Below are 144179 nucleotides of genomic sequence, written 5' to 3'. Positions count from 1 at the left end.
TTTAGGGAATTTATTTAATTATAGTGTAGTGTTAGGTGTAATTGTAACTTAGGTTAGGTTTTATTTTACAGGTATATTTGTATTTATTTTAACTAGGAAGTTATTAAATAGTTAATAACTATTTAATAACTATTCTACCTAGTTAAAATAAATACAAAGTTGCCTGTAAAATAAAAATAAACCCTAAGCTAGCTACAATGTAACTATTAGTTATATTGTAGCTATCTTAGGGTTTATATTACAGGTAAGTATTTAGTTTTAAATAGGAATAATTTATTTAATGATAGTAATATTTATTTAGATTTATTTAAACTATATTTAATTTGGGGGTGTTAGGGTTAGGGTTAGACTTAGGTTTAGGGGTTAATAAATTTAATATAGTGGCGGCGACGTTGGGGACAGCAGATTAGGGGTTAATAAATGTAGGTAGGTACGGCGGTGTGGGGGGGCAGATTAGGGGTTAATAAGTATAATATAGGTGGCGGCGGTGTGGGGGGCAGATTAGGGGTTAATAAATTTAATGTAGGTGGCGGCGGTGTGGGGGGGCAGATTAGGGGTTAATAAATTTAATGTAGGTGGCGGCGCTGTAGGGGGGAGCAGATTAGGCGTTAATAAATTTAATGTAGGTGGCGGCGGTGTAGGGGGGCAGAATAGGGGTTAATAAGTATAATGTAGGTGGTGATGGGCTCCAGGAGTGGCGGTTTAGGGGTTAAACACTTTATTTAGTTGCGGTGGGGTCCGGGAGCGGCGGTATAGGGGGTAAACAGTATAGTATAGTGTGGGTGTTTAGTGACAGGGTACCAATAAAGCTGTAAAAAAGCCGAAGAGCAGCGAGATCGATGACTGTTATTTAACAACAGTACACTGCTCATCGCACCCTACTTGGTGCGCAGCTTTTTGACAGCTTTTTTGATAATTTTGGAGAACGTATTCAGGTCCACGGCAGCGATGTTAGGCGAACGTATTGGTGCCGTCGAATGTAAGTAAGTTGACGGCTTGATAAATAGATGCCATTGTGTCTATTTAGCAGCCACAAGCACTTAATTTTCCTACAAGGTAAAGCGCGATGTCACCATGGCAATATTTTCAAGACTAATGGGATTTAAGGAAGTGCTCCAATTTATATATTTTTGTATCATGCAATTAATAAAATGTGTTATAAATTCTCATTGACTGTTAATACTGATGATTATTGTATTTTTGATGAAAATTAAATTTGCGCTGAATAATGGTTGACATGTGTTTTGTTAATAAAAAATTGTGTATGGTTGAAAAGTATTGCGCAGTTAGAATTACAAATAAATTGTATAACATTATGCATATGTCAGATACCTATTTTGGTTGTTATGAAACAAGACTGACCATATACTTTATGAGTGAAGACAACAAAAGACAAATGTTGCTTATGGTTTATAAAACTACAAAATAAAAACTACAGACGATTACCAAATACATCAAAAATCAGGGGGAAAATTATGCTTAAAGGGACATAATACTCATATGCTAAATCACTTGAAACTGATGCAGTATAACTGTAAAAAGCTGACATGAAAATATCACCTGAGCATCTCTATGTAAAAAAGGAAGATATTTTACATCACAACTTCCTCAGCTCAAATCTCATTAGATTTGACTTAACTCTCATGAGATTTCATAGTAATAAACTTCCTTAAACTGAATAGGGAAATAACATGAGAGTGCACGTAAGCTCACTCCCTTGCCTGTCCCGGGACAAACATACTGATTTGCTGCTTAAAGTCCTTTGCAATGGGGTTTGAATACTTAGGACATTTTGAGGTAAAATATCTTTCTTTTTTACATAGAGATGTTCAGGTGATATTTTCTAGTCAGCTTTTTACAGCTATGCTGCATTACTTTCAAGTGTTTAAACATTTGGGTATCATGGCCCTTTAATTAAAGGGATATGAAACCCAAACATTTTCTTTTGTGATTCAGATAGAGCATACCATTTTAAAAAAGTTTCCAATTTACTTCTATTATCAAATTTGCTTAGCTCCCATGATATTCTGTGTTGAAGAGATACCTAGGTAGGCATCTAGAGCACAACATGGCAGGAAATAGTGCTGCCACCTAGTGCTCCTGGAAATGTATAACTTTCTTGCTAAACTACTGCCATATAGTGCTCCAGAAATGGGCCATCTCCTAAGCATATGTCCCTGCTTTTTAATAGAAGATTCCAAGAGTTTAAAAAATGATAATAGAAGTAAATTAGAAAATTGTTTAAAATTGCATGCTCTATCTGAATCATGAAAGAAACATTTTGGGTTTCATATCCCTTTAAATCATGAACACTATCACTATTGTGACTGTCTTGAGATATCCTTATATCCAATGATTCTAGCAGAGGCCTAGTTTATGTTAACGGTAAGGCCTAACGGTAGGGTTGCCACCTCAGCCATGTTTTCCTGGACACTTATGAGTTATACATGCTGCAGGGTGTGCAGGGAGGAACATGTATTGTGTTTCTGGACAGCACTATTCATATTCCTCCCTGCACACCCTGCAGCATGTGTAACTTATAAGTGTTCTGTATTTTAAGGGACAAGTGGCAACCCTACCTAACGGAGTAAGTATGGCATATTGCAGAAATGAATGGACACAACATTTTTGCCTTGGTTTTGGTAGCGGTTGAACTCGCAACACTCCCTTTGGACTCCTAAGTAAACACTGTCCTGTAAATGTTCCAAATTATAATACATCTGTGTCTTTATTTGTTTCTGTTTATAATAATGGGACATTTTAATGAGAACAACTTAACGTACAATGTAGTATAGTCTTTTAAAGAAGCTGCAGTGTATATTCTAACCCTAACCCTATTTAAAAAAAAAAAAAGGATATATCTTGCAATTTGAAAAAATTCATAACTCTATGATAATGTTTAAATATTTAAAGTAATTCAATTCAGTGTAATAGTACTAAATAAAAAATTATAGTAGGCTGTGTGCAATTATTCTACACGTCCCTTTAAACCCATAAGAATCCGTCCCAAGGAGTGGCCTGGGTATTTACATAGAGGTCACCTCTTTGTGCTATAGAGCAAATGTAAAAACTCCATTCAAGATTAGCATGTTTATTACATAGACGTATTTGTGTGCGCGCAATGTGAATATGTTTGGAACCTATTTGTTTGTTCACGCGCTCGAAAGAAATCTCTATAAATGTGTTGACATTTTTTATCATATGCATTAAGTTATTTCTGCATTTTATTGATGTTAATTTTTTTTAAAATTCACATCCACAATATATCAAATTATTCTAAAGTATTCCCAACGTAATTGCTGTCTAAACAGTTGTTTGTTTACAAACTACATAACTTCACCATCTTTAACACATAGGGGTAGATTTATTAAGCACCACCACCGTTTCTGGCTTGTCTGAAACGTAAGTTAAGATGCAGCGATCATAAGATCAGGATGTTTGACACCCCCTGCTAGCGGCCAATTGGCCGGCCGTTGAGCAGTGGGCGGCATTGCACAAGCATTTTAATAGAAATGCTTGTGCAATGATAAATGCCGACAGTGTAGGCATTTAGCGATGTCGAGCGGACATGATACACTACAGCGAATCATGTCTGCTCCACCCTTAGTAAATTTACCCCATAATCATAATGTGCGCACACGTTTATGTAGTAGTCTCCCAACCTGTTGTTTGCTCAGTGTGCTAGTTTCAGTAGCAGTCTTTATATTGCACAAGAGTCCCCAAGATTGAAATGATTTGCCCTTTTTGTGTGTGTGCTTGTGGTTTAATTTCTCTTAATAATTGCAATCCACTTTTCCTTTGTTTTCTTTTTTTCCCCCCGACAAGCTTTATTGTGAAAAATGTAAAAGTACAGAGGCAAAGTTAGAAATACAACGTATCCTGAAAAATTCTTGCAAAGATCCTCCATTTGCCCTGCATTATCGTGCAGCTTTAGTCTGAGAAAGTCTGAAGTATTTTCATCCAGCTTCAAATAGATAGCTTTAAAAGTCTTTGAGCTTGTGCTAGTACATTTTGTATGTCATGTACTATTGGTATAATGTACATAGCCATAAAAAGATAACTGGTTAAAGTCGTGATATGATCCTTAGGAGAGGATGCAGGGGGAGAGGGGGGATTTAAAAGGGAGGGCAAAAGCAGAAAATGAAACCAACATTGTTAGCGGTTTCTAGGCCAAACAGCTCTTTTGTTTTCTTTCTTCATTCGTCGTTAGTCCGTCGTGGAAGGTGGATGTTCCGCATCGGCGGTCTGAAGATGGAGCCGGAAGAAAGAAGATAGAAGATGCCGCTTGGAGGAAGACATCGCTCGGATGGAGGACCTCTTCTTTGCCGCTTGGATCAAGACTTCGCCCGGATGGAGGACCACATCGCCCGGATTGGATGAAGAATTCGGCTCGGCTGGGTGAAGACGACTCAAGGTAGGATGATCTTCAGGGGGTTAGCGTTAGGTTTTTTAAGGGGGGATTGGGTGGGTTTTGTGGGGGTATGTGGGTGGTGGGTTTTAATGTTGGGGGGGTTGTATTTTTTTTTTCAGGTAAAAGAGCTGATTACTTTGGGGCAATGCCCCGCAAAAAGCCATTTTAAGGGCTGGAAAAGAGCTGGTTACTTGGTAATTTAAAATAGGGTATGGCATTTTTTTATTTTGGGGGGCTTTATTATTTTATTAGGGGGCTTAGATTATGTGTAATTAGTTTAAACTTATTGTAATTCTTTTTTATTTTCTGTAATTTAGTGTTTTTTTTTTTTTGTACTATAGTTTAGTTTATTTAATTTAATTTTAGGTAATTGTAGGTAATTGATTTAATTTATTTAATGATAGTGTAGTGTTAGGTTTAATTGTAACTTAGGTTAGGATTTATTTTACAGGTAATTTTGTAATTATTTTAACTAGGTAGCTATTACATAGTTATTAACTATTTAATAGCTACTGTACCTAGTTAAAATAAATACAAACTTGCCTGTAAAATAAAAATAAAACCTAAGCTAGATACAATGTAATTATTAGTTATATTGTAGCTAGCTTAGGGTTTATTTTATAGGTAAGTATTTAGTTTTAAATAGGAATAATTTAGTTAATAATAGTAAGTTTTATTTAGATTTATTAAAATAATATTTAAGTTAGGGGGGTGTTAGTGTTAGACTTGGGTTTAGGGGTTAATAAGTTTAATATAGGTGGCGGCGGGGTCCGGGAGCAGCGGTTTAGGGGTTAATGAGTTTAATGTAGATTGCGGCAGTGTAGTGGGGGGCAGGATAGGGGTTAATAAGTTTAATATAGGTGGCGGTGGGCTCCGGGTGTGGCGGTTTAGGGGTTAAACAATTTATTTAGTTGCAGCGGGGTCCGGGATCCACAGGATAGGGGTTAATAACTTGAATATAGGTGGGGGCGGTGTAGTGGAGGGCAGGATAGGGATTAATAGGTATGATGTAGGTGGCGGCGGGGTCCGGGAGCGGCGGTTTAGGGGTTAATACATTTATTATAGTTGCGGCGGGGTCCAGGAGCGGCGGTTTAGGGGGTAATAACTTTATTTAGTTGTGGGGGGCTCCGGGAGCGGCGGTTTAGGTGGTAAAACAGTGTAGTTTAGTGTGGGTGCTTAGTGACAGGCTATCCAAAAAGCTGCGAAGAAGCCGATGAGCAGCGAGATCGATGACTGTCAGTTAACAACAGTCCGCTGCTCATCGCTCCGTACTTGGTGTGTGGCTTCTTGACAGCTTTTTTGATAACTTTGGCGAACGTATTCAGGTCCGCAGCGGCGATGGTAGGCGAGCGTATTGGGCCGGCGAATGCAGCTAAGTAGACGGCTTCATACATAGAGGTCAGAGTGTCTCCAATTCCGACAGTGATTGACATTTGCGTGCGCGCATGAATATGATGTCTATCACATTGCGGCCGCACTGTGTACTTTTAACTTTTTTTTAGATGTTGAATGTATCAAAACAAAAATGTTAGTTTATAAGATGTCCATTAAGCAATACTATAGTTAACCATTGAAAGCTTGACCCTCTTTATGTTGTACGTAAGACCATAGGTTGCACTTATAATTGTCCCCTCTTCCCTGTTTCAAATGACAATTCTGAGCTACCCATGTTTCAGGGTGTGCATATAGTAATATGCATTGCGGCTCAGCAAAGTACATGTATATGAGGCTGAAGATCCATATTCCTGTTCACCTCTGCACACCCCGCAGCATGTATAAGTAATAAGTGTCTATAAAAACACGGCTGAGGTTTCAACCCTAGGCGCACTCCAGCGATCATTGTAAACTGTGCTAAAGATGTAAATCCAATTAAAGTGACAATTGTCCTTTCTTGTGATAACCCTATAGTTACATTTTTTTAAATGCATATGCACATGCTAGATGTGTAAATATGCAGTTGTTGTAAGTGGTTTTCCAGCACATTAATGGTTGTTACCATTTTAATTATTTAGTCTGTTTTAATTGACAAAAATGTGTTCGTATCCCTTTAATTAATGACGTTACAGCCAAAGCAGACCTTTGAGTGTGTAAGTAGTGTATCCCACACAACAATTTTTCTACTTTCAACTTGTAATCCCCCCCCAAAACACCATGCACAAGGTTCGCGGTTAAAAAAACTAAATGTACCGGTTTGCATAAATTCATCTTTTAAACTCCAACTGTAATCTAGCCCAAAATGAGCAAATAATATATATTGCAGTGTTAAACAGTGCTAAATCGATTAAAAATGTTTTCAAATAGATAATGCTGATATAAGAGACTAATAATAATAGCAAGATGCTAATCAAACTACAGCTATTTAAAGGGACATAAAACCCACATTTTTTCATTCATGATTCAGATAGAGCATGCAATTGTAAACAACTTTCAAATTTACTTCTATTATCTAATTTGCTTCATTCTCTTGATATTCTTTGCTGAAAAGCATATCTAGATAGGGACAGTAGCTACTGATTGGGTGCTGCCCATTGATGCCTCATGTGATTGGCTCACACATATGCATAGCTATTTCTTCAACAAAGGCTATCTAAAGAATAAAGCAAATTAGATAATAGAAGAAAATTGGAATGATGTTTAAAATTGTATTCTCTATCTGAATCATGAAAGGAAAATTTGGGGTTTAGTGTCCCTTTAAGGTACCCCATAAACTTCAAAAGTATAATGCCACATCCCATTCAATCACACTCAAACCTATCATATAAGTCTAATTATTCAAAATAATTTAAAACATCAGATTCAGAGTTTAATCCCACTGGGATCTGTGTTGCCATTTTAAAAATAAAAAAAATCCTTGCTGAGATAAAACGTTTTGTTTATCTCTACCTCTGTTAGGTGTTATAATAGCCTCAATAGCACACTACCTAAAGAGTTCACAAGTTGTAACATATTTCCAGAGAATTACCAGCCAATTGTGAACATTTCTTCTACTCTTTAGATAATCATAAGCTTTTCTGTGCTTATTTCCACACCAATAGGTCCCATTAATGGTTAAAAAATAATCAGTATTAGGGTAATTTAATGGGCCTGGTAGTTAACTCGGTGAAACCAAATTACCCAGCATAAGATTTTTTTTTTGAGCATACAAAATGGCATCCTCCATTCACTCAGTTTTTTGTTTTTGATTTTTGTTTTTGATTCAAGTTTCCAATCACAAAACAATAGAGGACAGTAACGTATATTTTTCATATATGTTACATATGTTTCATTTTGCATATATGTTACAATCAGTTGGTGTTTTCTTTTATATATATATATATATATATATATAATAAACATGATACATTTTCATTTTTCAAGATAAACCATACTCAATAGATATTTCAAGGGGTATATTCCTGGACCGCAAAACTATTTCTAACAAAATAATGATCAAAATGGCACGTTACACATTTGTTTTGTGTGCAGATCTTTTGCAATGCGTTGCTTAATTACTTCTATACATCATGCATTTATAATTAATGTCCTTTTAAGGTAGCCCATTGTAATCGGTAAGACTGACGCATGGATTTCAATAGATACACAAAATTTAATTGCTAATGACATTGAAGGACTACATTTGAATGGAAAGGTATCACTTTTATAAAGAAAAATTAAGTAAATTGTTGCTTAAATACCTGTATCATTTTGTCAGGAACATTCTTTTCATGCCCATGATAAATGCCAATTTTATAGCAATGTAATCTGAAGTCTCTTTTGACTTTTTTTTCAGAACTGAAAAATATAAATACTGAATAATAAAACTCACAAGTGGAAAGAATTAAATTATCAGCATTAAGGGCACTTTTCTGCAAGCATGTAGAAGATAATGTCCTTTAATTATGGGAAATTAGTATAAACACAGACATTATACTGAATTAGAACTGATTGCATATGCCCTTTTTATATTATCAAAGGGATATGAAAAACACATTTTTCTTTCATGATTAAAATAGAGCATACATCATGTTGTAACAAACAGGAAACCACTTTCCTGTCCGAGCATGCGTCTTTTCAGTGTCAATTGGAGTGCTTTTGTTTAAGAATGAAAAAGCTGGAATCAATGGTCAAGAGGCCCAGCTCACCACAAGCCTTAACTAGAGCACTGGACGTAAATACAATGTTCAAAAAAGGCCAGAGGTATGAGAGCAACAAGACTAAATTTAGCAACTTAAAGGGAGAGTATACACCAATTTTCATTTAACTGCATGTAACAGACACTAATATAAAGAATAGTATACACAGATACTGATATAAAAATCTAGTATAAAACCTTTTAAAAACGAGAAGCTCTCAATTTAGCATTGTTGATGAAGTTAGGCTGGGACACCCACTGAAAGGGGCTGAGAGGAAATGGAGGTAAGAGTGTGAGGAGGATATTGTGTGAGGAGGAATAGGAAGTGGCTAAATGTGAGGTAGAGGGGGAATAAAAAGGTGACCAGGAAATTATGTAAGAGAGAGTGGGTTTAGAATGTGGAGATAATATATATAATTACATTTATTGCAGATTATATAATATATATAAAAAAATCCTCTGACTGTAGGGTAATGTCCCTAATAATTCTATTCAAAATGTCATACGCAATGTCAATGATAATGTCATTAACAATGTCATGTTTGATGTAATCAGGGATGCTAGTAATGATTTCATGGAAAGCTCCCCAGGGAGGAGTGAGGGTAGTTTAAGTTAGGAATTTCCATTATGTGAGGGATTTATCTTGCCCATGCTATGCAACATGAAGATGTTAGCACAACCTAGACAATCACTTGAGTTATAATAATAACTGTGGACTTCAGGGCAAAAATAGAAACACCATACTCTGGACTTGTAATATGAGGGCAAAAATATAAACGCTATTGATTGCACTTCAGCGATATTAAATCCCAAAAGAGCTAAACATTTTGTGTTCCACTTCTAATCTAGGTTTATGTGTTTAACATTAATATCAACAACCATAGTAATATTGTGTCATTAAAAACAGAAAATGTAAAATCATGTGTATATAAATGTCTGTTCGAGACTTTCAGTGGGCGGCTCACCAAGATGGCCACTACTTCATACGGCTCCGTTAATTACTTCTGCTCATAAGAGAACTGTGTCCAAATCTTAAGCCATCCAGAACTCCCTTGGCAACAAATGTGCCCGGGAAACTCCCAGGATCAGGACGTTCCAACTCCTGGCTACCGAGAAGGCATAAAATCAAATTAAGCCCTTAGGCTTTCCTGACGTGTGTAGGTGAACATGTTACTCAGCCCTGCAAAATAGACACGGTTGCAATTTCAAGTAACAGATGTATCTTAAAGGGGTAGGGTCCTTTTTAAACAAGATGGCACACATTACTTCATCCCTCATCGAGGTCTTTACACCACTGTTTGGCTTGCTAACAGCAGCTATAGGAGAACTTCTACAGGAAGCGCAAGTGCTTCATACAATTGACCATTCTGGAATTCCATCTGACAGCCCGATAGAGCCTCGAAAGATCTCACCAATTAAGCTGCACAGGGATGGGGCTTACCCAGTATTGGCCATTTTGGATCCCGGTATGGCAGCACCAAGGATATATGCTCTACTATAGTCCTAACACAGCCACGCTGCTAGGTCATACTAGAAGCATGGACAGATGGCGAAGTGAATGTCTCGCACAGGATGAAATGCTCTAAAAGCGGTTTTGAGGAGGCTGACAGTGCCTTAAGAATCTTAACACGCAGTATTAATATAGAATCCTATGGCGCCACAAGCTCTAACACAGATTCTCCTAGACCTTATGTCTTTATCCTCAGCAGTTCACTATGCCTCAGCACTACAGTCAGACAACACTTAAGACATGATGTCAGGATTAAGGGGCAGACTGGAATTCCTGAAAGCTGGAGTGGGATGAGGATATACAGCAAGGGGAAAACTATCCCAGATTAGCATACCACTTCTTGGACAGCGCAGCACTTTCAACCTTAGTTTACACGTAAATAGGTTGGACGATTTGTAATATTGATTTTGTTTGCTTGTTCTTGAACATTTCCCATGAGAGATTCCATCAAACTGTTATCCTGTGCATTTAGCCCTTGAATACCTGCGACCAGCGTTGATTTTGGAAGGTATAGTGTCTCAATATTCAAATGTTTGGTATCTCCGCACTTATGGAAATCCGCAACTATAACCTATATTTTCTATATATACATATTACCATATCTCTTTGGGGACTAGTAAGATATTACCTTTAACTGACATATGTTTGAAAAATACCATGTCCATGCAAATCTAGGTTGAAAGCCTCACCTCTTATAGGATCCCGTTTTGAGTTCACAGGTATATTCCGTATGTCTTGATATTTTAAATAGCCCTGACATTTTAAATAGCCTATATTTCACCTCATTCCTTCTAATTTACTCTTATAGAAATCTGACTTGAATTGGTTGCCACGTATGTCTTGATGTCTCAGGCGTATATGTTTTCAACTTTGTTCTGTTTTATTTGGTTTGTCCCATTTAGTTTGTAATTGGAGAATTTATTTTTTTAAGATTTTGTTTTGTGAGTACACTACTTACTTCTCTGAAGCAATAGTAATTAGTAAAGTGTCTATAGGCATACATTATTAGCTTTTAGATATTTACAGCCCTATTCACTCTGAGATAGATACAGCGCTAACGCTTCCTTTTAATTACTTTCGCATGTGTGTATTTCTAATACTTGTAATCCACCCTTTGGTTTATCACATGACACATGTATGGGAAAACCCTTGCATTATAATATTTCTAAGATTTAGCTAAGTATTCCAAGATATAATCCTATATGTGCACATGACAGACCCTACCCCTTTAAGATACATCTGTTACTTGAAATTGCAACCGTGTCTATTTTGCAGGGCTGAATAACATGTTCACCTACACAAATCATTTATATCTAGCTGAGAATTATTTGTCCTATTAAAATAGCTACTCATGTATTTTTGGAACTATTTGGGACTTGTTTTGCCTAGTTTTGTTTAGTTTATATGTTTACTTTGGTTTAGTTAAAAAATGAGAGGGTTCTAGCAACAGACAGTGAGAAAACCTTGGTTGATATGTGCAATAAACATATTTTATATCTGTATTGAATGTATTATCTTATTTCATAACTCAATTTCGTATATAACTGTGTCGCAAACAAACAACGTTCATAATGCTATACTTTTTAAATGACTGTCTCCTATTTTCATATGTTGTGTAACACGTGTTTTTCTGACAATGTCTACTTTATTAAGTGCAACCTTGAATAATACCTAACTATCTATATGTAATTGTTTGCATGTTGTATGCCAGAGCTCTCTTCAATAAAAAGAATAAAAAATTAAAATATAAAAATGTCTGTTTCTGAATTCTGCACAAAGGGGATCTGCTAAATCTACCAAACAGGCTCTCAAAGGTTATGTCACTTGACTACAACAAAACATACACATCTTGCTAATAATATTGTATTTTTTAATGCTTTAAAATATTTATTTTGCATTCAGATATTTTAAATGTATTGCCTAGTTTTTGCCCTATGTATTTTTCTTTCTATCTGTCTTTTATGCATGTAAAATTACTTTTAAGGGGAGAGGCTACAATGCCAGAGTTTTGATTTGATTATATTTTATATATCAATAATATACATTTTGAGAGCTTGTGTTGGGCACAAATGCGGCTCTACGGGCGCACCGTCACAATTTGGGCTTTGGTTAACACTGCTTCTGAAAAGCAGGGGTTAACCATAGCACAAACCTAAAAAGTGTCACAAAACACATCATACTGTAAATACAATGTAAAGTAATACTCATATTAACACTGTATAATACAAACATTTTTAATAATATTGCACAGAGAAGTTACAAGGGGTCAAAGTATGAAGATGTCAGGTTAGAAAAAAAAAGGTCTGAAAATGCTTTTACATAGGGATAAATTGGATCAACTTTATTAAAGGGACATTAAATAGTATATATAAAAAAAACTCTGCAATATTTATTTTGTCCCCTTTTCCTGCAATTTCCAAATGGTACAGAACACTGTTTTATTCCACATAGCCACTCTAGTGACCTATTTATATTTATTTTTAATTGGGCACAGCAAAAAAGGTAGCTTAAGTTAGAACATGGCAGTTTCCAACTTATTTTTTTAATATTTAAACATCTAATGAAACTTTAAAAAATAAATCAACATGATATTCTAAGACTAATCTTTTCTTTGAATGCATCATTCTATCTAGCATTTATTTAATGTCCCTTTAACATATACATTTATGTATTTTATATGTGTATATAAGTATATTCATATAAACATAAATATTCGTATACATATACAGTATATTATTGGGTTGTTGCGATCGAGGTTACGCGAGCTGTGGCTGTAAGGCTGTATGGCTGTCAGCGTGAAAATGAGGCTACATTCAATTTTATGGGGCAAAAAATAATCTGCAATCATGCTGTTGAGCGCGAGGATGCGATCAATCACAAGACAACAATAATTGTTCTCTCAACCTGTAATCTCACTCTCAGTAGCATGCATGGAAATAACACAAATATGCACTCAATTCTTAATCTAGCTTAAAGGGACAGTCAAGTAAAAAAAAAACTTTCATAAATTAAATAGGGCATGTCATTTTAAACAACTTTCCAATTTACTTTTAGTACCGATTTTGCTTTGTTCTCTTGTATTGTTAGTTGAAATCTAAACCTAGGAAGTTCATATGGTAATTTCTTAGACCTTGAAGGCCACCTCTAATCTGAAAGCATTTTGACAGTTTTTCACCACTAGAGGACGTTAGTTCATGTGTTTCATATAGATAACATTGAGCTCAGGCCCGTGAAACTCCTACGACTGATTGGCTAAAAATGCAAGTCTGTCAAAAGAACTGAAATAAGGGGGCAGTTTGCAGAGGCTTAGATACAAGGTAATTACAGAGGTAAAAACATAATTTATGTAAGAACTTACCTGATAAATTCATTTCTTTCATATTAGCAAGAGTCCATGAGCTAGTGGCGTATGGGATATACATTCCTACCAGGAGGGGCAAAGTTTCCCAAACCTCAAAATGCCTACAAATACACCCCTCACCACACCCACAAATCAGTTTAACGAATAGCCAAGAAGTGGGGTGATAAGAAAAAAGTGCGAAAGCATCAAAAATAAGGAATTGGAATAGTTGTGCTTTATACAAAAAAAAACATAATCACCACAAAAAAGGGTGGGTCTCATGGACTCTTGCTAATATGAAAGAAATGAATTTATCAGGTAAGTTCTTACATAAATTATGTTTTCTTTCATGTAATTAGCAAGAGTCCATGAGCTAGGGACGTATTGGATAATAAATACTCAAGATGTGGAACTTCCACGCAAGAGTCACTAGAGAGGGAGGGATAAAATAAAGACAGCCAATTCCGCTGAAAAATAATCCACACCCCAAAACAAAGTTTAAATCTTATAATGAAAAAAACTGAAATTATAAGCAGAAGAATCAAACTGAAACAGCTGCCTGAAGTACTTTTCTACCAAAAACTGCTTCAGAAGAAGAAAATGCATCAAAATGGTAGAATTTAGTAAAAGTATGCAAAGAAGACCAAGTTGCTGCTTTGCAAATCTGATCAACCGAAGCTTCATTCCTAAACGCCCAGGAAGTAGAAACTGACCTAGTAGAATGAGCTGTAATCCTTTGAGGCGGAGTTCTACCAGACTCAACATAAGCATGATGAATCAAAGACTTTAACCAAGACGCCAAAGAAATGGCAGAGGCCTTCTGACCTTTCCTAGAACCAGAAAAGATAACAAATAGACTAGAAGTCTTTCGGAAATCTTTAGTAGCTTCAACATAATATTTCAAAGCTCTTACCACATCCAAAGAATGTAACAATCTTTCCTTAGAATTCTTAGGATTAGGACACAATGAAGGAACCACAATCTCTCTACTAATGTTGTTAGAATTCACAACCTTAGGTAAAAATTTAAATGAAGTCCGCAACACTGCCTTATCCTGATAAAAATCAGAAAAGGAGATTCACAAGAAAGAGCAGATAACTCAGAAACTCTTCTAGCAGAAGAGATGGCCAAAAGAAACAAAACTTTCCAAGAAAGTAATTTAATATCCAGAGAATGCATAGGCTCAAACGGAGGAGCTTGAAGAGCCCCCAGAACCAAATTTAAACTCCAAGGAGGAGAAATTGACTTAATGACAGGTTTGATACGAACCAAAGCTTGTACAAAACAATGAATATCAGGAAGATTAGCAATCTTTCTGTGAAACAGCACAGAAAGAGCAGAAATTTGTCCTTTCAAGGAACTTGCAGACAAACCTTTATCCAGACCATCCTGAAGAAACTGTAAAATTTACCCCAGGACACTCATCTACATGTAGTAGAAAGCCAAACCAGTACTGAAACGAGAATCAGTAGAGGTAATGGTATATAAATAAGAGTATATCGTCGATCTGAAAAGGGAGGTAAGAGATGAATCTCTACGACCGATAACAGAGAACCTATGAAATAGACCCCGTAGAAGGAGACCATTGAATTCAAATAGGCAATACTCTCCTCACATCCCTCTGACATTCACTGCACACTGAGAGGAAAACCGGGCTCCAGCTTGCTGCGAAGCGCATATCAAAGTAGAATCTAGCACAAACTTACTTCACCACCTCCACGGGAGGCAAAGTTTGTAAAACTGATTTGTGGGTGTGGTGAGGGGTGTATTTGTAGGCATTTTGAGGTTTGGGAAACTTTGCCCCTCCTGGTAGGAATGTATATCCCATACGTCACTAGCTCATGGACTCTTGCTAATTACATGAAAGAAAGTGTATTATTATATCTGTGTTGGTCATGCAAAAAAAAAGCGTAATAAAGGGATTATCTACCTTTTTAAACAACAAAAATGCTGTTGTTGACTGTCCCTTTAAATAGTTTTGGCTAGTACTTTTTCCACATACTTACTTTATTAACCACTTTCTATAGGGGTTGCTCTTTTCATAGCACTGTCTCACCGCTATTTTCGGAAGCCAGCAGGAGGGAGGGAGGGTGTAATAGCAAGACCCGTGCTATTATAAACAAACATTCCCTTAATGACCAGCGATGTACAGGGTACATCACAGAATAACTAAAATCATGTTATTCTACTATAAAATACCACGGGAAACAATTATACTATTTATGCAATTTAATTTAGTCCCCTGAATAAATATTACATATGTTTAAACATTTGTTATGTTTCTAGATTTCAATAAAAATCTGCAGAATTGTCTTGCGGACATGTTTGCATTAAAGAGACATTCCAGCAAAAATTGGAATCCACATGGATGAATTTAAGTTTTGAATAGAAACATTTTTGTAATATACATGTATTAGCAAAAATGCTTCTAATAAAAGCTATAGTTGTTTTAAATGTGTATTTAAGTATGCACCGTGCACTAGCATTTTAAACACAGCACTTGATCAGAGAACCTAAGCTTGTACATCTGGTAATGACTCAATTTGTTAATTGCTGACATGATACAAGCCCCACTGGTGCTCTGAGCAGCTGCAATATTTTAAATGCTTGTGGACTGAGAATATCTAGCTATGTTTCACATGCTCGTGCAGAGAAAAATATTAACACTAAAACGGTGATAACTTTTGCTAGAAGCATTTTTGCCAATACATGTATATTGCAAATATGTTTCAATTTGAAGATGTAATTCATCTGTGTGCATTTACATTTTGACTGTAATGTCCCTTTAAGGTAAAGAATTAATAAAGAGAAGCTGCTATATAGGTAAGTATATAGAGATGCAAGAATGTAAGCTCACAAGTCCACCTGTCCTGTTAATCACTTTTATATAAAGATGGTTTACAGCTTACAGTGACTCAAGGGCAGGGCCATGTCATGAAGGCCTCATGACTTTAACATCAGGGGTTACATTTTTCTTTGCTTTTCTACTATTTACAACTCTGTATCAGAAATATCTAATAGAATCATACCATTGACTTTAGTATTTGCACCTGGTGCAACAGTCTATGAGGACTTTGGGTAAAGTTACAGGCTTCTGTTATTTCTCCATTTTATTTTAACCCTTTGAGTGCTAAGCACTTTCCCACCTGGGTACTAAGATTTTTTAATGTTATTTTTATAATTTTATTTTTTGAACAATTTTTTTTAACTTTTTTTAAAAAAAAATTCAGACCCCCAAGACTTACACTGTTGGAAAGGTTAGGCGATTACCTTTCCAATGGTCTTGGGGGTCTGTAGCTGCTTAGATGCCTGAGATACAGGCTTCTAAGCAGCATGCCCCCTGCTCCTATACTTAACATTGTTAAGTATAAATAAAGTTGCACGGTGACGTCATCACGTTATTGTGCGTGATGTCACCACGCAAAACGGGAAGCCCCGGCGATGCCTGTCACTCTAAAGGCACAATCACCGGGGGAGGAGTGGGTGGGAGCCCCCAGATCTCCCTCAAGGTGGGAGAGTGCTAGTGACAGCTCTGAGCCATCATTAGCACCAGAGTGGGAAACTCTGTGATGGCTCAGAGCCGTCATTAGCACTCAAAGGGTTAAAAACTGTTAGCTTGTATGTAAATTGTTTGTTAACTGTTTTTTTTATATCACTGCACTGTGACTCATTTTTTGCTCATAATAAATGTTCCTTTATTAGGTTTTGCCTTTGTCTAATATTTGAACCACATTACTGAAATAGACTGGTAATATTAATACTGTATTTTTCTTTAGGTTAATTTTTGCTTAATTGTATTCTGGGAGTTTAATTTGTTAGTCTGAGTTTTCCTTAAGATTTTCTATATAATAAATCTTAAGTGGTGGCAGCTGAAATATAGTTTAGTGATTAGTTAAAGGGGAGTTTGGGCATTTTGTATAGGTCTTGAACAGACTATAAAGTGTTTGTTAAACCTTGAACCCACTGAACTAAGTTACAGTGGCCGATTTACCAATGTTTGGAGAACATAATACACTGTAGCATATCATGTCTGCCTGACATCGCTGAATGCCGACAGCATAACGCTATCGGCATTTAACATCTGGTTAACTGCTTGTGCAATGCTGCCACCTGCAGATTCATGGCCAATTGGCCGCTAGCAGGGGGTGTCAATCAACCCGATGTTATAGAATCAGGCGGATTGATGTCTGCAGCCTCAGAGGCAGCGGACCAGTTTAAGAGCAGCGGTCTTAAGACCTCTGCTTCATAACTCTTGTTACCGGCGGGCCTGAAGGCTTGCGCAGAAACAGGGGCATCAGGGGCCATTCGGCCCTTGATAAATCAGCCCCACAGGTTTGACTGGAGTGGCTAGACTGTGACAAATTGGTTAAGGGGGAAAGAGTCTGTTCACCCTTTTTGTGCCAAACACATGACTGGTGAAGGTTTGGTTGATCCTGGTCATCCCAGGCCCTCTACTCCTAAGGATGTAAATGTCTTCTGATTATTGTACTCTATAACTGTATACTTAATGTTACAGTGCTGCATTACATGTTCTTATTTATGAACAATCAATTTAAAGAGCTGCACAAAATGCCTTGTGGGGATTTTCTAAGCGTTTTCAAAACTGAGGCTATTCAAAAACTAAATTATCACAAACCCCTTTCCCTTGTGCAAACTCCCCCAATACCTTCCATGGGAACAATTTAAATAGGATATTCCAATGTACTTGTCTTATTACAACAGTCTTACTCTACTGAAAACACATGTTGGTTTTATTTGTGGGACATATCTTGGTTATTCACACTGTTTTTTTCCCAGTTGTAAAGTTTTTGTGCCTACTCAGGTCAAACAATTGGGGCTAGTAGTGGAATGTAATCAATAGCGGATGGTGCGTTATCTTTTACACAGCTTCGCACAAAGAATAAACCACAATCTAGTATTTCTAGTGGATGGTTAAATATTTTAACCTAAGATTCTTAATGCGGGCAAAACTTTTTTTTAGCACACCCTATCCCTTTAATGGATAATGCAGGGAGGATTATTAGCACATTCATTGCGCTCACGGGGAGTTGTATTACGCCAGAGCACAATCCAAAATTCTGATGTAAAATTTAGCACTTTTTGACACCTGAAGAAATCCATTATTGCTAATAATATAGCACAGAACTTCATCAAGTACACACCATCGGTTTGGCGACTTAATACGAGTAATGAGTAACATGAGTGCAAAACTAGAAGTTCAATTGATTGCGCTCGAGTGATGTTAAAGCACAATATTTTAGGCTCCACTTGAAATCTAGACCTTAATAATCTGATTGTGGCTATTTGCTCTTTTGCATGTCATTTTAAACAACTTTCCAATTTACTTTTATCATAAAATTTGCTTTGTTCTCTTGATATTCTTTGTTGAAAGCTAAATGTAGATAGGCTCATATTCTAATGTCTAAGCCCTTTAAGGCCACTTCTTATCTCAGTGCATTTTGACAGGTTTACAGCTAGACAGTGCTAGTTCATGTGTGCCATATAGATAACATTGTGCTCACTCCCATAGAGTTACCTAGGAGTCAGCACTAATTGGCTAAAATGCATTTCTATCAAAATAACTTAAATAAGGGGGCAGTCTGCAGAGGCTTAGATACAAGGTAATCACAGAGGTAAAAAGTATATTAAAGGACCATGAAAACTGACATTTCAACAACTTATAAAATGTTTAATTATTGCAAGTGAAACATTATTGCAATATACATTCTTTATGTATTTTGCTGCGTTTTGTGCTTGTTTCACTTTCTTTTAGGAAGGTTTGGGTTAATACTTTTAGACAACTTATGCAAGCTTTTGTTTACTTCCCCCTCCCCCTAAGATTCTCAGCAGTCACATGTTTGTAAAAGGTGGATTATCTGTTTTACCTCTGCAATCATGATAGGAGACACATTCTTTGCAATAGTAACTAAATTGAATCAGTGCTAAACCACCTTAAGGGCAGAGATAAAAGCAGACTTCCCCAGTCTCTATCAACTGCACATGCGCAAGCAGAGTTCATGCTATGCGGCCGATTTATCAAGCTCATTATGGCGCTTGATCCCCCTGTTTCCGCGCAAGTCTTCATGCTCACCTGAAACACAAGTTATGAAGCAGCGGTGTAAAGGCCGCTGCTCCATAACATGTCTGTCTGCTCTGAGGCCACGGACAGAAATCAACCCGATCGAATACGATCGGGTTGATTGACACTCCCTGCTAGCGGCCGATTGGCCCCGAATCTGCAGGGGCGGCATTGCACCAGCAGTTCACAAGAACTGCTGGTGCAAGGATATATGCCAACAGCATATGCTGTCGGCATTTATCAATGTGCAGCGGACATGAAACGCTACATTGTATCATGTCCGCTTGCACTATGATAAATCTACCCCTATATCTGAACATTAGTTTGTGATTGGCTAGCAATGATTCTTTTGTTCTGGGGGACAGGGAGATCAGTGAAATGAATAAACATAAAACAATATACTCATTTGACAAAATAAAGTTGCAATTTTCATTGCAAAATTATTCTCAGATATGAATTATGAAATATGAATCATGTACTTTACAATTTGTGTTTAGTGGCCCTTTAATATACCAGTGTTGGTTATGCAAAACTGGGGAATGGGTAATAAAGAGATTATCTATCTTTTTAAACAATAACAATTTAGGAGTAGATTGTCCCTTTAATCTTTTATTTTTTTGGCATTTGTACTTTTTAAATGTTTTCATTATTAGCAGCAAGGTGACATTTCTCTGCAGTCCCTCATTTGAGTACTTTTTCTTTGAATATAGGAGATATGAAGAGTATATTCTTCTGAATGAGTTTTATAACATGCAGCTTGTTGGTAACATTTCAGAGGGGCTGTTTTTTAAAGTATCAGGACACAAACGGTCCTGATACCGATTATGAGTTTTGCATTAGGAGCTATGTGGTGCTAACGAGCAGTTTATTCTCATTGCTCACTTACCTGCAGCGCTGGTATTACGGGTTTTCAGAAACCCGGCGTTAAAAGGCAAGAAGTGAGCGTAGAGCAAAATTTAGCTCCATATCTCACTCCAATAGCAGCGCTGCTTATGTGAGCGGTGAGCTGGTTATAAGTGCTTGTGCACGATTTCCCCATAGACATCAATGGGGAGAGCCAGCTGAGAAGGCTAACACCTGCAAAAAAGCAGCGGAAAACTCAGTAACGCAGCCCCATTAATTCCTATGGGGAAACACATTTTATGTTTACACCTAACACCCTAACATGAACCCAGAGTCTAAACACCCCTAATCTTACACTTATTAACCTCTAATTTGCCACCCCTGACATCGCCGACACCTACATTATACTTATTAACCCCTAATCTGCCACTCCGGACACCACCGCTACCTACATTATACTTATTAACCCCTATTCTGCTGTCCCCAACATCTCTGACACAAACATTATTTTTTATTAACCCCTAATCTGCCGCCCCCAATGTCGCCGCAACCTACCTATGCTTATTAACCCCTAATCTGCCGCCCCCAACGTCGCTGCTACTATATTAAATTTATTAACCCCTAAACCTAACCCTAACACCCCCTAACTTAAATATAATTTAAATAAATCTAAATAAAATTTCTATCATTAACTAAATTATTCCTATTTAAAACTAAATACTTACCTATAAAATAAACCCTAAGCTAGCTACAATATAAGTAATAGTTACATTGTAGCTAGCTTAGGGTTTATTTTATATTTTACAGACAAGTTTGTATTTATTTTAACTAGGTAGAATAGTTACTAAATAGTTATTAACTATTTAATAACTACCTAGCTAAAATAAATACAAATTTACCTGTAAAATAAAACCTAACCTAAGTTACAACACCTAACCTTACACTATAATTAAATAAATTCCCTACATTAAATACAATTAAATAAATTAAATTAGCTAAATCACAAAAAACAAACAAACACTAAATTACAGAAAATAAAAAACAAATGACAGATCTTTAAACTAATTATACCTAATCTAATAGCCCTATCAAAATAAAAAAGCCCCCCCAAAATAAAAAAAACCCTAGCCTAAACTAAACTACCAATAGCCCTTAAAAGGGCCTTTTGCGGGCATTGCCCCAAAGAAATCAGCTCTTTTACCTGTAAAAAAAAATACAAACACCCCCCTCAACAGTAAAACCCACCACTCACACAACCAACCCCCCAAATAAAATACTAACTAAAAAAACCTAAGCTCCCCATTGCCCTGAAAAGGGCATTTGGATGGGCATTGCCCTTTTAAAGGGCATTTAGCTCTATTTCGGCCCAAAGTCCCTAATCTAAAAAGTAAACCCACCCAATACACCCTTAATAAAATCCTAACACTAACCCCCGAAGATTCACTTACCGGGAGAAGTCTTCATCCAAATGGCAAGATGTCCTCAACGAAGCCAGCAGAAGTGGTCCTCCAGACGGGCAGAAGTGGTCCTCCTGACGGGCAGAAGTCTTCATCCAGACGGCATCTTCTATATTCATCCTTCCGGCGCAGAGCGGTTCCATCTTCAAGACATCCGACGTGGAGCATCCTCTTCTTCCGACGGCTTCTTCGTAATGAATATCACTTTAAGTGACGTCATCCAAGATGGTGTCCCTTAGATTCCGATTGGCTGATAGAATTCTATAAGACTTCTGCCCGTCTGGAGGACCACTTCTGCCCGTCTGGAGGACCACTTCTGCCAGCTTCGTTGAGGACATCTTGCCGCTTGGATGAAGACTTCTCCAGGTAAGTGAATCTTCGGGGGTTAGTGTTAGGATTTTTTTAAGGGTGCATTGGGTGGGTTTATTTTTTAGATTACGGACTTTGGGCCGCAATAGAGCTAAATGCCCTTTTAAGGGCAATGCCCTACCAAATGCCTTTTTCAGGGCAATGGGGAGCTTAGGTTTTTTTAGTTAGTACTTTATTTGGGGGGTTGGTTGTGTGGGTGGTTGGTTTTACTGTTGGGGCGGGTGTTTGTATTTTTTTTTACAGGTAAAAGAGTTGATTTCTTTGGGGCAATGCCTTGCAAAAGGCCCTTTTAAGGTCTATTGGTAGTTTAGTTTAGGCTAGGGTTTTTTTTTATTTTGGTTTTTTTTTTTATTTTGATAGGGCTATTAAATTAGGTGCAATTAGTTTAAAGATCTGTAATTTGTTTTTTATTTTCTGTAATTTAATGTGTTTTTTTTTGTGATTTAGCTAATTTAATTTAATTTATTTAATTGTATTTAATGTAGGGAATTTATTTAATTATAGTGGAAGGTTAGGTGTTATTGTAACTTAGGTTAGGTTTTATTTTACAGGTAAATGTAAATTTATTTTAGCTAGGTAGTTATTAAATAGTTAATAACTATTTAATAACTAGTCTACCTAGTTAAAATAAATACAAACTTGCCTGTAAAATAAAAATAAACCCTAAGCTAGATATAATGTAACTGTTAGTTATATTGTAGCAAGCTTAGGGTTTATTTTCTAGGTAAGTATTTAGTTTTAAATAGGAATCATGTAGTTAATAATAGGAATTTTATTTAGATTTATTTAAATTATATTTAAGTTAGGGGGTGTTAGGATTAGGGTTTAATAAATTTAATATAGTGGCGGCGACGTTGGGGACGACAGATTAGGGGTTAATAAATATAATGTAGGTTGCGGCGATGTCCGGAGCTGAAGATTAGGGGTTAATAAGTATAATGTAGGTGGCGGCGTTGTTAGGGGCGGCAGATTAGGGGTTAATATTATTTAACTAGTGTTTGTGAGGCGGGAGTGCGGCGGTTTAGGGGTTAATATGTTTATTATAGTGGCGGCGATGTCCGGAGCGGCAGATTAGGGGTTAACATTTTTATTATAGTGTTTGCGATGCGGGAGGGCCTCGGTTTAGGGGTTAATAGGTAGTTTATGGGTGTTAGTGTACTTTTTAGCACTTTAGTTATGAGTTTTATGCTACGGCGTTGTAGCTACTGTAACTACTGACTTTAAAATGCATTAGGAATCTTGACGGGTTTAGGGTGTACTGCTCACTTTTTGACCTCCTAGGACAGACTCGTAATACCAGCGCTATGGAAAGTCCCATAGAAAAAAGACTTTACAAAGTTTATGTAAGTCAGTTTGCGGTAAGGCCAAAAAAGTGTGCAGTGCCACTAAGCCTGCAAGACTCGTAATAGCAGCGGTAGTGAAAAAGCAGCATTAGGACCTGTTAACGCTGCTTTTTCAGCTTACTGCAAAACTCATAATCTAGCCGTTAATTTTTCCACCAAAAATATTTTTTGTCATAATTGACATGCTTTTTCATATCTATCTATCTATCTATCTATCTATCTATCTATCTATCTATCTATCTTTCTTTCTATCTATCTCTATCTATTTCTCTCTTTCTATCTATCTCTATATTTCTCTTTATCTATCATCTATCTATCTCTATATCTATCTATCTATCTATCTATCTATTTATTTATCTATCTATCTTTCTATGTATCTGACTATCAAATTAAAGTTAGGGTGATTGAAAATAGAAGATCAAGAAAGAATCCATCCAAGGTGGATATGCAAACAAGCATTTAATGATTACAGTCAAATTTGATTTATATTCCACTGCAATTTGTCACTTTCTTACCTTACTGAATATTCATCATCTTGTTTTTCTTTCATCACAGTCTATTACATGTAAAATTTAAAAAAACCCTCAACATCGTTTTATTTTATCAGCTTTAACTTAATACAAAAAATCTTTAAAAAACCTATATATATACAGTGTGCGTGTGTTTGTGTATTAAAAAAACAAATATGTACTACACGTGTTTATTAGGATTTCTCAAAAAGTTGCATTAAAAGAGGTTGATAGATTTTTAACCAGTCTGATCTACACTTCTTAATATTCCTATTCTAAATTTATTACTACTTTGAGACCTTTTGCAATATATAAAATAACATCTGTTTTGCTCTGCATGATGTATATTCTCAGCTTCACAATATAGAAAAACGTGCACATTTGCGGCTGAATTGTAAAGTTAGGTTTGCTACATTAAACACATACATTAAAGTGAATTCTCTTTTACAATAAATATATTATACATCAGTTAAAGATCATTCAGCTCTGCACGCTAAGAGCATTTCTTTCATACAGCCAAGGGCAAGTGATTTAAATAACACTGAAATTCCATAGTGGTTGCATGACTGAGTCTGTTCTGTATCACTTGAATGCCTCTAAAATGTATGAAGAAACATAAAGGGCAAACAAATAATACTGGGATTGTGACTTTGTGTTTTTTTTTAATTTGAATTGTTATTTTTTTTATTTTAATTTGAATTATTATTTGTTTGACAATGACAACTTTAAAGGTGGATATACCATGAAAGTGATATTTGAAAAGCACAACAATGCAGTTAAAATAAAATTAGAAGCCTTTTATATGCTTACTAGTCCTAAAGCACCTGTACATGGTCCAATTTTTTTAAGTACCACAGTCCTACCCCTTGCTCTCTCTCTCTCCCCCTATTTTGCACTCTCTCTCCCCCCTCTTTTGCTCTCTTTCCCTCTCCCCTCTTTTGCTCTCTCTCTCCCCCCTCTTTTGCTCTCTCTCCCCCCACTTTTTGTCTCTCCCCCCCACATTTGTTCTCTCTCTCCCCCCTCATTTGCTCTCTCTCTCTCTCCCCCCCCCTCTTTTGCTCTCTCTCCCCCCCTCTTTTGCTCTCCCCCCCTCTCTTTTGTGTTCTCTCTCCCTCTCTTTTGCTCTCACTCCCCCCCTCTTTTGCTCTCTCTCCCCCCACTTTTTTTCTCTCCCCCCCCACATTTGCTCTCTCTCCCCCCCTCTTTTGCTCTCTCTCCCCCCCTCTTTTGCTCTCTCTCCCCCCCTCTTTTGCTCTCCCCCCCTCTCATTTGTGTTCTCTCTCCCTCTCTTTTGTGCTCTCTCTCCCCCTCTCTTTTGTGCTTTCTCTCCCTCTATTTTGCTCTCTCTCTCTTCCCCCTCTCTTTTGCTCTCTCTCCCCCCACTTTTTTTCTCTCCCCCCCTCTTTTGCTCTCCCCCCCTCTCTTTTGTGTTCTCTCTCCCTCTCTTTTGTGCTCTCTCTCCCCCTCTCTTTTGTGCTTTCTCTCCCTCTATTTTGCTCTCTCTCTCTTCCCCCTCTCTTTTGCTCTCTCTCTCCCTCTCACTTTTGCTCTCTCTCTCCCCCTCTTTTTTTGCTCTCTCTCCCCATCTCTTTTGCTGTATCTATCTTCCCCCCTCTCTTTTGCGCTCTCTCTCCCCCCTCTCTTTTGCTCTCTCTTCCTTCTCTCTTTTTCTCTCTCCCTCTCTATTGCTCTCTCTTTTGCTCTCTCATCTTTGCTTTCTCTCTTTGCCCCTTCTCTTTTGCTCTCCCTCTCTCCCCCTCTCTTTTGCGCTCTCCCTCCTCTCTTTTGCTCTCTCTTTTGCTCTCTCTCACCCTCTTTTACTCTCTCCCTCTCTTTTGCTCTCTCTCTCCCCCTCTCTTTTGCTCTCTCTCCCCCTCTCTTTTGCTCTCTCTCCCCCCCTCTCTTTTGCTCTCTCTCCCCCCTCTCTTTTGCTCTCTCTCCCCCCTCTCTTTTGCTCTCTCTCCCCCCTCTCTTTTGCTCTCTCTCCCCCCTCTCTTTTGCTCTCTCTCCCCCCTCTCTTTTGCTCTCTCTCCCCCCTCTCTTTTGCTCTCTCTCCCCTCTCTCTTCTGCTCTTCCTCTTCCCCCTCTCTTTTGATCTCTCTCTCCTCTCTTTTGCTCTCTCTTTCTCCCTCTCTTTTGCTCTCTCTTTCTCCCTCTCTTTTGCTCTCTCTCTCCCCCTCTCTTTTGCTCTCTCTCCCCCTCTCTTTTGCTCTCTCCCCCCTCTCTTTTGCTCTCTCTCTCCCTCCTCTCTTTTGCTCTCTCTGTCCCCCTCTCTTTTGCTCTCTCTCTCCCTCCTTGTTTGCTCTCTCTCTCCCTCCTCTCTTTTGCTCTCTCTCCCCCCTCTCTTTTGCTCTCTCTCTCCCCTCTCTTTTGCTCTCTCTCTCCTCTCTTTTGCTCTCTCCCCCCTCTCTTTTGCTCTCTCTCTCCCTCCTCTCTTTTGCTCTCTCTGTCCCCCTCTCTTTTGCTCTCTCTCTCCCTCCTTGTTTGCTCTCTCTCTTTCTTTCTCCCCTCTCTTTTGCTCTCTCCCCTCTTTTGCTCTCTCTCCCCTCTCTTTTGCTATTTCTTCCCTCTTTTGCTCTCTCTCCCCTCTCTTTTGCTATTTCTTCCCTCTATTTTGCTCTGTCCCATCTCTTTTGCTCTCTCCCCCCGCTCTTTTGCTCTGTCTCTCTAGCATGCACGTGACTGCCCCCACCACGCCCAATCCCACCCACATTACACCTGGTCCCATCCCCCACGCCCTGCCATGTCCGCTCATGCCCGGTTCACGCCCACTCCCGCCCACTAGTATGTTGAGAGCTGATTTCATTTTTGATGAAGTCGATTTTGTTGTTGAAGTAGCTGGCAAAATCTTGGGCCGAGAGAAAAGTTGTGGTGGGAGGTGGGTGTGGGCGGAGAAGAGTATTGAATGTGGAGAACAGACGTTTTGGGTTTGAAGAAAGAGTAGAGATAAGCGTAGAGAAGTAATGTTTCTTATATAGATTAAGGGCAGAATAGTAAGAGTTCAAGATGAACTTATAGTGAAGAAAGTCATCAGAACTCCGAGATTTCCTCCAGTGTTGCTCAGCAGTACAGGAACATCTGCGTAGATACCGTGTCAGAGGAGAATGCCAGGGCTGAGGATGAGTGTATGTTTTCCGAGCTATGGTAGATGGGGCCAGGTTATCAAGGACCAATGTAAGGGTGGAGTTATAGTGGCAGATGGATTCATAAGGACAGGAAAAGGAGGGTATGGAAGAGAAAAGAGGTTCGAGAGAGCTAGTGAGCTGTTGCTGATCTAATGACTTGATTCTTCTGTGAAGTTTAGTGTGAGGGGTAGAAGGAGGGAGAGTACAAGTGAGGAGGTGGTGGTCAGAAAGAGGAAAAGGTGAGTTTGTGAAGTTTGAGATAGTGCATCGATAACTGACAATCAGATCAATTGAGTGACCATCTTTGTGAGTGGGAGAGTTAGTCCATTGTGACAGGCCGAAAGAGGAAGTGAGTTGCAGAAGTTGTTTTGCAGAGGGATTATCAACAGGGAGGTTGAAGTCACCGAGGGCAGGGGAATCCAAAGAAGTAAGGTAGCCAGGCGGCAAAGTGATCTAGAAATTGAGTTCCAGAGAGGGGACAGAATAAGTGAATCATGTGTGTTTTGTGTTTTGAATGAAGAAAATGTGAGGGAAGAGAAGGGATGTATTTGTGGAAAGGTGCAATGAGAGCAAAGTAAAATACCAACACCACCTCCTGGTCTATTGTCAGACCTAGGAGTGTGGCTGAAGTGGATGAAGGAGAGAGCCAGGTTTCTGTGAGAGCCAGAAGATTGAGAGGGTGGGAGATAAAGAGGTCATGGATAGAAGTGAGTTTGTTGCAAACAGAGCGAGAGCTCCATAGTGACCAAGTGAAGGAGGTGGTGGCTTTAGATGCAAGAGGAATAAGATTAAGGTTACAAGAGTTTTGTTTTTGAAGTCTATTAAAGGGCACACATGGATGTGCAGGGCAGGGAAGTTGTGGGGGACAAGGATTAGGGGAGATGTCGCCAGCAGCTAGTATGAGCAAGAGGGAGAGTGACATGAGATGAGATGCGGATTTGCAGTAGTGAGACTGTTTTTGTGATGAGTTGCAAGGGGGAGAGAGAATCTTTAGGAATGTGTGAAGTTCATGAATACAAAAGTAAGGTGAGGTTAACAGAGATGGGCTAATGAGCAGTGCAGGTGGTGAGGGGTAAGGAGTAATTGAGTAAAGTAGTTTGTTGAACAGACAAAAGGTGGCAAAAAGGGATATTAAGATATTGTACATTTTTTACAAAATAGACAGTGTATAAAACAACTCAGTATAAAAACAGCACTTTACTTATCCCTTGTCCAATCCTTGTTTAATTCTAGTATAATTCGTTGTGCCTCACTTATAAATGTTCACTTAAGAGATGTGAACAGATGATGTTACACTATTGCTATCTAACGTACATTGCTAGCCCCAGCATTGCTTTCCCCACAGCAGTGTTAAATTTATAGGCCAGAGCATTCAGCTGATTGCAATAAATTAGGTAATGACATGATCAAAGACAGTCAAAAAGCCAATTGGGAAAATTTGATTCAGAGTGAGATAAGTTAAAAATAACAGACAATAGAATTTGGGGGAGGCTGTGGTTAAACCATTAGTAAAATTATAAATTTAGGAATTAAAACAATTATTTGCAAGGTTTGAACATCACATAGATAAAGGCAAGATATCAGCAGGGTAAATACATAATTAATTATACAGACAAATGCAAAAAGAGAGGCTTGCAATACAGATGACACAAAAAAACAGGGAAATTGGCAGGATTTGAATGCAGGGATCAATTCCCATACCAAAGAGAGACTTGTAGTACACATTAAAATTTCATAGGGGCCTATCTATCAAGCTGTCAACCTAAAATATGCCAGAATTCCGCATCGTTATTGTTGCGAGATTGATCCGACCTAGTTATCAAAGCCTACAGACCGGCAAATGTTGAAATTCGTGACGTAACATATGAACCAGCGATCTCAATCCGACGCAGATCGATGCTTACGTCATTACAGATGTTCCGAATACACATTCGGCTCTATCTGACACTTTTTCCCATTTATCAAACTTTTAACAGGTACGTTCGCGTCTTTTTTGACCCAGTGTACCTGGTTTTCAATCTGCCACCCTGGAGGCCGCAGGTGCCATAGAAATCAATGAGAGTCTGAAAGTAGCGAAAGCTTATGTTTGATGCTGCAAGACAAAGAAATATAACCCATTGATTTTTATGGTAGAAAACAAGTAACATTTACACCTAACACCCTAGCATAAACCCCAAATCTAAACACCCCTAATCTGCCACCCCGACATTGCTGCAAACCTAAATAAAATGTATTAACCCCTATTCCTCCACTCCCTGACACCGCCGCCACTAAATAAACGTATTAACCCCTAAACCTCTGGCCTCCCACATCACTACCACTAACTAACCTATAAACCCCTAAACCGCCAGCCCCCCACATAGCCAAAAACTAAATTAAGCTATTAACCCCTAAACCTAACAACCCCCTAACTTTAAATTAAAATTACAACATCCCTATCTTCTTGCCGCCTGGATGAGGACTTCTCCGGCTGGATCGATCCTTCAAGCGGGATTTTAAGAACTGTAAGTGGATCGACGGGGGTTAGTGTTGGGTTTTTTAAGGGGTTTTTGGGTCGGTTTTATTTTCAGATTAGGGTCTGGGCATGTATGAGAGCTAAATGCCCTGTTGGGGGGGTGTTTGTATTTTTTTTACAGGTAAAAGAGCTGATATCTTTGAAGCAATGCCCCACAAAAGGCCCTTTTAAGGGCCATTGGTAGTTTTTTGTAGGCTATGTTTTTTTTATTTTGGGGGGGGGCTTTTCTATTTTGATAGGGCAATTAGATTAGGTGTAATTCTTTTTTATTTTTGCTAATTAGTTTTTTATTTTTCGTAATTTAGTTGTTTTTTTTTGTAACTTAGTGTTTGTTTTTTTCCTGTTATTTAGTACTTTTAATAATGTTTAATTGTATATTTAAATAATTTGAATAGGGTTAGGTTTCTTTAATATGTAATTTAGTTTATTTAATTGGCAGTTTAATTTAATTGTAGTATAATAGTTAGGGTAGGTTAATAGTTTAAAATAGTTTATTTTAATTCTACAGGTAAGCTTTAATTTATATTAAGATAGGGATGTTGCATTTTAATTTAAAGTTAGGGGGTTGTTAAGTTTAGAGGTTAATAGCTTAATTTAGTTTTTGGTGATGTGGGGGCTGACGGTTTAGGGGTTAATAGGTTTAGTTAGTAGTAGTGATGTGGGAGGCTAGAGGTTTAGGGGTTAATACGTTTATTTAGTGGCATTGGTGTTGGGGAGCGGCAGGCTAGGGGTTAATAACTTTATTTAGGTTGCGATGATGTCGGGGAGCGGCGGGATAGGGCTTAATAACTTTATTTAGGTTACAGCGATGTCGGGGGGCAGTGGGATAGGGGTTAAACATTTTAGTATAGTTGCAACGTTTAGTGACAAGGTATAAATAAAGTTGGGTGACTGCTAGTTAACAACAGTCCGATGATCATCGCCCCGTACTTGGTGTGCATCTTTTTGCTGGCTTTTTTCATAAATAAGGAGAGCGTATTTGAGATGTTAGGCGATGATAGGCGAGCGTATTGATGCCAGTGAATGCAACATAGTTGACAGCTTGATACATATCCCCCATAGGGTCAGATTACAATTGGAGCGCAAACATTTGCGTGCAAGCGATATCGGGTTTTTGCAATCATTTGTGCCCAAGTTAAATGGCACTGGTATTAAAAGTTGATAGTAAATGTTATCGCTTAAGCACAATTCATGTTAATGCTTGTTGGGTTAGCACGACCTCAGAGCTGTGGTTAACTGTTTCACAAAACACATAAAAAATTACACTCTTAATAACATCATCTAATAACATTCACCTAGATTTCGAGTTTTGCGTTAACAGGGGTGCAGTGCTAACGAGCAGTTTAAGTTCACCACTCACTTACAGACAAAGCTGGTATTACGGGTTTTAAGAAACCCGGCGTTAAGCGCAAAAAAGTGAGCGAAGAGCAAAATTTAGCTCCATATCTCACCTCAATACCAGTGCTGCTTAAGTTAGCGGTGAGCTGGTAAAACGTGCTTGTGCACGATTTCCCCATAGGAATCAATGGGGGAGAGCCGGATGAAAAAAAAATACCTGCAAGAGAGCAGCGTAAAGCTCCAAACGCAGCCCCATTGATTCCTATGGGGAAATACATTTTATGTCTACACCTAACACCCTAACATGAACCCCGAGACTAAACACCCCTAATATTACACTTATTAACCTCTAATCTGCCACCCCAACATCGCCGACACCTGCATTTTATTTATTAACCCCTAATCTGCCGCTCCAGACACCGCCGCCACCTACAATATAGTTATATGAACCCCTAATCTGCTGCCCCCAACATCGCCGAACCCTACATTATACTTATGAACCCCTAATCTGCTGCCCCCAACATCGCCGAACCCTACATTATATTTATTAACCCCTAATCTGCCGTGTCCAATGTCGCTGCAACCTAACTACATTTATTAACCCCTAATCTGCCGTCCACAACGTCACCACCATTATAATAAAGTTATTAACCCGTAAACCTAAGTCTAACCCTAACCCTAACCCCCCCTAACTTAAATATAATTACAATAAATATAAATAAAATAACTACAATTACCTAAATAATTCCTATTTAAAACTAAATACTTACCTATAAAATAAACCCTAAGATAGCTACAATATAACTAATAGTTACATTGTAGCTATCTTAGGGTTTATTTTTATTTTACAGGCAACTTTGTATTTATTTTAACTAGGTACAACAGTTATTAAATAGTTATTAACTATTTAATAACTACCTAGTTAAAATAAAGACAAATTTACCTGTAAAATAAAACCTAACCTAAGTTACACTAACGCCTAACACTACACTATAATTAAATAAATTAACTAAATTAAATATAATTAATTACAATTAAATAAAATTATCTAAAGTACGAAAAAAATAAACACTAAATTACAGAAAATAATAAAATAATTACAAGATTTTTAAACTAATTACACCTACTCTAATCCCCCTAACAAAATAAAAAAGCCCCCCAAAATAAAAAAGCCCTACCCTACACTAAATTACAAATAGCCCTTAAAAGGGCCTTTTGCGGGGCATTGTCCCAAAGTAATCAGCTCTTTTAACTGTAAAAAAAAAGTACAAATCCCCCCAACATTAAAACCCACCACCCACACAACCAACCCTACTCTAAAACCCACCCAATCCCCCCTTAAAAAAACCTAACACTAACCCCTTGAAGATCACCCTACCGGGCAGAAGTGGTCCTCCAGATGGGCAGAAGTCTTCATCCAGACGGCATCTTCTATCTTCATCCATCCAGCGTGGAGCGGGTCCATCTTCAAGACATCCGATGCAAAGCATCCTCTTCATCCGACGACTGAATGAAGGTTCCTTTAAGTGATGTCATCCAAGATGGCATCCCTTCAATTCCGATTGGCTGATAGAATTCTATCAGCCAATCGGAATTAAGGTAGAAAAAATCCTATTGGCTGATGCAATCAGCCAATAGGATTGAGCTCACATTCTATTGGCTGATTGGATTGCCAGATAGAAGATGCTGTCTGGATGAATATAGAAGATGCCGTCTGGATGAAGACTTCTGCCCGTTTGGAGGACCTCTTCTGCTCGGCTTGGATGAAGACTTCTGCCTGTCTGGAGGACCACTTCTGCCCGGTTGAGTGAAGACGTCTCACTGTAGGGTGGTCTTCAAGGGGTAAGTGTTAGGTTTTTTTAAGGGGGGATTTGTTTTTTTTTAGAGTAGGGTTGGTTGTGTGGGTGGTGGGTTTTAATGTTGGGGGGTATTTGTACTTTTTTTTTTACAGGTAAAAGAGCTGATTACTTTGGGGCAATGCCCCACAAAAGGCCCTTTTAAGGGCTATTTGTAATTTAGTTTAGGGTAGGGCTTTTTTAATTTTGGGGGACTTTTTTATTTTGTTAGGGGGATTAGAGTAGGTGTAATTAATTTAAAAATCTTGTAATTATTTTATTATTTTCTGCAATTTAGTTTTTTTTCCGTACTTTAGATAATTTTATTTAATTGTAATTAATTGTATTTGATTTAGTTAATTTATTTAATTATAGTGTAGTGTTAGGTGTAATTGTAATTTAGGTTAGGTTTTATTTTACAGGTAAATTTGTCTTTATTTTAACTAGGTAGTTATTAAATAGTTAATAACTATTTAATAACTATTGTACCTAGTTAAAATAAATACAAAGTTGCCTGTAAAATAAAAATAAACCCTAAGCTAGATACAATGTAACTATTAGTTATATTGTAGCTAGCTTAGGGTTTATTTTATAGGTAAGTATTTAGTTAAATAGGAATTATTTAGGTAATTGTAGTAATTTTATTTAGATTTATTGTAATTATATTTAAGTTAGGGGGGGTTAGGGTTAGGGTTAGACTTAGGTTTAGGGGTTAATAACTTTATTATAGTGGTGGTGACGTTGTGGACGGCAGATTAGGGGTTAATAAATGTAGTTAGGTTTTAGCGACATTGGGGACGGCAGATTAGGGGTTAATAAATATAATGTAGGGTTCGGCGATGTTGGGGGCAGCAGATTAGGGGTTAATAAGTGTAATATTAGGGGTGTTTAGTCTCGGGGTTCATGTTAGGGTGTTAGGTGTAGACATAAAATGTATTTCCCCATAGGAATCAATGGGGCTGCGTTTGGAGCTTTACGCTGCTCTCTTGCAGGTGTTTTTTTTTCATCCGGCACTCCCCCATTGTAATTTTATTTAGATTTATTGTAATTATATTTAAGTTAGGGTGGGTTAGGGTTAGACTTAGGTTTAGGGGTTAATACATTTAATATAGTGGCGGCAACATTGGGGGCGGCAGATTAGGGGTTAATAAATGTAGGTAGGTGTCGGCAATGTTAGGGCCGGCAGCTTAGGGGTTAATAATATTTAACTAGTGTTTGCGATGCGGGAGTGCGGCGGTTTAGGGGTTAATATGTTTATTATAGTGGCGGCGATGTCTGGTTCGGCAGATTAGGGGTTAAAATATTTATTTTAGTGTTTGCGATGTGGGGGGGCCTCGGTTTAGGGGTTAATAGGTAGTTTATGGGTGTTAGTGTACTTTTTAGCACTTTAGTTAAGAGTTTTATGCTACGGCTTGTAGTGTAAAACTCTTAACTACTGACTTTAAAATGCGGTACCAGGCTTGACAGGAGAGGGTCTACCACTCACTTTTGGTCAGACTCGTAATACCGGCGCTATGCAAGTCACATTGAAAATATAGGATACGCAATTGACGTAAGTGGATTTGCGGTATTTCCGAGTCTGGCCAAAAAAGTGAGCGGTGAGCCTGTCATTTCAAGACTCGTAATACCAGCGGGCATTAAAAAGCAGCGCTGGGACCGGCCAATGCTGTTTTTTTAAGCCTAACGCACAACTCGTAATCTAGCCGATTATTTATAAAAAATATTACACACCAAAGTTATATGAGCTCAAAGATATGAGGTCTGGTGTTAGAAAATAAAAAGCAGACAAAGGGCTTTAACATTGAGATACATACAGTACATATATATGTTTAAATATTTATATGTACAAATATATATATATAAATATATATATATATTTATATATGTGTACATATGTATTTATCTATTTATATATGTGTACATATGTATTTATCTATTTATATATGTGTACATATGTATTTATCTATTTATATATGTGTACATATGTATTTATCTATTTATATATGTGTACATATGTATTTATCTATTTATATATGTGTATATTTATTGACATATATTCACATATAAACACCTAAATATATAAGTGCATTGGAGCCCTATGCAGTTTAGTAGATGAAAACATGTCAAAGCATATTTATGCAATATTCATATTTAAGAGTGTTATATTGTGTATTTACTGTAAATATTTCACATACCAATAGTTCTGTACATAGCAGAACATGTTCTATGTTTTTCTAAATAGATATTCCTCTCTATATATATGTATATATATCTATACCTATATATAATAATCTATATGTATATATAAATGTAATTGCTCAGAAGATTTGGACTATAAGCTTCAAAGTGAAGAACTTACAAAGAGACTACACAAGAGAGTGTATGGAAAACACACTATAAGGAAGGCAAAGGAAGAGGTTGACAAACTAGACAGAAAAGCTTTACTTAAAGATAGACCAAAAACATCAACATCTAAGTATGATCAGGAAAGAGATTGTGTAGCATTTGTAACACAGTATTCATCGGACTATAAAGACATATGTAAAGTGATTAAAAAACATCTACCCATGTTAAGTGCAGACGAGGGATTAATAGAGGTGGCCAAAAAGGGCTGTAGATTTTCCTACAGGAAAGGGGTCACACTTGGATATATCCTCTTACCTAGTGACTTTCCACATGACTCATCAACCTCCTCTTGGCTCACCTCAAAAGAAATGGCCCATGTATTCCTTGTAGCTTTATCCAAAAAGGAGAAACATTCAAGTCATTTACCACTGATAAGGAATATCAGATTGAGAGTTGTGTAAATTGTAGATCCAAATATGTAATTTACATGGCTTGGTGCACCTGTTCTGGCAAACAGTATATAGGATGCACCTCCAGGGAAAGAATCCGACAGCATCTTTCAGACATAAAAAGATCAGACGCAAAATCTGAACTAGCCAAACATTTTATTGAAGCAAAGGACAGTTCTAGTGGGACCTTTAAATGGATGGTAGTAGAAAAACTCAGAAAACCTAAAAGAGGAGGTGATTTTTGGATTTTTTCATTTGCCACTAGAATCCCTAATGGATATAATTCTGTTTATAATATCATTAATTTCTGGGAATAGGACCATTGATTGTAGATATCTCATCCTCTTTTTTTTTTTTTATCTGAATTTTTCTAATGAACTACTGGGGAATGTACATTAGTGAATCTTAAATATACACCATAGCCGGTTTCACACCATATGCCTAGCAAGGATGTATTCATTTATTTATTTATTTTCTAAGCTATAATCTGAGGAGACAAGCATTAAATTTAAATTTAAGTGTAATGCACATTTAGATACCAAAACAGAAGCAACATATCTGTAATAGTATTATTATATGGTCAAGATGAGCTTTCTATAATTTGATTTATAGTAAATAAACGGCCAAAAACATTATTTGATATTTGTGAGCCATTGAACAAGGTGGAATAAGGTGCAATATATTATGTTGATGTTATGATTCATTAAAATATAACTTTTTTATGCAATACTAGGTTTCAAACAACTTAATGATAAGGCACCAGTACTAGAGATAATGGCGATAAAAAACTAGTAAAGGGTTAAGCATTTTCCCCATTGAGCAATTACAGCTTAGGGTATATATTTTAATGTGATTGTTATTTCAATTAAGTCTATGATTAAGGCCACACGCCGAAACATGTTAGACCATTTTTCACTGAGCTATTTTTCTTTTTAAGCTGTATTATTAAAACTTTGGATTTTTAAACAGAAGATTTGTGCCCGCTTCCTTCACTTCACTGTATTTTACCTTTTTCCCTAACATTGTTTGGCACCTTCCAATCCGGTGAGGATCCAGTAATCACATCTATCATTGGAGGTGCAGCACATACACTGAAAAGCAATTGGCCAGCATTGACGTATCACGTCTTCCACAGTCTTTCATAGTCAATGGCAGACAAGCAGCAAGGAGCAAAGTCGGCTGAGATGCTACAGAGGGAGGAAATACCCCATTTCCCTGAGAGGACAAGGACGTAACATTCCAGATCATAAGGCTCCTCCCGTCGCCTAGTGAGCTGCACTGTATGTGGCAGACCGGGTGAAGGAAATCCAGGAGCTGTATGTCAAACAGAAGTAAGTTTTATCCCTTGTCCCAGGGATTAAGGCTGAAGTCTAATATAGCCGTTCTCCATGGGTTGTTAACCACTGCTTGAGCTGGGTGAGACATCTACTGCTGCATCACATAGATTACAGGTTGTATGAGCACGGGCTTACTGGGGACTTTTTCTCGCTTCAAGTACATTTAATGGTAACAGGGAATAGGGAAACCTGTATCCCCAAGTGACTTGTCTGGTGCTCCTCAGATATCTGTTTTATGACGGCCAAACTAAAGATGAACTTTGCTTTCACCATTTTGATTATCTAACTAAAGGATTCTCATAATTTTCGTTTCTATGTTTTACAGCAAAAATAACTATTCTTTATTTTCACTACTTGCTTGCATCAATGGGAATATAATTTTCTTACAGCACATTGACGTTTATTTGACTTTTCTTTTTCTCATCTAAGGACATTAACATTTACTTTGTCTCTATTACAAATTGAGACGCTTGTGACTCTGATTCCCTTATTGATTATTATACACATTTATTTTTGCTCACTTTTACTATTTGTGTCAATTTTGGGCCTGTTTCTTTATTTGTTTATCTGTGTTCTGCTCAACAGTAGTCCTAATTAGTGCGAACAGCTGATATGGATTAGATGTATCTATTAAATTACACTATTCTGGTTACATATGATTTATAGCAATAACTTAGCCTGATATTTGATATCGCCAAGATTACTTATTAGGAGCATTTAAGTACACCTATGTTTAGTGTATTGTCTGCTAGAATAGATTATATAAATTGATTATAAGGAGCCAAAATGCTCTAATTTGACCTTTTGCATATTTTTTGGTATTAGCACCATACATGTTAGTTAATAAGAATTGGATCTATATATTATAAGAGTCATAGGAATGTACTATACCAAAGTCTAAAAATACATTAGATCTGAGAACTAAAATATTGTATAATATTACTTTTAATGGCATGTTGGGTCATCTGATAAGTTTGGGGTGTATATCAAAGCTCTATTAGTATCTTCTGATATAGTTTTTTTTTGTTTTACATCATATACCCCATACAGTTCATAAATAATTGATCCCAGATTATGATATTTGATATTATGTTGACCTTGATAACATACTAGTTTTTAATCCATTTTCTTTGTTTCCACACCCGTTCAAATTAGTTATTCCAGTATTCAACATACCCTTTAGAACCTACTTAGATAATATATACGTCATTCTAGACTGAGTATTATATCTTTATATCTACCACAATGGAAGTCTCTAATAGTACAAATAGGTCTAATATATATTATTCCCAGATATCTATAGCTGACTTGGATCAGTTAGAGCAAGACTTTGAACAAATTTTCAATGAAAAGAGCAATATTAGTCCCCTGAGTAATCAATTCCAGTCAATAGAATCTTTGATGAAAAAAGAAACTAGACTTAAGTGGGATAAGTGGACTCTGGAAAGATATATTAGCTTGAAAATAGTGCCCAGAGGCCTCAGAAACAGGAAGTTTCCAACTTTTTAGAGAATTTGAATAACAACCTGTCAGAATGTTCATTTAAGTTGATGCAAATGATAATAGAATGTAAGGATGCTCAACTCTTAAGTGTCAGGGAAGAGATAGAGAGGCTACAGATAGAACTTGATATACACACACTAGAGGAAAAGTATAGGGAATATGATGGGATCCTAAAAGAAACAATAGCAAAACTAAAAAAAGTAGCTCATTGAGACAAAACACAAGAAATGTTTACGTGACCTACAAGACTACTCCCAAGGAAGAGTGTATATATGGAAGAAACAATCTAGGAATAGATCAAGGGACAGATATAACAGAATAAGGAACTATGGGAGGGGTGGTAAACAAGGTAATAGTGGCTTAGAACAGGCTTTGGCAAGAACAGACTCAGGTGAGACCAGCAACTCAGACCATGACAACACTGACTATGAACGTGAAGATAGACAAGGTGATACTTTCCCCAAACCTATATCGAATCCAGTTAGGGAATCAACACAGAAAACTGTGAAATGTGCTGACAAAGACATTAATGTAGTATCAGACCGGGGCGACAGTCCATTTGTTCCAATTTTTGAAAATAGGGGTACCATTGAAACCAGGTCAGACACTAAGGCCTCTAGTTATCAAGCCGTCAACCACAAATACGCTGGAATTCCGCAGCGTATTTGTGGCGAGGCTGATTCACCTTAGTTATCAAAGGCTAGAGACCAGCAAAAGTAGAATATAGTGACGTAAGCTACGATCCGCCGGTCTCAGTCCGACACAGATCGATTCTTGTGTCCCTACAGATGTTTCGAATGCAAGTTCGGCACACTCTGACTACTTTTGGTAGTTATCAAATAACTAGCATGTACGCTCTGCACTATTCCAGCCCAGTGTACCTGGTTTTCAATCCGCCACCTTGGAGGCAGCGGATACCATAGGAATCAATGGGAGTCGGAAAGCAGCGAAAGCTTGTGTTCGCTGCTGCCCGATATCCCATTGATTTCTATGGGAGATGTCAGCACCTTACACCCTAACATGTACCCCGAGTCTAAACTCCCCTAATCTGCCCCCCTACACCGCCGCCCCTACTTTATACTTATTAACCCCTAAATCGCCGCTCCAGGACCCCGCCGCCACTATAATAAACTTATTACCCCCTAAACCGCTGCTCCCGGACCCACCTACATTATACCTATTAACCCCTAATCTGCTGCCCCCTATACCGCCGCCACCTACATAAAGTTATTAACCCCTATCCTGAGGATCCCGGACCCCGCCGCAACTAAATTAAATGTTTAACCCCTAAACCGCCGCTCCCAGACCCCACCGCCACCTATATTAAACTTATTAACCCCTAAACCTAAGTCTAACACTAACACTAACACCCCCTAACTTAAATATTATTTAAATAAATCTAAATACATATTACAATTATTAACTAAATTATTCCTATTTAAAACTAAATACTTACCTTTAAAATAAACCCTAAAATAGCTACAATATAACTAATAATTATATTGTAGCTATTTTAGGATTTATATTTATTTTACAGGCAACTTTGTATTTATTTTAACTAGGTACAATAGCTATTAAATTGTTATTAACTACAGTATTTAATAGCTACCTAGTTAAAATAACTACAAAATTACCTGTAAAATAAAACGTAACCTAAGTTACAAATGCAACTAACACTACACTATCATTAAATTCATTAAAAAATTACCTACAATTACCTAAAATTAAATACAATTAAATAAACTAAACTATAGTACAAAAAACCCAAAGACTAAATTACAGAAAATAAAAAAAATTACAAGAATTTTAAACTAATTACACCTAATCTAAGCCCCCTAATAAAATAAAAAGCCCCCCAAAATAATAAAATGCCCTACCCTATACTAAATTACAAAGTAATCAGCTCTTTTACCAGCACTTAAAAGGGCTTTTTGCGGGGCATTGCCCCAAAGTAATCAGCTCTTTTACCTGTAAAAAAAAATACAACCCCCCCCAGCATTACAACCCACCACCCACACACCCCTACTCTAAAACCCACCCAATCCCCCCTTAAAAAAACCTAACATTAACCCCCTGAAGATCACCCTACCTTGAGCCGTGTTCACCCAGCTGGGCCGAATTCTTCATCCAAGCGGGGCAGAAGAGGTCCTCCATCCGGCCGATGTCTTCATCCAAGCGCTGTCTTCTATCTTCAATCATCCGGAGCAGAGCGGAGCCATTTCCATCTAGCCGACGTGGAGCCATCTTCTTCCAACGACGTCCTAACACCGAATGCCTGGTCCTTTAAATGACATCATCCAAGATGGCGTCCCTCGAATTCCAATTGGCTGATAGGATTCTATCAGCCAATCGGAATTAAGGCAGGAAAAATATGATTGATTTAATCAGCCAATCGGATTGAAGTTCAATCTGATTGGCCGATTGGATCAGCCAATAAAATTGACCTCGCATTCTATTGGCTGATCCAATCAGCCAATCGGATTGATCTTCAATCCGATTGACTGATTACATCATCAATTAATCGGATTTTTCCTACCTTAATTTCCGATTGGCTGATAGAATCCTATCAGCCAATCGGAATTCGAGGGACGCCATCTTGGATGACGTAATTTAAAGGACAAGGCATTCGCTCCGGATGATTGAAGATAGAAGACGCCGCTTGGATGAAGACATCGGCCGGATGGAGGACCTCTTCTGCCCCGCTTGGATGAAGAATTTGGCCCAGCTGGGTGAACACGGCTCAAGGTATGGTGATCTTCAGGGGGTTAGTGTTAGTTTTTTTAAGGGGGGTTTGCGTGGGTTTTAGAGTAGGGGTGTGTGGGTGGTGGGTTGTAATGTTCGGGGGTTGTATTTTTTTTTACAGGTAAAAGAGCTGATTACTTTTGGGCAATGTCCCGCAAAAAGCCATTTTAAGTGCTGGTAAAAGAGCTGATTACTTTGTAATTTAGTATAGGGTAGGTCATTTTATTATTTTGTGGGGCTTTTTTATTTTATTAGGGGGCTTAGATTAGGTGTAATTAGTTTAAAATTCTTGTAATTTTTTTATTTTCTGTAATTTAGTGTTTTTTTTTGTACTATAGTTTAGTTTATTTAATTGTATTTAATTTTAGGTAATTGTAGGTAATTTTTTAAATTAATTTAATGATAGTGTAGTGTTAGGTGTATTTGTAACTTAGGTTAGGTTTCATTTTACAGGTAATTTTGTAGTTAACAATTTAATAGCTATTGTACCTAGTTAAAATAAATACAAAGTTGCCTGTAGAATAAATATAAATCCTAAAATAGCTACAATATAATTATTAGTTATATTGTAGCTATTTTAGGGTTTATTTTACAGGTAAGTATTTACTTTTAAATATGAATAATTTAGTTAATAATTGTAATATGTATTTAGATTTATTTATATAATATTTAAGCTAGGGGGGTGTTAGTGTTAGACTTAGGTTTAGGGGTTAATAAGTTTAATATAGGTGGCGGCGGGGTCCGGGAGCGGCGGTTTAGGGGTTAAACATTTAATTTAGTTGTGACGGGGTCTGGGAGCGGTGGTTTAGGGGTTAAACATTTATTTAGTTGCGGCGGTGTCCGGGATCCGCAGGATAGGGGTTAATAACTTTAATATAGGTGGGGACCAGTGATGTGCAGTGAGGTCAGAGGCTGGTGAGGCACTAGATATGATACGCCGGAGAAACACATGTACAGAGGGCCGCAAGTACCCCCAACAGGGCAGGTTTAAATGATAGCTGAACCAGTGCACAGGTGACATAATCAGGTGATGGGTGAGAGCAAGTTAGTAACCACTGAGTTACTGATCAGCTGATTACTTCACCTGTGCACTGATTCAGCTATAATGAAAACCTGGCCTGTTGGGGGTACTTGAGGACCATTGTTGAGAGGCACTGCACTAAAGCACCAGCTCATCGGAAATGTGTTGATTACCTGGAGAATAAAGCACACATACTCTGCTCACTGACACCCACACACACTCTGCTCACATACACACTCACACAATTCTGTGGCACAGTGCCAGTTACTAAGCAATTAGAATGATACACAATCTCTTCTCTACTCACTACTGTATTGTAAAAATAGAAATAATTTACCATACAAGTTTTACACAAAGTTATCAATACTGCCAACACAGCTGCTGCAATATGGTGTTCATATGCACGTGCACATCCCACTTAGGTATGCTCTTCAACAAAGGACACTAAAGGATACCAAAAGAATGAATTACATAATAATAAAAGTAAAATAGAAATTTTTTTGTTTTTTTGTGTGCAATTTCTATCTGAATGATGGAAATGTAATTATGACTTTCATGTTCCTTTCAAAAACTAATTTGATTTGCTGACATGGGGCCAGTAACAGTTGATGCTAATTCTCAAAATATAAATAACTAAAAGTCTATTAAATAGCATGCTCTACACAATCATGAAAGTTTAATTTTAAATGTCTCCCCTTGACTATGTGTTTAACCAGTTACTTTACAGTGGCATTATTTCTAAAAACATTTAACTGCAATAATTACATATATTTTTTATTTGAAATAATTTTTTATTGATATTTAAACAATACAAAAGAATAAACAAGACCTTCACAGAAGACATAGCCACTTAATGACAGATAGATCAATGAGACCAATATTAGTAGACAGTAACTAAGATTTCCTAAAAGCATTTAAAACATTTACATTTGTATCGCTATATAGATGGAATTACTTGGTCGATTACTCCTTAAACAACAGCTATCATGCATCTTGTCTGTCAGTTTGTCTGGGGGACCTGAGTGGGGTAAGGACACCCCCTCATTCCCATCTTAACCAAAAAATTTATGAAGATCTTGAATACAAAGGGAGTATAGAGAAAAGTTGGGAAAATCAAAGGGGGAAGAGAAGAAGATAAGAGGGGAAGATGAAGAAGAGTAAGAAAATAGTGCCTTCCGACCATGACACACCCAGTGGAATTTTCATCAATAAGAATAATATTATGATTAACCAACGGATGTATAAAGGCATATAAGATCTCTGCTGTATTGGGTATATTGACAATTCAAACAGTATTATATGGAGTCATGTGTGATCCAATAAAACCAGACTTTGTGAAAAGCTTCCTGAGTGTCTAGTAATATTGCTGCCTGTGCGGACATATTGTATATGTGCCTAATTTTATGTAAAATTTCGTCCCAGGGGGGAGCCCCCTCCTTCCAGTGACGGGCTATACATATACGTGTAGCTGTACATAAAATTTTGATAAATTGATTAATGTCTTTATTAAACTGCCTTAAGCGTACATTCAATAGGGCTTGGTTCATTGACAACTGAATGGGGCTATCTAGTATCCTACTTAAAAGTAGTGATAATTTATTCCAGATTATTTTAGAGTAAGAGCAGTCCCACCACATGTGTTTGTATGTACCTTCGACTTCACAACCCCTGTAACAGAGCTTGGACCCCCGTTTAATGGAATGAGAGGTGATAATTGGAGTGAGATACCATCTGAAAATTGTTTTAAGGCAATTTTCCTGCATGTCAGCACTCAACAGGCCTTTACTCGCATTATATATTAAGTTGTTCCAGTCGGAAATATCAATTTCTGTATTGAGGTCGGCCTCCCATTTGAGCTGAAGGCTTGTTTTAGTGATTTGTGTGGAAGATTGAATTAGTTGGTATAATTGTGAAATAGTTTTTCTAGGTCTGGATGAGGAGCTACAAATTATTTCTAAGCGAGTGAATTTGTGACCAGTCAATGAAGGTAGGTATTTATGTATGATGGAGGATATCTGAAGATATAGAAACCAATGTAATTTGGAAGGAGACAGTTTATCCTGAAGTTGTGTGTATGTCATTAATTTGCCTTTGTCTACTAAGTCTGCAATCCTATAAAGACCTCTGTTTTCCCACTTCTGTATAGCTGGGATCTGTTCTGAAGGTATGATTACTTTTAGGGGGGTCTTGAGGGATCTGTTAGGGAGAATTTTGAGAGACGAAACAAGAGTGGACCAAGCTTTGAGCATGTAATCTGTAATTGGGAATTTATTACGTTTTTGGGTTTGAGCTCTATGTGGGTCCCACAGAGCCAGCTCTTGAGGATATAGTTTATTTATGTCTGACTCCAACGTGGTCCATCTTATCTCATCTTCCATTTTGTTAAGGAGAGTAGTTTGGGCTAACCTAGCTGCTTGGAAGTAGTGTCTGAGATTTGGTGCGCCCAGGCCTCCCAGTTGCCTATGTCTCGTAAATATTGGTTTAGGAATTCTAGCTTTTTTAGTCCCTCTTATAAAATTGTTAATGCAAGCTTGGAGATTGTCTAGATCACAATTCGGGATGCCTATCGGTAGGGTCCGAAATAAATATAAAATCTTTGGTAACACAGACATTTTGATCGCAGATAGACGTCCAAACCAAGAAAATCTCAGTTTGCTCCATTTAGTGAGGTCCTGTTTGATTACTTTATAAATTGGAGGATAGTTGGTTTGGTAAAGTTCCGATGAGTGTTTTGTAAGGTTGATCCCTAGATATTTGAGATGATGTTTTACCCAATTAAACTCAAAGTTTAGTTCTATCAATTTTTTTGTGTGGTCTGGAATAGCAAGAGGCATGGCTTCACATTTTTCAAGGTTCACTTTGTAACCAGATATAGTGGAGAAGTTCCTAAGGGTGTTGTATAAATTTGGCAGAGATATAAGGGGTTTGGTTAGGGAGAGCAAAACGTCGTCTGCAAAAAGAGTGAGTTTGTAAACTGATTGTCCTATTTTAATACCCGTAATGTCTGGGGAGTTCCTAATGTGTTGCGCCAGGGGCTCTATGCAAACAGCAAAAAGGAGAGGGGATAAAGGACAACCCTGTCTCGTCCCATTTAAGACCGCAAATCTGTCAGATTGGTGTCCCATTGCCTTAACGCATGCCGAGGGATATGAATATATACTCTGGATCGCTGTAATAAAAGAACCCCTAAAGCCCATGGTATGTAGTACAGCTTGCATGTACTCCCAGTCGACCCTGTCAAACGCCTTCTCTGCGTCCAGGGATAACAACAGAGAAGGCGTTTTAGAAATATGCAAATAATCTATTAATGATATCATCCTTCTGATATTATCTGGAGCTTCCCTATTTTTAATGAAGCCAACCTGGTCTGGGTGAATTAGTTTTGGGAGCAAGTGTTTTAATCGGTTGGCCAGAATTTTGGTAAAAATTTTTAAATCTTGGTTAATGAGGGAAATTGGTCTATAATTATGACAGAGGGACCTGTCCTTACCCGGCTTAGGGAGGACTATAATTTTGGCATTTAAAAGTTCTGAGGGAATAGTATGTCCTTGAAGTATATGATTGCTAAATTTGACTAGGTGAGGTATGAGAAAGGATTTAAATAGTTTATAGTACTCGCCTGAAAAGCCATCTGGGCCTGCTGCTTTACCAGGTTTCAGATCTTGGATAACTCTCTGTACCTCACTTGCACTGATGTCTGAGTTAAGAGTTGCCAAATCTTGTTGGTCAATTTGGGGCAGAGTGGCTTCCTCCAGAAATCTATTCAGGAGACAGGAAGTTTGTTCCGATTTGGAAACTTTCTTGCCATCGTATAAAGAACTATAATAGTTGGCAAAAGTGTCTACAATTACTTTTGGGTGGGATGTAGATTCACATGCATTTATGCGTAAGAAGGGAATGGAAATATCTTTGATCCTATCTCTAATTTTATTGGCTAGATAACGATCTGGTTTATTGCCGTATATATAGTATTTGGTTTGTAGTCTTAATCCGGCTCTAAGTGACTGGTCCTTTAATAATTTATCTAGTTTTTGGCGTTGATTTTGCAATGTTTTATATACCTTGGGTGAGCAGGTAAGTCTATGTTGTTTCTCTAGTGTAGCTATCTCCTTGTGTAGTGTCTGTAATAGTAACTGTGTTTCCCTTTTTGATTTTGACTTTAGTTGGATTAGGAAACCTCTTAACACCGATTTATGGGCTGCCCAAATCTGAATCGGGTTATCGATGGAATCTGTATTAATATTCCAGAATTCCATCATCTGTTTGAAAATACGATCTTTATGTTGGGGATTTTTCATAAGTGTGGGGTCATAAGTCCAGCTTCTTGCATTGTTTGGGGGAAGAAGCCCTGCTATTTTAGCTACTATTATGGAATGATCAGACCACACACAAGGATGAATGGAGGAGGATACCAGATTGGAAATTAGGGTTTGGCTCAGGAAAATGTAATCTAGCTTGAAATATTTTCGGTGTGCTGTTGAGTAGAAAGTGTGATCTGAAGTGATGCCATATAGCGCAGTCCAAGAGTCAAGTACATTATGTCCTTCCAGAGTACTGGAAATAGATTTAGTTTTTCTGTTGTTTCTAATTTGTGATTGTGTGGGTCGGATTTGTGACTGAGGAAATTGCATGTAGAGGGAGACATTAAAGTCTCCTGCTAGAAATATTCTAGCCGAGTTCCAGTTTGTGAGAAGGTGTGAGATTTTATTAATGAATTTGTCTTGCTTTTCGTTTGGGGCATAGATGTTGCAAAAAATAATTTCCACTTCGTTAATGTAGCCCTTAATGATTAGGTATCTGCCCTCTTTATCTATTATGGATTCTTTGTGAATAAAATTTAAGGAGGAGTGGAGAAGGATGGAAACCCCTCTCTTCTTTTTATCTGTAGTAGAATGAAAGTGTGTTGGGTATTGATTCGTCCAGTATTTGGGAATATGATTAGACTCAAAATGAGTTTCTTGTAAGAAAATGACGTGAGATAAGGCTTTCCTACGTTTTGCATCTGAATTTAGACCTCTTGCGTTATGGGAGAGTAGAACTATATTAGTCGGAGTCATTAGTGTGTGACAAATGGAATTGTTTGATTATTAATTGTAAGGAATAGTGATGAAGTGTATTGTGTTTGCAAGAGCTCACCAGCCTCTAGTAACGAATCACCTCTCTGAAAAATCACTCTCATCCGTTGGGTTACTGGGTGTGTCTGTGGTCCACTTGGGGAAGGCACAAGGGGAGAGAAGAGAAGGATAAGTAGATTGAATAACTGTAGGGTAGAAAAAGCAAAGACGTTAGAGAAGAATAACTTAAACAAAAGAAATATAAAATAAAAAATAACATATTGAGGTTTCTGAAATAACATCAATTAGTTCTGGGGGAACCTATAGAACAGAGGAGTTGCCAACTAACTCCATTTTTAAAACATAGGGGGAAACTAGCTGTAAGGTAAAGTACCATTAATATTGTTAGATATTAACTATTAACCACTCTCCCCTACCAAAGCCAACAACAATAACTGTATATGATCTTTAGAAATACAACATTTGGATAAACTTACTATGCTGTGAGATAAAGAGATAAACTTAGTAAAAACTAAATTATACATTTTATTGTAAGAGTTCTTACGCTTGACCCATTGTCTCAGGAGAATTTCCTAGTCTCTGTAGGTACACTGCAACCTGTAAGAGAGGGGAAAATAGAAAAAACAAGGAGATATACAAAACTTCACTGTGAGTCTTTCACTTATTCTTCTGTCGTCTCCTCGGGGCTCTAGTCCATTGTGACTTCTGAGACTTAAGTTTCGCCTGTTGAGGTGTTATAGTCTCCTCCATCTGTGATTTCTCTGGCAGGTTTGGTGTTTCCAGATCCAGTGCTTCACATATATCGGATATCCCACTAACATCTCTGATTGTGAGGATTTTATTGTCCTTAGAGATATGTAGAGCAAAGGGGTAACCCCATCTGTACTGGATGCCATGTTTTCGAAGCAGAGAGGTGAGAGGACGCAAAGTCCCCCTCCGTTGGAGTGTCCTAGTGCTCAAGTCCTGATAGAAATGTACAACGTTTCCATGAAACTTGAAAGTTGGTTGTTTAGCAGCCTCTTTGAGAATCTTATCCTTCTCTGGGAATCTCAGGAATGCCACTATAACATCTCGAGGTGGGTTGTCAGCTTTGGGTTTGGGTCTAAGAGCCCTATGTGCTCTCTCAATCTCTATTTCCGTTGACTGATCCACCCCTGTTATTGCACAGAACAATTGATGTAAATATGAAGGCAATTCAGCTGCAGTAATCGATTCAGGAATTCCTTTAAGACGGATGTTACTTCTTCGACTCCTGTTTTCCATATCTTCGATCTTGTCCAGCAAATCGGTTACTACCTGCTGTTGCTCTGATACTTGTTGGACTGTCATTTCAACATCCTCTACCAGGTTGTCTCTATTTTCCTCCAGTGTTTCTACTCTGGAACCTAGGTCCTTAATTTCTTGTTTGATATCATTCAGACTTGTCGTCATGAAGGTGTGCATGGAATCCAATTTCTCCCAGAGTTTATCAAAACTATTAGTAATATCTTGTTTGGAGACAAGTAGATGTAGGTCCGCTTTAGTTAGTGGAGTGGAGTCGACAGAAGGATCCTGCATGGAAGGCTTCATTGTATTCATTTCTGTCATTTCTTTGTTGGCATCTGGGGTTTTATCTCCCTGGGATGGTTTAAAATATGAGTTGACAGATGCAGATTTCCCTGGCTTGTCTGATTTATTTGGTTTCTTGGAGGCCATGTTAATGCTCTAAAATAGTCTCAGGAGGTAGGGTTAATTCCCTAAAAAATATTACTCCAGCAATAGTGAGAGTTTTGATATATTTAATCTTCTGAGGTTTTAATAGAAAAAGTCCTTTTGGGTGTGCTTTCGTAATCATCCAGCAGGTGGCGTTGTTGTATAGGAATAGGTGTATCTCTATGAACTGATTTTCAACTACATTAAAAAAACATGTCCCAGTTTACAAAACAATATAGTTTCCCAAATACAAGACCCTTCATGTAGAATGTTGAGAGGGGAGTAGGAATATTGCAATTTGTTCACCTCTAAAAAAAAGTGGTAGTACAGATCTCATTCTTTGCACTTTTAAGAAGCTAGTTCTTCCTAAGATGCCATTGTGTTCTCAGGTTTATCTAGCCACATGGGAGATTTCTAATAACTTAGTGATTTCCAGGATTTGTAATTTGGACCTGAAGGTTTCTGTCTTAAAGATTAATGTCCTGGCCAGTATTTTATAGTGTGGCAATGTGTGTTAGGCTCCATGTCTGTGCTGTAATGTTTTTTCAGGTCTGTAAAGGTTTGAACAGATCTATATGGCCATTACTCACGACTAAGCCCTTTCCCACAGGGTGGATGATGGTCTGGCTGATGATGACAGTTATCCACAGCCTGTTTTCTGCAGTTTCAGCCCCTGTGGTGTTCCCAGCAGCTTCACATAACTTTTGAGCTGAGATGTACCCACTGGATCCTTGATGGAGAGGAGTAGTGGCTGATCTCCCTGTTCTGGTATACAGAGCTCTAAGCTAAGGCATCCATCTTGGAGCCCTGTCAGACTCCGCCCCCCCTACATATATTTTTTAAATGACTCATTATCTCCTTTTTATTAATATAAACTTGTATAAAAGCAGCACATATTAAAAACACAATGCAACAGCTTTCAATTGCTTTGTGAATTACAAGTTATCAGCAGTCTTTAAATAAATGGAGACACAGAGAAAAATAAAAATAGATACTGCATCCTCTGAACAGACATAACATATATGGAGTTTGTACCTAATTAAATCAAATAACCATGAAAAAGGGAGGCTTAGCAATATTCAATGTCAAAAACTTTAATTTAAATAATGTGGACACTGCACACTTAACTTAAAACTCTGGGTTTTAAATTATGGATTTAAATTTGAATTGACCCTTTGACTTCCTGTAAGTATTGGGTTATGCTCACTTACTGTCCCCCCTGTTAATGAGCTGTGTCTGAACACAATTCAACAAAAACACTAAACCACATTCATTAAATTATCATTTTCACTAACAGAATCCATTTCAGTAAAATCTACGGCTGCAGCACTTACTACAATAAAATGTGGGTGAAACACTGCTCTCTCTGCCTCTCTCCCTTTCCTGCTCTGTAAGGATTCAGGAAGTGACAGTGGAACATTCCACTGCACTTAGAGGGGAAGAACAGAACTCTCTTTTTCACTTTAGCAAAGCTGTCAGCTTCACAGGACAGCAACAAACTAAATGAAAGTTGTTTTTTTTCCGTTTTTGTTTTGTTTTATATGATTTAACATCCAGCCCCAACCCTAAATTCCACTTACTAATGCCTCTCACTGGATTGGGTCAGCCCAAATGGGACTGCCTCAAATAAGCAGATAATGGGCCATGCAATGATCTTAACCACTTTCATCCAGTAGATGGCGCAGCATGTTGTGTAATGGTGGGAGACCTGCTTGTGCCTCTCCATTGCACAACATGTAGCTGTGAAAAAAAAAATGCTGGGGAAAAAAAATAGCAATTTTTTTATTTTTTTAAAGCCAATAAAAAAAATATATTTATTTTTGCCCATATGAGAGGTGAAGCACTGCCTCACCTGCCTCTAGTGACTGCACAACTGGGGACGGTATAGGGGCGGCAGATTAGGGGTTAATAGGTATTTTAAGCTGTATCATTAAAACTTTGGATTTTTAAACAGAAGATTTGTGCCGGCTTCCTTCACTTACTTTGTGTATATATATAAAGTTAAAAATACCATTATACATATATATATATATATACATATACATATATATACACACACAGAGAAATATGTATTTAAGAATAAATATAACATATTCTTGCATGTGCAGAACATTGGAATATTCATATTTTTGTGGTGTGTTAGTGCACACTAGAATATAAGATTGTGTTTGCACGCGAGTAGGGTGTTTTTTTCCACTTTTTTTGCTACATTAGCTTCTATTGGGGAATAGGTTATTGCAGCGCAATATTGTAAGATACACTTTTTGTGCGCATCGGGTTAGCGCAAGAGCGAAAACGTTTTACTTTCAACTTGTAATACCAGCTCAAACCAAAGAGCAACAAGTTTACTTCTAGCGAAATTAGCACTCTAGCGAAAGTGCTAAATAGCACTCCACTTGTAATCTGGCCCATGTTTTTGCCTGGAAAAATATGAATGTAAAATCAATATCTAATATAAGTTGTGCAGTTACCAAAAATACAAATTGGCTCCTGGATTTCCTACTAATATTCAGGAAGCATTTGTGGTAAGCACATGCCAACCAATTAACATAAAGTACTGATCTGACTGCCAATGAGCATCTGTAGGCTGTAGACAACTGATATCATTGTATTAGCGTAAACGTTATACATTTTTCATTAAAAAAAAGACTGTTTTTTTTTTGCAATGTAACCTCAAACTTGAATCCCTTTATAAATGGTTGTTCAAAATCTACAGCGTCCCTTCTATTATTTATTGTGTCTCCTTATTGATGTAATCGACTTCTGAAACTTGTGATGATAAACTAGAGTGTATACTGCAGGATTCATAACACTGACCTAGATGTGTGATATGCAGCAATTGTTTGATCAGGGCAGAGAGAGAGAGACATTTATTTTGCTGACAGTTCAGATGTATTATTTATATATTTTGATACCATAGATTTTGAATAACAAAAATATTTTTCCGTCATCTGTATAATGTTTTTGTGGATTGTGCAAAATTCTTTAAAGAATGTGGTAATGTTACATAAACTGCATATTGGGTAAGAGATGAATAATGTTTTTGTAATTTAGATCAACATGAAACATAAAAATATATATATATATATATAGGCACACAGTTGTAATGCGTTAAATTTAAATGTGAAATCTCTTTCCAAAAATGTTTTATTTGAGGGGGGCGGGGCATATGCACATGTTGATATCAGTGGAAGAATGGAAAGAACCCAGGTGTGGATCTTAGAAGAGGTGCGCTCTCTATAAAGAAAAAGTAAAGGCAAATAGTGAATTGATCACAAACAGTAAAAATAAAAATTCAATCCATGTTGATATCAGTGACTGCCTTTATATTTGAATATGTTATGTAAATACAGTATATATCAGCATGCAATTCTCTATGTTTTAATTTTATCCAGTTCTTACCCAGCCAGTGCTTTTTTTTTGTCTCTCAAACCTCCCCCTGCATTTTCCCCCATCAGACTAATTTTCTGCTATTTCTCTCCCTGTTCTCATATTACACTACCTTCTGTCCCCATAGCCCCCTTCTTTCCAAGACATTGATGACCAATTCTATCATATTGATCAGTATTGCTTCAGACTATTAAAAGCTTGTCTTTTACTATATAATGTTAGTCCAATAAAAAGGTATTACTGCATACTGCAATACTCTTGTTATTTTGATGTATACATTTGGGTTACATGTCCCTTTAAGGATATTACTGGAGATAAAAGTTATTTTCTTTCTCATGAAACAAACAAACAAAAAAAAAAGCCTAAGGTTTCCACAGTGTTTAAATGAGAGGTTGTGACTGAGATTTTTTAGAAATTTAGCTACTGTAACTTTCAGATCCTGATCCCTAGGTAACAAAATCTCAGCATTTTTGTAAAGATTTTTGCAGGGCTGGGACATTTTTCAAGAACATCTAGATCTAGTGGTGATCGTTGCTACTGTTTTTTTTTTTTAGGAAAAAGATCATTCTTTTTACCTTTTCCATTGTACCAAAATAGAGATGGTGTTTCATACAGTTTTTGATCTGAAATGTTAAATACATTTGTATAGGTTCCTAACTTTTAAATTGTAAACATTGAACTCATTAATTCCTACCTTGGAATGGGATTTGTAGATCTAAAATTATGTAAGCTTTGTGGTGGATCCCATTTATTGTTATTCTTTTTACCCTGGTGGTTCATTTTGAAAAAATCAAAACATTGGGGGTTTTTAGTAACTATTTTTACAGAATAGATTATGTGAAGGTATCATTTGTGGTAGATTCAGTCCGTCACACTTCCGGGGTATTGGCAGGTCACTCTCCGATGTTGTGAACAGAGTTCTTGCTTTTGTTTAATGATTTTACACTGTCATCTGCAACAACTTTTCTTCCATAAAGGAATATAAGCTGCACGTGATGGCTGCAACGATGATAATAACCTGAAGAAGCAGTTACAATGTTTATTGCCGTAGGAAAAGGGACACAACAGAGTCTTATCTCCCCCTGTGTTTGTGCTAGAGAGACCCCTCATTTGACATTGGAGAATAGCTTTTTTTCCTGAGGGACACTTACCTCTCCCAGATGCAGCTGACTACTGATCACCTGCCCCACTAGGAACTATGTCATTTCTAGTGGTTGGATAGAGGACTTTTACAGAGTCCCTAATGATCCCTCAGGTAAACTATGATATCTTCGTCTTTTAAATGAGGGGTTACACCTCCCTCTAATTATCAGGTGATCACAATAGTAGTACTAATGACCTGCCCCAGTCACACACCTGTGCAGTTTGATAACAGGTACGGTGCACTTTTAGAGTCCCCATTCCTCCATATAGAAATATGATAATCGAGTCTGGAAAAAGGGGAAATATCTATTTTCATACACCTGTAATTAGTAGATGATTGTTATAAAAATGACAATAAGCTACATAATGTGCCTATTAAGGGCTAGATTATGAGTGGTGCGCTGTTGTGCACAAGTGAAAAGGAGTTTATCGCGTCTCTTTGCGCATGTCGGAAGTAGCAAGTGTATTACAATTTGAAAGTAAACATGTTTGTTTGAATGGATTTGAATTTAACATGCGTTGGGATAACGCAACTTTAAAAATAAATTTAACAGTACTGTTACAATCATAATAACACTATCTGATAAAAATGATTTAAAAAATTCCAATAAAAATAATATAAGGGCTCAAAGATATGATGTCTCAGGTTAGAAATAAAAGGCATAAAAAGGGCTTTAACACGGAGTCTAAATATGTATATATGTGTATATATAAATATATATACAGTGAGGGAAAAATTATTTGATCCCCTGCTGATTATGTACATTTGCCCACTGACAAAGAAATTATCAGTCTATAATTTTAATGGTAGATTTATCTGAACAACAAAAAATCCAGAAAAACGCATTTCAAAAAGCTATAAATCTATTTGCATTTTAACGAGTGAAATAAGTATTTGACCCCTTTGCAAAACATGACTTGGTGCTTGGTGGAAAAACCTTGTTGGCAATCACAGAGGTCAGACGTTTCTTGTAATTGGCCACCAGGTTTGCACACATCTCAGGAGGGATTTTGTCCCACTGCACTTTGCAGATCCTCTCCAAGTAATTAAAGGGACACTCAAGTCAAAATTAAACTTTCATGATTCAGATAGAACATGCATTTTTAAACAACTTTCCAATTTACTTCCATTAACAAAATGTGCACAGTTTTTTTATATTTACCTTTTTTAGTCAACAGCTACTAATGAGCATGTGCAAGAATTCACAGAATATACATATATGCATTTGTGATTGGCTGATAGCTGTCACATGATATAGGGGGGAGTGGAAATAGACATAACTTTGAAATTTGTTAGAAAACATGTACTACTTATTTGAAATTTAAACTAAGTGCTATTGTATTGTTTTGTTATCATGCATTTGTTGAGTATGCAAATCTACTGTATTTACTGGTCCTTTAAGGTTTTGAGGCTGACGTTTGGCAACTCGAACCTTCAGCTCCCTCCATAGATTTTCTATTGGATTAAGGTCTGGAGTCTGGCTAGGCCACTTCAGGACCTTAATGTGCTTCTTCTTAAGCCACTACTTTGTTGCCTTGGCCATGTGTTTTGGGTCATTGTCATTCTGGAATAACCATCCACGACCCATTTTCAATGCGCTGACTGAGGGAAGGAGGTTCTCACCCAAGATTTGAAGGTACATGGCCCTGTCCACCCCCAAAGCATAATGTTTTCACCTCCATGTTTGACAGTGGGCATGGTGTTCTTGGGGTCATAGGCAGCATTCCTCCTCCTCCAAATACAGTAAGTTGAGTTGATGCCAAAGAGCTCGATTTTGATCTCATCTGACCACAACACTTTCACCCAGTTTTCCTCTGAATCATTCAGATGTTTATTGGCAAACTTCAGGCGGCCTGTACATGTGCTTTTGTTGAGCAGGGTGGCCTTGCGGGCGCTGCAGGATTTCAGTCATTTATGGTGTAGTGTGTTACCAATTGTTTTCTTGGTGACTATGGTCACAGCTGCCTTGAGATCATTGACAAGATCCTCCCGTGTAGTTCTGGTCTGATTCTTCACCGTTCTCATGATCTTTGAAACTCCATGAGGTGAGATCTTGCATGGAGCCCCAGACCAAGGGAGATTGACAGTTATTTTGTGTTTCTTCCATTTGCAAATAATCGCACCAACTGTTTTAACCTTCTCACAAAGCTGCTGGGTGATGGTCTTGTAGCCCATTCCAGCGTTGTGTAGGTCTACAGTCTTGTCCCTAACATCCTTGGACAGCTCTTTGATTTTGGCCATAATGGAAAGTTTGGAATTTGATTGATTGATTGCTTCTGTGGACAGGTGTCTTTTATACAGGTAACAAGCTGAGATTAGGAGCACTCCCTTTGAGAGAGTGCTCCTAATCTCAGCTCGTTACCTGTATAAAAGACACCTGGGAGCCAGAAATCTTGCTGATTGATATGGGATCAAATACTTATTTCACTCATTAAAATGCAAATCAATTTATACCTTTTTTGAAATGCGTTTTTCTGGATTGTTTTTGTTATTCTGTCTCTCACTTTTCAAATAAACCTACAATTAAAATTATAGACTGATCATTTCTTTGTCAGTGCGCAAACATCCAAAATCAGCAGGGGATCAAATCATTTTTGCCCTCACTGTATATATATATATATATATATATATATATATATATATATATATATATATATATACATATATATAAATATATATATGAAGTGGATAGCGCACTCTCACTTGCCAAAGTATAAAGACCAGAGTGCATAAACGGTCAAATAGAGCATTACAAAATATGCACTCTCTGGATTTATACCACAGCACTCTTTATTATGTTGTGACGTTTCGGGGCATTCACCCCTTCATCAGACCTGTTATAAATCCAGAGAGTGCATATTTTGTAATGCTTTATTTGACCGTTTATGCACTCTGGTCTTTATACTTTGGCGAATGAGAGTGCGCTATTCACTTCACATATATATATATATATATATATATATATATATATATATATATATATATATATAAATTATATATAAATTATATTTATATATATATATATATATACAACCCCAATTCCGAAAAAGGTGGGACAGTATGGAGAATGCAAAAAAGCAAACAAAAGGAGTCATTTGAAAATTCAATTTCCCCTGTACTATATTGAAAACACATTATTAACACATTATTTGATGTTTTACTTTGTGAATTTAATGTATTTTTTAAAATATACACTAATTTAAAATCTGATGACTGCAACACGTTCCAAAAAAGTTGGGACGGGGCAATTTAATACTAATATCAATGTGACAAGTTGAAATAAGAAGGTGATGTAAAACAGGTGAGGCAATTGTGTAATAATAGTATATAAGGAGCCTCCAATAAAGGCCTAGTCCTTTAAAAGCAAGGAAGGGTCAAGGCTTGCCAATCTGCAAACAGATGCAACAGCAAATAATCCGACACTTTGAGAACAAATATTGGGCCCAAGGCAGCTGCCCCTTTTGCCCCACATAAAACATGGCCCGGACTTATTTAGCATTTGGGCACAACGATTACAACATTCCCAAAAGAAAAATCGGTAGGATTTTAGGTATTTCACCTTCTACAGTGCACAATATAATTAAAGATTCAAGGAATCCGGTCAAATCTCGATGTGCGTAAAGGGCAAGACCAAAAACCACTTCTTAATACGTGTAATCTCCAATATCTCAAACGTCACTGTCTCAAAAACCTTCATGAGTCTGTAATGGATATCCTGACATGGGCTCAGGAATACTTTGGTAAACCTTTGTCAGTCAACACTATTCACCGCTGTATCCACAGATGCAAGTTTAGACTTTACTATGCAAAGCAGAAGCCATACATCAACACTGTCCAGAAGTGCCACCGACTTCTCTGGACTTGATCTTATCTGAGAAGCATTATGAAGTGCAAAATAAGCCAATGAAGGCCCCGTACAGTTGTGCAGCTGAAAACATGCATAATGGATGAATGGGTTAAAATTCCACTTGCTAAACTTCAGTGCCCAAACGCTAATTGTCAGGGCCATCTTTAATGTTGGGCAAAAGGGGCAGCTGCCCCGGGCCCAGTCTTTGTTGTGGGGCCCAAAGCAGCTGACCCTTGAGCCTGTGATGCCCGCAAATAGTTTTCCCGGCTTTTGCTTATTTATTTTTACTGTGCGATGCAGTGCGATCAGCATTGCATAGTACTTTGTGCCTCCCCTGCCCTGCACCGTGTAGCATGACCTCGCATGCACAGACCTTTCCCCTCGGGTATGTGTGATGGTATGCAGGTTACAAAGGGAGACGTACAGTATACATGCTGAGACAGTATGCAGCGTGAGACCAACGACATGCAGGGTAAAACTGATTGACAGCTTACATGGTAAAACTGTTGGGTGAGTGTGACAGTATGTATGGTAAGACTTACTGATGATAAGATATGCAAGGGAACTGATTGACAGCATGCATGAGGAGGATACTAACAACAAACTGTAATGAAGCTGATTGAGAGCTGTTTACCACCAGACTGGCTTTAGATAAATTGAGTCTCAACTATTTACCATCTTTACGGATCACCGACATATTGAGTATGTGGGGTCTGCAAATTATATGCAACATCATCAAGCTTACTATTTTTCTCTTTTTTTCATTTATAATGTCCCTTATTGTCCTCTCTGCAAAAATGAATTGATAAATGTCCAAACTTGATTACATACTTGGAAGGTGAGAAAACTGAAGCTTCAGTTAATTTTCTTAAACTAGATAGATTGATAAATACTTAGATAAACAGACATCTATTGGCACTCTACAGATAAATAATAAATTATAATAGATTGATATATAGATAGATAGATAATTTATCCTTAGAGGAAACGGGGGTCATGGGCCTATTTAGGAGCATGGGCCTGGAGTACAGCACCACCAGCCTTTAAAGTTAATCTGGTCCTCAACCTGAATATTTACACGTTTCTCCTAAAGCTTAATTTACACAATACGGGGCGCGATCCGATATACGGCGTAGTTTTCGGCGCAAGCGAGGGAACCTGCGCCGCCCGTAATTTCACCTCGCACATTGGGGTATTACGTATATTGCACCGTTAGATGCTAAACTGGCGTAAGTAGGACAAACTGGCGTTCTTCCGAAAAGTGCGCAAGTATACATTTTACTTGTCGCAAGTAACTTACGCCTGTATTTTGTCCACGTAAAGTCTCAATAAAGAGTAGTTTTATGCAAATTAGGCTAACACTCGTAAAAATCACCCGCAACTACAACTAAAAATGCAAAACGTAATTACGCTATTCAAAAGTCATATATAAACCCATGCGCAGCCGCCATTTTCTTCAGTGTGTTTGGATGGTTCGTTGAGCTGCAGCACACTACAGTGGAATGGAGGATTAGTCAGAGTAGAGAGAGAAGCACAAACAGAGGAGTTAGTTAGGTCGCATTGTTGGTTGTCTAAGCTTGTACACTTAAACATCTTTTTACATATTGCACACATATTGCATACATACATATACAAAATACACAACACTTTTTTTTTCTAACACATTTTATTTCAATTTTACAGTGTGATAGGCTGAGTGTTTGGTTGTGATTGTGTGTGATTGAACTGGGAGTGAGTGTGTGAGTGTGTGTAGTGTGAGGATGGCAGGGAGAGGTAGGGCGGTGGGGAGGAGGGAAGAGGAGTGGCAGAGAGAGGAGTATTGTAGAGAACAGGAGGAGCAACGGGGTCCCTGTCAGGGAGTAAGTGGAGTGAGGAGAGGGAGAGCTAGAAGGGATGATGGGAGGGGAGATGCCCGAGAGCCCCAGAGACCAGGCACATCTAGGAGAGGGACAGAGGGTGCACATGGGGACAGGAGGAGGGAGAGGATAGGGAGGAACCCACAACAGGGACATCGCAGGGAGCAAGCCAGGTGTCCACATAGGATGAGAGGATGAGATGTCCGAACTTCTCATTCGATGAGAATGTTGCCCTAGTCCAGGCCATCATGGACAACCACAGTGCCCTCTTTGGCCAGGAGAAGGGCAAAGGCATTGCCAGAAGGCGTAAAACGGCATAGTTGGTGGTAGAGGATGCAGTCAACATTGGACCTGGAGCTACAGCTCAAATAGTTAATATGTTATTTAAGCCCTGTCACCATGTGTTTTATGGAAATAACTAGGTGACCATGTGAGAATACAAAGAATTGTGTGTGACATAACCAGATTATGTGAGTTGACAGGACTGCAGAAAGGTGTTTACTATTCTTACAAGAAAGCGTTGTCATTAGGGATGGGCGAATGTGTTTATATTCAAATTTGAATGTTAGAACGAATGTTATTGTAGAAATTCGATTTACATAATAGGATGTTGATAAAAACGAATATTCTTAAAAATTCTATTATCGAATGTTATTTACAGTTTTCGAATGTCACATTCGAATTTGAATGCCACATTCAAATTCGAATATCACATTCGATTTCAAATATTACATTTATAAAACACAATTGTAGACTAGAAATACTATTTCGAATTCAAATGTCACATTCAAATTTGAATGTCACATTCAAATTCGAATATTACATTTACAAAACACAGTATTAGACTAGAAATACTATTTTGAATTCGAATGTCACATTCAAATTTGAATATTACATTTATTAAACAGAGTGTTAGACTAGAAATACTATTTCGAATTTGAATGTAACATTTAAATTCGACTGTAGCATTAGAATATTACATTTATTAAACACAGTTGTAAACTAGAAATACTATTTTGGATTCCAAATTTATTAGATTAGAAATGCTATTTTGAATTTGAATGTGACATTCGAATTCGAATGTAGCATTCAAATTCGAATATTACATTTATTAAACACAGTTGTAGACTAGGAATACTATTTTGAATTTGAATCTTACATTCGAATTCGAATGTCACATTCGAATTTGAATATTACATTTCGAAATTAAATGAATACATAGCTAAACAGTCTATTATTCGAACAAATAGTTTTGAATTGTATTGAAAAATTCAAAAACAAAAATTTGAAAATAGAATGTTAGAATGTTATATAAACATTTGAAATTCGATTCGAACGAACGAATGTATCAAAATTAGTTTTAAAATTCAAATTTTTAGAAACATTCTCCCATCCCTAGTTGTCATCAAAACTTGATTGGAGGTTATCACAAATATACAAAAACTTTGAAAACATAATCCAATTTTTTTTATAATTACTGCTGGATCTAAATCTAAATGTATTAAAACATAAAATAAAAAGTGCAAAGCTTAAATGTTATAATACTGAAATGACTCGATCTGAAGTGTAAAGTAATATAAAATACAAAGCACAAAGAGTAAAAAATCTCTCATAACATGCAGTGCTATATTGCACTGGGCTTTTCTCTCCTTTACATACAGAAATGCAGAGAACACTCCTCTGACAAGTATAGCAAAAATTGCCTGTCTAGAATCTTGTGAGAGATCTCGCAGTGCTGGAGAATTCCACCCTTTTTCTTTTAGCATTCAGTGATTTCAGCCCCTGAGAAGTTTGAACAATTTCTCTCCAGGAGAATATTTTATAATCAGACCCTATAATTACTATAAAGTATTAACCCAAGCTCCCCCCCCCCCTGCTGAGGAACACTTCACTGTCTTGGACCTGGAGCTACATATCAGCATGCTATTTCAAAGCTGATGAGTTTGTTGTGTTTTCTTTTATGGTTTCGTTAGATTTTTCCCCATTTCAATTTGTTTGTTCTGAAACATTTTGAAGGTGTATTCTAGTATCATTCACAGTGGAGCTCATTCTATGGGCTTTCAAACCTCTTTAAACTACGCTGTTTTTAAGATGCAGTGAGTGTTTTTCCATGAGATATTAATTTCACTAATGGATTTTACTGAATCTAGTTGTATTTTTCTGTTCTTATGAGTAAATTTAACAGAATATCAATTTCCCCTATTACCCAGCTTAACCTGAGAGAATTAAAGGGATACTAAACCCAATTTTTTTCTTTCCTTATTCAAATAGAGCATGCAATTTTAAGCAACTTTCTAATTTACTTCTATTATCAAAATGTCTTCATTCTCTTGCTATCTTTATTTAAAAAAGGATGCATCTAAGCTAAGGAGACAGCCAGTTTTTGGCTCAGCAGCCTGGACAGCACTTGATTATTGGTGCTGTCCAATCAGCAAGGACAGCCCAGGTTGTGAACCAAAAATGGTCCGGCTTCTAAACAAACATTTTTGCTTTTCAAATAAAGATAGCAAGAGAATGAAGAAAAATTGATTATAGGAGTAAATTAGAAAGTTCCTTAAAATTGCATGCTCTATATTTCGCTTCAGTGTCCCTTTAAATTAATGTATCTAAAAGACACAGGTATTAAATCCCTTTAGAATTGTCAGATGAATTAAAATAAACTTCTGGTACTTTTGAGGCTTTAACTCCATCTTTAATACATCAAAGCTGTCACTATCTCACTGCAAAGCTGTTTTTAATGGAATCGAAATAAAGTTGTTATACGTTTTAATGAAACGCTATGTTTGGGACATCTTTTTTTTTTGGATTCAATAAATCCCCACCATATTAACCATTTGCTACTGTGCATTAAATTAAGCATTTCAAGTACTGAACCAATTTATTTCAAAATAGCACAGTTGGTAGACGTCAATCTGAACTAGGTTTAAAAAACTAGGCACCAGTAACAATAATCATACAATTATGGGGTCTGTGTTTGTTATTAAAGAGTATATATGTACACAGATTGATAGATAGGTAGATAGATAGATAGATGGATAGATAGATGGATAGATAGATAAGTAGATGGATAGATAGGTAGAAATCAGGATAGGAAAGAATGAAGTTAAAGGGATATGAAACTCAATTTTTTTCTTTCATGATTCAAGAAACTTTCTAATTTACTCCTAATATCAATTTTCTTCATTTTGGGCTCAGCACCAATCAGCAAGTGCTACCCTGGGTACTGAACCAAAAATGGGCCGGCTCCTACGCTTACATTCCTGCTTTTTTAAATAAAGATACCAAGATAACATAGACATATGGATAATTTAGTTTTTTTTCTTTTTACTAATTTTCCTTTTCCCCAGAACAAAAGAACCATTGCTAACCAATCACAAACTAATACGCAGATATAGCATGTGTGCAGTTAAGTAAATAAGATTGTGGTAGCCTATCCTTTAAAGTGGTTAATAGCTGATTCAGTTTAGTTAATTAATATTAATGTATTAAATAGGTATTTAAAAAAAAACATATGTATATTTCTTTGTAATCTACATCTAGTAGCTAAATATAAATGTATTTTGCTTCGTTAATTAATAATAATGTATTAAACGGGGTAGGGTTAGAGAGCTTATTGGGAGGGATCAGGGAGGTGGGAAGCTAAGGGGTAATCTCACACTTAAGAAAATATTAATAATAAAAAAATAAAAAAAATGTCTAAAACTGCATACTGTCTGCCAGTACTTAAGATGGGGTGACCACTGGGGGCACAACCATTTGTGTCATGATTCCACAAGCTGTTTGTAAAGAATTTCAGTGAGAAACCTAAATTTTGTGAAAAAGTTAATGATTTTTTTTTTATTTGATCGCATTTGGTGGTGAAATGGTGGCAAGAAATATACTAAAATGGGCCTAGATCAATACTTAGGGTTGTTTACTAAAAAAATATATATATTTTTGATAGTTAAATAAAAAAAAACAAGGCTCTATTTCTGTTTAAATGGAGTGGTAGCAAAAATGTGAAAAATGCTCTGGTCTTTCGGGGACGTTTTAGTCTGAAATGCCCAGCCCTTAAGGGGTTAAAAAGATCAAATGACTACAGACACATTAAGGGAGGTGAAGAAGTAAACAAAAATGAGTTTAAAGGGACAGTATACTGTAAAATAGTGTTTCCCTTAATGTGTTTACAATTGCTTTTTTTTACCAACTGCAGAGTATAAAATGTATGAGATTTGCTTTTTAAGGTTTATTTGTGTATATTAAAGCTCTGATTTTGTGTTTAGAAGCCACAACCTAATAAAATGGGTTGAGCTTGTAGGTATAATCAGATCTCATTACTGTATCACATTGTGCACATATACCTGCTTCTTTATTTTATATCTGTCCTTAAAACAATCACCAATACTTGGAGAGAACAATGGAAAATCAACATTGTGTTACCTTATCTCTGCTATATCCCACTGGGAGTGTACTTTCTTCTGCTGGCTGTGTTTACAAAGCTTATCTATAGCTTGGACCTGCGGCCACAAACTTTCAGAATAGGTGGGGATACCACAGGCTAAATCAACTATTTCAAATGCCAATATAAGGGTAAAGGAGCTACTTGTATACAATTTAATACACTCCAGCAGGTAAAGTGGATCATTGCGAACAAATTAAAGGGGAGAACATTTTTGAGTAAACTGTCCCTTTAAAGTATTAACCCAAACTCCCTCACCTCCGCTGGAGAGCACTTCACTGTCTTGGGCCTGGAGGCGGAGCTACAGCTCAAATAGTTAATATGTTATTTAAACCCTGTCACCACGTGTTTTATAGAAATAACTAGGTGACCGTGTGAGAATTTAAAGAATTGTGCGTGACACGACCAGATTGTGTGAGTTGACAGGACTGCAGAAAGGTGTTGGAAATTCTTACAAGAAAGCGTTGTCATCAAAACTTGGTTGGAGGTTATCACATACCTGTATATACAAAGTATGATCCTTATTTGTTAAAGTAACAAAGAAACTTTGAAAACATAATCAGATTTTTTTAAATCACAGCTGGATCTGAATCTAAATGTATTAAAATAAAATAAAATAAAGTCTAAAGCTTAAATGTTATAATATGGAAATGACCCAATATGAAGTGTAAAGTAATATAAAGTACAAAGCACAAAGTTTAACAAAACTCTAATATCATGCAGTGCTATATTGCACTGGGCTTGCCTCTCCTTCACATGTAGAAATGCAGAGAAAACCCCTTAGACAAGTACAGCAAAATTTGCCTGTCTAGAATCTTGTGAGAGATCTCGCAGTGCTGGAGAGTTCCACCCTTTTTATTTTTGCATTCAGTGAGTTCAGCCCCTGTGAAGTCTGCACTAGAATTTTTCTCCAAGCAGGAGAATATTTTATCTCAAGCCCTAAAGCCACTGTGAATTATCTTGTCTATTGTTTTTTTCTTGCTATTTTAGCTGATGAGGTTGTTGTGTTTTCGTTTGTGCCTATGTTAGAAAAACATAATTTATGCTTACCTGATAAATTTATTTCACTTGTAGTGTATACAGTCCACGGATCATCCATTACTTATGGGATATTCTCCTTCCCAACAAGAGTTCGCCCACAGCAGAGCTGCTATATAGCTCCTCCCCTAACTGCCATATCCAGTCATTCGACCGAAAACATGCAGAGAAAGGAAAAACCATAGGGTGCAGTGGTGACTGTAGTTTAAATGAAAAAAATTACCTGCCTTAAAATGACAGGGCAGGCCGTGGACTGGATACACTACAAGAGAAATAAATTTATCATGTAAGCATAAATTATGTTTTCTCTTGTTAAGTGTATCCAGTCCACGGATCATCCGTTACTTATGGGATACCAATACCAAAGCTAAAGTACACGGATGAAGGTAGGGACAAGGCAGGTACTTAAACGGAAGGTACCACTGCCTGAAAAAAATCCTTTCTCCCAAAAATAGCCTCCAAAGAAGCAAAGTATGAAGCGCAGACCAAGACGCCGTCTTGTAAATCTGTTCAACAGAAGCCTCATTTTAAAAAGGCCTAAGTGAAAGCCACAGCTCTAGTAAAATGAGCTGTAATCCCTTCAGGAGGCTGCTGTCCAGCAGTCTCATGAGCTAAACGAATTATGCTTTTAACCAAAAAGAAAGAGAGGTTGCTGAAGTCTTTTGACCTCTCCTCTGTCCAGAGTAGACAACAAACAAAGTAAATGTTTGATGAAAATCTGAAGTAGCTTGTAAGTAAAACTTAAGCACGAACCACGTCCAAATTGTGTAATAGACGTTCCATCTTTGAAGAAGGATTAGGATACAAGAATGGAACAACACTCTCTTGAGTGATATTCTTGTTAGATACCACCTTAGGTAAAATACCCAGTTTTGATACGCAGGACTACCTTTTCCGTATGGAGGACCAGATAAGGAGAATCACATTGTAAAGCAGATAACTCTGAGACTCTACGAGCCGAGGAAATATCTACCAAAAAGGAACTTTCCAAGATAAAAAGTTTGATATCTATAGAATGAAGAGGTTCAAACGGAACTCCTTGAAGAACCTTAATAATCAGGTTTAAGCTCCATGGCGGAGCAACAGGTTTAGACACAGGCTTGGTTTTAACAAAAGCCTGACAAAATGCCTGAACGTCTGGAGTATCTGCCAGACGCTTGTGCAAAAGAATAGACAGAGTAGGAATCTGTCCTTTTAAGGAACTAGCTGACAACCCTTTCTCAAAATCATCTTGGAGAAAAGATAGTATCCTGGGAATCCTGACTTTACTCCATGAGTAACCCTTGGATTCATATCAATAAGATATTTATGCTATATACATGTTAAATTTTCCTAGTAACAGGCTTTCATGCCTGTATTAAGGTATCAATGACTGACTTGGAGAAGCCATGCTTTGATAACATCAAGCGTTCAGTCTCCAGGCAGTCCATCTCAGAGAAGTTTAATTTAGATGGTTGAAAGGACCCTGAGGTAGAGGGTCCTGTTTCAGAAGCAGAGACCATGATGGAAAGAAAGACATGTCCACCAGATCTGCATACCAGGTCCTGCGTGGCCACACAGGCGCTGTTAAAAACACCAAAGCACTCTCCTGCTTGATCTTGTGCAAAGACCTCTGGAGGGAATTCCCACTTCCCCGGGAGAAAAGTCTGACGACTTAGAAAATCCACCTCCCAGTTCTCAACACCTGGGATATGGAGAGCTGATAGACAAGAGAGAGTCTCTGTCCAGTGAATTATTTTAAGACTTCTAACATCGCTAGGGAACTTCTGTTCCCCCTTGATGGTTGATGTAAGCCACAGTCATGATATTGTCCGACTGAATCTGATGTACCTCAGAGTTGCTAACTGAGGCCAAGCCTGAAGAGCATGGAATATCGCACCCAGTTCCAGAATATTTATTAGAAGGAGGGTCTCCTCCTGAGTCCACTATCCCTGAGTCTTCAGGGAGTCCCAGACTGTATCCCAACCTAAAAGGCTGGCATCTGTTGTAACAACTGTCCCATCTGACCTGCGGAAGGTCATACCCTTGGACAGATGGACCCGAGATAGCCACCAGAGAAGAGAATCTCTGGCCTCTTGGTCCAGATTTAAGAAGGGGACAAATCTGTGTAATCCCCGTTCCATTGACTGAGCATGCATAGTTGCAGCGGTCTGAAATGTAGGCGTACAAATGGTACTATGTCCCTTGCCGCTACCATTAGGCCGATTACATTCATGTACCGAGCCACCGAAGGGCGCGGATGGAATGAAGAACACGGCAGTAATTTAGAAACTTTGACAACCTGGACTCCGTCAGGTAAATTTTTATTTCTGCAGAATCTATCAGAGTCCCTAGGAAGGAAACCCTTGAGATTGGGGATAGAGAACTCTTTCCTTGTTCACTTTCCACCCCTGTGATCTCAGAAATGCCAGTACTACATCCGTATGAGACTTGGCAATTTGGATGTTCGACGCCTAAATAAGGGGCCACTTCTATGCCCCGTGGCCTAAGGACCGCCAAAGCGACCTCAGAACCTCCATAAAGATTCTTGGGGCTGTAGTTAACCCAAAGGAAAGAGCAACAAACTGGCAATGCCTGTCTAGAAAGGCAAACCTGAAAAACGATGGTGATCCTTATGCATCGTTATGTGAGGATAAACATCCTTCAAATCCATTGTAGTCCTCTATTGACTCTCCTGGATCATAGTTAAGATGGTACGAATAGTTTCCATCTTAAATGATGGAATTCTAAGGAATTTGTTTAAGATCTTTAAATCCAAAATAGGTTTGAAGGTTCCCTCTCCTTGGGAACCACAAACAGATTTGAGAAAAACTCTGTCCCTGTTCCTGGCTTGGAACTGGATGGGTCTCATACACAATGTAAGAATGCCTCTTTCTTTATCTGGTGTGCAGATAATTGTGAAAGGTAAAATCTCCCCTTTTTCGGAGGGGAAGCTTTGAAATCCAGAAGATATCTCTGGGATATAATTTCCAATGCCCAGGGATCCTGGGCATTTCTTGCCCACGCTTGGGCGAAAAATGAAAGTCTGCCCCCTACAGGATCCGTTACCGGATAGGGGACCGTGCCTTCATGCTGTCTAAGAGGCAGCAGCAGGCTCCTTGGCCTGCTTATCTTTGTTCCAGGTCTGGTTGTCTCCAGACTGTCATGGACTGAGCAAAAGTTCCCTCTTGATTTGCCTTAGAGGAAGTTGATGCCACACCTGCCTTGAAGTTTCGAAAGGCACGAAAATTAGACTTTTTTTGGCCCTTGATTTGGACCTGTCCTGAGGAAGGGCATGACATTTTCCTCCAGTGATATTAGCAATGATCTCCTTCAAACCAGGCCCTAATAGGGTCTGCCCCTTGAAGGGAAGTTAAGTAGCTTATTTATTAAAGTCACGACAGCTGACCATGATATAAGCCATAGCGCACTGCGCACCAGTATAGTAAAAACAGAATTCTTAGCCGTTAGTTTAGTCAAATGAACAAAGGCATCAGAAACAAAGGAAATGGCTAGCTTAAGTGCTCTAAGCTTGACAAGTATATTCATCCAATGGAGTCGCTACCTGTAAAGCCTCATCCAGAGACTCCAACCAGAACGCAGCCGCAGCAGTGACAGGAGCAATGCATGCAAGGGCTGCAGGATAAAACCTTGTTGAATAAACATTTTCCTAAGGTAACCCTCTAATTTTTTATCCATTGGATCTAAAAAAGCACAACTGTTATCGACAGGGATAGTGGTACGCTTAGCTAGAGTAGAAACTCTTCTCTCCACCTTAGGGACTGTCTGCCATAAGTCCCGTGTGGTGGCATCTGTTAGAAACATTTTTCTAAAAATAGGAGGGGAAGAGAACGGCACACCTGGTCTATCCCATTCCTTATTAATAATTTCTGTAAACCTCTTTAGGTATTGGAAAAACATCAGTACACACCGGCACTGCATAGTATTTATTCAGTCTACACAATTTCTCTGGCACTGTGATTGTAACACAGTCATTCAGAGCCGCTAAAACCTCCCTGAGCAACAAGTGGAGGATCTCAAGCATAAATTTTAAATGTAGAAATATCGGAATCAGGTTAAATCATCTTCCCTGAGTCAAAAATATCACCCACAGACTGAAGCTCCCCTCAGCTTCTGCATATTGTGAGGCAGTATCAGACATGGTTCTTGACGCATCTGTATGCTCTGTATCTACCCCCAGAGCTATCTTGCTTTCCTTTAATTTCAGGTAGTCTGACTGCCAGAGTATTATTCATAACTTTCGCCATGTCTTGTAAAATAAACGCTATGAGCGCCCTTGATGTACTTGGCGCCATTTGAGCGGGAGTCCCTGAAGCGGGAGTTGAAGAGTCTGACACGTGGGGAGAGTTAGTCGGCATAACTTCCCCCTTGACAGAATCCTCTGGTAAAATAAACGCTATGGGCACCCTTGATGTACTTGGCGCCATTTGAGCATGAGTCCCTGAAGCGGGAGTCAAAGGGTCTGACACGTGGGGAGAGTTAGACGGCATAACTTCCCCCTTGACAGAATCCTCTGGTGATAATGTTTTTAAAGACAAAAAATGATCTTTATTGCTTAACATGAAATCAGTACATCTGGTACACATTCTAAGATGGGGTTCCACCATGGCTTTTAAACATAATGAACAAGGAGCTTCCTCTATGTCAGACATGTTTGTACAGACTAGTAAGGAGACTAGTAAGCTTGGAAAACACTTTAAATCAAGTTAACAAGCAAATATAAAAAACGTTACTGTGCCTTTAAGAGAAACAAATTTTGTCAAAATTTGAAAAACAGTGAAAAAAGGCAGTAGTAAATCAAACGAAATTTTTACAGTATATGTAATAAGTTAACAGAGCGTTGCACCCACTTGCAAATGGATGATTAACCCCTTAATGCAAAAAACGGATAAAAAAAAAAGACATAGAAGTTTTTTAACAGACACAACAAAACTGCCACAGCTGTGCTGTGGATTACCTTCCCTATAAACGATTTTGGAAGCCTTTTTAGCCCTTTAGAGATGTCCTGTAGTATTCATGGGACTGCTGAGGGAAGCTGGATGATTCATTTTGTAATTTAAACTGTGCAAAAAAGCGCTAAAATAGGCCCCTCCCACTCATATTAGAACAGTGGAAAGCCTAAGGAAACTGTTTCTAAGCAAAATTTAAGCCAGCCATGTGGAAAAAACTAGGCCCCAATAAGTTTTATCACCAAACATATATAAAAAACGATTAAACATGCCAGCAAACGTTTTAAATTACACTTTTATAAGAGTATGTATCTCTATTAATAAGCCTGATACCAGTCGCTATCACTGCATTTAAGGCTTTACTTACATTACTCCGGTATCAGCAGCATTTTCTAGCAAATTCCATCCCTAGAAAAATATTAACTGCACATACCTTATTGCAGGAAAACCTGCACGCCATTCCCTCTCTGAAGTTACCTCACTCCTCAGAATATGTGAGAACAGCCATGGATCTTAGTTACTTCTGCTAAGATCATATTTTTTGAAAACGCAGGCAGATTCTTCTTCTAAATACTGCCTGGTACCATTTAAAAATAACAAACTTTTGATTGAAGAAATAAACTAAGTATAAAACACCACACTCCTCTTACGACCTCCATCTATGTTGAGAGTTGCAAGAGAATGACTGGATATGGCAGTTAGGGGAGGAGCTATATAGCAGCTCTGCTGTGGGTGAAATCTTGCAACTTCCTGTTGGGAAGGAGAATATCCCATAAGTAATGGATGATCCTTGGACTGGATACACATAACAAGAGAAAAACTGTTTATTCAGGATTTTCCCCTCATTTTAATTTGTTTGTTCTGTAACATTGTGAAGGTGTATTCTAGTATCATTCACAGTGGAGCTTATTCTATGGACTTTCAAACCTCTTTAAACTATGCTGTTTTCAAGTTGCCGTATTTTTCCATGAGATATTAATTTCACTAATGGATTTTACTGAATATAGTTGTGTTTTTCCATTCTAATGAGTAAATTTAACAGGATATCAATATCCCCTATTACCCAGCTTAACCTGGGAGAATTAAATTAATGTATCTAAAAGACACAGGTATTAAATCCCTTTAGAATTATCAGATGAATAACAATAAACTTCTGGTATTTTTGAGGCTTTAACTCCATATTTAATTAATCCCCAACATATTAACCATTTTTATGGTGAATTGCTTCTGTGCATTAAGGGGACAGTCAACACTAACATTGTTATTGTTTCAAAAGATAGATAATGCCTTTACTACCCATTCCCCAGCTTTGCATAACCATTGTTATATTAATATACTTTAAAACATTGAAACCTCTAAATGTCTGCCTGTTTCTAAGCCATTAAAGACAGCCTCTTATCACATGCTTTATTATTAGTTTTTCACAGCAGGGGAGTGCTAGTTCATGTGAGCCATATAAATAACATTTTGATCACGCCCGTGGCTTATGGCAGACACTGCACTAATTGGCTATAATGCAAGTCAATAGTTAATAACTAAAAGGTCAGGTGATCAGGAGGCTGTCAGAAGATGCTTAGATACAAGGTAATCATAGAGGTAAAAAGTATATTAATATAACTGTGTTGGTTATGCAAAACTAGTGAATGGGTAATAAAGGGATTATCTATCTTTTAAAACAATAAAACTTCTGGTGTAGACTGTACCTTTAAATTAAGCATTTCAATTACTGAACCAATTTATTCCAAAATCGCACAGTTGGTAGACATCAATAATCTGAACTAGGTTTAAAAAAACTAGGTACCAGTAACAATAATCATACAGTTATGGGTTCTGTGTTTGTTATTAAATATTAGATAGACAGACGAACAGACAGATAGATAGATAGATAGATAGATAGATAGATAGATAGAAAACTGTCTAGGAAAGAATTAACTTAATGGTAGTGAAGAAAGAATTTTGTAATTTAGAAAGAAATATCCTGTTGGACTTATATGATCTTTAGACACAATTTTTTAGATCACAGAGGAGATTGTTAAATTAAGGTCTGAATTGGTTTGTTATTGAGTGTCTGTTTCTTAAAGTATCACACTTTTAACTCGTTTAAGGTGATAAAATGTTCCCTCCTACGGTTGGTGATGATTGACTATAAGGACTGTCTGACCCAAGAAAGAAATAAAGAAAAAAAGGAATCCTGCTGGAAAATGAAAGTGATATTTGAGTTAACCACAGAAATTATAGCCTTCACTTAATTTAAAGGAGAAGCTGAAATGGTTTTGTCAGCTGGATTGCGATTATTTTTGGGTTGATAACTCAACAAAATAGCAAGAAAAGTTATCAAATTGATTGTGATTTGGCCCAAAATGAGTATTTCTGTACCAGCATAGGGCTCTATTTATGCAGCATATGTATGAACGAGCGTACGGCTCTTGAAATTCCTGTTCATCCAGGGTGATTGACAGTCCCTACTCAAGAGACATGGGGCTAGCAAGAGCAGAGGGCGGCATTGCATAAACAGATGCTTGTGCAATTTTAAATGTGGGCAGCGTAATGATGCCCACTTTCTGCGATCCCGGGCGGACAGGTTCATGGAAGCGAACCTTGACCATCCGGGCTTTGATAAATGGGCCCCATAGTATCCAACTTGCCATGGACTTGTTTGTTATGTTTTCAAATCATTTTCTAAATTCAAAATGTTGTCTATATTGATTGTCAGAAAGGAGCACATCCATTTCAATACAGAGCTAAACAGACTAAAATGATATTTCACATATATGATAATCATCAAGAATTGTTAGGGTTCAACAGAGGTTTTTTTTTTTTTTGAAGGATCAGGGGTACATTTTTCAATGATCTATGTAATATTATCTAAATAGCCAATTAAATTAATAAGATGGTGTCTGTTCTGAGAAAAAGGCCTAAATCTGATTAAAGTAGGTTCCATTATCTCCTAAATGTTGTTAGCGTTTTGTTTTTATAATAAAAGGGATGTCAGCAATTATTTTGATAATGGATCTTCTGAGTTAGATGTTGCCACCTTTTAATGTGTTGAAAATTGCTGTGTAGATGATATGCAATAGTAGGTATACATTCTCAGAGTTTTAGGAAGGGTTAAAATTAGAATGAAGTTCAAACTATATTGGTTATGGTTTGTTCATCTTTGTGTGGAAGTCTGAAGTAGTTCACAGGATTTATTAGTGAATTTCTCTGTGCAAGAAAATTCTTCATCATCAGACTTTTAGAGAGACAGTTCACATTTTATATATCTGAAGAGATTAAAGGGACAGTTCACCCAATTTTTTTCTCCCCTTTAAATTATTCCCAATTATCCATTTTACCTGCTACAAGTAGCTCCTTTACTCCTATTTCAGCATTTGAAATAGCTGATTTCGCCTGTGGTATAGCCACCAATACTGAAAGTTTCGATACTGGAGTATACGCTATTGAATAGCCTAAGTAAACACAACCAGCAGAAGAGATTACACCCTCAGTGGGGTGCAGGATAGTTAAGTAATAAAATGATAATTTTCCATTGTTCTCTCTATGTATTGAGCTTTGGTGTTCCAGACAAATATAAGATAAGGACACAAATCTGTGTACACAAAGTGATAACATTATGAGATATGATATTACCTTTAAGGTCAACCCATTGTTATAGGCTGTGGTTTCAAAGCACAAAACCAGCTACTTCATATACACAAATAAACCTGAAAATGCAATTTCTCAAATATTTCTCCAACATTGGTGTGTCCGGTCCACGGCGTCATCCTTACTTGTGGGATATTCTCTTCCCCAACAGGAAATGGCAAAGAGTCCCAGCAAAGCTGGTCACATGATCCCTCCTAGGCTCCGCCCACCCCAGTCATTCTCTTTGCCGTTGCACAGGCAACATCTCCACGGAGATGGTTAAGAGTTTTTTGGTGTTTAAATGTAGTTTTATTCTTCTATCAAGTGTTTGTTATTTTAAAATAGTGCTGGTATGTACTATTTACTCTGAAACAGAAAAGGATGAAGATTTCTGTTTGTAAGAGGAAGATGATTTTAGCACAGTAACTAAAATCGATTGCTGTTTCCACACAGGACTGTTGAGATGAAGTAACTTCAGTTGGGGGAAACAGTTAGCAGTCTTTTCTGCTTAAGGTATGACTAGCCATATTTCTAACAAGACCATGTAATGCTGGAAGGCTGTCATTTCCCCTCATGGGGACCGGTAAGCCATTTTCTTAGTTAAACATAAAAGAATAAAGGGCTTCAAAAAGGGCTTAAAAACTGGTAGACATTTTTCTGGGCTAAAACAATTGCTTTACTAGGCATATTATGCAGATTCTAACTAATTATTGGTATTATAATCTTGGGGAATGTTTAGAAAAACGGCAGGCACTGTGTTGGACACCTTTTTCAGATGGGGGCCTTTCTAGTTATAGACAGAGCCTCATTCTGGGACTGTATAGGGGTTAAATGTAAAAACGGCTCCGGTTCCGTTAATTTAAGGGTTAAAGCTCTGAAATTTGGTGTGCAATACTTTTAATGCTTTAAGACACTGTGGTGAAATTTTGGTGAATTTTGAACAATTCCTTCATACTTTTTCACATATTCAGTAATAAAGTGTTTTCAGTTTGAAATTTAAAGTGACAGTAACGGTTTTATTTTAAAACGTTTTTTGTGCTTTGTTGACAAGTTTAAGCCTGTTTAACATGTCTGTACCATCAGATAAGCTATGTTCTATATGTATGAAAGCCAATGTGTCTCCCCATTTAAATTTATGTGATAATTGTGCCATAGTGTCCAAACAAAGTAAGGACAGTAATGCAACAGATAATGATATTGCCCAAGATGATTCCTCAAATGAGGGGAGTAAACATGATACTACATCATCCCCTACTGTGTCTACACCAGTTATGCCCACACAGGAGGCCCCTAGTACATCTAGTGCGCCAATACTTATTACCATGCAACAATTAACGGCTGTAATGGATAACTCCATAGCAAATCTTTTATCCAAAATGCCTACTTATCAGAGAAAGCGCAATTGCTCTGTTTTAAACACTGAAGAGCAAGAGGACGCTGATGATAACTGTTCTGACATACCCTCACACCAATCTCAAGGGGCCATGAGGGAGGTTTTGTCTGATGGAGAAATTTCAGATTCAGGAAAAATTTCTCATCAAGCTGAACCTGATGTTGTGACATTTAAATTTAAATTAGAACATCTCCGCGCACTGCTTAAGGAGGTGTTATCTACTCTGGATGATTGTGACAATTTGGTCATTCCAGAGAAATTATGTAAGATGGACAAGTTCCTAGAGGTTCCGGTGCCCCCCGACGCTTTTCCTATACCCAAGCGGGTGGCGGACATAGTAAATAAAGAGTGGGAAAGGCCCGGCATACCTTTTGTTCCCCCCCCTATATTTAAGAAATTCTTTCCTATAGTCGACCCCAGAAAGGACTTATGGCAGACAGTCCCCAAGGTCGAGGGGGCGGTTTCTACTCTAAACAAACGCACTACTATTCCTATCGAAGATAGTTGTGCTTTCAAAGATCCTATGGATAAGAAATTAGAGGGTTTGCTTAAAAAGATTTTTGTACAGCAAGGTTACCTTCTACAACCAATTTCATGCATTGTTCCTGTCACTACGGCAGCGTGTTTCTGGTTCGAGGAACTAGAAAAATCGCTCAGTAAAGAATCTTCGTATGAGGAGGTTATGGACAGAGTTCAAGCACTTAAATTGGCTAACTCTTTTGTTTTAGATGCCGCTTTGCAATTAGCTAGATTAGCGGCGAAAAATTCAGGGTTTGCTGTCGTGGCGCGCAGAGTGCTTTGGCTAAAGTCTTGGTCAGCGGATGTGTCTTCCAAGACAAAATTGCTTAACATTCCTTTCAAAGGTAAAACATTATTTGGACCTGATTTGAAAGAGATTATTTCAGACATCACTGGGGGAAAGGGCCACGCCCTCCCACAGGATAGGTCTTTTAAGGCTAATAATAAGCCTAATTTTCGTCCCTTTCGCAGAAACGGACCAGTCTCTAATTCTGTATCCTCTAAGCAAGAGGGTAATACTTCACAACCCAAACCAGCCTGGAAACCAATGCAAGGCTGGAACAAGGGTAAGCAGACCAAGAAGCCTACCACTGCTACCAAAACAGCATGAAGGGATAGCCCCAGATCCGGGACCGGATCTAGTGGGGGGCAGACTTTCTCTCTTTGCTCAGGCTTGGGCAAGAGATGTTCAGGATCCTTGGGCGCTAGAAATAGTTTCTCAAGGTTATCTCCTGGAATTCAAGGAACTACCCCCAAGGGGAAGGTTCCACAGGTCTCAATTATCTTCAAACCAAATAAAGAGACAGGCATTCTTACATTGTGTAGAAGACCTGTTAAAGATGGGAGTGATACATCCAGTTCCAATAAGAGAACAAGGAATGGGATTTTATTCCAATCTGTTCATAGTTCCCAAAAAAGAGGGAACATTCAGACCAATTTTGGATCTAAAGATCCTAAACAAATTTCTCAGGGTACCATCGTTCAAAATGGAAACTATTCGAACGATCCTACCTACTATCCAGGAAAATCAATTTATGACTACCGTGGATTTAAAGGATGCGTACCTACATATTCCTATCCACAAGGAACATCATCAGTTCCTAAGGTTCGCTTTTCTGGACAAGCATTACCAGTTTGTGGCACTTCCATTTGGATTAGCCACTGCTCCAAGGATTTTCACAAAGGTACTAGGGTCCCTTCTAGCGGTTCTAAGACCAAGGGGCATTGCAGTAGTACCTTACTTGGACGACATCCTGATTCAAGCGTCGTCCCTGTCAAAAGCAAAGGCTCATACGGACATCGTCCTAGCCTTTCTCAGATCTCACGGATGGAAGGTGAACAAAGAAAAAAGTTCTCTGTCCCCGTCAACAAGAGTTCCCTTCTTGGGAACAATAATAGATTCCTTAGAAATGAGGATTTTTCTGACAGAGGTCAGAAAATCAAAACTTCTAAGCTCTTGTCAAGTACTTCATTCTGTTCCTCGTCCTTCCATAGCGCAGTGCATGGAAGTAATAGGATTGATGGTTGCAACAATGGACATAGTTCCTTTTGCACGAATTCATCTAAGACCATTACAACTGTGCATGCTCAGACAGTGGAATGGGGATTATACAGACTTGTCTCTGACGATTCAAGTAGATCAAAAGACCAGAGATTCACTCCGTTGGTGGCTGACCCTGGACAATCTGTCACAGGGATTGAGCTTCCGCAGACCAGAGTGGGTCATTGTCACGACCGACGCCAGCCTAGTGGGCTGGGGCGCGGTCTGGGAATCCCTGAAAGCTCAGGGTCTATGGTCTCGGGAAGAGTCTCTTCTCCCGATAAACATTCTGGAACTGAGAGCGATATTCAATGCTCTCAGAGCTTGGCCTCAACTAGCAAAGGCCAAATTCATAAGGTTTCAGTCAGACAACATGATGACCGTTGCATATCAATCATCAGGGCGGAACAAGGACTTCCCTGGCGATGAAAGAAGTGACCAAGATAATTCAATGGGCGGAGGATCACTCCTGCCACTTGTCTGCTATCCACATCCCAGGAGTGGAAAATTGGGAAGCGGATTTTCTGAGTCGTCAGACATTCCATCCGGGGGAGTGGGAACTCCATCCGGAAATCTTTGCCCAAATAACTCAATTATGGGGCATTCCAGACATGGATCTGATGGCATCTCGTCAGAACTTCAAGGTTCCTTGCTATGGGTCCAGATCCAGGGATCCCAAGGCGACCCTAGTAGATGCACTAGTAGCACCTTGGACCTTCAACCTAGCTTATGTATTCCCACCGTTTCCTCTCATCCCCAGGCTGGTAGCCAGGATCAATCAGGAGAGGGCCTCAGTGATCTTGATAGCTCCTGCGTGGCCACGCAGGACTTGGTATGCAGACCTGGTGAATATGTCATCGGCTCCACCATGGAAGCTACCTTTGAGACAGGACCTTCTTGTTCAGGGTCCATTTGAACATCCGAATCTGGTTTCCCTCCAACTGACGGCTTGGAGATTGAACGCTTGATTTTATCAAAGCGTGGGTTTTCAGATTCTGTAATAGATACTCTGATTCAGGCTAGAAAGCCTGTAACTAGAAAAATTTACCATAAAATATGGAAAAAATATATCTGTTGGTGTGAATCTAAAGGATTCCCATGGAACAAGATAAAAATTCCTAAGATTCTATCCTTTCTACAAGAAGGTTTGGAGAAAGGATTATCTGCAAGTTCTCTGAAGGGACAGATCTCTGCTTTATCTGTTTTACTTCACAAAAGACTGGCAGCTGTGCCAGATGTTCAAGCATTTGTTCAGGCTCTGGTTAGGATCAAGCCTGTTTACAGACCTTTGACTCCTCCCTGGAGTCTAAATCTAGTTCTTTCAGTTCTTCAAGGGGTTCCGTTTGAACCCTTACATTCCGTAGATATTAAGTTATTATCTTGGAAAGTTTTGTTTTTGGTTGCAATTTCTTCCGCTAGAAGAGTTTCAGAGTTATCTGCTCTGCAGTGTTCTCTGCCCTATCTGGTGTTCCATGCAGATAAGGTGGTTTTGCGTACTAAGCCTGGTTTTCTTCCGAAAGTTGTTTCCAACAAAAATATTAACCAGGAGATAGTTGTACCTTCTTTGTGTCCGAATCCAGTTTCAAAGAAGGAACGTTTGTTACACAATTTGGACGTAGTCCGTGCTCTAAAATTCTATTTAGAGGCTACTAAAGATTTCATCTTCCTTGGTAAAAGGAGAGGTCAAAAAGCGACTTCTACCTCTCTTTCCTTTTGGCTTAAAAGCATTATCCGATTGGCTTATGAGACTGCCGGACGGCAGCCTCCTGAAAGAATCACAGCTCACTCCACTAGGGCTGTGGCTTCCACATGGGCCTTCAAGAACGAGGCTTCTGTTGACCAGATATGTAAGGCAGCGACTTGGTCTTCACTGCACACTTTTGCCAAATTTTACAAATTTGATACTTTTGCTTCTTCGGAGGCTATTTTTGGGAGAAAGGTGGTGCCTTCCATTTAGGTGACCTGATTTGCTCCCTCCCTTCATCCGTGTCCTAAAGCTTTGGTATTGGTTCCCACAAGTAAGGATGACGCCGTGGACAGGACACACCAATGTTGGAGAAAACAGAATTTCCACTCTCTCTCTCTCTCTCTCTCTCTCTCTCTTCCCCTCTATCTCTCTTCTCTCTCTTCCCCTCTTCTCTCTCTTCCCCTCTATCTCTCTCTCTCTCTCTCTTCTCTCTCTCTCTTCTCTCTCTCTCTCTCTCTCTCTCTCTCTCTCTCTTCTTTCTCTCTTCTTTCTCTCTCTCTCTCTCTCTCTCTCTCTCTCTCTCTCTCTCTCTCCTCTCTCTCTTCTTTCTCTCTCTTCTTTCTCTCTCTCTCTCTCTCTCTCTCTCTCTCTCTCTCTCTCTCTCTCTCTCTCTCTCTCCTCTCTCTCTTCTTTCTCTCTCTTCTTTCTCTCTCTTCTTTCTCTCTCTTCTCTCTCTCTCTCTCTCTATCTCCCCCTCTGTCTCTATCTCCCCCTCTGTCTCTATCTCCCCCTCTCTCTTTCCCATCTCTCTCTTTCCCCTCTCTCTCTCTCCCCTCTCTCTCTCTCTCCCCTCTCTCTATCTCTCTCCCCCTCTCTCTATCTCCCCCTCTCTCTCTCTCCCCCCTCTCTCTCTCTCCCCCTCTCTCTCCCCCTCTCTCTTTCTCTCTCCCCGCTCTCTCTCCCCCTCTTTCTCTTCCCTCTCTCTCTCTATCTCCATCCACATCCTCCTCTTTCTCTCTCCCTTTTCTCTCTCTCTCCCCTCTCTCTCTCCTCTCTCTCTCTCCTCTCTCTCTCCTCTCTCTCTCCTCTCTCTCTCCATCTCCCCCTCTGTCTCTCTCTCTCCCTACCCTCTCTCTCTCTCTCCCCCTCTCTCTCTCTCTCTCTCTCTCTCTCTCTCTCTCTCTCTCTCTCTCCCCTCTCTCTTTCTCTCTCCCCCTCTTTCTCTTCCCTCTCACTCTCTCTCTCCATCCACATCCCCCCTCTTTCTCTCTCCCTTTTCTCTCTCTCTCCCCCCTCTCTCTCTCCTCTCTCCCCTCCTCTCTCTCTCCCCTCTCTCTCTCCCCCCCTCCCTCTCTCCCCCCTCTCTCTCTCCCCCCTCCCTCTCTCCCCCCTCTCTTCCCCCTCTCTCTTCCCTCTTTCTCTCCCCTCTCTCTCTCTCCACATCTCCCCTCTTTCTCTCTCCCCCCCCTCTCTCTCCTCTCTCTCTCTCTCTCTCTCTCTCTCTCTCTCTCTCTCTCTCTCTCTCTCTCTCTCTCCCCTCTCTCTCTCTCTCTCTCTCTCTCTCTCTCCCCCCCCCTCTCTCTCTCTCTCTCTCTCTCTCTCCCCTCTCTCTCCCCTCTTGATCTATCTCTCCTCTCTCTCCCCTCTCTTGAGCTGTTTGAGCTCTCTCCACGGCCTTTCATGGCCCCGCCCCCTTCACACACACGAGGCTCTGCCCCTTCACTGGCCTTCACGCGAGGCTGTGCCCCCTTCACGGTCGGCCATGCCCCGCACACGCTCGGCCACGCCCACTTATGCTTGCGGCAGTCAGCAGATCAGGTATGGAATCCAAGGCCAGGTGTGTTTGTCCTCGTGCTGTCTCTACTGCGCATGACAGCTTCGGACAAACACACTTGGCCTTTTATAGTATAGGACTAGTCTCTCCCCCTCTCCCTTTTGTGCTCTCTCCCCCCTCTCTTTTGCGCTCTCTCCTCCCTCTCTTTTGCGCTCTCTCCCCCCCTCTCTTTTGTGCTCTCTCCCCCCTCTCTTTTGTGCTCTCTCCCCCTCACTTTTGTGCTCTCCCCCTCACTTTTGTGCTCTTCCGCTCTCTTTTGTGCTCTCTCCCCCCCACTCTTTTGCTCACTCTCCCCCTCTCTTTTGCTCTCTCTCTCCCCCATCTTTTGCTCTCTCTTTCTCCCCTCTTTTTTGCCTCTCTTTTGCTCTCTCCCCCTCTCTTTTGCTGTCTCTCTCCCTCTTTTGCTCTTTCTCTTCCCCCCTCTCGTTTGCTCTCTCTCTCTCCTCTTTTGCTCTCTCTCCCTCTCTTTTGTGCACTCCCCCCCTCTCTTTTGTGCTCTCTCCCCCCTCTCTTTTGTGCTCTCTCCCCCCTCTCTTTTGCTCTCTCTCTCCCCCCTCTTTTGCTCTTTCTTTCTCCCCTCTCTTTTTCCCCTCTCTTTTGCTCTCCCCCCCCCTTCTCTTTTGCTGTCATGCTCGGCCCCGTCCAGGTCCACCCATGTCACCATTGGCCCCATCCGGTCACACCCATGTCACGTCCGGGCCCGTCCACGCCACGCTCTCTCCTCCCTCTCTTTTGCGCTCTCTCCCCCCCTCTCTTTTGTGCTCTCTCCCCCTCACTTTTGTGCTCTCCCCCTCACTTTTGTGCTCTTCCGCTCTCTTTTGTGCACTCTCCCCCATCTCTTTTGTGCTCTCTCCCCCCACTCTTTTGCTCACTCTCCCCCTCTCTTTTGCTCTCTCTCTCCCCCATCTTTTGCTCTCTCTTTCTCCCCTCTTTTTTGCCTCTCTTTTGCTCTCTCCCCCTCTCTTTTGCTGTCTCTCTCCCTCTTTTGCTCTTTCTCTTCCCCCCTCTCGTTTGCTCTCTCTCTCTCCTCTTTTGCTCTCTCTCCCTCTCTTTTGTGCACTCCCCCCTCTCTTTTGTGCTCTCTCCCCCCTCTCTTTTGTGCTCTCTCCCCCCTCTCTTTTGCTCTCTCTCTCCCCCCTCTTTTGCTCTTTCTTTCTCCCCTCTCTTTTTCCCCTCTCTTTTGCTCTCCCCCCCCTTCTCTTTTGCTGTCATGCTCGGCCCCGTCCAGGTCCACCCATGTCACCATTGGCCCCATCCGGTCACACCCATGTCACGTCCGGGCCCGTCCACGCCACGCCCATCGGCCACACCCACTCCACCACACGAGACGCCGGGGGTAGTCATCTAGACAGTTAGAAGGCCAGGTGTGTTTGTCCTTGTGCGCAGTCTCTACTGCGCATGACAGCTTCGGAACACACTTGGTCTTTGTGCAGGATGGGGTACTATTAGGATTTCTTCATCCCTTTTCATTATGGTCTGCGTATGACTGATTGATGAGTCAGCTATCTGGCCTTTATTTCTCTCAGCTGAAAGATGATTTTCCGTTTTCAAAAATATTGCACTTGGCAAATGTGGGCACTTAGATCTTACAGTCCACAGCAGTTTTACAGTGGCCTGGTGGATAGGTGATTGCCATTTCAGTCCCAACCCCCTTCCAGCTTCAGGGTGGCGAAGTCCCTGTTCTGAAAGAATTTAGGGCCAGATTACAAGTGGAAAAGTTTGTCGGTTTTCACGATCATTTGCGTGCAGGTTAAATTGCGCTGGTATTACAAGTTGAAAGTAAATGGGATTCCTTGAGCGCAATCGCGATTTATGCTAGAATGGTTACCATGTCCTCAGAGTTGTGGTTAACTGTTTCACAAAATAAAAATGTGTCACAAAACACATCAAAGATACATTACACTTACACTCATAATAACACCATCTAATAAAAATTGTTCAAAAAAATATTGCACACAAATGTTATAAATATTCCAATGTTCTTCACATAGCAGAATATGTCATATGTATTTATAAATATATTTATTTATATATCTATACCTATATTTAATCATCAATATTTATATAGGTATAGATATATATTGTTCAAAATACTATAATATATATATATATATATATATATATATATATATATATATATATATAATATATATGTGTGTGTATTTATGAATAAATAGAACATATTCTGTATATATTAGTAATTATATATATATGTTATGAATAAAGTCAGAAATCTGGGTAATCCTAGAATTACCTTGGTAATCCTGACATTACCAGCAGCTCTGGGTAAAGTCCAATGTAAAATCATTATCCAAAGTCTTCGGGATAAAGCACAAAGTAATCCGAAAGTGCCTGAATAAGCCCAAAGTCTGAAAAAAGCAGATGATTGCTACCTGCTTTGCTTAAAGGGACAGTAAACCTACAAAATAATGTTATATAATTCTGCACATAGTGCAGAATTAAATAATATTAGCTTAGCGGCAACTTTTTAAATCAAAGCTTGCAGAGATTTTTTATTCCAAAATTGAATTTACCTGAACTTCGCTCTAGGCTCTATTGAGCGGGTCTTGTTTTTCAAAAGCGATTCACAGGTGCGCTGTCTAGTCATAGCGTGCCCAATTGCAGCATTAAACTGAATGTAGCTCGCTCCCGCTCTGGTCTGGTAGCGGGAGCGAGCTACATTCAGTTTAATGTCGTGATAAAGCGTGATGTGACTAGACAAGGTGCCTGCAAAGTGCTTTTGAAAAACAAGACCCGCTCAGTAAACCCTGGATTGGAGTTCAGGTAACTTCAATTTTGGAATAAAAAAATCTCTGAAAGCTTTTGATTTATAAAGTTGCCGCTTAGCTAATGTTTTGCCCCCCTTGAACCCCCCAGGCAGAGGCAAAAAAGATAGTGACGATGGGGGAATTACAGTGCATCGGGCTGTTGGTGTAAAAAAACATGCTACAAAACACACATATGAAAAATAAAAATGTTTCATTTACTGTTGGTGTAAAAAAACATGCTACAAAACACACATATGAAAAATAAAAATGTTTCATTTACTGTTGGTGTAAAAAAACATGCTACAAAACACACATATGAAAAATAAAAATGTTTCATTTACTGTTTGTGTAACAAGACATGGTACAAAACATATGAAAAATAAAAATCTTTAATTTACTGTTGGTGTAACAAAAAATGCTACAAAAACCACATATGAAAAATAAAATGTTTAATTTCCTTAAAAATGATTAATTTCCTGTTGGTGTGTTTTCTAGCGTTACCCGGGTAAAGCCCAATGTATGATTTTATTAGCTTTATCCAGATGTTTAAATTCCTAATGGTGTGTTTAATGTTTAATGTAACAAAACATGCTACAAAACAAACATATGAAATATTAGCTTTATCCAGAAGTGTTTGGGTAATCCTAGCAATGCCCGGGTAAAGCCCAAGGTATGATTTTATTAGCTTTATCCAGAGGTGTTTGGGTAATCCTAGCATTACCCTAGCATTACCTGGGTGAAGCCCAATGTATGATCTTACATTGGGCTTTACCCACAGCCACTGGGTAATGTCAGGATTACCCAGGTAATCCTAGGATTACCCAATATCTGACTTTACCCATAACTTCTCTCTGCTAAACATATTGGCCACTACTCTATACTCATCTTACCTGACCTCTCAGATGCCTTTGACACAGTTGACCACCCCCTCCTCCTACAGACCCTAAGCTCTTTTGGCCTCTGTGACACTGCTCTTTCCTGTATTCACTCCTATCTTTCTCACAGGTCTTTTTCCGTGTCATTTTCTGGCGACTCCTTCTCTCCTATGCCTCTGTTGGAGTACCTCAAGGATCTGTTCTGGGTCCTCTTCTCTTCTCCATCTATACTTCTTTGCTGGGTAAACTTATCAACAGTTATGGCTTCAGATATCACCTCTATGCTGATGACACCCAGATCTACCTCTCCACCCCTGCTCTCTCTCCAACTGTCCTTTCTAATGTCAGCGACTGCTTATCTGGTATTTCTTCCTGGATGGCGTCTCACCACCTAAAGATTAACATGTCCAAGACTGAGCTCCTTCTTATCCCCCCCTCAAGCTCTACACCGACTTCTGACTTCTCTATCCCTGTTGACGGCATCACCATTTCCCCATCGCCCCAAGTCCGCTGCCTCTGAGTTACACTTGACTCAAATCTATCCTTTGTCCCCCATATACAATCACTTTCTACATTTTGCCGCAACCATCTACGCAATATTTCCAAGATTCGCCCTTTTCTGAGCGCTGACACCACAAAACAAATAATCCACCCCCTTGTTATTTCCCGACTTGACTACTGCAATAACCTACTCGCTGGCCTTCCTCTTTCCCGCCTCTCTCCCCTTCAATCCATCCTAAATGCCTCGGCCAGGCTGATCCACCTTTCCCGTCTCTCTGTATCTGCTGCACCTCTCTACGAGTCCCTTCATTGGCTCCCTATTCACAGCAGAATTAAATTAAAAATTCTCACCCTTACATACAAAGCTCTAACCAACCCCGCTCCCCTCTACCTATCCTCTCTAAAACACAAGTATACTCCAGCTCGCCCACTAAGATCTAACAATGACCTGCTCCTTGCATCCACGACTATCACCTCCTCTCATGCTAGACTGCAGGATTTCTGTCGTGCAGCACCTACCCTCTGGAACACTCTCCCTCATGCTGTCAGGCTTTGTCCTAATTAATCTTTCTTCCTTTAAATGTTCCCTGAAGATTTTCTGTTCAGAGAACCTACCACCTAACTAAATTATAAATTAATTTCACTTATCTAACATTTCCCTCATCTTACTCTGTATTAACATCTTTCTCAATCTTGCAGTCCTCACCTCCTGTTTCTCAACCTCCTACCCTTCTAGATTGTAAATTCCCACGGGAATAGGGCCCTCAATTCCTCCTGTATGTGTTTGTAAATTTTGTCCTGTCTCTTACAAGTCTTGTATTGTTTTATTTATATGAATTGTATCCATGGACAGCATAGCGGAATATGTTGGCGCTTCATAAATAAAGTATAATAATAATGATAATAATAATAACAATAATAATACATACATATATATATGGTATACCAAAAATACCATCATATATATATATATATATATATATATATATATGAATAAATAGAACATTTTTTGCTATATGAAGAACATTCAAATGTAAAATATTCATATTTTTATGTCGGTTTAGCACACATGAGAATATGCAATCAGGTTTGTGCAAGAGTGGGGTGTTAGGATTTTTTCCACTTTTCTTTCTCTGTTGACCTCTATGGTGGAATAGGTTATCGAGCGCACAATATTGTAAGTTCAGCTTCTTGAGCGCTTAAAGTTTTTACTTTCAAATCATAATACCAGCGCAAACCGATGAGTTGGAAAAGATTACTTCTAGCACAATTAATGATATAGCGAAAGTGCTAAATAGCGCCCCACTTGTAAACTAGCCCTTAATTTTCTGTCTTTACATGAAGAGACTCTTTTGTTATTATTATCGTTTATTTGTAGAGCGCCAACAGATTCTGCAGCGCTATTAACAAAGAGCCCCTTTTGGAGCCCCTTTTGGAGCCCCTTTTCTTCATATAGAGTGTTAGGTTACTTGAGTTACTAGTTTATATCCCTTGTTAATTTCTTAGAATGTTTCCTAAATATATGACACTTACATAAAGATGTGAAAATATGTTTTACTTGTTTTCATTTTTAATTATTAATTTGAAACCTTTTAAACAAGTGGCAATTAGCAGAAGAAAACAGAAGATTAGCAATGTGTGATATTTCAAAACTGGCATTTCTACAACACTGTCTTGATTTTCAGTGTTTTTCTTCAATGTCATTTGATTAATTTATTAACTGTTAGGAAAAACAGGAATTGCTCATTTCGCCTTGTGAAAGTTGTTCAGATTAACAAGCATGTGGTGTGCTGTAGTATTCAGCAGATGGCGCTGTTGCATTTGATTATAATAGAGATTAAAAAAAACAACATTTATACAGTACATGTAAAATAAATACCATCTGCTTGTTCTGAAAATAATTGCAATATCTCCCTACTATATATTACTTAGTAAATGGGTGGTTAAGTGACCCTTCCTGAACTTATTTGGATATAAACTGTAAATAGAATTTAATCATGCTTGCTTATATAGATTTGCTACAATCTTCAGAAAGTGCAACATATTGGTTAACAGTTACATAAGAAAAATCTGTTTGTTATTCATATTCTCACCATCAGTACAACTAGGAATTAGAACCATATGATTTCCATATTCATATTCTATTTTTTTTTTTTTTTGCTCTGCAGTTTATAATATAGGTTATTATGGATCAATTCAAATCCATTAGAATTCACAAGTGAAGAGCCTAAAATGTACATATGCATGTTTTTCAAATTTGAACTCATTTAAATAATTTATTCCAACAGTGTTATTCCAATCCATTAGAAAACTCTGTTCGAAGAGCTTTTTTTTTATATAAGAAAGCTTCAAATCAGCATCCTTGATTACTTAAAAACTATTTTTAGCCTGTTTTGAAATCTATTTGCTCAGTATTCCTACTTTTTTTGTGTGGGGGTATGCTCAGTTCACCTAACATACACCTAGATTACAAGTTCTGCGTTCGTGTTTTAACGCTGAAAAATAGTCATTTTAGCAATAAAACAGCACCGCAGCCATTACAAGTCTTATAGCTGTATTGCAAGCCTTTTAGCCTGTAACGCAACGTCAGTCCCGCACACGCAAAAATTATGTTTTTTCATGGGGCTTCCATAGCGCAGCCATTAGGAGTTTTGCGGTGAGGCTAAAAAGCTTGCGTTGCAGCCTATACCGACAAGATCCGTTACGCAATCTGAGACCAGGATTTATGAGATTTACGCAACAAAACTGTTACCTAAAACTCATAACTAAACTGCTACAAAGTACACTAAAAACCCATAAACTACCTATTAACCCCTAAACCGAGGCCCTCCCGCATCGCAAACACCATAATAAAGTTATTAACCCCTAATCTGATGCTCCCGACATCGCAACCACTAATAAAAATGATTAACCCCTATTCCATCGCTCCCCGACATTGTTGCCACTGTAATAAAGTTATTAACCCTTAAACCAATGCCCTTCCGCATCGCAGACACTATTTAAATATTATTAACCCCTAACCTGCCATTCGCCCACATCGCCCCCACTATACTAAAGTTATTAACCCCTAATTCCGCCACCACTATAATAAACCTATTAAACCCTAATTCGAAAGCCCCTCACAACGAAATGTACTAAATAAACCTATTAACCCCTAAACCGAAAGTCCCCCACATAGCAATAAACTAATTTAAACTAGTAACCCCTAAACCTAAGGCCCCCTAATTTTATATTAAAATTACAATTTCCCTATCTTAAATTAAATTAAAACTTACCTGTCAAATTAAAAAAACTAAGTTTAAACTAACAATTAAACTAATATAACTATTAAACTAAAATTAAACTAGCTACCAATTAACCCCTTAATGACCACAATGTACCCTGTATGTCACTGGTCGTTAAGGGTTTTTTCAGGACATAATAGCACAAGTCTAGAAAGAACATGCTATTAATGCCCTCCCTCCAGCAGGCTTTGTGGAATAGAGAAGTCTCAACGCTGGTGGCAAGACCGCGCTATAAAACAATAAAGTCCCAAAAAAAGGCCAGCGACATACAGGGTACGTCGCTGGTCCTTAAGGGGTTAAATAAACTATAATACACATTGCAAAAATCCTAACACTCCTATAAAAATTACAAACTATCTACAGTAATTACAAAAAAATATACTAAATTACAAAAAATAACAAACACTAAATTACGAAAAATAACAAACGAAATTATTAAAAATAAAAAAGAATTACATCTTATCTAATAGCCCTATCAAAATAAAAAAAAGCCCACCCAAAATAAAAAAAAAACCCTAGCCTACAATAAACTACCAATAGCCCTTAAAAGGACCTTTTGTAGGGCATTGCCCTAAGTTAAACAGCTCTTTTATCTGTGAAAAAAAAAAATACAAAGACCCCCCAACAGTAAAACTCACCACCCAACCAACCCCCCCGAAATAAAAAAACCTTACTCTAACAAAAACCTAAGCTACCCATTGTCCTGAAAAGGGCATTTGTATGAGCATTGCTGTTAAAAGGGCATTTATCTCTTTTGCATTGACCTGAAAAGGACATTTAGCTAGTTTACGAAAAGCCCAATCCCTAAACTAAAAAAACCCCACCAAAAAAACCTTAAAAAATCCTAACACTAACCCCAGAAGATCAACTTACAGTTGCTGAAGTCCCGCTTGAAGGATCTAATTATGGAACTAGTATTAAAATGAAATTGTTATGATCAGTTAATAATTGAAGTGGGGTGTTTGGAAGTTACAAAAATTTAGGAAATATTCATAGATAATTAATTTAATTTATAAATTAAGAGAAAATGTATTGAGTCATCATAATTGTATTAATTTGCTTATTTAAGTGTCCATGTAAAACCTTACAAAAACACGATGAAAAGTGTGTAATACGTGTGCATAAAAGATTTTCTTTTCACACAGTTTATTAATTTGAGTGGTTTTATTCATTCAAGTGGAGGCTCTCTAAATGGATTGTAATAGCTCGGAAAAAAACAAAAAACATAAATCATCTACGTTGACACAAAGTTTTGGCACAAATGTTTTATTATAAGGGGTTAATGTTAATTAAAATTTACTGAAGCCACAGGGATTACAGTGCCAAAGTAGGGCCCCATCCGATATGCAGCGTCGCCCACAGAAGCCGGCGACGCCAGATTTTGCGCGGGTTTGGTATCACATATACGGCCTAACATAGAAGTTACACTTGTATATTTCTGCCTTCGCCCGTAGTTTTTTGGCCCATAGACTGACATACAAAACACGCGCAGTTTGGTATCCAATATACAGCGTAAGGACTTACAACGCGTAAATGGAGAAATCTTACTCCATTTTCACCTCGCCACAAAATGCAGGCATAGCAAGCCTTGCGCTTAGTATTGGAGCACCGTAACTCCCTAAAATGCCTGCAAAATAAAACCTTACACCTAACGCATGCGCAATGTCTATCTACCTGTCAACCGCAATCCCCCACCGCAATACCTAATAAAGTGTTTAAACCCTAAACCGCCGCTCCCGGACCCCGCCGCCACTAAATAAAGTGTTTAACCCCTAAACCGCCGCTCCCGGACCCCGCCGCCACCTACATTAAATGTATTACCCCCTAATCTGACCCCCCTACACCGCCGACACCTATATTAAATATATTAACCCCTAATCTGACCCCCCTACACCGCCACCACCTATATTAAATATATTACCCCCTAATCTGATCCCCCTACACCGCCGCCACCTACATAAAATATATTACCCCCTAAACCTAAGTCTAACCCTAACACCCCCTAACTTAATTATTATTTAAATAAATCTAAATAATATTAATATTATTAACTAAATTATTCCTATTTAAAACTAAATACTTACCTATAAAATAAACCCTAAGATAGCTACAATATAATTAATATTTACATTGTAGCTATTTTAGGGTTTATATTTATTTTACAGGTAACTTTGTATTTATTTTAACTAGGTACAATAGCTATTAAATAGTTAATAACTATTTAATAGCTACCTAGTTAAAATAATTACTAAATTACCTGTAAAATAAATCCTAGCCTAAGTTACAAATACACCTAACACTACACTATCAATAAATTAATTAAATAAACTACAATTATCTAAACTAAAATACAAGCCATAGAGCCTGGATGATCCTCTTCATACGATCTCCGCCGTACACTGAATAGGAATTCAAGGTACGCGATTAAAAATGGCGTCCCTTGAATTCCTATTGGCTGATTTGAGCCTTCAAATTCAAATCAGCCAATCGGATGAGAGCTACTGTAATTCTATTGGCTGATTTGAATAGCCAATAGAATAAGAGCTACTGACATTCTATTGGCTATTCAAATCAGTCAATAGAATTACAGTATCTCTTATTCTATTGGCTATTAAAATCAGCCAATAGAATAACAGTAGCTCTCATCCGATTGGCTGATTTGAATTTGAAGGATAAAATCAGCCAATAGGAATTCAAGGGACGCCATTTTTAATCGCTCCACGGTCATCGGTCTTCAACTCCTCCGCTCCGCGCCGGCTGGTTCCTGGAAGAAGAAGAGGTCGCCGCTTGGAAGACGACTTCACCGCCTGGAACAGGACCACTTGGGGGTTAGACTTAGGTTTTTTTAAGGGGGGATCGGGTGGGTTTTAGAGTATGGGTGTGTAGGTGGTGGGTTGTAATGTGGGGGGGGATTGTTCTTTTTTTTTACAGGTAAAAGAGCTGATTACTTTGGGGCAATGCCCCGCAAAAGGCCCTTTTAAGGGCTGGTAATAGAGCTGATTACTTTGAGGCAATGCCCTGCAAAAGGCCCTTTTAAGGGCTATATGTAATTTAGTTTAGGGTAGGGAAATTTTATTATTTTGGGGGACTTTTTTATTTTATTAGGGGGCTTAGATTAGGTGTAATTAGATTAAACTTTTTGTAATATTTTTTTATTTTTTGTAATTTAGTGTTTGATTTTTTTTGTAATATAGTTTAGTTTATTTAATTGTATTTTAGTTTAGATAATTGTAGTTTATTTAATTAATTTATTGATAGTGTAGTGTTAGGTGTATTTGTAACTTAGGTTAGGATTTATTTTACAGGTAATTTAGTAATTATTTTAACTAGGTAGCTATTAAATAGTTATTAACTATTTAATAGCTATTGTACCTAGTTAAAATAAATATAAAGTTACCTGTAAAATAAATATAACCCTAAAATAGCTACAATGTAATTATTAATTATATTGTAGCTGTCTTAGGGTTTATTTTATAGGTAAATGTTTAGTTTTAAATAGGAATAATTTACACCTAGATTTAGAGTTTTGCGGCCAAAGGGGTCCGTTAGCTACGCGTCTTTTTTTTCCAGCGCTGCTTCTAAACAACTGGGGCTGCGTTAGGCTCCAAAAAGGGAGCGTTGAGCCGAATTTACCGCCACTTCAACCCTCAATACCAGCGTTGCTTACGGTAGCGGCTATCTGGAAAAACATGCTCGTTCACGATTCCCCCATAGAAAACAATGGGGCAGTTTGGGCTGGAAAAAAACTAACACCTGCAAAAAAGCAGCGTTCAGCTCCTAACGCAGCCCCATTGTTTCCTATGGGGAAACACTTTCTAATTCTGCACCTAACACCCTAACATGAACCCCGAGTCTAAACACCCCTAACCTTACACTTATTAACCCCTAATCTGCCGCCCCCGCTATTGCTGACACCTGCATTATACTATTAACCCCTAATCTGCCGCTCTGGACACCGCCGCAACCTACATTATCCCTATGTACCCCTAATCTGCTACCTCTAACACTGCTGACCCCTATATTATATTTATTAACCCCTAATCTGCCCCCCCCAACGTCGCCGCTATCTTACCTACACTTATTAACCCCTAATCTGCTGACCGGACCTCGTCGCTACTCTAATAAATGTATTAACCCCTAAAGCTAAGTCTATCCCTAACCCTAACACCCCCTAAGTTAAATATAATTTAAATCTAACAAAATAAATTAAATATTATTAACTAAAGTCTTCCTATTTAAAACGAAATACTTATCTGTAAAATAAACCCTAATATAGCTACAATATAACAAATAATTATATTGTATCTATTTTAGGATTTATATTTATTTTACAAGCAACTTTGTATTTATTTTAACTAGGTACAATAGCTATTAAATAGTTATTAACTATTTAATAGCTACCTAGTTAAAATAATTACCAAATTACCTGTAAAATAAATCCTAACCTAAGTTACAATTAAACCTAACACTACACTATCAATAAATAAATTAAATAAATTACCTACAATTACCTACAATTAAATAAACTAAACTAAATTACAAAAATTAAAAAAGTTAACAGCTCTATTACCAGCCCTTAAAAAGGCTTTTTGCGGGGCATGCCCCAAAGAAATCAGCTCTTTTGCCTGTAAAAAAAAACACAATACCACCCCCCAACATTACAACACACCACCCACATACCCCTACTCTAACCCAAACCCCAAATAAACACTACCCCCCTGAAGATCTCCCTACCTTGAGTCATGTTCACCCAGCCGGGCACCGATGGACCAAAAGAGGACATCCGGAGCGGCAGAAGTCTTCATCCTATCCGGGCAGAAGAGGACATCCGGACCGGCAGACATCTTCATCCAAGGGGCATCTTCTATCTTCATCCATCCGACAAGGAGCGGTTCCATCTTCAAGACCTCCGGCACGGAACATCCTCTTCTTTCCGACGACTACCGACGAATGAAGGTTCCTTTAAGTGACGTCTTCCAAGATGGTGTCCCTCGAATTCCGATTTGCTGATAGGAAAGATCTGATTGGCTGATTGAATCAGCCAATCAGATTCAATCAGCCAATCAGATTGAGCTTGCATTCTATTGGCTGTTCCGATCAAAAATAGATGATGATAAAGCTGGTGTGGTGAGGTGAAAAAAGTTTAGAAAAAATGTGGAAAAAATGGTGATAAATGCAAATAATGAGGTGAAAGCAAAAAAGCAAATCCTCCAAATGTGATCCTAATAGTAGTCTGTGTCTTTAAAATCAGTGTAGAAGTGTCCTATAAAAATAAAATAACATAGTGTAGACCATACAAATTAAAATGGAGTAGACCATACAAATTAAAATGGAGTAGACCATACAAATTAAAATGGAGCAGACCATACAAATTAAAATGGAGTAGACCATACAAATTAAAATGGAAATATTGAAAATGTTGAAAATGTATAAATATAAATATAAATATATATGGCACTGCCTGTAATGATTTATATTAAAACTACTATGTGACCACACAATAGCCGGTTCATTGTTGTAAACGCTAACAACAGCCCTATAACAGTATATAACTAGGGATGACATCAGCAGCACGGCTGGACTAGCAGACTAGCAGTAGTTGGGAGTCATACAATAGTCTATGCCCAGATCTCAACCTATCTAATTCTTTAATATATTAAGTAGTGATTTTGCGCTTTATAGTTAATATCAATACCCACAAAGGAGTGATTTACCCCCCCCCTTTAGTCACCAGTAACAAAACCAGAGTAGACGTTTCACCCTAGTGACTACCAATAAAACACAACTGTAACAGTGCAGTAATGCATAGAAACAAAGGATATGCAGCTGTATACTAGACACCTGGTAACCCATTCATTTGTAGGACTGTTAAATATCCATATACAAACAGGTTTGCTGTTTTCAAACTAAACAGGAGTTCAAATATAATTACATTTACACTTTTAAATGATAAAACTTGCACTCAAATGAAATATGATTATCATTTTTTTTATTTATAATTGCAATCTGTTTGGAGAGTAATAAATAAGTTAATTACAAAATGACCCAACATTTTATGATTTTTTTAACTACACATTGCATATGCCTTAGTGAACAGCCTGTAATATGATTTTTTCTTAACCCCTTAACTACAGAGCCATTTACACTCATGTGTTGAGCTGTTTTGGAGTTTTTAGATGCTGCTCACATTTAAGCAATACTGCAGGCAATTTTTCAGTGAGAAACCTACACATATTATACACACACACACACACACACACACACACACACACACATATATATATATATATATATATATATATATATATATATATATATTATTTTATATATATATATATATATATATATATATATATATATATATATATATATATATATTATTTTATATATATATATATAGACTCCAAATAAGTGCACTCTCACTTGCCAACCCAGACACAGACCAGGGTGCTTAACGAAATATTCAATCTGGATAAGGATAAGCACTCGCTGGATTTCAACACAAAATTATTTATTTGGCAGTGACGTTTCGGGGCATTCACCCCTTCCTCAGACTGAGGAAGGGGTGAATGCCCCGAAACGTCACTGCCAAATAAATAATTTTGTGTTGAAATCCAGCGAGTGCTTATCCTTATCCAGATTGATTATATATATATATATATATATATATATATATATATATATATATATATATATATATATATATATATATATATATATATATATATATATATATATATATATATAATGACATACAGAACTCATACAGAACTCATACATAAATGTGTAAAAAGAATGTTTATTTTCATTAAAATTATAATAAATAAGATTGTAAAGACTTGTGTTTATTTGTTTTCTAAACTCTATAGTCAAAACTAGAAGGGGATATCTTCATTTAATATAGGGCCTTTGGGTATATTTATATAACGTTTATATGCACATAGGGGCTCCCATGAGCCGCTACCCAAATAAATGCACATTTATTCCCATCAGGGGATCACTATTACTACAGTGATCACCTGGCTATGAAAACTTATTTATAGGGGCTTTATTTTAAAGAGGGGCTTATGGGCTTTATAGCAAGGGGTCATGGGGGTCCCTAGGCCTTTTTGATGGCCTGTTTTTCTTATTCACTTCTATTATCTAATTTACTTCATTATCTTGATATCCTATGTTGAAAAGCATAACTAAATAGGCTTAGTAGCTGCTGATTGGCAGTTGCACATAGATGCCTTGCATGATTGGCTCACCCATCTGCATAGCTATTTTTCAACAAAGGATATCTAAAAAAATGAAGCAATTAGACAGTAGATGTAAACTGGAATGTTGTTTAAAATTGTATTTTTTTGTCTGAATCATAAAAGAAAAATGTTGGGTTTCATGTCCCTTAAAGGGAGCTGAGATTGAAGGATTTGTATAGCTACCCTCCATCTAATTCCCTTAAAGGGCCATAATACCCAAATGTTGAAACACTTGAAAGTGATGCAGCATAGCTGTAAAAAGCTGACTAGAAAATATCACCTGAACATCTTTATGTAAAAAAGAAAGATATTTTACTTAAATAATTCTTTAGTAGCCACATCCCATTGTAAAGGACATCTAAGCAGCAAATCAGTATGTCTGTTCCGGGACAGCTTTCATGCACACTCATCTTATTTCCCTATTCAGTTTAAAGGGACATAATACTCATATGCTAAATCACTTGAAACGGATGCAGTATAACTGTAAAAAGCTGACAGGAAAATATCACCTGAGCATCTCTATGTAAAAAAGGAAGATATTTTACCTCACAACTTCCTCAGCTCAGCAGAGTAAGTTCTGTGTAAAAAGTTATACTCAGCTGCTCCCAGCTGCAGGTAAACAAATTTAAAAAAATGAAGAAATGAACAGCAGCCAATCAGCATCAGCAGTGCTGAGGTCATGAACTCTTACTGTGATCTCATGAGATTTGACTTAACTCTCATGAGATTTCATAGTAAGCTTCCTTTACCTGATTGGTGAAATAATATGAGAGTGCACGATGCTAGTCCCTTCAGATGTCCCAGGACAAACACACTAAAATGCTGCTTAGAAATCCTTTACAATGGGAGGTGGCTACTGAGGAACTTTTGAGGTAAAATATCTTTCTTTTTTACATAGAGATGTTCAGGTGATATTTTCTAATCAGCTTTTTACAGCTATGCTGCATCACTTTCAAGTGTTTAAACATTTGGGTATTATGGCCCTTTAAGGATGTTTAGTATGAAATCTCATGAGATTTAAGTGAAATCTCATGAGATCACAGTAAAAGAGTTCATGCCTTCAGCACTGTTGATGCTGATTCGCTGCAGTTCATTTCTTTATTTTTTTTTTTACCTGCAGCTGGGCAGCATCTGAATTATAACTTTTTACACAGCACTTACTCTGGGGAGCTGAGGAAATTGTGAGGTAAAATATCTTCTTTTTTTACATAAAGATGCTCAGGTGATATTTTCCTGTCAGCTTTTTACAGTTATACAGCATCAGTTTCAAGTGATTTAGCATATGAGTATTATGTCCCTTTAAGCTCCTAACTGCAGCTACACTTTGGGTTTCTGGTCCTGGTGATGTCACCACCCCAATGGGTGATCATCATCTGCAGTAAAGACATAGGACTCCATTTATTAAGCAGCGGATGCCGCTTCGGAGGTTTATCCTCTCAGGCTCACCTGAAACCAAAGTTAAGAAGCAGCGGTCTGGATTATCTGGATGATTGACAGTCCCTGCTAGCAGCCGATTTGAGCTTTGAGCTCTTAATTATTCTGTCTGGGACACCTCTTATGATCTCTACGTGCTCTTAAACCTATCCACTCCGTTATCTTCATCAGCTCTTTATGACCACTCTTTCCTGGCTTGCAGATGGCTTATTACAGAATCCTAGTTCATCAAGTAAATGCACATACAATCATTGTATGAAGGAAAAGATGCCTTGAACAAATATCTCCTGCACTTTGCTCAAAATGCACATCACACATATCAGTTGGTAACATGATTTATTTTTAATATCTAGACACAAATTTCAAGGGCAAATACTAAATACTTGTAAATGCTCATGTGTATTTAGCCAATTACAACTTATTTGCATGTTATCTAATGTTAGTCATTAATCATTTGATCTAACCTACCATGGTTAGCTTGGTATATTGAGAAACGATGAATTAATAAATAAACCATAACACTTACAAAATATTGACCATATAAGATAATATAAAGAAAGAAAGGCTTTTGGATGACAAAGAAGGATGAAATGCTTTGCAGCCCTTTCAGGTGGCCAAAGGGATAATTCTAAAAATATATTGTATGCACTTCTGTCTTCCTAATGAGCTATACGCCCTATGCCATGAGTGAACCTGAAACATTCATCTTTTCACTGCTTCTTTTGAAGTAATTATCAAGGTTAAGTGTTAATCTGTTGTGAGCTGAACCGAAAGAATTCCAACTACTTATTATTTGCCACTCATATCAACTAATTAGCTTTATAATCAGAACCTAAAAACATTATATATTTTTTATATAACAAGATCCCCCCCCCGCAATATATTTACTGTATATGAACATTTTGCTGTGAGAATAATTTAAACTCATAGCGCCAGATTACAAGTGAAGCTCTAATTAATTCTCCCACTCGAGCGTTATTTGAAAGTATATGATTTGAAAGTAAACTGTCTTCACTCTCATGCTAACCCGACGAGTGCAAAAAACAAACTTAGAATATCATGTGCGCGTTCACGTATTCGCACATAGAAGTTTCAGCACCCCACTCTCGCACAAACCTGATTGCATATTCTCATGTGCTCTAACTGAAATAAAAATATTAATATTTGACATAACAATGTTCTTCACATAAATAATAAATATTTCTACATATATTTGATGTTACTTTGGTAAAATATATATCTATACCTATATATATATATATATATATATATATATATATATATACAGTATCACAAAAGTGAGTACACCCCTCACATTTTTGTAAATATTTTATTATATCTTTTTGTGTGACGACACTGAAAAAATGACACTTTGATACAATGTAAAGTAGTGTATGTACAGCCTGCATAACAGAGTAAATGTGCTTTCCCCTCAAACTAAACCCAACACACAGCTATTAATGTCTAAACTGTTGGAAACAAAAGGGAGTACACCCCTAAGTGGAAATGTCCAAATTGGGCCCAAAGTGTCAATAGTTTTTGTGGCCACCCTTATTTTTCAACACTGCCTTAACCCTCTTGGGCATGGAGAAAACATGAATGGCCAGTCCATCACCTTTACCCTCAGCTTCTTTAGCAAGGCAGTGGCAGTGGTCATCTTGTAGGTGTGTTTGGGGTCGTTATGTTGAAATACTGCCCTTCGGCCCAGTCTCCGAAGGGAGGGGATCATGCTCTGCTTCAATATGTCACAGGACATGTTGTCATTCATGGTTCCCTCAATGAACTGTAGCTCCACAGTGCCGGCAGAACTCATGCAGGCCCAGACCAAGACACTCCCACCACCATGCTTGACTGTAGGCAAGACCCATTTGTCTTTGTACTCCTCACCTGGTTGCCGCCACACATGCTTGACAGCATCTAAACCAAATTATTTTATCTTGTTCTCATCGGACCACAGGACATGGTCCGATGAGATCAAGGTCCTGTTTGCGGGCTTTCTTGTGCATCATCTTTAGAAGAGGCTTCCTTCTAGGATGACAGCCATGCAGACTAATTTGATGCAGTGTGCGGCGTATTGTCTGAGCACTGACAGGCTGACCCCCCACCCCTTCAACCACTGCAGTAATGCTGGCAGCACTCATACATCTATTTCTCAAAGACAACTGGATATGAAGCTGAGCGTGTGCACTCAACTTCTTTGGTCGACCATGACAAGGCCTGTTCTGAGTGGAACCTGTCCTGTAAAACCGCTGTATGGTCTATGAGATGTCAGGACTAGGACACTACTTGAAGCCAGTATTATGTGATTACAGATCATCTGTATATACTTGTATGGGAAGTCATTATAGTTTGCCCCGGTGATGGCTTATTGAAGAAACAACATAGTCCAATTTATACTCTAATCATAGGGGGTATAACATGGAGCATTTTGAGATTATAAATGTATGCCTGCAGGAGATACATTTAGGTGTTTTTTATTTTAGAGTGTGCATATGTGTAAATAATATTAACTTTACTACTGAGATGAGAGTGAGTAAACACCTCAGGCTGCTTTAGGAATCTCACAGGGAGATAGGATAAGATTAATAAGTAAGGATCACTTTAAGGTGTATGTAAAAAATTGTTTTAATGAATATGGCCTTGTTTGAATTTGATTGGTTGCCATGGCGTACACATAAGTTGCAAATATATAAGTTTAAATATGACCGTCTATTCCAAACCCACCTAGGATCATAGTTAAGGAGAAACATACTGATGTGGGGTATAGTCATACCCTGTATAATGACCATATAATTAATGTTGACATGCATTTTGAAATTTGTTTGGGATGGTAACCATGACAGGCCCAGCTGTTTATGAGTCATGGGATGTGTACCCGGTCCAGTCTGGATGTGCATTCCTTTCTCCTGATTTTGCTTATGCCCAGGGTGATTACATAAGTCTGTGAACCCTGACCTGTTCCCAGTTCGTTTGATTATTAGCTTGCATTTGTGTGCATGGCTGCAGTTGTGTGGCTGTATTAGGGACCCAGGTATGTGGAAGAGACCTTGGTATGGTACCTGGGCTTGTCCCATTTGGCCAAATGCGGTAACTAACTCTTCCAGTTTTGCTTTTTAATCCTAGCTGAGTGCTTATGAGTGAGTACTGGGCTTTATGTATGTTGTATTGTCTGATTTTGTAATTCTCCCTAAGGACTTGCACCCTGGCAGGCCCGGGTTTAACTGCCTGTGACTCTGTAAATACAGGAGCTTTATGTTAGTGCGATAGCAACCAAAGCTGGGCCTGTTTATGAGTCATGGGATGTGTACCAGTCTGGATGTGCATTCATTTCTCCTGGTTTTGTGTATATATATATATATATATATATATATATATATATATATATATATATATATATATATATATATATATATATATATATATATATATATATATAATATTTAAAGGAAGTGGATGGAAAACTGCTATAATTTATATAGTGTTGCAGGTGTATAAAAAGTTTTTTTTAATATACACACAAAAAACAACTCATACACAAGTTTAATGAGAAGGTCAACAATTAGTTAATATGGTGCAGACCTATTAAATATTTATCAACTGTAAATAAAGAAGAGGAAGAGCTTTACAATAAAACCCCATCAAAGACTGGGAATTCAGCACTCTTTTGAAATAGAAGAAAATGGAAACACAAGTAACATATGAAAAAAGTGGTATTTTTATTCTCACACTGTGCTGAGCGCAGGCCCATAAAGAGACAGCATCCAAACAAATGGATGTTGTAAATACTATGTTAAAACCATGAAATATATAATATCCTATATATACATGTTATCAAAAATATATTAGGACCGGTCCATGTGAAAAGATATGCATTAAAAAATTAAATATATTGCAATTGTACCCAAATATAAGATAATACTGTAGATAATAGGCACAAAATGTGGCTCACAAAATATGCGCAGACCTGAGCACGTTTTAATAGAACTGAGCATAGGAGTTAATACATATTTGCATAGACACCCATATCGGTAATGTGGGTATAGATTAGCTAACATACATCAGTATATTCATTCTAGGATTAACATGGCATAGCCTAGATTTACTATAAATATCTACACGTATATTGGGTATATTGTGTGGAGCGGGTATTGCAATGATATCAAAACCAACATAGAAGACAAATATAATGATATCAAAATTTGAAAACCAAATAGACTAAACAGTCTTTCTGTAGATATCAAACGTCCTTTATAACCATGGATAGGTTTTGTAACAGGTTATACTGAACATCTTGAGTCAGAGCATAGATGGATATGAAACAGATGGTTAGGCGCTTGAAGCGTAAGTATTAGTATTGCATCATGAAAAAGTTATAGTAACACAGACGAGGATGCAGGAGGATATCTTGTGTTAGTAAATGTATCCCTCTGTCAACTGCACCCATCTAGTGTAAATCCTAACAGATGATTAAGTTGGAGTGGAAGCAAAGTAATCAATACAGTATTGGCACAAACCAAAGATGCAGGAGGATACAACGTGTGTATGTCTGTATCCCTCTGTCGACTACACCTGATTGCTGCTGGGCTTCACCACTCTCCCTTCCATTTGGCGAAAAGGACTTTTACTGTTGGAGCAAATAATCCACTGCATATATCATGAGTGATGTCGATATCTCTTGTGACATCTTCCAGAAAGAGTATACTCGCTTAGGCTCACAAACTATGTTGTACACGCAAACTTCTCCACCATCCGATTCACAAACAAGCATGTCAAGTCACAAGGAGCGGCCAGCCAATTGCCGACGCGCGTTTCACCCCCTCGTCACTAGGGAGACGGGGTTTCCTCGGCGCTTTGTGTAGTGATGTTTCCTTAGGCTATTTTTAAGCTATACAGACTCCGCCCTTCTGGGAGGTGACCGTTTCAAAACTGAATTGAGACATTTTTCTTTACAATTAAAATACACAGTATTTACCGAACAAATGATATTCATCCACAAAAATACATGATAAATACCAAATATATAAAGACCTTTAAGTTTTAAACGACTAAAAACGGATATTAATAGTTTTCAAATAATTATGTCATAGAAAACATGCCATATCAAGTCTCTCATTCATCCCATTGTTACCAATAGTAGAGAGGCTAAATATCCATTTACACTCCTTCTGGAGTAAGACCTCATCATTATTGCCACCTCTGCCATTAGTTATGCCTCTGTCTATGCCTGTCACTCTTATGCAGTCTGGGCTGCTATTATGAAAGCATTCAAAGTGTCTTGCCACACTGCTATTTTCTACTTTATTCTTAATATCATCTCTATGTTCAAGAATCCTGTCTTTCAATAATCTCTTTGTTTTCCCAATATAGAAACTGGGACAGTTGCAACTAAATAGACAGACCACTCCTTCCGTATTACAATTAAAGAAGTATCTTAACTTATAGACCTTTTCAGTACAAGCCGAAAATACTTTGGTTTTGATCATAAATTTGCAGACAACAGAAAATTACATGGAAAATGACCTACTAATTTTTGGCTTAGCAGCCAATTCTTTTGTGGAGTAATGAATCTACTTCTCACAATTTTATCTTTTACATTAGGAGCCCTTTTTGCTCTCAGAGTTGGAGTTATTCCAACTTCCTTCGCTACATTTTCATCATTGAGTAGAAGTTTCCAATTCTTTTTAAGGATCTCTCTAATTTCACTCCAATGACAGTTATATTTCGTCACTAACCTAATGGTACTACTGTTTTCTTTATATTATATATTATATTATATATTCTATATTATATTAGGGCTGAACGATTAACCGCATATGCGGTTTTAAATCACGATTAACCGACGTGATTTAAAAACCATGAGAGTACGCAATTTTTAGCCCTGCCCCCCTATGACGTACAAATGCCACTAAAGTACCTCTGATCTCTGCGGTGAAGCATTCAGAAATTTACGGGCATGAGGAAGAAGCTGTGAATCTGCGCTTGCGCTATGCTCCATATGTTCTTCCTTTATTGTAGGAGAGTGATGGAGCCCCTTGTGTAAAGAAAAGAAAACTGGAGGGGGAGCAGTGACTGACCGTGCGATTACTTCTGTATGGTTAAAAATTCTTCTCATAAGCATGGCAGCAAAGATCTGGGCATTTGATTTTATAGGTTAAAAGCACTGAATATATCAGGTAGATGTGCAATTTATCTATTATTTCTGGAAAGGTGTAAATATATGTGTAGAGATCTAGTAGTTCTTGCAGTTCTTAAAGTACTTATGTAATTCATTTTAATAACAATGAGGCTGCCTATACGAACTAAACATTGCCACAAATTGTTTAATAATATCATTAATATTTGAGTATGTTAGTTATTTACCGTATATTTTCAATATTTCCTCATTCTATGTGAACTCTTTGAGGAGACATCAATGAATTGAATTGAATATAAGGTTCAAATGTATGAAGTTATGCTCTTATATATCATCCTCTCGATGCTACAGGAAATGTGAAATTGCAAATATAAAAATAAAAATGAAAAGGATGAGGAAGAAAAGGGTTAAATCCCATTAAGGTTTTAAACCAATCAAAAGATATAATTTAATACAAAAGGGGCCAGAACAGGCCATTAGACCACACTACGATTACGGCAGACAAGCCGAAACGCGTCGGTGGGTCACTTGGGATTTATCCATTTTAGTCCCACCTTTGCTGCCATGCTTATGTGAAGAATATTTAACTTTTTGCATCGTCTGAAATAAAAGTTGTTTTTAATCCGTATATGGAGGTGCTCCTTTACTTCATTACATTTGGTTTCATCTGAATATTCAGTGAGCACTCCTCCGGATTGGATCCCCTGCCAGTAGCGGTCACTCCCACTGCCTACCATGTGATCGGGACTCCGGATACGTCACATGTTACAGCCGAGGGGTGAGAGCTGTTTACTGAAGACGGAGCTCTTGGAGATCTGCAAACAAGGTGGAGTCTCTGCCAAGATCTGTTATTTGAGCGAGAGACGCTCAGGATGGTAGAGATGAAGTCCAGAGTATAACGACATACCGTATGTTTGGTTTAACCCCATTTGAGGCTGTTCAACTAACTGTTATTTTTGAGTTTTGGAAAAAAAACACTGAGATACAGTGACTTTGGTCCGTTTGTTGAATATAGATCCTAAGGTGGTGGGAGAGGGATTGTACGCTGGGGCTACGATTGCTACTTAGGCTGATATATTTGTTTAAGGAATACTATTTCATCAGTAGGTGCTTGCTCATTTTTGAATTTGGTACTTCTGTATGGTCCCCAGTGGGCTTACTCATATCCCCTGTGCTGTATAGGTAGGCAGATCAGAGAACGTGTGCTAGGCTAGAGGAGTCTGTGTGCTTAACACAAAGCACCGTTCCCGTAGCAAACCCATGTCTGGTACGCTTTACATACAGCCGTATAGTGTCTACCTAGACCGGGATTGTAACGGGTCAGCTGGGTAATATGCAGCTTCACAGCACCTTACACTTAGTGTAAGTGTAGTGAGAACTGATAAGCCAAATCAAAGGAGCGTAACATATGCAGTAACTTCAGATTTGCACGTTTTTTTTAAATTTAGTGGCCTCTCTGTCAAGCTTTGCTTTGACATTTTATTATTATATCCCAAAAATAATGACACTTTCTAATCCTACAACAAAACAACCTTATTAACTCGTTTTCTACTCCTAAGATATTGAATGTTATAAACAATCTTTTTCCATCATGCATGGAAGTGGATAGTGCTGCTGCGTATAGGTTATCCACAGTTTTGGTTTGGCACCAGCACTTCTCTGCAGTTTTTAAGCAGTAATTTAATTATGTAGTATCTAACCCTTTAGAATTGAAGGGTCGCTAATGCTATTGTAAAATTGTCCACTATAATTGCCTTTTAATAGAGTAATAATTATACAAATTATTTAAGACTTTATGAATAAAACCAAACCAATATTAATTAAAAAGGTATGTCTGTAAAGAACAGCATAAATATTGACAAATTTAATTAAAGGACAGTAAACTCTAAATAATGTGTATATACTGTATATATGTATATGTATATATATATATAGATAGATAGATATATATATATATATATATATATAGATATATCTATATATATATATAATTTATACACACATCTATATAAACATATTACTTGTATGTCAGGTATCAGTTTGCACTTATAGTTTTGTTGTGTGTATTTTAATGCTCTCAGCCTGTATTGGTGAATAAAACATTTGTACTTTAAGATTCTGTACAGTTTAATGCATTTTTAGTGAGAAATGTATGTTTAAGAGTTATATATTTTTTTTAAATTGCGATTAAAATCGCAAACTGCATTTTTTTGGGTCCAAAATCACGATTTTCATTTTCGGTCATTATCCATCAACAATAAGAGAGTTACAACAATCCAATTGGTCTAGGAGCTAGGTCAAACAGAACTAACCTACCCACTGTTCACACTCCTCACAAAGTGTGAAAAAACAACATAAGAAAAAAAGGGGGGACTGGTTGTTCCCATTTGATTATTAGAGAAGCTTTTTATGCTGATGGATCGTTTGTTCTCATTTATTATCGGCTAAGCTATTTCAATAGAGTCATTAGAGTTTTTATTATAGGATTGTATTAATTATATATATTGTGTTTAATAAAATATTTGTATATGCTCAAGAGGTATGAATTCTCTTGCTTAGAGATTTGAAGTATTATATTAATTGTGTAACAATAAGCTTAGGGTTGCCAATTGGGGAATATCTTTGTATTAGAAGAAATTGCTCCACATATGAGTCTTTCAAAATAGCAGTACAAGATTTGCAAGATAGACTATTACTTCGGGGGTATTCACGGTAATCCTTAGCCAGGGCATATCAGAAAGCCTTAAATAAGGATAGGAGTGATTTGTTGAAACCTAAAGCGAATGCTACAGCTAACCACATCAGATTTATCTCCACAAACACCCCTGAAAGTGCTCAGATTAAAAATATATTTACCAAACATTGGCATGTATTAAAGGCAGACAAGCAGCTGAAAACTTTGGCTAAAGATAACCCATTGTTTACCTTTAGAAGATCTAAAAATATAAGTGACTATGTAACAGGGAGAAAACAGGTCCCTGTAGAAAACAAGAGAACAGGAGCGCAACTCCGTGCACCAAACAGTACACGGATGATCTAAGTGTAGATTTAAGAGCAATTTATTGATACACAAAAATAATAACAAACATTCAAACATCAGATAAAGCACTCACATCGATGACCTCAAACATATGAGGTATGTATCTGCAATTAGATGATAAAATGGGGACTTCTCTCCACTGATCTCCTCCTCTCTCTCCTTAGGAGTATTCAATAGCCAGCGGGTAAGTCCTTGTATAAACTTTTAGGACCCTCTCTGTACAGTTCTGACAAGCACCGCTCTGTAAAAAAGCCGGCTCCAGTGCGGCTGCTGTCTTTCACGTCAGAGTACGTCCAAACGTGTCGTCAAGTGGGCGTGGCCTTACGCATTTCGCGAGGCTCCTCCTCGCTTCGTCAGAGGCAATGCCCACATTGCTTGTCAAAGCCCTTCTTATTCCATTCAGGTTTCTTTATCTAAATCGTTATAGGCTGTTCATACACCTTGTGATTCAAAAGTCTGCAAATGTTTCATTCTCAATCCAATAGCCTGTCAGTTTAGTCCTTTGAGCCAGGCAATTACATATGTAATAAGGATTTCATAGCAACACATAAATGAATATTATTTAAAACATAACGCTTCATATTAAAAAACGATAATCAATATGGTCAATATATAAAAGAGAGAACCTAATGTCATATAAAAAAGATTAAAAAGGTGATATTTAGTAAAAAATACTTAAAAAGTATATATATAAATTAGTATGGGAACTTTACATGAAACACATCTATTGCTATTATTTCATACATAAAACAGCTTTAAATGCATCTGATAATATTAATAAGAACAAATAATAGTAAAAGATGATATTAAAAATAATATTAAAAATGATATTAAAACCCTCCTACCTGACTAATATGTTAGGGTCATAGTTTAATAAGTTGGGAATAGGATAAATATATAAATATATATAAAATAAACTCAATATAAACTAATCCTCCCTATAAAAACCTAAAATCCATACAGGAGACACCTTAGATACATTAAATTGTGGATAATACCTAAAAAGCCAATTTTGTTACCCTATTGCACATCTAAAAAGGCTGCTAAGTCTATATCCCGATTCATACCCCCTGGACCCACAGCTTCCAGTTTGTGAATCCAGTAGGTCTCACGTTGTCTTAGGAGTAATAGTCTATCTCCTCCTCTAATAGGGTTCTTAACATGTTCTATAGCTAGAATACTAAGGCCTAGATTTAGAGTTCGGCGGTAGCCGTCAAAACCAGCGTTAGAGGCTCCTAACGCTGGTTTTGGGCGCCCGCTGGTATTTGGAGTCAGTGATTAAAGGGTCTAACGCTCACTTTACAGCCGCGACTTTTCCATACCGCAGATCCCCCTACGCCATTTGCGTAGCCTATCTTTTCAATGGGATCTTCCTAACGCCGGTATTTAGAGTCGTTTCTGCAGTGAGCGTTAGAGCTCTAACGACAAGATTCCAGCCGCCTGAAAATAGCAGGAGTTAAGAGCTTTCTGGCTAACGCCGGTTTATAAAGCTCTTAACTACTGTACCCTAAAGTACACTAACACCCATAAACTACCTATGTACCCCTAAACCGAGGTCCCCCCACATCGCCGCCACTCGATTAAAATTTTTAACCCCTAATCTGCCGACCGCCACCTACGTTATACTTATGTACCCCTAATCTGCTGCCCCTAACACCGCCGACCCCTGTATTATATCTATTAACCCCTAACTTGCCCCCCACAACGTCGCCGCAAGCTACTTAAAATAATTAACCCCTAATCTTCCGACCGCAAATCGCCGCCACCTACGTTATCCCTATGTACCCCTAATCTGCTACCCCTAACATCGCCGACCCCTATGTTATATTTATTAACCCCTAATCTGCCCCCCACAACGTCGCCGACACCTACCTACACTTATTAACCCCTAATCTGCCGACCGGAGCTCACCGCTATTCTAATAAATGTATTAACCCCTAAAGCTAAGTCTAACCCTAACACTAACACCCCCCTAAGTTAAATATAATTTTTATCTAACGAAATAAATTAACTCTTATTAAATAAATAATTCCTATTTAAAGCTAAATACTTACCTGTAAAATACATCCTAATATAGCTACAATATAAATTATAATTATATTATAGCTATTTTAGGATTAATATTTATTTTACAGGCAACTTTGTAATTATTTTAACCAGGTACAATAGCTATTAAATAGTTAAGAACTATTTAATAGTTACCTAGTTAAAATAATTACAAATTTACCTGTAAAATAAATCCTAACCTAAGATATAATTAAACCTAACACTACCCTATCAATAAAATAATTAAATAAACTACCTACAATTACCTACAATTAACCTAACACTACACTATCAATAAATTAATTAAACACAATTGCTACAAATAAATAAAATTAAATAAACTATCTAAAGTACAAAAAATAAAAAAGAACTAAGTTACAGAAAATAATAAAATATTTACAAACATAAGAAAAATATTACAACAATTTTAAACTAATTACACCTACTCTAAGCCCCCTAATAAAATAACAAAGCCCCCCAAAATAAAAAATTCCCTACCCTATTCTAAAATACAAATATTACAAGCTCTTTTACCTTACCAGCCCTGAACAGGGCCCTTTGCGGGGCATGCCCCAAGAATTTCAGCTCTTTTGCCTGTAAAAAAAAACATACAATACCCCCCCCCAACATTACAACCCACCACCCACATACCCCTAATCTAACCCAAACCCCCCTTAAATAAACCTAACACTACCCCCCTGATGATCTTCCTACCTTGTCTTCACCATGCCAGGTTCACCGATCCGTCCTGGCTCCAAGATCTTCATCCAACCCAAGCGGGGGCTAGACATCCACTGAAGAAGTCCAGAAGAGGGTCCAAAGTCTTCCTCCTATCCGGCAAGAAGAGGACATCCGGACCGGCAAACATCTTCTCCAAGCGGCATCTTCTATCTTCTTCCATCCGATGACGACCGGCTCCATCTTGAAGACCTCCAGCGCGGATCCATCCTCTTCTTCCGACGACTAGACGACGAATGACGGTTCCTTTAAGGGACGTCATCCAAGATGGCGTCCCTCGAATTCCGATTGGCTGATAGGATTCTATCAGCCAATCGGAATTAAGGTAGGAATTTTCTGATTGGCTGATGGAATCAGCCAATCAGAATATAGTTCAATCCGATTGGCTGATCCAATCAGCCAATCAGATTGAGCTCGCATTCTATTGGCTGTTCCGATCAGCCAATAGAATGCGAGCTCAATCTGATTGGCTGATTGGATCAGCCAATCGGATTGAACTATATTCTGATTGGCTGATTCCATCAGCCAATCAGAAAATTCCTACCTTAATTCCGATTGGCTGATAGAATCCTATCAGCCAATCGGAATTCGAGGGACGCCATCTTGGATGACGTCCCTTAAAGGAACCGTCATTCGTCGTCTAGTCGTCGGAAGAAGAGGATGGATCCGCGCTGGAGGTCTTCAAGATGGAGCCGGTCGTCATCGGATGGAAGAAGATAGAAGATGCCGCTTGGAGAAGATGTTTGCCGGTCCGGATGTCCTCTTCTTGCCGGATAGGAGGAAGACTTTGGACCCTCTTCTGGACTTCTTCAGTGGATGTCTAGCCCCCGCTTGGGTTGGATGAAGATCTTGGAGCCAGGACGGATCGGTGAACCTGGCATGGTGAAGACAAGGTAGGAAGATCATCAGGGGGGGGTAGGGTTAGGTTTATTTAAGGGGGGTTTGGGTTAGATTAGGGGTATGTGGGTGGTGGGTTGTAATGGTGGGGGGGGGTATTGTATGTTTTTTTTTACAGGCAAAAGAGCTGAAATTCTTGGGGCATGCCCCGCAAAGGGCCCTGTTCAGGGCTGGTAAGGTAAAAGAGCTTGTAATATTTGTATTTTAGAATAGGGTAAGGAATTTTTTATTTTGGGGGGCTTTGTTATTTTATTAGGGGGCTTAGAGTAGGTGTAATTAGTTTAAAATTGTTGTAATATTTTTCTTATGTTTGTAAATATTTTATTATTTTCTGTAACTTAGTTCTTTTTTATTTTTTGTACTTTAGATAGTTTATTTAATTTTATTTATTTGTAGCAATTGTGTTTAATTAATTTATTGATAGTGTAGTGTTAGGTTAATTGTAGGTAATTGTAGGTAGTTTATTTAATTATTTTATTGATAGGGTAGTGTTAGGTTTAATTATATCTTAGGTTAGGATTTATTTTACAGGTAAATTTGTTATTATTTTAACTAGGTAACTATTAAATAGTTCTTAACTATTTAATAGCTATTGTACCTGGTTAAAATAATTACAAAGTTGCCTGTAAAATAAATATTAATCCTAAAATAGCTATAATATAATTATAATTTATATTGTAGCTATATTAGGATTTATTTTACAGGTAAGTATTTAGCTTTAAATAGGAATCATTTATTTAATAAGAGTTAATTTATTTCGTTAGATAAAAATTATATTTAACTTAGGGGGGTGTTAGTGTTAGGGTTAGACTTAGCTTTAGGGGTTAATACATTTATTAGAATAGCGGTGAGCTCCGGTCGGCAGATTAGGGGTTAATAATTGAAGGTAGGTGTCGGCGATGTTAGGGAGGGCAGATTAGGGGTTAATACTATTTATGATAGGGTTAGTGAGGCGGATTAGGGGTTAATAACTTTATTATAGTAGCGCTCAGGTCCGCTCGGCAGATTAGGGGTTAATAAGTGTAGGCAGGTGTCGGCGACGTTGTGGGGGGCAGATTAGGGGTTAATAAATATAACATAGGGGTCGGCGATGTTAGGGCAGCAGATTAGGGGTACATAGGGATAACGTAGGTGGCGGCGGTTTACGGAGCGGCAGATTAGGGGTTAAAAGTGTAATGCAGGGGTCAGCGATAGCGGGGGCGGCAGATTAGGAGTTAATAAGTGTAAGGTTAGGGGTGTTTAGACTCGGGGTACATGTTAGGGTGTTAGGTGCAGACTTAGGAGGTGTTTCCCCATAGGAAACAATGGGGCTGCGTTAGGAGCTGAACGCTGCTTTTTTGCAGGTGTTAGGTTTTTTTTCAGCTCAAACAGCCCCATTGTTTCCTATGGGAGAATCGTGCACGAGCACGTTTTTGATGCCGGCCGCGTCCGTAAGCAACTCTGGTATCGAGAGTTGCATTTGCGGTAAAAATGCTCTACGCTCCTTTTTTGGAGCCTAACGCAGCATTTGTTTGAACTCTCGATACCAGAGTTAAATTTATGGTGCGGCCAGAAAAAAACCCGCGGAGCGTTAACAGCCCTTTTACCGCCGAACTCTAAATCTAGGCCTAAGACCTGTATTATCTTTACCATGTGCTTCCATAAAATGCACTGGCACACCATGGTTGTCTAGCCCATTCTCTATATTTCTAAGGTGCTCGTTAAATCTTGTCTTTATGGGCCGTTTCGTGCGACCTACGTAAATTTTGTCACACGAGCACCTTAGAAGATACACAACATAGCATGTCCTACAATTCATTAGGCCTTTTACTCTAAAGGTAGTTTCACCTTTCCTCTTTCCAAAGGCACATTTATTCTTGTCCATGTGTGCACAACAATTACAATTTTTCCTACCACATTTGAAGAAACCCTCCGTATTCTTACTTAGCCAGTTGGTCTCATTTCCAGATTTAAGCATACTCGGGCTAATCCTATTCTTGATATTCGAATTCCTCTTAAAGATAACCTGTCCCTTATCATTCAGAATATCTCTCAGAATTGGATCTTGCATAACAATAGGCCAGTACTTCTTCATTGCTTTCTCAATTTCTCTCGAAGCTCGATTAAATTTGGTCACAAATTGCATTTTTCTTTTGTCATCTCTACTCTTTTTCTTTTGCTTAGTGCCCTTAATTAGTTTGTCCCTATCCATTTCCCCAACTGTTTCTTGGATCTCTCTTAGGTGGTTAATTTCATATCCCTTTGCTAAGAATCTATTTGAGATTACCCCTGCAGCTGCTTGATAATCACTGTCTTTAGTGCAATTTCGTCTTGCTCTCTGGAACTGACCTAGGGGGACATTCTTTATCCATTTGTCATGGTGGCCACTGTTGGCATGGAGATATCCATTTGTGTCTGTAGGTTTCCTATACAGATTAGTATAAACTTTACCTTGTTCTTGTATAATCTCAAGATCTAGAAAGTTTATTTTGTCTTTACTCCACTCCATGGTGAATGTTAGATTAAAGAGGTTCTTGTTAGTATATTCTACAAAGCTCCTTAGTTCCTCAATGGGACCATGCCAAATCATGAGAACATCGTCTATATAGCGATACCACTGTTTTATATTACATTTAAATGGATTATCTGTGTTGAAAATAAACAAATCCTCCCACCACCCCATGTAAAGATTTGCAAAGGTGGGAGCAAATTTTGTACCCATTGCGGTACCTCTTATTTGGAGGAAGTATTTATTTTCAAACACAAAGTAATTTTTAGTTAGAATGAACCACATGGCCTTTTCCAAAAAATCCATTTGGGTCTCATTGATGTAGCCACCTTTCTTAGCAAAGTATTTTACAGTTGTAATTACCAACAGGTGGGGAATTGAGGTGTACAAAGAACTGACATCCATGGTCACCCAAATAAAATCTTGTTGCCACTCTGTTTTTTGTCAATTCCAAAATGTGTATTGTATCCCTCACGTATGACCGCAAACAGGGCACCATTGGTTTTAGTACCTGATCGACATACTCTGATAATTTGGTGGTGAGGCCCCCAATCACTATCGGTCTCCCCGGAGGGTTCTTTAGATCTTTATGTATTTTGGGGAGATGATAGAAAATCGGCAGGACTGGGTTCCCCACCACCAAATATTGGAACTCAACACTACTTAGAACCAGATCATTTTTGCCTGTTCTAATGAGCTCCTCATATTCAAGTAGGAAATCTTTAGTCGGATTTTTCTCCAGGACTTTATATGTATCAGGGTCACTTAATAGGCGTTTTGCTTCCTTGATGTAATCCCCTCTTCCCTGAATTACAACACCCCCGCCCTTGTCAGCACTACGGACCACTATGTCCATATCATTACTTAGTTTCACAAGCGCCTTCTGTTCATTCCTACTGAGATTACATTTCCTCCTTTTTCTCTTTCTATCCTTTAAACAAATCTCCTTCAATTCCTTCTCTAAAAATTTCTCAAATACTGGAATAAAATTCCCTTTAGAGTGGACCGGATAAAATGTTGAATTCTTTTTTAGAAGACTATGATTAATGGGGATATTCCTTGATTCTTCTTCAAGTTCATCTAAAATATTAATAAGTCCTATTTCATTATCCACTGAATTACTTTCAGTTTCCAAACTTTCAAGGACAACTAATGACTCATCCCCTTGTATAGCGGGGGTATTGTCTTGTTCTACTCCCTTATTAATATTAAAATGTCTCGCAAGGGTCAGCTTCCTAATGAGTTTCTTTGTATCAATATACAGTTCAAACTCATTAGGAGCCGAGTCAGGAGCGAAAGAGAGGCCCTTCCCAAGGAGATTCTCTTCATCTTTGGTCAATGATTTGTTTGAAATATTGAAGATCTCCTGTCCAAAGGGTCTCAAAAGTGCTTCCCTTTCCCTTTTTTGTTTTTTGGCTCTATGTACCACCCCTCCTCTACATCCTCGTCTTCGTGTTCTATCCCTCTTTTTGGATTTCGATTCCCTACCCGGGGTAGATTCTCTGAAGGATGCCCTAAAAAACGATCCTGCACTTGCTCTTTTCTAAACGGAAAATACTGTCCAATCTGTTTCTGTTCCTTGTCCTGGTAACCACCCTTCTGTCCTTTTTTATAGTTTATATTAGTCTGTTTTCCATTCTCTATGGTTTTCTTATGGTTTGACTGATTATTCTGTTGGTTCCCTTTAGGTCTAGCTCCTAAACTCCACTCCTGATAGTGGCCCTGATTCTTTTGAGGATATAGTGATTGTTGTTCATTTACACTAGATATCCTCCTTTCTCTATACATCCTATTACCTTTCATATGCTCATATTGGTAATCCTCCTGATATGGGTCCTTACCCCTATTATTAGTAATTAGGTGGTTACCTCCATTTTTATTTTTATTTTTATTATTAAAATAGTTACTTTTGGCCTTTTGTTTAGGCTGACCATTTACATGGAACCTTCTATTGTCATAACCCGTTCTTTCTGGGCTTTCATCCCCTCTATTATTTTCTATTGGTGTCTCCTCACTATTTTCCCCAATGTTATTAGCATCTTCTTCTGATTCTTTATCCTTATTCCCATACAATGCATTGTGTAATTTCTTTTTCTTATTTTTGATCACTTTCAGATTCAAATGATCTTAAAGCTGTCCTATTCCTCATATCCAATTCTTTATAAAGGACATCATCCTTATATTATGGAAGCACATGGTAAAGATAATACATGTCTTAGTATTCTAGCTATAGAACATGTTAAGAACCCTATTAGAGGAGGAGATAGACTATTACTCCTAAGACAACGTGAGACCTACTGGATTCACAAACTGGAAGCTGTGGGTCCAGGGGGTATGAATCGGGATATAGACTTAGCAGCCTTTTTAGATGTGCAATAGGGTAACAAAATTGGCTTTTTAGGTATTATCCACAATTTAATGTATCTAAGGTGTCTCCTGTATGGATTTTAGGTTTTTATAGGGAGGATTAGTTTATATTGAGTTTATTTTTATATATTTATATATTTATCCTATTCCCAACTTATTAAACTATGACCCTAACATATTAGTCAGGTAGGAGGGTTTTAATATCATTTTTAATATTATTTTTAATATCATCTTTTACTATTATTTGTTCTTATTAATATTATCAGATGCATTTAAAGCTGTTTTATGTATGAAATAATAGCAGTAGATGTGTTTCATGTAAAGTTCCCATACTAATTTATATATATACTTTTTAAGTATTTTTTACTAAATATCACCTTTTTAATCTTTTTTATATGACATTAGGTTCTCTCTTTTATATATTGACCATATTGATTATCGTTTTTTAATATGAAGCATTATGTTTTAAATAATATTCATTTATGTGTTGCTATGAAATCCTTATTACATATGTAATTGCCTGGCTCAAAGGACTAAACTGACAGGCTATTGGATTGAGAATGAAACATTTACAGACTTTTGAATCACAAGGTGTATGAACAGCCTATAACGATTTAGATAAAGAAACCTGAATGGAATAAGAAGGGCTTTGACAAGCAATGTGGGCATTGCCTCTGACGAAGCGAGGAGGAGCCTCGCGAAACGCGTAAGGCCACGCCCACTTGACGACACGTTTGGACGTACTCTGACGTGAAAGACAGCAGCCGCACTGGAGCCGGCTTTTTTACAGAGCGGTGCTTGTCAGAACTGTACAGAGAGGGTCCTAAAAATTTATACAAGGACTTACCCGCTGGCTATTGAATACTCCTAAGGAGAGAGAGGAGGAGATCAGTGGAGAGAAGTCCCCATTTTATCATCTAATTGCAGATACATACCTCATATGTTTGAGGTCATCGATGTGAGTGCTTTATCTGATGTTTGAATGTTTGTTATTATTTATGTGTATCAATAAATTGCTCTTAAATCTACACTTAGATCATCCGTGTACTGTTTGGTGCATGGAGTTGCGCTCCTGTTCTCTTGTTTTCTACAGGGACCTGTTTTATCCTGCATCACCACGGAATTCACACCAATGGTTTTTTTAAAGGAGCAGCAGAGAAGTGTGGATTTGGACTGTTCAGCTAATTTCTATATGGACCAGTGACGTGCAGTAATAGGAGGCAGGGTAGGCAGTGCCTACCCTGTCCAATGAGGGAAAAAAAAAGTTTTCAAATAATATTTATTTTAAAAATAAAAAGTGTTTTTTCATCTTAATTTATTTACCATGCCCACCCTCCCCCCAAGGGTACCCCCCCACCCCCGATGGTGATTACTACTCATTACAGTAGTTACTGTGCGCTGTGCGCTTGCGCTGGAAAATCACCATCCATTGTTGCGCAATTAGGAGGCAGTGAGCCGGTCCGCTGCCCTCCATTAATTGCGCAACAATGGATCTAAATAACTTTGTCTGCTCACTACAGAGCAGCGCCACCCACTGGTGACTCGCCCGGCCATCATACAAGCTTCATTGGAGGCGGTTCTCAAAACCGCCTCCATGATGACCTACATCACTTGAGCCAATCAGGCATTCAGCAGCACTGCAGGGAGGCGTGCCTGCTGGGCTGCTGATTGACAGGTGTGAGACTGGGTCATGACGTAGCGCCGACACATCAGACTCTGGCTGGCGGGAAGACTCAGTTGTCAGTGTGGAGGGAGCTGCTGAGCAAGTCTTCGTGCGTGCCCATGCTGCTGCTGTTTCAGTGCAGCCTAGTAACTGACTGATTGTGGGCCTTGTGTTGTGGCTGTCTGTGGAGGAGGGCTGCCCTGGAGGACAGGACTGTGTGCTGCCTGGAGCCTGGAGGAGACTCAGAGGACTGAGGAGGAGGACAGTGGTGGACAGAGTCAGAGAAGCGGAGCCAGTGCCATGTGGGTGCCGGACCTGGTGGAGTCAGAGTGACAGAAGAGAAGAGAGACACTGATGACCCGACCGGATTCTCTCTCAGGTAAGTAACCTCCGACCAGACCACTAACCACTTAGGTTAAACATGTTAATAACTGTTCATAATGTGGCTAGTCATTTTTTAATATGAATGTTGTTTTGTATACAACAAGATGAACTAGAAATGCTGGAAACACTGTTAGGTAATGTAGGATCGGATGGAGCTGTCATTGTGTATTGGAACATTATATATATATATATTATTAATGGTCTTCAATCTATATTGTAAATAAAAATTATGTACATTATGATAATATACATAATTTTTATTTACAATATAGATCGAAGACCATTAAGCACTGACTGGTTGAAATGCTAGCTTATCTATGTGAGAGCATGATTGCAGCCCTTATGAACGCTGGGCTGTGTTTTGTAGCTAAGCTCTTTTTCCTGCCCTCTCTCCTGAGTCCTGTCAGCACTCAGCTCAGCTGTCTGTGCAGTGTGCACAGTGTATCGTTAGCAAGCAGCCTTCATGAAGAAAAGAACAGGGAGAGATATTGGGTGATAAGTTCAGTTGCTTGCTTCCTGCTTAATGTCGGCTCTCTGATTCAGTGTAGGATATCCTTTTGATTTATTACCGGTATTGCTGCCCCATGCTGCTTTAGCACTTCTGTTAGGAGAGGTCATGGAGCATTCTGCAGAGTGCCGTGTTCATAAGTAAACAGAATCAGTTATAAATTACTCTCTCAATCCCCATGGCATTAACTATGCTTGTGCTACCTAGAGAGAGAGAACTGCTTAATATCTTTGTGTCTTTTAATACATTTTATAATAAAGGCATAGTGAAGATTTTTTTTAAGTGTATGTCCCTCCCAAGACTGCTTGACATTTTATTGTATGAAGAATATATGTATACAAATTATATGTAATCAATTAATTTACAAGATAGATATATATATATATATATATATATATACACTGTATATATAATTTATATATGCCTTGTACTTGAATTGATTAAACATATGTTTTCACAGATTTTTGGAATAGATTGGTCTTCATAATAATGATAATTTGTCCATATTCTATCAGTGGTCACTATATGATCACAGCCTTACTTTAGTGCTTAAGAGTTTTTTTTCTTTAAAATCACATGTGTGAGTTCTGTTTGTTCTGAGAATAGGGGTTAACACATAGTTAAAGTACTGCTTGAGAGCTGCAGAAATTGTCTCTGACTCATTCACCAGTGATGGTTGCACAGCTGGGTATACTTTAACTATGTGTTTACTCCCTTTGTGGGTGAAGCTACCTGTGGGGTGGGGCTTTATTTTAAGGGGTGGGGTCTAGCGCCCCACTACCTTGAAAATTCACCAGCCGCCACTGTGGATTTCTAGATCTCATAATCAGAGCAAGCATTTTGTTATCTGGCAAGAGTTTCTGTTACAATCCTTTAGACTAAAATCAAATGTTTACTAAGTTGACCAGTTTTCCAAGACACCATTTAAAGGGACTTTTAGAAAGAGCATGCAATTTTAAATAACTTTCCAATTTACATCTAATATCAAATTGTCTTCATTCTTTTGATATCCTTTGTTGAAAATCATATCTAAATATGCTCAGTAGCTGCTGATTGGTGGCTGCACATAGATACCTCATGTGATATTGGCTCACCCATGTGCATTGCTATTTCTTCAACAAAGGATATCTAAAGAATGAAGGCGTATCCTAGCCACTGCCTCACCAGCCTCTGACGTCACTGCACGTCACTGATATGGACTACAGTGATTCATTGTTTCTTAGACTGTGAATAAGCACTTGGTAAGAAAGTCATTTTACATTTTAGGGGTTTTTGTGATCAGTTTATTTGCTACATACCCCTTTGAAATTACTTATTTGTGATTTATTGTGTTTCTTGTGTGCATTCACAGGTCAATTCACTTTGTATTTATTATTTTATTTTATTTATAATATTATTACTTATTTTTATATGTAAAATACTTTTATTTTTGGGTGCGCTTTGGGAATTTGCTTTAGATATGTAACAGGGAGCCACTTTAATAGAAATGCCAAAAAAAACTCTCTACAAAGGCTTAGTCCAATGTGGTTCATGTAAAGTCTGCCAGCATATGGTAAAAAAGAAGACTATAAAGGATAGATTCAATAAAAAATGGTTTATTAACAATTACATAATTGTAAAAGCACTAATGTCATTTATTGTATCTCCTGTAGCTGCAATATTTTTTATGTAGGCATGACGACAAGGTTACTGGTTATCAGAATCACAGAACATTTGAGCAACATTAGGACAGCTAAAAAAGATGTAGAGAAAGATAAAAAAAATCACCAGTGTTGCAAGACATTTTTTGCAACACCATAATGGTGATACAAGAGCATTAAAATGTTGGGGTTTCTAGAAATGAAAACCTGGCATTTGGGTGGCTATTGTCTGCTGCTCAAACAAGAAACAAAGTGGATCTTTAATTTGAATTGCGTAATGCCTAAGCGCATGAATGAATCCAACAACTACTGGGTGTTCCTGTAAAGGTGTGTGGTGTATTATTTTTATACTTGTATATGCCACCCACTTACATGATAGGTATGTTGTGGTTAATAATATGATATTGAGAAGATGATATTATGAGACACTACAATAAATATGGTTAGTTTTGTATATGGCTCTCTAATACTCACTCTCTTTAGGTCTCTATACAGTAGATAGTTCCAGTGAGGAGGAAGTTTATTATATTTCAATGCTCTCCTCACTATGGGATACATAATGTTGTATAGTCCTAGTAGTTTATTAACCTTGTATGTTTACTATGTAGATTGGATATAAGCATCTATATAATGTTCATAATTAAGTTTACCCATGGGTTCTAACTTGGGACATTAGAAGAAAACTAATACACAATATGTATAACTCTATTACAACTATTGTGGATGAATGTATGCATATCCTGATTTACACTTTCACATGCTAGAATACGTAAGGTATGAGCGTGAGCTGTAAACAAACAATCCTCTTGTGTAAACCCAATGGGAGAAGTCCGATGGGACACACACCCTCTAATGGCCCAATTGGAGTACAAGATGATTGCAAAGGGCGGTACATGATTTTACGTGCGCATTGTTACATGACTGCCAGGTAAATGTGTATCAGTACTACCCAATTGGGCAAGCACTGTAAGTACACTCCCTGAATTTGAGCAATCAGAAAACCGGAATAGTTTTAGCGGAGGGGCGATATGACGCTAAGCGTCTGGATTGGTTGGTTACCTCCCAGCAAAGGGTTTTAAAGCAGTTCACCCATTAACTCGGCTTGTCATTTTTTCCTAAATAACTTGACCATTGATAAAGGCTGGTTTTTCTGTCAAACCTGCTTTTTAATGACAATATTTACTTATTAAAGGTTAAGTTTTAAACCTGAAAAAAATACAAGACTAATGGCCATACTATGGGTGAAACTTAGGATACTCAATATACAGATTCTAGGTTTGTGTATTATAAATTAATTGAGTGAGGTGCTGTGTACTTTCTAATACTAGAAACAGGGGCAATTTTAATCCTGGGATTGAAAGAAGGTGTACACTTAATAAGCACTCAGGCCTAAGTTTGGAGGCTCAAGGTTGGATTCAGGAAGAAAAGGGGGGAGAAAACCGGTCTGGACCGTAACTGCTCACAATTATAAAATATAACCTTTATTGGGGTATTCATTAAAAAACATACAATAGACCACAGACAAACATATATTCTAAATTAAAAACACAGATGATATTCTGGATATCTAGTGTAGAGTGGGTGAATGAATCCTTTTGGATTAGGGGGTGATGTTCCCCTTATATCTAATTTCCACACTAGGTAGATTTATAGATGTGCAATACTCTAAGTAATCTGCGTAAATGTATAGTACGACGAGAAAAAATGCAAGGAGCTTATTGTACTGTAAGGAGCTTATTGGATCTGCAGTTTAGGCAGTTCAGGCAGGTAGAGGTTAAGCACAAGTTTAGGCAGTTCAGGCCGGTAGAGGTTAAGCACAAGTTTAGGCAGTTCAGGCAGGTAGAGGTTAAGCACAAGTTTAGGCAGTTCAGGCAGATACAGGTTAAGCACAAGTTTAGGCAGTTCAGGCAGGTAGAGGTTAAGCACAAGTTTAGGCAGTTCAGGCAGGTAGAGGTTAAGCACAAGTTTAGGTAGTTCAGGCAGGTAGAGTTAAAGCACAAGTTTAGGCAGTTCAGGCAGGTAGAGGTTAAGCACAAGTTTAGGCAGTTCAGGCAGGCAGAGGTTAAGCACAAGTTTAGGCAGTTCAGGCAGATACATGTTAAGCACAAGTTTAGGTAGTTCAGGCAGGTAAAGGTTAAGCACAAGTTTAGGCAGTTCAGGCAGGCAGAGGTTAAGCACAAGTTTATGCAGTTCAGGCAGGCAGAGGTTAAGCATAAGTTTAGGCAGTTCAGGCAGATACAGGTTAAGCACAAGTTTAGGCAGTTCAGGCAGGTAGAGGTTAAGCACAAGTTTAGACAGTTCAGGCAGGCTCTGAGCTAGGAGGCGGTTTTGAACGGTTTAGAAATCAGTTTGAGCCTATCAGGTTTAGCTTTTCAAAAATACCACCCAGGGAACAAATCAAATTTGATGATTAAAGTCAATTGGAAAGCTGTTTACAATTGCATGCCCTATCTGAATCATGAAAGTTTAATTTTGACTAGACTATCCCTTTAAGCACATGTCTTGGCAGTTCAGGCAGGCAGAGGTTAAACACAGGTTTAAACACGCAAAGGTTTAAAGAATTGATGTATGCAATGATCTAAAAAGATCCAAATGAGGAGCACCAGGCGATGTTGGATAAAAATAAAACTTAACTTTTATTCCAGCTCTGCGGCTTCCATTAAAACATATCACATTTACAACATATAAAAGGATAGCGTAGCATTCTCTCGCTTACGCGTTTCGGCATTAGCCGTAGTCATAGCATGAGAACCTTACATATACTACACTCTTTTAAAATCCCCAACTCTTTCTGATTGGTTCATCCAAAGTTACCTGCTAGCTACCTGATTGGTTATTCGTTGTAAGCTGTGACTCCCTCCTGATCATACTGAACAGGTGTATGTTCTGAGTGATAAATTCATGCGATGTCTTATATTTCTATCATATCCAATATCCCAAACAAATTGATGGTTGTTATTCTTTTTGACTATTATTTTGTCATTTTCCCCATATAGTTTAGTCTTATTGTCTTTTCTTACACGGGCTTCATGTTATTAATTTACTCATGTAAGCATATACACTTAACCCATACGTACTGTTGTGTTCTGTTTAACTATATGTTTATAACCATTTAACTCAATTGGTATATGTGTATAGCTCAGCTTCACATTTATTTCTTGTTTAGACCATTCCAGTTCCAAACCTTTAGAAACTACGGCCTAGATTTAGAGTTTGGCGTTAGCCGTGAAAACCAGCGTTAGAGGCTCCTAACGCTGGTTTTAGGCTACCTCCGGTATTTGGAGTCACTCAAAAAAGGGTCTAACGCTCACTTTTCAGCCACGACTTTTCCATTCCGCAGATCCCCTTATGTAAATTACGTATCCTATCTTTTCAATGGGATTTTTCTAACTCCGGTATTTAGAGTCGTGTCTGAAGTGAGCGTTAGAAATCTAATGACAAAACTCCAGCCGCAGGAAAAAAGTCAGTAGTTAAGAGCTTTCTGGGCTAACGCCGGTTTATAAAGCTCTTAACTACTGTACTCTAAAGTACACTAACACCCATAAACTACCTATGTACCCCTAAACCGAGGTCCCCCCACATCGCCGCCACTCGATTACATTTTTTAACCCCTAATCTGCCGACTGCCACCTACGTTATCCTTATGTACCCCTAATCTGCTGCCCCTAACACCGCCGACCCCTATATTATATTTATTAACCCCTAATCTGCCCCCCACAACGTCGCCGCCAGCTACCTACACTTATTAACCCCTAATCTGCCGACCGCAAAGCGCCGCCACCTACGTTATCCTTATGTACCCCTAATCTGCTGCCCCTAACACCGCCGACCCCTATATTATATTTATTAACCCCTAATCTGCCCCCCTCAACGTCGCCTCCACCTGCCTACACTTATTAACCCCTAATCTGCCGAGCGGACCGCACCGCTACTATAATAAAGTTATTAACCCCTAATCCGCCTCACTAACCCTATAATAAATAGTATTAACCCCTAATCTGCCCTCCCTAACATCGCCGACACCTAACTTCAATTATTAACCCCTAATCTGCCGACCGGAGCTCACCGCTATTCTAATAAATGTATTAACCCCTAAAGCTAAGTCTAACCCTAACACTAACACCCCCCTAAATTAAATATAATTTTAATCTAACGAAATTTAATTAACTCTTATTAACTAAATTATTCCTATTTAAAGCTAAATACTTACCTGTAAAATAAATCCTAATATAGCTACAATATAAATTATAATTACATTGTAGCTATTTTAGGATTAATATTTATTTTACAGGCAACTTTGTAATTATTTTAACCAGGTACAATAGCTATTAAATAGTTTAGAACTATTTAATAGCTACCTAGTTAAAATAATTACAAAATTACCTGTAAAATAAATCCTAACCTAAGTTACAATTAAACCTAACACTATACTATCATTAAATTAATTAAATAAAATACCTATAATTACCTACAATTAAACCTAACACTACACTATCAATACATTAATTAAATACAATATCTACAAATAACTACAATGAAATAAACTAACTAAAGTACAAAAAATAAAAAAGAACTAAGTTACAAAAAATAAAAAAATATTTACAAACATAAGAAAAATATTACAACAATTAATATCGTCATCGGATGAAGATAGAAGATGCCGCTTGGATCAAGATGGTTGCCGGTCCGGATCGCCTCTTCTTCCCGGATAGGATGAAGACTTTGGAACCTCTTCTGGACCTCTTCAGCTACCGGATGATGGATCGCCAGCACCCGCTTGGGTTGGATGAAGATTTTGGAGCCAGGACGGATCGGTGATACCTGGTGAGGTGAAGACAAGGTAGGATGATCTTCAGGGGCTTAGTGTTAGGTTTATTTAAGGGGGGTTTGAGGGGGGTATTGTATGTTTTTTTTTACAGGCAAAAGAGCTGAACTTCTTGGGGCATTCCCCCGCAAAGGGCCCTGTTCAGGGCTGGTAAGGTAAAAGAGCTTTGAACTTTAGTAATTTAGAATAGGGTAGGGCATTTTTTATTTTGGGGGTCTTTGTTATTTTATTAGCGGGCTTAGAGTAGGTGTAATTAGTTTAAAATTGTTGTAATATTTTTCTAATGATTGAAAATATTTTTTTATTTTTTGTAACTTAGTTCTTTTTTTTTTTTGTACTTTAGTTAGTTTATTTCATTGTAGTTATTTGTAGGAATTGTATTTAATTTATTTATTGATAGTGTAGTGTTAGGTTTAATTGTAGGTAATTGTAGGTATTTTATTTAATTAAATTAATGATAGTATAGTGTTAGGTTTAATTGTAACTTAGGTTAGGATTTATTTTACAGGTAATTTTGTAATTATTTTAACTAGGTAACTATTAAATAGTTCTTAACTATTTAATAGCTATTGTACATGGTTAAAATAATTACAAAGTTGCCTGTAAAATAAATATTAATCCTAAAATAGCTATAATATAATTATAATTTATATTGTAGCTATATTAGGATTTATTTTACAGGTAAGTATTTATCTTTAAATAGGAATAATTTATTTAATAAGAGATAATTAATTTCGTTAGATGTAAATTATATTTAACTTAGGGGGGTGTTAGTGTTAGGGTTAGACTTAGTCTTAGGGGTTAATACATTTATTAGAATAGCGGTGAGCTCCAGTCAGCAGATTAGGGGTTAATAATTGAAGTTAGGTGTCGGCGACGTTAGGGAGGGCAGATTAGGGGTTAATACTATTTATTATAGGGTTAGTGAGGCGGATTAGGGGTTAATAACTTTATTATAGTAGCGCTCAGGTCCGCTCGGCAGATTAGGGGTTAATAAGTGTAGGCAGGTGGAGGCGATGTTGTGGGGGGCAGAATAGGGGTTAATAAATATAATATAGGGGTCGGCGATGTTAAGGCAGCAGATTAGGGGTCCATAGGGATAATGTAAGTAGCGGCGGTTTACGAGCGGCAGATTAGGGGTTAATAATAATATGCAGGGGTCAGCGATAGCGGGGGCGGCAGATTAGGGGTTAATAAGTGTAAGGTTAGGGGTGTTTAGACTCGGGGTACATGTTAGGGTGTTAGGTGCAGACGTAGGAATTGTTTCCCCATAGCAAACAATGGGGCTGCGTTAGGAGCTTAACGCGGCTTTTTTGCAGGTGTTAGGTTTTTTTTCAGCTCAAACAGCCCCATTGTTTTCTATGGGGGAATCGTGCACGAGTACGTTTTTGAGGCTGGCCGCTTGCGTAAGCAACTCTGGTATCGAGAGTTGAAGCTGCGTTAAATATGCTCTACGCTCCTTTTTTGGAGCCTAACGCAGCCTTTATGTGGACTCTCAATACTAGAGTTATTTTTATGGTGCGGCCAGAAAAAAGCCGGCGTTAGCTTTTCGGCTCGTTACCGACAAAACTCTAAATCTAGCCGTACATAAATTCCGTTATTTCCATATTCTTGATTTTTCACATGTTTTATGTTACTGTTCTTTATATTTATCTTTGTTCAGCATATAAATGTACTCGTAGTTTTATACTTATGATTTCTTCCATTTTTAAATTTTAAATTTTAAACATCCCTTTTCCATAAAGGTTAAACCCATAGTTAAAACTCCTAGTTATTTCATTGGAGCTTATTTTACAAATTAAATTAGAATCTTTTGGTTGAACAAACTTTATATATAGATGTAAATATCTAAATATCTTCCACTTGGTAGCGAGTCCTAGAAAACCGGCTTCTACTTATGTTGCTACTCATTTCCTTCTGAACAATTCAAAATTAAAAACTCATAATTGTGATTATTTATTGCTTGCAATGTTATACAGGCACATTTGTTGACCAAATGTTTATTCTAATGCTTTATTTATCTTTGTTTTCACTTATGTGTCTATTCTTGAAAGAAAGATACATTCAATTGTACATATTCCTGCTGTGGAATTTGGAAAAGTTTATTTATAATACGTTTTTTCTTTATTTTGTGTATTTTTATTCTTTTTATTTTTTATTTGCTTATTATTATCTATAATGTAAGTGTTGATTAAAAATTGAGACCCTATTAATGTAGTTTTTTTTTTAAATATATTGAATTTAATTTAAACAGTGCTATTTCCTATCTGGTTTAAAGTTACTTAAATCTACCTTAGTATTTGTACTTAATGGTAACCTGTTGCCGGATATTGCTTTAATTACTCGCTCTTTTCTAAAAAGTTAAACTCATAGTTGAAGCTATTGATTATTTACAATGCTAAATACGCTGTTTGTTGACCAAATGTTTGTTCTAACATTTTGTATATCTTTATTTTTGCTTTTGCTTTGATGTCTATTTCTGATTCTTGAAAAAGGAGACACAAGTCTATGACACTATACATATTGCTGCTTTCAAGAATTAGAGCAGTTTGTTTGTAATACTTTTTTTTTGTCTTTGTTTTATGAGTGTATAATTCCTTTTTAGATCTTAAGAATGCTATTATTTGAATTATTTTATCTGACCAGTGCTGTTTTTATTTCTGCCAAAAATTAATTAGATCCACCTTGGTATTTAAACCTAGTGGTATCCTGGTTTTCATTTTGTGTATCCAGAACACTTCTCTCAAAGCTAAGTTGTTCTGGTTGTTTTGGTTATTTCTTTTCGGTTTTTCAATAATTGTCCATTTTAGTGAGGAGGGATCACTGCAATGTTTGATCTTAAAATGTTGTACTAGTGGTGTTGTAAGTGTGCCACTTTTTATGTTTGAAACGTGTTCTCTTACTCTCTCACGTACTTCTCTGGTCGTTAATCCGACGTACTGCAAATTACATTGTATGCAACTTAGTAAATAAACTACATTACTTTCCCTGCAATTATAGCATCTATCATGATTGTATATTTGTCCTTTGACTGAACACTTGAAAATATTGCCTGGTTGTAAATATTCACATGCTTTGCAAGTGTGGTTACTGCAATGGTAAGTACCCTTGTGTGTTAGCCACAAACTTTTTTCTATTTCCTTGTGTTTTAGTCGTGATGTCGCTATTTTGTTGCCTATGGATCTACCTTTTTTGAAGGAGAATCTGCAACCTTGTTTTACTGTGTTCACTAATTTATCATCCGCTTGTAACATTGGTAGATGTTTTTGTATGATATTGCAAATTTGGTAGTACTGGTTGCTGTATTGAGTGACAAACGTAACCCTCTCATCTTTAATGGTCTGTTTGTTCTTGACCTTGTCCTTTAATAGATCATTTCTATTCATTTGTGCTACTGCTTCTTTAGATTTTGTGATTACTCTATTGGGATAGCCTCTGTCTTTCAATTTATTTGTTAAAATTTCAGCATGTTTTTCAAATAGCTCACTACAATTTCTTTTTAATCTTGTGTACTGGCCTTTGGCTACTGAGCCAAAGACTCTCTTGGGATGATTGCTCCTTGCGTGTAATAGTGTGTTACCACTGATAGGTTTTACATACACCTCTGTTTCAATTTGTTTTAGATCCGTACCTCTTAACTGTACATCCAAATAATTAATCTCATTTTTTGCCCATTCAAATGTAAATCTTAAACCTACATTATTAATGTTTAGCAATGTGACAAAATCTTTGGCACTTTCAGCAGTGCCCTTCCAAATGCAGATCAAATCGTCTATGAAACGTTTATAGTATATTATTCTCGATCGGAGGGGGTCCTGACATTCATAGATGTGGGATAGCTCCCACCACCCCATGAAGAGGTTGGCATAGGAGGGGGCAAATTTAGCCCCCATATCTGTCCCACATCTCTGGAGGTAAAAGACCCCCTCGAACGAGAAATAGTTGAAAAATTGAAGAAATCATAAGTATAAAACTACGAGTACATTTATATGCTGAACAAAGATAAATATAACGAACAGTAACATAAAACATGTGAAAAATCAAGAATATGGAAATAACGGAATTTATGTAGTTTCTAAAGGTTTGTAACTGGAATGGTCTAAACAAGAAATAAATGTGAAGCTGAGCTATACACATATACCAATTGAATGAAATGGTTATAAACATATAGTTAAACAGAACACAACAGTACGTATGGGTTAAGTGTATATGCTTACATGAGTAAATTAATAACATGAAGCCCGTGTAAGAAAAGACAATAAGACTAAACTATATGGGAAAAATGACAAAATAATAGTCAAAAAGAATAACAACCATCAATTTGTTTGGGATATTGGATATGATAGAAATATAAGACATCGCATGAATTTATCACTCAGAACATACACCTGTTCAGTATGATCAGGAGGGAGTCACAGCTTACAACGAATAACCAATCAGGTAGCTAGCAGGTAACTTTGGATGAACCAATCAGAAAGAGTTGGGGATTTTAAAAGAGTGTAGTATATGTAAGGTTCTCATGCTATGACTACGGCTAATGCCGAAACGCGTAAGCGAGAGAATGCTACGCTATCCTTTTATATGTTGTAAATGTGATATGTTTTAATGGAAGCCGCAGAGCTGGAATAAAAGTTAAGTTTTATTTTTATCCAACATCGCCTGGTGCTCCTCATTTGGATCTTTTTAGATCATTGCATACATCAATACGATTTTGGGAAGTGGAGTGAGCACAGGATAAATAAAACAGACAGACCCTGGGTAAGAGAGAGGATTTCCCACGAATCACAGAGGCGCCAACAAGAGAAAACCCGGATGGAGAAACAAAGTTTGGAGAGAGATAGGTCACAGCCGTTACTGCACTGATCGAGGAGGGAGCCTGGGTTCAATTAAGGTATTGGAAACCAAAAGTTTGTAAAGTAGGCTCCTGTGGACCGACAAGCAGAGGAGATGCTGAGAGACCCGACAACACGAGTGCCGCCAAGAGCGGGTAAGAAACTTGAAATACGTATAACAAGATTGCTGTTTGCTGTTCATTGCAACAAATTGATACTCTCATCAGAGACATTTTAATCTCTTTGTAACACACACATGATTGGAGACAGCTCTTTATCAAGAGTGCAAGTAAATTGGGAAATCCTCAACCCCAGGTTTTACAATAATAGGATATAAGAAAGACTGTTTTTTTAGTGCTTGGACTTTCTGTTTGTGTATAGTTTTGGAAAGGTTAAAAGAAACCACAGCGGTTGATGAACAGCAAATGAGCGGCGAGGATCCACGAGGCTGAGTAAATAGACCGGCGTGATGTCACTGAAAGGGCGACGAGAACACCTACATAATGTTGCCTAGCAAATTGACGCTACTGACGGCCGCAAGGAGTGGCGTCTGACCTTTTATTGAACATAGTACTTCAGTTTTTTACATTTTTTGTATTATTTTTTTTTAATGCGTATGGCATTGCACGAATGAATGAATTGTTTGTGGATTATACCATTACATTTTGCATAACATTTTATCAATTTGCTATGTCATTTTCATAAATCTCTGAATAAAGTAATTTTGTGATATTTGTAGCATTGCTTATTGTATTTGTGCTGGAAGTAAATATTCATTTTTAGCTTTTACTATTTGTGAAGATAGCTTGTCCTCTAGTGTAGGTGGATAAAATCTTTCTGCATTCCCATTCTCTCCAACCTTTTAGACTGATTTTTTATTTTCCTTTATCTTGGGAAAAGTCAGTGTCAGATCTTTCTGGTCTTGTATATAGTTCAAGAAGGGATCATTAACAATTCAAAAGATCTTGGCAAAAGATAGATTTTCAATTTTCAAGTACGAAAGGTTTCAGACCATCACAATTTTTTTTTTATTACTTTTCCCTTCGTCTTATCTAGAAGGTTAAAGTGCAAATTCAGAAGGCAGCAATTTATTCCACGCCCTCTGGCAGTGAAAAATCAGTGGTGCTCAGTAGAGCTTATATTAAAGAAAATATCTCACTGCACATTTAAAGCATATACATAGTATGTATTGTTTTTTTTATTTGCTATTTAATTGAAATTTTATAATTAAAATGTATTTACTGTATTTTTATGGAATAGTACTTTTCAGGGTATTGCCAATGTGATCTAATAGCCAATATATATGTTTTTGTGTAAAGACAAACGGGACGATTTATTAAGATACGGGCGGACATGATCGGCCGCTAGCAAGGGGTGTCTATCATACCGATCGTATCTGATCAACATGATTGCTGTCTGCTGCCTCAGAGGTGGCGGATAAGTTAAGGTCGCAGCATGTAAATCAGCCCCAAAGGGGTAGATTTATTAATCAGTGGATGCTGCATTCTACGCCCATCGTTTCAGGCTCACCAGAAGCAGTGGTTGTAAGACCGCTGCTCCTTAACTTCTCTGCCACCTTTTAAGTGGTGGACTAAAATCATCCTGATCTGATCAGGTATTATTTACGGCCCCTGCTAGCCGCTGATTGGCCGCCAGTGAGCAGGGGGTGGCATTTCACAAGCATTTCACTAGAAATACTTGTGCAATGATAAATGCTGACAGTATATGCTGTAGGCATTTAACAAGGTGATTTGTTACAGCTTATCATGTCCGCTCGATCATCAATAAATCTACCCCAAAGTCATGCTCTGAACCACATTAAATGCACTGAAATTCAGACTAGTTCTGGACTTATGGACTGTATGCAGCACTCAGGAAGTTATCTCCTCTATCTCCACCTGTCTTTAACCATGTTTTTAAACAGATGCAGAACTTCCTCTTTGCATGTGTTGTCATCACCCTAAGTAGGATGATGGCACTTAAAGGGACATGAAACATGAAATCTTTCTTTCATGATTCAGAGACAGCATGCCATTTTAAACAACTTTAAAAATTACTTCTATTATCAACCCCCCCCCCCCCCCCCCCCCAATTTTCTTGGTATTCTTTGTGCACATGTCTGGAGAACTATATGGCAGTTTGCACACATTTCATCCTTGTGCAAGAGTACGATAGCGCTATTCCCAGACATGTAGTGCTCCAGACACCAACCTAGATACATAGGGGCATATTTAAGAAGGTGCAAGTGGACATGATTCAATATTGTGGATCATAACCGACGCACATCGATAAATGCCGACAGCATACACTCTCAGCATTTATCATTTCACCAGCAGTTCTGGTGAACTGCTGGTGTAATGCCACCCCCTGCAGATTCACGGCCAATCACGGCCAAAATTGTATGTTCTCTCTGAATCACAAAAGAAAATGTTTGGGTTTCATAAAGGTCACAGAGATTTTGGAAGTCTAGAGGTAACTCTTCTCCATTATAGAGTAAACCACTTCAGTATAGATGTCAACAGGGAGACGTTCTATGTACTATATGAAGAAAATGATCTCCTGTTGTCCTACACACTCAAGTAGTCAATGATTGCAATACTGTTTTATACATTTTTTTACTCATTCAGCCTATACAAGAGGAAATACATGAGTTACAAAAAAACAACCATAGACATAGCGCAACTGCTGAAACCCACGTCGCTTGTAAGTTTACCTCGCACATCGTGTGAATCACATAACAAGGACCGCCAGATAATATACTGCTGTAAGTCGAACAAACTAGCAAGGTTCAGAAATGTGCTCCAATACACAATCGGCAGTAACTTACGCCAGTATATCAGTTTAAGCGCATAACAAAAAAAAAGTTTAAAAGTCACACGTAAAAATCTTACCCGCAAGAAACAAATTAAACCAAAACGCCATTCAAAACTCCTAATCCGCCATCCCCCACATCGCAATGTCTAAATGTATTAACCACTAAACCACTATCCCCCCACATCGCAAACTACCTAACAAATGTATTAACCCCTAAATAGCCAACCCTTAACAACGCAAAGTACTATATAAACCTATTAACCTCTAAACTGCTATCCCCCAACAACACAAACACCTAATTAATCTATTAACCCATAATCCACCAACCCCCCACAACACAAACACCTTATTAAACTTTTAACGCCTAAACTGCCAACCCTATAAAATGCAAAGTATCTAATTACACTATTAACCCCTAAACCGCCAACCCCCCACAACACAAAGTAGTAACTTAATAACTAAGCCCCCTAACCTAACACCCCATAATTTAACCCCAATTAAAATACAGTGAAATAAATTAAAAATATACTAACTACCTTAAAAAATAATCAAAAATTACAAAAAATAAAAAAACTAATTTATATAAATCCTAACATTACATTAAAAAAAACTACCATAACAGAAAAAAAATACTAAAAGAAACCTACCATTACACAAAATAAAAAAAGATAAAATGACAAAAAAATAAAAACCTAACATTACACAAAGTAACAAACCAACGGCTAGATTACGAGTTGTGCATTAGGGTAAAAAAGCAGCATTAAGAGGTACTAACGCTGCTTTTTTACGCCCGCTGCTATTACGAGTCTTGCAGGTTTAGGGGCACCACACACTTCTTTGGCCTTACCGCAAAACGACTTACGTAAACTTCATAAAGTCTTTTTTCTATGGGACTTCCATAGCGCCGGTATTACGAGTCTGTCCTGGGATTCCAAAAAGTGAGCGGTACACCCTCTACCGACAAGAGTCCTAACGCATTTAAAAGTCAGTAGTTAAGAGTTTTATGGTACAAAGCCGTAACATAAAACTCATAACTAGAGTTCTAAAAAGTACACTAACACCCATAAACTACCTATTAACCCCTAAACCGAGGCCCCCCCGCATCGCAAACACTAAAATGAAATTTTTAACCCCTAAGCTGCCGCTCCGGACACCGCCGCCACCTACATTATATTTATGAACCCCTAATCTGCTGCCCCCAACACCGCTGCCACCTACATTATATTTATTAACCCCCTAATCTGCTGCCCCGAATGTCGCTGCAACCTACCTACACTTATTAACCCCTTATCTGCCGTCCCCAACGTTTCCACCACTATAATAAACATACTAACCCCTAAACCGCCGCACTCCTGCCTCGCAAACATTAGTTAAATAATATTATTAACCCCTAATCTGCCATCCCTAACATCGCGGCCACCTACCTATATTTATTAACCCCTAATCTGCCGCCCCCAACGTCGCTGCCACTATACTAAAGTTATTAACCCCTAAATCTAAGTCTAACCCTAACACCCCCTAACTTAGATATAATTAGAATAAATCTAACTAAATTATTCCTATTTAAAACTAATTACTTACCTATAAAATAAACCCTAAGCTAGCTACAATATAACTAATAGTTACATTGTAGCTAGCTTAGGGTTTATTTTTATTTTACAGGCAACTTTGTATTTATTTTAACTAGGTAGAATATTTATTAAATAGTTATCAACTTTTTAATAACTACCTAGCTAAAATAAATACAAAAGTACTTGTAAAATAAAACCTAACCTAAGTTACAATAACAGCTAACACTACACTATAATTAAATACATTAACTAAATTAACAACAATTTAATAAATTAAATAAAATTAGCTAAAGTACAAAAACAAACAAACACTAAATTACAGAAAATAATATACAAATTACAAGATATTTAAACTAATTACACCTAATCTAATAGCCCTATCAAAATAAAAAAGCCCCCCCCCCAAAAAAAAACCCCTAGCCTAAACTAAACTACCAATAGCCCTTAAAAGGTACTTTTGCGGGGCATTGCCCCAAAGTAATCAGCTCTTTTACCTGTAAAAAAAAATACAAACAACTCCCCCAACAGTAAAACCCACCACCCACACAACCAACCCCCCAAATAAAATACTATAAAAAAAACTAAGCTCCCCATTGCCCTGAAAAGGGCATTTGGATGGGCATTGCCCTTAAAAGGGCAGTTAGCTCATTTGCAGGCCCAAACCCTAACCTAAAAATAAAACACACCTAATACACCCTTAAAAAAACCTAACAATAAACCCCTGAAGATCGTCTTACAGTTCTGAAGACCGGACATCCATCCTCAAGGAAGCGGCAGAAGTCTTCATCCAACCGGTTCGAAGTCCTTAACGAAGCCAGGAGAAGTCTTCATCCAAGCCGGGCGAAGTGGTCCTCCAGACGGGCAGAAGTCTTCATCCAGACAGCATCTTCTATCTTCATCCATCCGGTGCGGAGCGGGTCCATCTTCAAGACATCCGACGCGGAGCATCCTCTTCATCGGACGACTACCCGACGAATGAAGGTTCCTTTAAGTGACGTCATCCAAGATAGCGTCCCTTAGATTCCGATTGGCTGATAGAATTCTATCAGATGCCGTCTGGATGAAGACTTCTGCCCGTCTGGAGGACCACTTCGTCCGGCTTGGATGAAGACTTCTCCCGGCTTCGTTTAGGACTTCGGGCCGGTTGGATGAAGACTTCTGCCACTTCCTTCAGGATGGATGTCCGGTCTTCAGAACTGTAAGTCGATCTTCAGGGGGTTAGTGTTAGGTTTTTTTAAGGGTGTATTGGGTGGGTTTTATTTTTAGGTTAGGGTTTGGGCATGCAAAAGAGCTAACTGCCCTTTTAAGGACAATGCCCATCCAAATGCCCTTTTCAGGGCAATGGGGAGCTTAGGTTTTTTTTTAGATAGTATTTTATTTGGGGGGGGTGGGTTGTGTGGGTGGTGGGTTTTATTGTTGTGGGGGTTGTTTGTATTTTTTTTTTACAGGTAAAAGAGCTGATTACTTTGGGGCAATGCCCCGCAAAAGGCCCTTTTAAGGGCAATTGGTAGTTTAGTTTGGCTAGGGTTTTTTTATTTTGGGGGGGCTTTTTTATTTTGATCGGGCTATTAGATTAGGTGTAATCTTGTAATTTGTTTATTATTTTCTGTAATTTAGTGTTTTTTTGTACTTTAGCTAATTTAATTTATTTAATTGTTGTTAGTTTAGTTAATTTATTTAATTATAGTGTAATGTTAGGTGTTATTGTAACTTAGGTTAGGTTTTATTTTACAGGTACTTTTGTATTTATTTTAGCTAGGTAGTTATTAAATAGTTAATAACTTTTTAATAACTATTCTACCTAGTTAAAATAAATACAAACTTGCCTGTAAAATAAAAATAAACCCTAAGATAGCTACAATTTAACTATTAGTTATATTGTAGCTATCTTAGGGTTTATTTTATAGGTACGTATTTAGTTTTAAATAGGAATAATTTAGTTAGATTTATTGTAATTATATTTAAGTTAGGGGGTGTTAGGGTTAGGTAGGTGGCGGCGATGTTAGGGACGGCAGATTAGGGGTTAATAATATTTAACTAATATTTGCAAGGGGGAGTGTGGCAGTTTAGGGGTTAATATGTTTATTATAGTGGCGGCGACGTTGGGGGCAGCAGATTAGGGATTAATAAATGTAGGTAGGTTGCGGCAACATTGGGGACGGCAGATTAGGGGTTAATAAATATTATGTAGGTGTCGGCGATGTTGGGGGCAGCAGATTAGGGGTTCATAAGTATAATGTAGGTGGCGGCGGTGTCCGGAGCGGCAGATTAGGGGTAATACATATAATGCAGGTGGCAGCGATGTCGTGGGTGGCAGATTAGGGGTCAATAAGTGTAAGATTAGGGGTGTTTAGACTCGGGGTTCATGTTATGGTGTTAGGTGTAAACATACATTTTATTTCCCCATAGGAATAAATGGGGCTGCGTTACTGAGTTTTACGCTGTTTTTTTGCAGGTGTTAGACTTTTTCTCAGCCGGCTCTCCCCGTTGATTCCTATGGGGAAATAGTTCACGAGCACGTACGACCAGCTCACCGCTGACTTAAGCAGCGCTGGTATTGGAGTGCGGTAATGAGTAAAATTTTGCTCAACGCTCACTTCTTGCCTTTTAACGCCAGGTTTGTAAAAACCTGTAATACCAGCGCTGTAGGTAAGTGAGCGGTGAGAGAAAACTGCTAGTTAGCACCGCACAGCTCAAAACGAAAAACTCTAGCCGCAAGTTATCCAAAATCAAAAAAGTTATTCCTAATCTAATACCCCGGTAAAAATAAAAACCCACCCCAAACATAAAAAAAAGCTAACACTAACGCCAAAATAGCTACTCACCATTGCTGAAGTCAGACGATCCATCTTTTTCCTGCTGGCGAAAGGTCTTCATCCAGACGTTTAGATCTTCATCTTTCGCGGGTTCATCTTCTATCTTCTTGGCAGAGGCGCAGATGGAGGTCCTCTTCATGTCATCGTCCGCCGCACACTGAAGATTGAATGCAAGGTACCCCTTTTATATTGGGAATGTCCTTGTATTCCTATTGGCTGAAAAATTAAAATCAGCAAATAGAATGAGAGCTGCTTACATCCTATTGGCTGATCAAATCAACAACTGCAACCTGACTTTATAGTACTTTAATTTTTTAAGTACATTTATAACCACATTTGCATTGTAGTGACTGAGATTTAATCATTTGCTTTACATCTTGCTTGTTGCAAAGGATTATTTAAAAAAAAACCCCAGAAGTTCCAAAAATTGTTTTAAATAATCTGGATTTTCAATATTTAGAACATTATGTCTGTTTGCTATTTATCTTATAAAAATATATTATTTCAAATGAATCAGTATTATATTTTTTTTTATATAAATTTTTAGTTTAAAGTAGCAAAAAATAGGGGCCAGAAGGGTATTGAGGGAGAAAGGGAGGAAGGAGAGCTGGGAAAGACTTTTCAGCATGCGCTGCTGGCATTTAACATTGCACAAGCATTTCTGGTGAAATGCTTGTGCAATGCTGCCCCCTGCACATTCGCGGCCAATCGGCCGCTAGCAGGGGGTGTCAACCATCCCGATCTTACCTCAGTGGTGGCAGATGAGTTAAGGAGCAGCGGTCTTAAGACCGCTGCTTCTTAACTTACATTTCCGACGAGCCAGAAGGCTTGCACGGAATAAGTATCATCTGCTGCTTCATAAATTTACCCCATAGTCTCTCTCTCACACAAAGAGACTCACACAGACCAACATGATCCCATAAACTCTGTTCATCCTAAACTGCACAGCGGGATGCCAGCTTGCTCTGTCTGTGCCACTGGAGGATGTTTACTTGCTGGGGTTTGTGAAGCAATATTATCATCAGTATGTGTGTCTCTCAGCTCCACCCTCACTGGATGCTAGTCAATCAGAGAAGTGGTTTCTGCCTACATATTGAGCAACCTATTCCTTTACTCCTTGCCTTGGCATTGAAGACACTTGCACAATCACACACAGACACTCTCAAACACAGATACTCTCATACACATACAGATTCTGCAGGAAGTTAATGCACAAGTGAAAGAGCAATGCACGCAAATTTATATACTGCGAGCATGCTAACTTCTTCTCTCCATAGACTTCTATGGGTCACGTTGAAAATAAACCAACTAACAATTATTGCTCACGTTAGACCAACTGCACTAAACCTAGAAGAAAATTTTAGTTTTGTTTTAAATATATATTGTTTTTGTAAAATGTATATCTATACCTATATATCTATATGCACATATATATATATATATATATATATATATATATATATATATACATATTGTACATAGATATCAAAATAACAAGAGTATTGCATTGAGCAATGATACTTTTTTTATTGGACTAACTATACATTTATAAGATGACAAGCTTTCGGAAGAGTTCCTTCCTTTATCAAGTCTGAAGCAATTCAGACTTGATAAAGGAAGGAACTCTTCCGAAAGCTTGTCATCTTATAAATGTATAGTTAGTCCAATAAAAAAAGTATCATTGCTCAATGCAATACTCTTGTTATTTTGATATCTAAATCTCTGGACTAACATGGCTACTCCAATCAACGTGACTATGGAACATATTGTACATATATATATATATAATATATACATATATATATGTATGTGTATATATATATATATATATGTATATAGTAAAATAAAAAGGACATTTTTATTTCTATGTCAAGAACATTGTGATGTAAAGCATTTCTATTCAAAACACATTAACACATTAAAATGAATGAAAATTATCTTCCATGTTTAAAGGTAATTGACTGTGAAAGGCTCAAAAGGGTATATATGTGTCTATATCTATGTACTGTATGTGTGCATACAAACACATAAAAACATATTTATACACATACATGGACATGTATACATACCCACATACACATATTCTACACATATGTATACATACATACATACATGTGTTTGTGTGTGTGTATATATATAAATATATATATTGACAGCTACAAAAAAAAAAAAAAAAAAATATATATATATATATATATATATATATATATATATATATATATATATATATATATATATATATATATATTACAGAAACAGAAAGGTAATCAGCGCTGGAAGTATATGAGTGTTTTGTTGGTCTTAATATATATTCCCATCCACTACCCAGAATATATATTTATACACAAGACAATTTCAAATTATGAAACAAACTCTCTCATTGATTTAAAAGTGGTCAGTCTATGGATATATAATATTCCTTATAGTCCACAATGCTAGTTCCTGTGTGCTGTAGGTGCTTGGCAGCCCGTCTGTGAAAAAGGGTGATCCCCCGCAGGGCGAGGTTCCTCTTAGTTATCTGAAAGGTATGGAACAAGACAGGCGCACAGGGCACACTTCGTGTAATACGTTCAAACTTCGTACATATAAATAACAGTGGGGGAAATCCACGCTCACCTGGTATACCCTCAAGGTATGAGGTATTTATAAGGCACTTGTGTTAGTGTAATCTCACTCCTTGCGATCCTCTTGTTTGTCCACGGTTCCTCAGGAGTCCCTGGGAATCTTCAGAGAATCTTCAGCGATATATATATAAAAAGCCACATACAATTTGTCCAAATTGCATGTATAAATGTGGAACAAATCACTTTACTCTACAAAGTATAATATATTGAAAACTTTAAAATAATGCACAAAGTGAAGAGACAATAACACTGCTTGTCTGGCCAGGTGAGAACAATCCTTACTTCATGTCTCTGGGCTCCTCCCTCTTCCTCTGATCTGACTGGATTGCATATTTCAAATATGAGCGTTATGTCCATATTTTTGCCACATCCAAGTACTTTCATCACAGAAAGATTAACTTAATTTCTAACTAAATATATTCTTAAACTCATTGCAAATAGAAGCCACTTGCATGTGATCTCAGTGGTTCTCATTTAGTTTAGTTACTAATTAATGAAAAGTACACTTGAGAATGTAAGATTAAAAGAAAATGCTGGAAGGAATTTCACATTCTTGTGGGATGATAAGCTGAAAATACAAATCACAGTGCTAAATAGACATGAGTTATTGAAGATGGACAAAACCAAACAGCTGTGATTATGTGTAAAGAATGTGGTGTGAAATATAGAGATTGGGAATCCTGTTTCTTTGTAGAGTAAAAACAAATTATATGATTAAGAAGACAGTGATGTTGGGTCATAAAACTTCTCTAGGAATCCTCTTGGTAGACATTTCAACAACAAAGATACATTACACAATTCTTCTTGTGCATTTTTTAAAATTTGAATTTGATGCTAGTTTTGCGTTAAAAATACACTGTATACATTACTCCTTCCATAACCAGCCACAAAGGTACATGATTAAGCAGAATTTCCCTTAAGAATGTTGCCAAATTTTAAGAAAGTAACAGCTGCAGCATTTCATAATGCTCTTAAAGGGACAGTCAATGCAGTACAATTACATACTTAAGAAATACATAATAAGAAGACAATGCAAAAGCACTTACTCTGAATTTCAAATAAGCAGTAGATTTGTTTCTGAGAAATTTATTTTTTCTCTGATTTTCTGGCTCTTGTATCATATGACATAATCAGCCAATCACAGACTAGTATACGTATACCCTATGAGCTTGTGAACATAGTCTGTAGGATCTTGTTCCCCAGAAAGAGTGAATATAAAAAGACGGCAAAATTTGATAATGGAAGTAAATTGGAAAGTGTCTTAAAACTGCTGCTTTTTCTGAATCATATGAGTGTCCCTTTAAGTTATTGATATTCCATTCATCAGTCAGGAAGGTGCAAAGCTGAAATAACTCAGGGATATAGCATCTTTACTCATTTTTTTTCTTCTGGAAATTACAAAAAAATGATGGAATCCATTTTTAGATCTCATGGCTTCAGGGGAAAGTGCAATTTAGCCAAGGATCATACCTCTCAATGACCAAGATTACAAGTTGTGCGGTAAACCCGTTGTGTTCATACCATGTGAAACGGGTCCGTACCACTATTTCCATAGCGTCGCCATTACAAGTCACCATAAAACTTTCTCTTGTGCGGTATGGTGTGGTAAGCCGCATACCGCAAAAAATCCAAGTTCCGACTTGGAGGCCCATTTATCAAGCTTGCTAGAAACACAAGTTATGGTGCAGCGGTCTAAAGACCGCTGCTCCATAACCCTGTCCGCCTGCTCTTATGAGGCGGACAGGAATCGCCAAAATTCAACCCGATCGAGTACGATAGGGTTGATTGACACCTCCCTGCTGGTGGTCCATTGGCTGCGAGTCTGCAGGGGGCGGCATTGCACCAGCAGCTCTTGTGAGCTGCTGGTGCAATGCTGAATACGGAGAGCGTATTGCTCTCCACATTCAGTGATGTCTGTCGGACCTGATCCGCACTGTCGGATCTGGTCCGACAGACATTTCATAAATAGGCCTCTTGGTGTGCTTGTGCACATATTCCCCCTTAGAGATCAATGGGAAGAAAATGTAGGAAAAAACCTAACACCTGCGATTGCGAAATCACTACCACATTTTCTCATTCCCCATTTAAGTCTATGGAGAAAAGAAAGTTTTATAAAAACCTAACACCCTAACATAAACCCCTAGTCTAATAAACCCTAAACCACCATCCCCCCAAATCGCAACTACTAAAATAAAGCCATTAACCCCTAAACCACCATCCCCCCACATCGCCAATACTAAATAAACTTATTAACCTCTAAACCACCGTCTCCACACATCGCCAACACTAAAATAAACCTATTAACCCCTAATCTGCCACCCCCCACAACACAAACTACTATATAAATTTATTAACCCCTGAACCGACAACCCCGCACAACACAAATTATTAACCTAATACCTAAGCCCCCTAACCTAACACCCCCTAACTTAAAGGGTTAGAAATCTTTACTTTTAAAACATTATAAAAAGCTCATAATCACATAGTTAGTTTTATAGATTAAAACCTAGCAATTCTCACCTTGAAACAAAGCTTTAATATTTAGTAAAATTATGTTTTAATTTTCCTTGTAAACTGCCATAACGACTGCCCATAAATGTAGGCTGTATTTACACATAATGTATGCCATTCCCTCCTCCAATGGCGCTGTAGCACTGATCCCCTAATTAGCATATTTACATAACAGCAGTAGTAGACTTCTACTGATATTACATTTAGAGGAAGCATTTTGTGCAGCGTTTGATATAAAAAAAAAAATGATAGGTCCCCTAAAAATTCTATTTCTGTTCGTAAGTGCTCTGGTGTGCCGCTCCAACTCCTATGTCACACACCTCTGGGTCCAGCGAGGTGATGATATCCCGGCAGCTAAAAATCCAAGTGAGAGCATAGATATGTGCATGCATTGCTTAAAGTTAGTGTAAATGCACATGCGGGGACTCCATCAAAGTTCTACCTAAGTAGAACGCTGTAATTAGACTGCATAAAGTACCAAACAAAGGGTTTGGCAGAATTTATATTTTCAGTTCCAATTTTCAGGAAAACGGTACAAGTTGGCTAATAGGTGTTATTTGATAACTTGGACAACTAAATATGATATTTAAAAAAAAAAAAAAAATTTCGGGGGGTTTACTTTCCCTTTAACTCCAATTAAAAAACGCTTTCATAAAATAAAAAAATACTAACTACATTAAAAATGAATACAAAATTACAAAAAATAAAAAACATAAATTACGAAAAAGGAACCTAACATTACCCCCAAAAAATTCTAACATTACATAAAAAAACAACCTAACATTACATAAAAAAATAGCATTACAAAACAAAATAGCTAAAAAATAAAAAAAACTAATCTAATACCCTCTTAAAAAAACTCACCCCAAAATAACCCCCAAACCTATAAATGGATTACCAATAGCCCTTAAAATGGCCTTTTGTAGGGCATTGACCTAAGTTTAACAGCTCTTTTTTCCTGTAAAAAATGCAAAGTACCCCCTAACATTATAACCTCCCAAACACCCAGCACCCCAAAATAAAAAATAAACTTAACTAAAAAACTTAATCTACCCATTTCCCCTCAAATAAAAAAACCCCAATCTAAAAAAAAAACACCCAACCCCCCCCCCCCCATAAAATCTAACAGTAACCCCAAAATAGGTACTCAGCATTGATAAAGTCCGGCGGTGAATGGTCTTCATCCAGGCGATTTATTTAGTGTTGGCGTTGTGGGGGGGGGGGAGGCAGTTTAGGGGTTAATAGGTTTATTTAGTGTTGGTGATGTAGGGGGATGGTGGTTTAGGGGTTTAAACATTATTCTATTAGTTGTGATGTGAGAGGAATGGCGGTTTAGGGGTTAATAGTGTAGTTTATGGGTGTTAGTGTACTTTGCAAGATATTTTTTATGTGTTTTGTGAAACCTTTCTGTTTAAAAAAATCCATAACTACAGTTCTTTTAAATTGGACAGAGCTGATTGGAAAGTATCCACAAAGGGAGGCGTTGTTTGTGATAATTGAAAAAAAGAAACAAGAGGAGCGCAATCGGAATCAAGTGCAGCATTTTAATAACATGTAAGTGCACAAACAAATGGCTTCTTACAAAATTTGTGAAACATAAGTGCAATGTTTTAAAAAACAGTAATCCTCCGGTGGTAACGGTGTTTATCTGGATTCTCAAACCTTCCTTGCTAGTGCTCTAGTCTACAAACCATGCAGAAGACTGGAACGATAGGTCCACATGGAACGCTGTTGGCTATGGAAACCCGTGAGGATCTGTGAAAGTTATTACACATTTCTTCTGTATATTACCAAACTTTTTCAAGAGTCACAAGAAGGAATCCTGTAATTTTGGAGGGAAGATGGATAGAGCTGATTGGGAAGTGTCCACATAGTATCCGGGGTGCTGAACCAAAAATGGTCTGCCTCCTAAGCGTTTCATTCCTGCTTTTCAAATAAAGATAGCAAGAGAACAATTTTTTTTTGATAATAGGAGTAAATTAGAAAGTTGATTAAAATTGTATCTGAATCACTAAAGAAAACATTTGGCTTTAAGCATAATATTCAAATTTTAAAACATGCCGTTTTCCCCCACTGTACTTCGCCTTCCATTACAAACTTTTTCCTAGCTGAGAGTTCTCATTATATGGGAGACATCTCACCACTCACAGGAACAGCCCCTTTTTTTTTTTATAGAATTCCATGAGGGCTGCCCCTGCGAGTGTTGGAGGGGAAAACCATGTCTTGACTGGCCAATTTTTTATAATCATGGCATAAGTGTAATATAGTTCTTAATTATACAAATTATATAACAAACAATTTGCAAACAATTTGCACAGTATCTGACATGAAATAGAAGACTATTTTGTGAGACCTTTAGCACAAATACACTATCCAGCAGATGTAAGTGTGCCCTAGATTATCATGAGTGAAAAAAAATAACTTTGGAATTGGAATATGAGCGTAAAATAGCACCTTTGCTTGGGCATGATGATAGCACACAATAGAACCAATATACTGTATTTGCTCTCCGCTTGTAATTTAGGTCACAGTGTTTAAAGAGCTAGTACACTAAATCACTTCTCTTTCAACCTCCCTAACAACCTTTAGAATGATCTTGGTTTGCAACAGTTGACAGCTGATCCTCTATACAATAATAAACAGGGTCTGGTTCATAACTTTCTGTAAAGAATTACCTTTTGGGGAAAAAAGAGCAAGCTGGAATCAAGAGTCAGGAAGGCCAGGGTGCAGATTAGTCAGTGGCACTCCAAAGGAGAAGTGTAGAAACAATTAGGCCTCTATTTATCATAGTCTGGCGGACCTGATCCGACAGTGCGGATCAGGTCCGCCAGACCTCACTGAATACGGCGAGCAATACGCTCACCATATTCAGCATTGCCCCAGCAGCTCACAAGAGCTGCTGGTGCAACGCCGCCCCCTGCAGACTAGCGGCCAATGGGCCGCCAGCAGGGGGGTGTTAATCAACCTGATCGCACTCGATCGGGTTGATTTCCGGCAATGTCTGTCCGCCTGCTCAGAAAATTACTATAATTAACTAAATAATTCCTATTTAAAACTAAATACTTACCTATAAAATAAACCATAAGCTAGCTACAATATAACTAATAGTTACATTGTAGCTAGCTTAGGTTTTATTTTTATTTTATAGGCAAGTTTGTATTTATTTTAACTAGGTACAATAGTTATTAAATAGTTATTAACTATTTACTAACTACCTAGCTAAAATAAATACAAATTGACCTGTAAAATAAAACCTAAATTAAAGGGAAAATTTCTGGCTTTCTTGCCCCTTTTAAACTGAATCCAGTTATAAACACACACAAACTTTTAGGAATCCTGGAATCCGGTATTAGATTTCAGAGAGAAATCCTTGTGTCTTAAAGGGACAGTATACACTCATTTTCATATAACTGCATGTAATAGACACTACTATAAAGAATAATATGCACAGATACTGATATAAAAATCCAGTATATACTTAAAAGTATTAAGTATAATCCCCCTCCACCTCTTCTATTATGGAGAGGGGGTGGGGTAGGGAATTATTTTTATTTTTTTTATTTTTTTTTTTACACAGGAACACGGGTGTGAATTTAAATTTTTTTTTTTTTTTTTACACAGGAACACGGGTGTGAATTTAAATTTTTTTTTTTTTTTTTAAACACTTAAAGGTCACATTAAGTTTCTGAGAAAAGATGGAGATTTGAGAAATAATTAAGTATAACCCCCCTCCACCTTTTCAATTTTAGGAAAAGGGCAGGGCGGGGAATCTTTGTGTTTTTTTATATTACATGTTAAGGAAGTTAGTTTGGTATAGAGGAATTTATTAAATTCAATAGGGAAGGAAAGGAGCACGAAGGCTCTACCTAGTAAGGATCTTTTTGGGAGTATAATAATATTTGTAATTTTGGTAAATTAAGATATAATTGCCATTTAAGGGGAAACAATCTGTCGGTTTAATTTTCCCTGA

This window comes from Bombina bombina, chromosome 2 (genome assembly GCF_027579735.1).
Source record: "Bombina bombina isolate aBomBom1 chromosome 2, aBomBom1.pri, whole genome shotgun sequence".
In the NCBI taxonomy this organism is placed as follows: Eukaryota; Metazoa; Chordata; class Amphibia; order Anura; family Bombinatoridae; genus Bombina; species Bombina bombina.
Note: the sequence above shows the minus strand (reverse complement) of the source record.